The sequence below is a fragment of the Taurulus bubalis genome (genome assembly GCF_910589615.1).
Source record: "Taurulus bubalis genome assembly, chromosome: 10".
Lineage (NCBI taxonomy): Eukaryota > Metazoa > Chordata > Actinopteri > Perciformes > Cottidae > Taurulus > Taurulus bubalis.
Window position 1 is genome coordinate 4,403,085 of NC_136598.1, and position 117,803 is coordinate 4,520,887.

General features: G+C 41.8%; 5 protein-coding genes across 5 annotated transcripts in view; all 5 read left to right on the top strand.

The window, feature by feature from the left end:
• The window catches only part of cux1a (cut-like homeobox 1a), a 49,499-nt gene extending 30,489 nt beyond the window's left edge, over window positions 1–19,010 (top strand). Inside the window, exons 7-23 of the mRNA XM_079225399.1 lie at window positions 1,975–2,051; window positions 2,535–2,601; window positions 6,910–6,958; window positions 8,761–8,865; window positions 9,411–9,599; window positions 9,788–9,846; window positions 10,167–10,209; window positions 10,356–10,452; window positions 11,727–12,533; window positions 13,260–13,343; window positions 13,866–13,967; window positions 14,085–14,626; window positions 14,730–14,871; window positions 15,533–15,823; window positions 15,944–16,132; window positions 17,689–17,953; window positions 18,334–19,010. Of these exons, the coding sequence (XP_079081525.1) occupies window positions 1,975–2,051; window positions 2,535–2,601; window positions 6,910–6,958; window positions 8,761–8,865; window positions 9,411–9,599; window positions 9,788–9,846; window positions 10,167–10,209; window positions 10,356–10,452; window positions 11,727–12,533; window positions 13,260–13,343; window positions 13,866–13,967; window positions 14,085–14,626; window positions 14,730–14,871; window positions 15,533–15,823; window positions 15,944–16,132; window positions 17,689–17,953; window positions 18,334–18,838 (3,613 nt within the window). The 3' untranslated portion in view covers window positions 18,839–19,010. The remainder of the gene's footprint in view (window positions 1–1,974; window positions 2,052–2,534; window positions 2,602–6,909; window positions 6,959–8,760; window positions 8,866–9,410; window positions 9,600–9,787; window positions 9,847–10,166; window positions 10,210–10,355; window positions 10,453–11,726; window positions 12,534–13,259; window positions 13,344–13,865; window positions 13,968–14,084; window positions 14,627–14,729; window positions 14,872–15,532; window positions 15,824–15,943; window positions 16,133–17,688; window positions 17,954–18,333) is intronic.
• Window positions 19,011–24,404: 5,394 nt separating this feature from the next.
• On the top strand, window positions 24,405–27,822 carry cux1b (cut-like homeobox 1b). Its single transcript, XM_079225400.1, has 8 exons — window positions 24,405–24,709; window positions 25,360–25,472; window positions 25,583–25,699; window positions 25,772–25,855; window positions 26,441–26,497; window positions 26,584–26,664; window positions 26,767–26,831; window positions 26,937–27,822. Exons 1-8 carry the CDS (start codon window positions 24,613–24,615, stop codon window positions 26,983–26,985), a joined length of 663 nt encoding a protein of 220 aa, XP_079081526.1. The 5' UTR covers window positions 24,405–24,612; the 3' UTR covers window positions 26,986–27,822.
• A 13,916-nt stretch (window positions 27,823–41,738) lies between these two features.
• Window positions 41,739–52,453, top strand: sh2b2 (SH2B adaptor protein 2; the record flags this gene model as incomplete). Its single annotated transcript, XM_079224772.1, has 9 exons — window positions 41,739–41,758; window positions 44,762–45,740; window positions 48,552–48,653; window positions 48,850–48,941; window positions 49,257–49,357; window positions 49,449–49,610; window positions 49,697–49,899; window positions 50,637–50,811; window positions 52,128–52,453. Exons 1-9 carry the CDS (start codon window positions 41,748–41,750, stop codon window positions 52,451–52,453), a joined length of 2,151 nt encoding a protein of 716 aa, XP_079080898.1. The 5' UTR covers window positions 41,739–41,747.
• A 5,495-nt stretch (window positions 52,454–57,948) lies between these two features.
• Window positions 57,949–63,025, top strand: bud23 (BUD23 rRNA methyltransferase and ribosome maturation factor). Its single transcript, XM_079224433.1, has 12 exons — window positions 57,949–58,091; window positions 58,546–58,583; window positions 59,064–59,159; window positions 59,546–59,628; window positions 60,153–60,249; window positions 60,342–60,438; window positions 60,530–60,580; window positions 60,667–60,752; window positions 60,998–61,043; window positions 61,140–61,201; window positions 61,977–62,066; window positions 62,292–63,025. The coding sequence occupies exons 1-12, from the start codon at window positions 58,044–58,046 to the stop codon at window positions 62,344–62,346; spliced, it is 849 nt and encodes a 282-aa protein (XP_079080559.1). The 5' UTR covers window positions 57,949–58,043; the 3' UTR covers window positions 62,347–63,025.
• A 706-nt stretch (window positions 63,026–63,731) lies between these two features.
• Window positions 63,732–115,346, top strand: stx1a (syntaxin 1A (brain); the record flags this gene model as incomplete). The annotated part of the gene is made up of 10 exons (XM_079225494.1): window positions 63,732–63,761; window positions 79,406–79,483; window positions 85,647–85,746; window positions 100,015–100,089; window positions 102,963–103,045; window positions 103,407–103,515; window positions 110,678–110,751; window positions 110,840–110,974; window positions 113,163–113,273; window positions 115,269–115,346. 10 exons carry the CDS (start codon window positions 63,732–63,734, stop codon window positions 115,344–115,346), a joined length of 873 nt encoding a protein of 290 aa, XP_079081620.1.
• Between the last annotated feature and the right edge of the window lie 2,457 nt (window positions 115,347–117,803).

Consider the following 117,803-nt stretch of genomic DNA (forward strand, 5'->3'; position numbering starts at 1 on the left):
TCATAGTTATCAGTTTAATCAACAAATTGCTGCCTCTTGCTTCCCTGGTATTGCCTTCTATTAACAGGAGAAAGTAGGAATGGAAAATGAATAAAAGACAAAGCCAGCATTTCTGTCATGTGGGTGCTTGCCTTTCTTGTCTTGATGGGAATCGACACCCCAGACTCCTATTTTCTGTCCTTTACCACAATATCTTCAGTGTTTTTTGTTCAGAATAATTGCTACCACAGACATCTGTGTCTGAAAATACTAACTAAACTAAATGAAACCCAGAAAATGACCATACAATGTCAAAAATTATGATTCGGTGTCACTTTATTTTGATACAAAGTAATTTATTTTGATTTAATAGGTTACTTCCTTTCTAAACCCCATTTTCAAGGCATTTTAAAGTGTGTGGTTGTCATATACACATGAAGCCTGTGGCAGTAATAAATAAGCTCAAAATTGTTGCCAGATATTTAAGGAACCTGAAAAAAAACAATGCTGACCGAGAAAAAAACAATGCTGACTACTGAATCGATGTATTCACTTTTACAAAAGCTAGAATGAGTCACTCTGATACTTTTCCAAGGATGGAGCCCATTCACCAAATATTGTTTCATTTAAAAACATTCCTGCTCACCTTTCCTCTAATATGACGCTGGCTTGTTTAAATTGTCATGTGAATCCATTTGGGGTTCAGTTTTTTTTCTAATGCATTTGGAGAATCTGTCCACCTTAAATTGTTATTTTGCTCCTATTTTAAATGATAGGGATCAAACAACTTGTGGAAGAGAAATGATGAGCATTCATAGCATCCGCTAGGGGCTTCAAGAGAAGGCACATTTTCACTGAAGGTGTTTCTTCTGTGGTGGTTGATCGTTTCGCAGCATTTCGGATACTGTCTGTTTGCAATCCATTTCCATCAACTTTACCTGCGTATAGGTTATCAAATGGTCTTATATCATTGTCACAGTTCTTCTCAAAAAAGCTATTCCCAACAGTTTACATACTTAGATTACTTACTTTCAGTTGCATCATATTCCCTTTTTAAAGTACGAAGCACTGCCAACCAATGCTCCTGATTTTTTATTTTTTTTGTTTTTCTTTCACACTCTTATACATTCATTGAAACACTTAAGGAGAAACTTTCTCAATGATCATCTTGATCAAAGTCTCTGGCCCACTTTAAGCTGAGTTATAAGCTCTGTGTTTATTAAATGTACGTTACAGAGCTGATATTTCTCCTTGTGTCAATCATCTTGTTGGCGTTGAAGCTCATTGCCTATTTCAGCTGTTCAGCAGAAGATCAATTGTCCAACTGTATTTCCTTTACGTCAGTGTTTTATAGGCCCCTTCCTGTCTGCAGAGCGCTGACTTCCTGTGTCTGAGAGCGGCAGTAAATGGATGGCACCTCTGATGCATTTTATTCTGCAAGGAGTGAGGGAAGGAGGGAGAGAGAGAGATGAAAGGATGAAGTAGAGGGCAGAAAAATAGAGATGACAGGAGAGACAGATTGGCGGAGAAGGGGGGCATCAAAGAGTGCCATAAAGACCGTCTTTGTGCTAGATTATTGATGTTTTTACACGCCATGGCAATTTCTCAGCAGAGCCCAACTTTTTAAATGCTAAGAATGAATCTATTTTATATCCTAGTGGTCTCTCTCTCTCTCTCTCTCTCTCTCTCTCTCTCTCTCTCTCTCTCTCTCTCTCTCTCTCTCTCTCTCTCTCTCTCTCTCTCTCTCTCTTCCCCCCCTCTCCTCGGGTGCAGTGTGCCCCAGTGGCCAGACATTCCAGACTAATAGGGCTGCTTAATGAGGAGTGGGTTGTGTTGGGAGGATTTTAGTGGGGAAAACACTTCAGAAATGGTGGGAAAATAGAGAATAGTTGAAGTCGCCACAAAGTGTGAGCCCAAGATTTACTGACTCAGTATCTCTATCTGTGACTTTCTGCCCCCGGCTTTCTTTTTCTTTCCTTCTGTCTGCCTCTTTAGGAAACTCCAGGAGAGCCAGGACTCCATGTCCTCAAGGTTGGAAGAGGCCGAACACAAGGCCCAGTCCCTACAGACAGGTACTCGTCCACATAGACTTTACAGACCTGCGTACAGTTTTAACCAGCCCAGACAAAATGGCAACCATATCACTTACTTTGAGGTAATGCTGGCTTTAAATCCTCTGAAAACTTTAAAATCTTAAGTATTTCTCATTGCTGACGTTGGGAAGTTACATCCCCAGTGAAGTTTAACACTTAATCAGCTTCATCTGGAATAGGTGGGTGTGGTTTTATCAGATTGACTGTGGCCTCGCAACATAAGAAAACAACTCCACCACGGTCACTTCGGACCAGTGAGAAAAGCACAGCTAACGTCACAAATCTCTCACGTGAAATAACCCAAACAGTTTTCTTTGTGTGTGTAAAAAATGTAGTAGGAAGCTGTTGAAGAAATACATTTTCAGTGCCTTTTTTTAAATATATATTTTTCTTACTTGGATGTAAGCTGACTTGTAAAAGGGGAATTCACAATTGACTTGACTCTTTTATTGTGTTTTACAGCACTTGAAACAACTCAGGCCGAACTCTTTGATTTGAAGACCAAGTATGACGAGGAATCCACAGCAAAGTATGTGTCTTGGTGATCTATGTGTGTGTTTGTGGGTGACTTCTCCCCTCTGGCTCCTCCATAGTCTGTTCCTGACATAATCATCCTGTTTAGTGAATCTCCTTGCCTGGAAACTCCCCCCATCTCTCCCAAACAGCTGGATTGTCTCCCGCAACGCTCGACGGCCTCCAAATCCCAGCATTACCCACTCACTTTAAATACTGACGGGGATTGTAATGCATTGTGCAGCCACGGCAAGCACCAAAATAGAGATTTTGTGTGTGTGGTGTAGGCTACAGCGCTCTCTGATTGATCAGGGTAGCGGCGGAGAAGAGAGGCGGGTGAGGGTAACTTTGAGATCTCCGTCTAGAAGCCAGACGGGCTTCTAAAAGGACCTGTAAGATAAGGTGGCTTCAATTACTTGAGCTGTGGGCATCTATCATTATCGATCTTATAGTAGTGGCGAGGATGAGAACAGAAGCTTTTCCATGTCAGCGTTCCTCACTGTAAAGTGGCACTTTATGACAGTCACACTCTGTGTTCCCTCGGGGTTAGTACTAGAACCCAAACCAGCATTAAATTCCAAGAAGAAAAACTAAGCTTTTCCTGGTGTTTTATTGGTAATTGGTATACTGCAAAAAAAAAAACGGATTGCAGTTTCCTTGAAACATTAATACTTTCTATAAATCCAGGACTGTTTAGCAAGTAGTCAAGGGCATCCTGCGTGCGGCCTGCACACAAAGTACGGCAGAGTATCAACTTTGCTTTTAAGGTTTTCCCCCACCCCATTTGCCATGCCCTGAACGCACAGTGTCTCTCCATTAACAGAGTTGTTAAATTGATTGGCTGTTAAAAAGAGATCAATCCCTCTTCTTCTCTTCCTCACAATACTTTTCTACCTCCCTCACTCCCACACTTTGTCTTTTGTCTTTAGCATTGTGTGTTTGTGGGTGTGTGTGTAAGAGGAAAAGCGACAGGAAGTTATTACATACAGTATTATGACACTAATCAATAGGTTTCATAGACTGAATCTCCCCCCATGACCGGACTGCATCGCTCCTCTGCATTCTCTCATTTCTTTACAGTTCCATTTTCTGTCCTTGTCTGTTCCTTTTATGTCAGAAGGAAACACATTTTGAACACGTATAGTAGGCCCCATTTGCTTACAGAAGGTATTAAACACATGCCGGCCCACACACACACGCACACACACACATCCACATACAAACACTCACTCACTCACTCACTCGCGAGCCTGAGGCAGTCAGGGTCCTTGACTATGTGGCGTGCTGTGATCTGAAATTTTAATGCAACGCTTTAAAGCACACACAAACCCTCTCTAACCCTGCACCCTCCCAGTCCTTGGAGTCCTTCCCCCGTTTACTGCTTGGCTGAGCAAATCGCCAGTGTTTGGCTGAACACAACTTTTAACCCTTCGACTGCATATATTTTGGCCCTGCAAAACACAAACGCCATACATATCATGCACTTTTTCCACACACACACACACACACACACGCTCTAAACTTTCCACTAAGGAGGACATTGCGTGACAAATCCCCCATCCCCTTGCTGCATTCGGGTAATCTGCCTTTTAAAATACACAACACAACACACACGGACATACACACACTCCCTGAGAATTTGGTCGATGTTGCGGTGCCCGGAGTGTGTGAGCTTCAGCGGGAGGCGGGCCTGCAGATGTAGCGTAGCCCCCTGTCTGTGTTGGCGCTGTGAGGGTCTGGCTGGCTGCGTTTTACCCGTTTAGTCCCTGTTAAAGATTAATGATATATTGATCCCCAACCCCACAGGATGTTGTGTGCTTGTGTGTGTGCTTCTCTGTATGTCTGCGCGTGTGTGGCTTTATCTGTGTATAAAAGCTTGATACCATTTCGGGAAAACCATTTCATTGCTGATAATTAGGAAAGAAAAGCCTATTGACTGTTGCCTGTGTCCATCTCAAGCACACACAAACACAAAATGGCGCACAACATACACGCGTACACACTCTCGCAGCTAGCTTCTTTTTAAGCCGCCTTGAAATCCCCAAGGTAACACGCTGTGAAAACGCAATGTGGAGAAAGCCAAGGAAAGAAAAGGAATGGAGTGATGAAAGCTAGAGGGCAAGAAGCAAGTCAGGGGCTGGAGGCTACAGCGAGGAAGAGGGGATAAGAGTGTGATAGAGGAGGGAAATGAAAATCTAAATCAGGAGAATATCCTGCTGGCACCCGAGGACAGAGGCCGAGGAAGAGAGGGTGAAAGATGAGGGAGGTGGAAGGGGGGGAAAAAAAGATGAAAGGAGGAGAAAGTGGAGGGCAATGGGAAGGGAACGGGTTGAGGGGAAAAGGATAGAGGCAGGCAGAGGGTGGAAGAGAAAAGGAGCAAGAGAGAGAAGATGATGAGAGATGAAAAGGCCTGTCTGAGATGGAGGAAGTACAGTAGGGGCTTAGAGGCTTGTTTCAGAAGTCCTACAGTACTCACTGATGTCACTTGTGCACCCATTGGCTATCATGGTACAAAAGAGTGTGTGTTGTTTGTGTGCGCGATGTTCTATTGCAGCTGTGCATGTACTCTATAGCTCCTCCCTGTGGCTGCTGTATGGAGCTTTGTAGGTATGTTTTGGTGGCCTAAAATTAGGATTTACCATTACGAAGGACCCTCCCATTACTGTTCAGTGTTTGATGAATTAATTCCACTGGGTGCATTGGCTGGCCACGGACAGTTCTGCCCTGCCCAGCGACTGACTGACTGTATCAGGATATGCAGAAAATCCCTTCCCTGTGATCTGCTTTGGCCCTCAGCCTCTAGCTTTGCCTTTATAATTCCCAAATACAGCCAAATCCAAAGGTTATTTAAGAAGACTTTGTGCATCTGTACTTTGATTAAATGATCACATTTGGAGCAGGAGCGGTGGCGTATTTGGGTTGCATTACTACCCATAAATGCTCTCCATTACAAGCTTTTCTGGCTTGTTGGCTCTCTGACCTTACATTTGTGTGTGCCGGAGTGCGAATGAGTGCGCACGTGGGTCCTGCACACTATAGCTTAAGACAGGATAAAAGCTATTGAGGTAGTGTACTATTATGTTGCTTAAATGCATACTAGATCCTTTTAACTGTTGGGGAAAGAATAAAAGCGGAGAGTGAAAAGCTCTCCCACCCACATCTGATTCTTTTTGCTGCATTGCCTGTAGCACAATGTTGACCTAATATCAACTGTGTCTGTTTTGTTAAACACATTCAAATCAGTAGTACTCAAGCCTATGGGAGACAACACTGTTTCTCATACTGTGACACACAAATACAAAAGCTGTGTGGGTTATTGGGTTTCCTCTCAAAAGATCGCAGTGAAATCAAAAGGTCCTAATGGACTCAGCAGTGCACGTGTGTGCTCACATCTTTGCACTCAATGCCGGCCATGTATGCTTATCAGCAAGTAATGTCTTAAATAAACATGCACTGTGTCTTTGAACTGCTTTGAACACCATGCAACGAGTTTTGTAAAAATATGCATGCATTTGTGAAATGTATTTTAGGCGTCCTCACAAATACACACATGAATAAACAGAGAGAATAAACATATTTAAGCAATTATTTAGCCCTGGTTTAGAAGCAATAATTTCCCACAAAGTCTTACAGAAATTAACACATTGTTTTTCTGTTCGGTGGTCCTTGTCCTCAAAGTATCCTCTGCATCTCTGTCTTTGTTTGCAGGACAGTGACAGGTATTCACGTCGCTCATGAAAGAGTATTAAGATATTTCCTCCAAATTTGAAAAGATGTGGTATTATGGGGATGTATTCCTGCTATCTGACCTCTAGCAAGTGAGAGGTGAACCATGGCCTCCATCCAGACCATTAGTCAGACACAATCACACAGCTTCATAGCAGATTAGTCTGCTGTATTAGGACTTAGAGCTCTATTAATGTAATCCCTCTGTTTTAGTGTGGCCTGGGTTTAGGGGCTTACATGTGCACACCCACACACAGACACGCACACATACACACACGCTTAAATACATGTATGCATGCACACATACAAGCTGTTTGGGTTATGGAGTTCACAATCAATGGATTAAGGTGAAATTTAGACAGTAGCTTAATGGACACAGAACCGGCATTTTCTAAATGTGTTCACTCTGAACAATGACACACACACACACACACACACACACACACACACACACACACACAGGATGTGTGCAGAGTGCACTTTTTTTCCCCTGGTATTCTTCTATCCATTCCTTGTTTTTTATCCCTTTGCTGTATTTCTGTGAGTCTCTTATAAGCGCTGTTACATCCTCTGTAGTAACAGTAAATGTCTTTCTCAGGGCCGATGAGGTTGAGATGGTGATGACTGACCTGGAAAGAGCCAATCAGGTAACCCACTCACCATTATAACGTAACGTAATTAACACAGCATTGTCCAAATGATCCATCACACCAGAGTTTTATTATTAAAATACAGAGAAAGTAACAGAGTTCTTAAACTGAAATTGTTAAAATAAAAAAAATGGCCTCCAGTAGGAGGACAAATTAGTGTGGAATTCTTAAGCAAGTACATTTTATTTAATGGATCCAGTCTAGGGTTATTCTGTATTTTTCTTCCTGTCAACAAATGTAAGTAAAATAAATGAATTATTGGTTTCTGTGTAGTGGGTTGACAAAGCCTGATAGTGTATTGTTCTGTGCCATGGAGCTCCATTGTCGTCCGTAAATTGTTCAAAACAAATCCGTGAGCCACAAAGTTGCTCCGGGTCACATGTTGCATCATTACGTTGAATATGGGCTCTGTAGTACATTTTTTGTTGATTCTATGTACACCATCCTGCTGCCGTAGATATTCACCAGAGCACCAAATGTGTATTCATCCGCAGCTGAAAATAGTCCCCAAAAAAGCACTATTTACTCTGGTGTGAGTAACATTTGTTAAACACTACAGTGCCCAGCTGTTTTAGGAGACATTTCTCTTTTTCTTCTAAAAGTTAAACTATATATCCATGACCCTGTTTTTAAAAATAGATTTACATCTTAGGGAACAATCGGCTTCTAGCTTAAGGCGGGGAAAGTTTGAAAGTATTGATGGAAGACCAAAAACAGCACTGTGTTACTGTTAGTTTTGGACGTTTGGGGGATTTGTTAAGAATAGCAAAAACATACACCAGCCTTATCCTTTTAAAATATAAATGTTCTTATGTTCAGTAACCCTAAAATGTGGCTTACATGAACACATAATGACTTATGCTTATCACGGTGAGGGCAGCTGTTTGTTTTACATGTTTATTACACACCTACTAAACCCATCCAGCTGAAATAAGCCCCCTAGCGCGTCCTCTGCCCTTGTGTTGTAAATATTCTTTGGTATCTGTTAATGTCATTGTTGTTAACTTTCATTATTAGCCCAAGAGTATGATTTGTGGCTAAAGGGGTAGCATAGGCATGTAATGTTAATATCAGCCTAAAGGTTAGCGCTCCCACTATAATGCCACACACACTATTCACACTTCTGATTTGAGGTTTACAGAGGATGACAGCATGGCCTCCAGCTCAGTCACAGACTTTTTATACGCTTTTATATGGAGAAAATGGAAAACAGGATTTTTCTCTTGCAACTAGCAGTCCAACTCCCACACAGTCAATAACAGCTCTCAATATGGTTGCAATTAGGAACACTGTGGAATCGGCTCCCTGTAACTCCTAATGGTGGCAAGTTGGCCAGTTTTGCAGATGATTCCCAACTGGAGCGTGGCAGTTTGGCCATAAATACAAGGCAGCCGGTGTCATCGCAATTCTCAGGACTTACATTTTATTTTCAATTTAGGAAGAATCTGCCCTCTGCATTCTCTCTGCCCTGCTCAACTCGAGAATATGTTGGAGCCGCAGACTTTGCATAAAAGGGATCTAGATGCAGAAAAATATTGCCGCTGTCCCATCACCACCAACAACAACACCGACATCCTCATCCTCAAAGACCACTTAGTGGCTGCCACAAGGCAGATTCTACATTGATTCAGGGGCATGATGGCACAACAGGAAGAGCCTTTCTCTTTCCTGGCCTTACTAAAAATGGACACAGATTAAGGGAACATGTACGCCAAGTAAATTAGTAGAGTGATCGTGTTTGACAACGTTAGAATCTTCACTTGTTGATTTTTCTGAAAATGTTCCTCTTCTCCTCCCAGCGAGCAGAAGCCGCTCAGAGAGAGACGGAGTCGCTCAGGGAGCAGCTGTCCTCAAGTAACCAGTCCCAGCAGCCCGGCAGCCCGGCCGAGGCCGACGCCGACACGGTAACACAATTCACTGCGACGCTGATTCACTGCTCGGCTGACAAAGCGGCATTGATAGGCTAAAGATCAGCTCTGCCTATTTATACTCAAAGCGATCAGCTGATTAAAGCTTCAATTTATGGATCACTGTAGTCACTGTTAAAAGTCAGCTATTGCAGTCACTAACAGTGCATCGATTTGTTCAAAGGAAAGGTTGCCCAGGTGGCGATATGTGATTGATGTATTGATTAACTGATTTATTTGACCCGTTCAACAGCCTGCAGAGGTAAGACTTAGTTAGAGACTGATTGCCACACCAACGTATCTGCTGCATTGATCTTTGAGTGCTGGGTAGTTGTGATTGGTTGATTATTTACCTCTGTTTATTGATCTAAAGGAGGAGACCTTTCAAAATGATAATCAGTATATTGATCAGTTTCTGCCTGACTTATTTAGTGATTAATTGAAAGTATCTGAAAGCAGGACTTTGTATGGGTGGCTTTATGAATACTTGTACAGGTTTTATTTTGCTCATTAGCTTAAACTGACGTCTTATTCGGCCTTAGGAACAGCAGACGGAGGTGGCATCGCACTCAAGTCTGGAGGCGGAGCTCAGGGCCAAAGAGAGGGAGACCGCCCAGCTGGTGGAGGACGTCCAGAGACTGCAGGCCAGCCTGACCAAACTCAGAGAGACTACCAGCTCCCAGATCACACAGCTGGAGCAGCAGCTCAGCAGCAAGACTGCCATTCTCAAGGTACCAAGATCACAATCTGCAGATTTTAGTTTTTAATTAGATAACGGTATTTTCAACCATTTTAAAGAGTATTTCTAAGTCAATTCTTTCTGTTCAATGTCTCTAGTTAAGTACACAACATATGAAGTTCCAAGGATTGCTTTTATTATTTAATTCAATTCTATGTAATTTCATCTATTTATCTACAGAATCTGGAGGAGAAACTGCAGAAGCAAGTTGACTATGAGGAGGTGAAGAAGGAGTTGAGGTGAGGAGCACACTGTGTGTGTGTGTGTGTGTGTGTGTGTGTGTGTGTGTACACAGATCTATTTATTGCATGCGTTTGATGTCTTTAACAATGTTAAACAAGATGCGCGTCGTCTTTTAAGATGCGTAACTCAATTGAGTGCCCTTATGAAGATGAAGCTTGTATGTCTGTAGCTTTATATATTGTGTCTCTTGCTCTCTGCCCCTCTATCTTTTCTTGATCTTTTTAAAGAGACAGAAATAGAAAAGCGAGCATACTACATAGCAGATGTGTCTTTGTCGGGGGTTCATATGGATTTTTCTCTCTCTCTCTCTCTTCAGTATCCTCAAGTCTATGGAGTTTGGAACATCTGACTCTGTGCAGGTAAAAGTGGTTACAATTAGTCTTCACATTATGTTGCAGTAACGTAAAAAAGTTTTTGATAAAACGATATCGTACATTTGAAGGGAGAGGCTGGAATGATTTTTGAAAAGTCTCATTTTAATGTGTCTACCTGTCCCCTCCATCAGGACTCATCCAAACCTCTGGAGGTGCTGTTGCTGGAGAGGAACCGCAGTCTTCAATCTGAGAGCTCCGCTCTGCGCATTGCCAACACTGAGCTCAGCGGTAAGTCTGTCCAAACGTAAGTCTGTCCAAACGTAAGGTGATGAGGGCTCGGTTCATCAACACTGGCCAGGCTGCAGACCAGCAAAAATGAAAGAATACCGACAGAAGTGGAGTCCAGTGTTCATTGGAGCTTAGATGAGGGTTCAGCTGCAGGTAAGGCTATGAAGAGATTGCATCAGGTTAGCATAGGTATGCCTCCATATTATTTTTCTCTGAGAATACTTTACCATTTATTTATGTTTTGGGAATTATTTGCAATATTGGGTCCACACAATATGCAAAAGAAATGCAAAACTTTACCATGGCACAGAAATGTTGTTTCTTAATTCCCACATATGACGGAGAAGAAGAAAATGCATATCTTTGAATACCGCAGCAGGAGGTCAACCTGAATAGTATCAAAGATGCATACACTCGCCTCTACATCAAGAATCTTGCCCTCTGCAACAGTGTTTATGGGTTTGAAATGTCATGGCTTTGGGCTTGAATAGTTGAATATCTTTGAATTGATTAACATTCACAGTAAGGGGAGCTTACTGTCTTACTCAATCATGTTACGGGCTCAATGGTTATGCATTAGAATAATATTTCTCCTTGCACTTCCATCATGATGGATTCTAGTAGTTGCAAGACTGAGGGAATATAGTTTATATCTGTTTGTTTTGGTGAATGTATAAATGTAATCAGTCTATATATTTAGGAAATTAGAGTCAGAGATGGGACAGAGCTGTACGGTCTCTCTGTTTTTTGGTCACATGCATTTGTTTTATGCTTAGCCATAACAATTGTTTTTCAATTCAGTTTTATTGCTCCATTTTTCCTGGATGTATTTTTTATGAACTAAAGACTCTGTTACTGCATCTACGATGGAATAATTCAGTGTTTAGGAACACGCTGCAGTAGCATGGAAGAGGACTCACATGGTGTATTGGCTATCTAAGGATCATTTTACCCTGTCCAGTTACTTCCACTTTGTCTGCAAGAGAGGGAGACTGAGCCCTGGGCCAAGCTAATCTGCCTAAGTGGCACAGTGTCAATTGTTTTTTTGTCCTTTTTTTTTTTCTTCCAGGCTGTGGCTTACAAGAAAGGTTGAAATCACAAATGCATGGGCACTTTGTCTGGGGGGGTTGGCAAAAAAGGAAACAAAGTTCACTAATTTGGAAAAGAATTGATAAAGATAACTTTCAACTTTTGTTATTTTTTTCTCTCTCTTTTTGGAACCCCTTTTTTGTTGACTCCCCCATAATGCATGGTGTGTTTGACCTTTCTTGTAGGGTCAGCCAGGCGAAAAAGGACAGAAGAGTCCACACCGAAGGAGGAGACCATGCCCAGCTCTTCCTCGCCCCCTCCTCCCCCTCCCTCTCTTCCTTCCTCCTCCCAGCTCCCCATGTCTCGCATTCATACGGACCCCCTCAACACTGCCACCACCACCACCACCACCACCACCAGCGGCGAAACGCACCCTTTCAGTCCTACGGGCATTGGACAAGACTTCTACTCGCCTGTGTTCCCTCTGGTGGGTGGTAAGATGGCTTTGAACTCCCTGATCCAGCGGCAGCTGCTTCAAACCTTCTACTCCAAAGCCTTGCAGGAGTCATCTGGAATCCCCAGTGGGGCTCTGCTGTTCACCCCCTTCACTCCAACCCTTAGCTCCATCCCTACCTCCACTCCTGGCTCTGGGTCAGCTGCCATCCCTCTGGCAGCCAGCAGCCCCCAGCCTCCTCCAGCCAGCCCAGACATGGCTCCTGTTAATGGGAGCAGCACCGCTGGCAGTGCCCCATCCCCTTCGCCCAGCCACTCTGACGCTACCACGGGAAGTATTTTGGACGGGGAAGACATGGACACGGCAGAGATTGCTCGCCAGGTGAAAGAGCAGCTGATAAAGCACAACATTGGCCAGCGTGTGTTTGGCCACTACGTGCTGGGACTGTCCCAGGGTTCGGTCAGTGAGATCCTTGCCAGACCAAAGCCGTGGAACAAGCTAACGATTCGGGGGAAGGAGCCTTTCCACAAGATGAGACAGTTCCTCGCCGATGAGCAGAACATCCTCGCACTGCGCAGCATCCAGGGACGGCAAAGAGGTGAGGCTGTGTGTGTGTGTGTGTGCGCGTGTGTGTGCGCGTGTGTGTGCGCGTGTGTGTGTGTGTGTGTGTGTGTGTGTCTTGCATGTGTACAGCCCTGCACAGATCCATTAATTAGCTTGTCAATATGGACTAGCTTTTTCTTTCTCTTTCCGAACTCCCATCCTGTGCCACACCTGTGTGTTTTGAGTGAGTTCCTAGTCACGCACTGATCCCAAGAGCCTCTCCTAGCTATTGTGATCAATACAGAAACCTTTCACACATCAATAGTATTGATCGGTGGGAACTAGGAGGAAGGCAGGGGTACTGTTAACTACGGGTAGATTCGATTCGCCCGGGCCTGCTTTTGTTAACGCATCAGGACATTTTTGATTTAAAGGTGGTCTCAGTGGTACACCTAAATATAACCACCCTAGTCCCAGGCAAAGTCTGTGTTAAAAAATAAGGCTGCAGTTAGTATCCCCCTGTTAAATACTTCCTGTTAAATTATTTATCCTTGACTACTAGTAGTGGTTTAATATTCCTGTTAGAGGTAGAGGTTTAATTCCTTTTGGGGCCACAGATGGCGAAGATCAATGCATTTATGGTACTATAATGTGCACTGGATGGAAGTATCCACACATTTCATGTATTTGCAGAGCATTATAGGGCACCACATAGTCTAGCTGTAAAAGACAAAAACACACAAGTGCTGTAACATGGTGTGTGGTATATTGTTTTTAACAGAGGGCTCAGGCCAGCCCCAGCTTAGCAGAGTGTTTCAGGATGTTCCGAAGCGGAGAGCCCTCTCCAATACAGCTTCACACACAGGTCTGTCCCCTTCACAAACAGAGATGTTACGTTCTGTCTGTGTGGCATGTTTGTGTTGGGGTGAACTATATCGCGCGTGTGTGCGTGTGTGTGTGTGTGTGTGTGCGTGTGTGAGTTGCCGTTTATTAACTTGCGGGCAGGCATAGAGATATACATGTGCCTTCAAGGTAACCGCACAATTCCAGTGACTTGCGTCAAAGGAGAAGCCAAGCATGTGTATTTAGGGATTTTATTGGTAGTTGTTATTCTGTGGGGAGCATTTACTGTACGAACCCTGTAGCACGTGTGCATGTGTGAGCTCCAAAGGGACCAGAGAAATGACGACAATCCCTCTAGTGTAGTTGCCTTGCAGCTCAGTGGTGGGAATGTTGTTCTTTGTGCTGTGCTATGGTGTCATTATTTTGTGTCTTTTATAGGCTTATTTTTTGCTCTTTTAGTTTTTCTCTCTGGAGTTGGTTATCTCTGCTTCTTAATCTGACAAGAATGTTCATCTCCTCCCATTCCCCCTTCCTCTCCTTCCAGGTAACATTACCGCCCGCGTCCGCACCCCAGAGGCTGGTTCAGATGAGGCCATCAAGTCCATTCTGGAGCAGGCCAAAAGAGAGCTGCAGGTGCAGAAAGCTGGTGAGTCGTGGTTTTCTTCTCATCTTCAGAGGACTCGAAGGATTTCCGATAATACATTGTGGCTGTGAGTGTTTGTCGGTGTGTCTCACGCCGACCTTTCTTTCCCTCCCTCAACAGACTTGTCCCACGCTCAACCCTCATATGCAGGACTGAAAGGAGGGGGTGGAGGCGGAAGGGGCGGCGGTTCAGATGAGGCTATCCGCTCCATCCTAGAGCAAGCGCGCAGAGAGATGGAGGCCCAACAGACTGCACTGGAGCCCCTCCTCAAGGCCTCATCTTCGTCTTCCTCCTTCGCATCACTATCTCAGAGGGACTTCCTGAACTCCTCGCTCACCGCTCCCCTTCCCCCTTACAACCCCCTGGCACTCTCCCTCAAGAAGCCTCCCAGCTCCCTCTTGTCCTCTCCATCATCCCCGTCTCCGATCCTGGACTTCAGCTCCAGTGTGAAGAGAGAGGGCAGGGCTTCTTTGGGGATTGACATGTCCGTTGACGGAGCTCACAGGCTGGGTCGGAGCTCTGAGGGGTCAGCCCGTTCTGGAAGTTCTGGAGGAGTGGGTTATTGGAGAGAGCAGTGGTGGAGCAACATGCATACAGACCCTCGCAGGGCCATATCCAGCCAGACTGGAGAGGACAACTACAGCCAGGAGGACTCCAAAGAGGTAAGGCGAAGAAAAGGAAAAACCTGTGTCCAACAGTTTTTATTACTCTGCTTTTTATTCTGAGGGTTGCACGTCTGAGCCACTCTCCGTCTTTGTATTTCAGGGAATATTGAGTGACAGTCTGTCTCGACACAAACCGTGGAACAAGTTGAACCAGAGGAACAGAGAGCCATACCTCCGCATGCAGCCGTGGCTCAATGGAGACATGGGGCAAAACACACACATCCAGCAAGCTCAGAACCAAGGTAAACAAAGCACATACACACACACTAGCATAGCACATATAGTATATGGATTCACACAACCAGGCTCTTTGGGCTAGAGCATTACTCTGAAAGCCTGATTAGAGCTAGTGGCTAGTTGTTACTGTCAGTCTGTCACACACACAATCCCCCCCCCCCGCCCCCCCTCCCTCCTCTTCCCACCATCCCCCCATCCTCAGTGCTGTGGCAGTGTCAGCCAGCAAGCTGCTGGTTTGTCATGTCATAGACAAGTTAGTGTTGCAGCGCCAGATGGCAGCTCTGTGTGTGTGTGTGTGTGTGTGTGTGTGTGTGTGTGTGTGTGCGGGCATGTGCGTGTCTCTCTTTCTCTCTGGGGGTGTAAACAGCAGCTAATGTACACTGACAGCTCCTCATGACTGCTCTCTTCCAGCCTGCTGAGCTGCACAGCAGTACTACACAGATAGAGACAGGGAGATGAAGGAATAGGAGGAGGAAGCCAAAAAAGCTTCAAACTGAAAACTTAAGCACCTTTGCTGTTTGTTTAACAGGAATTAAATTAGTTGATGTAGTATGACTGAAGTCCCTCCCAAACGCAGCAGGGAGGAGGGATGGAACTGTGTTTGCTTCCATGGTAGCATGTCTTCTAACCTGTGTGATATTTCTCACCCTGTCTGTTGTCCTCAAGCAGAGGGTACTCCCAAGACATCCGCAAGCTGCAGCCCTGCTCCAGAGTCACCCCTCAGTTCAGCTGAGGAGTCTGTCAATGGTCTCGCAGGGGATCCTCTCGCTCCTCAGTCCTCCAGTCTCAAACTGGCGTCTGAGGATCCGTCAGGTGGGGAGTCGCAGCCCGGCACCCCGCTGCCTGTTCCTGGTCATTCGGGTCTCAGCATCCAGGAAATGGTCGCAATGTCTCCTGAGCTTGATACTTACGCCATCACCAAGAAGGTTAAGGAGGTGCTCACTGATAATAACCTTGGTAAGAAACGAAGGAGGTGCTGCCCGTGGGATTTAGTTGGTCCTCAATGATGACTTATTCAGCCTTTGAATCAGTTCTCTGAAATGACCGTTTCGTTTCGCCTCTCATTTGCCTGTCCAGGCCAGCGTCTGTTTGGGGAGACGATCCTGGGTCTGACTCAGGGTTCCGTCTCAGACCTGCTGGCCAGGCCCAAACCCTGGCACAAGCTCAGCCTGAAGGGACGAGAGCCCTTCGTTCGCATGCAGCTCTGGCTGCAGGACCCACACAGTGTGGAGAAACTCATGGACATGAAACGTCTGGAGAAGAAAGGTGTGTAGCGAAAGAAATAAATGCACACTTCATATAGAGCGGCGGTGGCTTCCCAAATAATAAATAAAAGACCCTCGACATCCTGAAAAACATCCACAAAAAACAGAAGCAGCAGCAGCCTTTAAATTACACATGCACATCTGCACACACAATCTCCTTTGTGCAGGACAGCAGAGCATGTTGTGCAGATCACAGTCATATTGGTGTGATGTCAGTACCAATCAGGACTGCAGACATCACATACTGTATTAGATGTGACAGCTAGGGGACTGCCTTGGGCCTGCTTACTCACAGTCATCAGCACTCCTCTTCATCATCGTCATCATCATAATAATTACCAGTGTCTATAAGCTTGTATTTTTTATCATTTGTTAGCCCATAGCTCACTTTATCTCTCATTCATTCTTCATGGCCTTCTGTTTGCATAATGCGTACAAGAGCAAAGCCAAGAGGCCCCGCCCTCCTCGCTGCCTCCCGGTGACCCCTGAATGCCCACTTGAAGCCCGCTGTAGAGATGGGATTGGCATTTTCGAACCTCTCAGTTGGCACAAGCGCGTAGGATCGGTTTACCCTCATGATTTTTCAGGCTACGCACAAGGGCAAAAAAACAAAACGGACCATACACCAGTGTGTTTGGGGTTTGGACGCATTGGGGTTACTCTCCATTCAACTTTGTTTGATTATTGACCCCAAAGTAATGCATCTAAATAGCAATGGTGAACAGTCCTGGCCAACAGCAGAGCCCAGAGGAAAGACATGGACCTAGTGCAGAGCAGCCATATTTGACCTCTCACCCTTGCGGTTCAAGCCTGCGAGGCAGCACACAACTTTCAGAGTGGTCTAACCTTGCTCTGAGTGGTTTTTGCCTGCAACACTAATATATCTGGCAGTGTGTATTGGGGTTGAGGAAAATGTCAACCTCATGCAAAGCTGCCACGAGCTGTTTTTTTTTTCAGCTGCTGGTGCGGCTTGTTAGCTTTAAAATGGAAGAGATGTTTTCATTGTTAGAGTTCCTTTGAAAGACAATAGCACCACCTAGTGGCCATTGAAGAGGATGGTAGGATTATTTTTTAGAACAGTGTCTGATGCACAATAAGTAACACACAACATTTCCTGGTGGCATGCACTGAATATAATATCCACTGTGAACGACTTCTGATGAACAAGAGCGTCTGACCAAGTTACAGTGTGCTTAGCACTGAAGGTTTAAATGATCTTTACTGAGAAGATTGCTTTAACAATGAATTGATAATAAAATTAGCACTTATTTATTTATAATACGAATAGAGTAGTCGGATAATTAACTAATAACCAACTAATTAATCTCTAGTTAAATCAGCTGATCCATAATATATACTTTACATGTAAATTGGTTGTCAGATGTTATGCTCATTTACAAAGATACCAGCCTTAACTGATTGATACAAATAAATACTTGAATCAATACAGATGTATGTTGATATTAATATTCCCCATATTTATTAATCACTTGTGTATTTTTTCAATGTATTTTCTCATTTAAAAATGTCCCTTCTCGTTTTTGTGTTTCTGTTTAGCTTACATGAAGAGGCGGCTGAGCTCCTTAAGTGACAACCATTCTGTGGACGTGGGTTTAGTGGGGCCCGACTACATCCAGGGCTCCCAGAGCCCGGTACATCAGCACCTGAAGAAGGCCAGAGTGGTGTTGGGCCCCGAGGAGAAGGAGGCCCTGAAACGGGCCTACCAGGAGAAGCCCTATCCATCCCCCAAAACCATTGAGGAGCTGGCCTCCCAGCTCAACCTGAAGACCAGTACTGTCATTAACTGGTTCCATAATTACAGGTCAGCACTTGGAAAAGAGACGCTTGAATACTGACCCATTGCCTTTAAGTGTTCACAAGCTGTTCTTCAAAGGACATTTGACATAATTTGTGTTGCTGGTAATTGTGTTTGTTTTATTGCATTTATTGGTTTGCACTTCATATTGCTATCTGTGTAATAATTAATTAATTTTCTAGAAAGGATTTTGCATTTGATTATGTGTGTATTTGTATCATAGATAGTTTTGTGTTGTTAATGTCTAAGGAAGTGCTTTAGATCCCGCCCTGTTCTCATAAGTCAGTGCACTCATGCAATATTTTGAGATCAATCAAATGCAAGATGTGTCGCATCTGACAAATTTTAATTTCAGGATTTGATTTGAACTCGTGTGTTTCTACCAGGTCACGTATCCGGCGAGAGCTCTTCATAGAGGAGATCCAGGCAGCTGGAGGGTTGGGGCCTGGCAGCGAGGGGGGCTCCCCTTCCCTCCGCGGGTCCAAATCAGGAGAGGGGGACAGCTGTGACGGGACAGAATCTGAAGGCACAGTGGAGACACGCCAGGGACTGGGCCTCGGTCTGGAGGATCACAGAGGAGCATGCAAAGACGACATGGAGGTGGAGTCTGAGGCAGGGGGCTCTAATAACTCCCCTGACCAGTTTGACTGCACCACCTCAGGCTTTGTCGGGCCAGGCTCCAGCTGTGGACAGGGTGGACTGGGGCTCTTCAGCCTCACAGAGGCATCCTCCAGTGGCTCTGCCTCTAGTACTCACATCCCAGCCTCTGGCCCTGCCAGAAACCCCAAGGACAACAATCTGCGCAAGAAGAAAGCAGCCAATCTCAATAACATCATCCACAGGCTGGAGAAGGCTGCCAGCAAAGAGGATCCCTCAGAGTGGGAGTTCTAGTTCCCCCTGACCATCCTTCATCCCTCTTGTCTCATAACCTCACGACCTCTAACCTTGGACCCCTCCTGCTCTGTTCCAGTTGGAGAGTGGACACAGCCAAAGTCAAGCTCAGCAGCCATTTTTATTACATAGAAGCTTTCTGAAAAGAGGAAAGAAACAAAGAGTGGTTGGCAAAACCCTTAAAAAGAAGATTTACTGAAATCCTAGAAGAACAAAATAAGAGAACGTACGTGTCTCTCTGTTTTTTTAAAAACTGAGTTTTGTTTTTGTACTGAGAAAAGCACTTAGCCGTCCTGCTGGCCTCCGGCCCTGCTGTACCTCCCCTATCACCAGCCACTGGTGCACCAGACTGGTTAGTCCTGAGCTGGGGTCTGACCCACAGCTGGGGTTGAAACCTGGACTCAGTAACACAGGCAAGGCCTGACACAGCAGCTGTCACAGTGATTGACACTGATAGGTTATAGATAGAGACAGGAACTCTCTTACAAGAACTCTCACTTTCTTAAAGGAGATTTTTTCCGCTCTTCTTCTCACCTCCCAAGTGTCCACAAACCTCCCCTCACTCAGTGAGACGCCTCATTTTTCACACTGTAGAGTGACTGTTACAAACCCTTTGCCTTTTTCACTCACTGCGTGTGTGTGTGTGTGTGTGTGTGTGTGTGTGTGTGTGTATGTTAGGGGTTGTGTCAGTGTGCACCTGTGTGTGTGTGTGTGTGTGTGTGTGTGTGTGTGTATACACACCTAAAAATGATGTGTATTTGTGTGTGTGTTCTCTTCTCAATGGCAGCATGTTTTTTTTTTAATCTCACTCCTACACTCTTAAGAGGGTAGTGGAAGGCCTGCCGGCTGAGCTGCCATGGTTACTGATGTAAGAGAGATGAACTTTGACCTGTTGTGTCCCATATCCTATCCTGCTGACAGCCATGTGATGGCCAGGAGGATTTCTAAATCCTCACAAACACACGCACTCATCTGAAGAGGAAGGATGGAAGGAACCCCTTTTGCCTCCTTAAAAACCTTCTTTTAAGGATGAAGGATGATCTCTTCATTTTGATATTGCAATTCGGTTGCCAATAAGAGATTGCACAGTCTATTGACTCTAAAGAGTACAACATAGGGAATTTTAAGGAAGCATTTTTGATTAGTACAAAATAAGAACGGAAAATAAGAGAATAAAATGTTGCTGTTTGAAAAAAAAAAGATGAAATGGAATAATGTTGCGTTGTTGAAATACGATACAATGAATTCACGTAGTACTGTAGCTGTCTGACATGATGATACGATACATGTCTTGTTGTTTTAGTTTGTGCACGTCACAGCGTTCACCCGGCACTGGACCTGCTGGGGGTGTGTCTGCACCACTGACAAATTTTCTCTATTCACAAACTCACATTTTTATAGGCCAAATCAGGAAGAGTGTGTGTGTGTGTGTGTGTGTCTGTCTTGTGTGTGTGTGTGTGTGTGTGTGTCTTGTGTGCGTTTGTATTTCCCTGCATGCAAGTCAGGGTCGAGGTCAATTCACTCAGAATAAAATTTACAAAGTAGATTATCAATAATGAAATTCTTGACTGAAAGAAAAAAAAAAAAGGGTTTTAGCGAATGAATTGCATCGTAGAGTACGAGATATCTGTACTTTGTGTTGATTGCTGTCAAAGTGAATTCTCCCCAACCCGCGTGTGAGTAGTCACCACTCTCCTCCAGTCTGTCCTGTATCCAGGGATGTTTTGCATTGAATTCTACTGTATACACTACAAATTATAAGGCATATCACCTCCTCCCTGTCCCACACATGCCCTCAGTGCCTGTCAGCCTACTGCCTCCCCTTTGTGAGTGTGTGTGTGTGTGCGTTTGCATGGGTGCATGTACACACATGCCTGTCAATACATGCGTGTGCACTAGTGCGTGCGATTGAGGAGTTCAGTGTTTCCAATGAGTGGGGTCATATTTCGTATCTACTTGCACACACTACTAGTGCACAACTGACACCCTTCTTTAAGCTGTTTGATGCGTTACCATTACATTAATCTTCTCACAAAGTAGTGTAATACTATGATTTACTGTAGCTTGATTTTATTGCTATTTTGCATTTATAGTTTGGTTTTTATTCTGCTTATTTATAGGTGCTGTATTTTTCATTTAATGTCTTATCATTTGAGTTGTCTATTTTTTAAGGGATTATACTGTTCCTGAGGGCAAGTAACATTTTTATTAGACGTATAGACTGCCGGCAGTATTGGTTAATATTTACAAAGATGTACTAGTTCTCATTTGTTTGTATATTCATGAATCCTAAAGTTTAGTGTCATTTCAATAGCTTTGAAAAAAAGAAATGTGTTTGCTACAGTTCATGCTCCCGTAAGCATTAAGCTTTTACCACAACAGTTATGCTCTTAAATTGCTAGCTAGAGAATCAAAGTACATATCAATTTCAGCGAACATATGATGGCATATCTCTTTTCCTCTTTTCTATCCTCCGATAATGTTTTTTCCGGCTGTTTCTTGGGCAAGCCCAACACTACCGCTCGGCAGGGCACGCAGCTTTCTTCAGATAGAGGTCGCCCACTCGGTAATCACCTTAACATAATTTACTCTTTGTCAAATAGGTAAAATGCAATTACCTAAACTTGAAAACACAAGTTAACTTGAAAGAGGTCATATCTGCCAAATTGAGATTAGAGAAGTGTACCAGCTAGCAGGGGGTGCTACGTCAGATTGAACAGATAATAGCCAGCCTATGATTATGCAGAATATATATTGCAGTCTGTAACAAAGCACTTATTGGGATCTTTTTTGAAGACTTACCTGGGACAGGGTCTGTAAACACTACAACAGAGTACGATCCTGGGATCCTGGGAAATGTATGCCTTTTTTTTTTTTTTAAAGTGGTTGTGAACCAAGCACAGACTCTTCTCTGCATCCTAACACTAAAGTTAAAACACAAGATAGCTGTACCCATATTTTCTACATTATAAACTGTATTCTTATGCAGTAGCCCCACATTTCAACCCACAGATACCTGTGTGACTGAAAGGTGCGTTGTCCTGTAAAGTTGTAGATATTATGAGCAAACACCTGTTTTGGTTCCTATCCAAAGTCTCCTCAGTCCATCCCTAAGCCTCCCCTTTCCCTGAATCTGCTTCCAGATTAGTCACCACCTGTCAGAAGATACAGATAACCTCATTGTATTGCATTTAGATGCATTATTTAAAATTGGATTTTCTGGTGTATCTAATAATTGTAAAATTCCTCAAACATTGGCGCTTCCTGTGGACGACTGATGTGAAACATCCGTCTTCTGCAGATTACTGCAGGCTTATTGCTTTCTGTTGGACTGCTTGGACCGGACAACCGCAGTGTGTTTAATGGTGATAAATAGCTACTGTAAAGAATATAAGCACTTAACCCATTTGCCATGTTATAGCCACATCCATCAACTCACCGTAACCATGTGAGATCATCAGATTTGTGCCTTTAACTGCCAAGCAGGGCACCAAACTAGTGATGTCATTAGACGTAGACTATTTCACCAGATTTGTTCATAATATATCTCACATCTTGACCCAAATTTATTTCTCATACACTTCATATTGGTACTTTAAAGTCAGCTTTTCTCAGCTCTGTGGCGAGGGTTGTATACGATTCCTGGAGTGCAGTGAAAGAGTAGGAGAAGATGAGCTTGTGTATTCTAATGACTGACCTGCAGACACGTTTCGGTCCGGGTCCTATTTCAGACCGTTGTTTTCCCACAATGCATTTCTTACGTTGTACATAACCTTATCTAGCAGCGAAAGGCCAGAGCATTGAATGAAGGAGGAAGCATGCAGAAACAGCGTACACTGTAATAACACTGAATTTATTCATAGGGCATTTTGTATTTTTCTGTTTGTGTCAGGTTTGCTGTGACATTAATAATGGCACTACAGGTATTGATAATGACGTGTGCCAATTCTAATGGTTATTTGGAAAAGAGACATGTAAATACAGTCGATCAAGTAGCTATGGATTCACTATTGTCACAGTATGCTTTTGTTTGAAGGCAGGAGGAGAGAAGGGACGATTCAGGACTTTTCCATGATCCACAGATATTTTTCTACAAATTTAAATCAGATGATTCTATACACTGTTGAATAACATTGTAAAGGTGTAACAGATGCTGTATATCATATCATGTTTTCTGAAGTCGTAAAGCTTTACTGTATGATCTGTTGAAGTAGTGGTTATTCATTTGACATATTAGTTGTAATGGAAGCCTGAACAGCAGCACTGGTCACCATATTCAGGAAAAAAAGAAAGAAAGAAAGAAAGAAAGAAAAACCTCAGATGTTTTTTGTAATACTTTTAGAATATATCTTATGAAGTGGGTTTTGTAAGGAAACACTTTCCGAATCAGTGGTGCTGTATGCATAGCACACTCAGTAATACATACACACATAATACAGCACACCACACTCATCCTTTAAACCCCCTCCACTGTACTCGCGTGCTTTTGTTTTTCGTTTTTACGCTCCCCTCTCACATTGGCTCCAGCTAATTTTTAAGTCTTAAACCGTTTCCTCTTATTTCTTCAGTATTTCATGCTTAACTCTACAATTGTTAACACCCAGAGATCAACTCTGGAACGATAAACATTTCAGTGAATGCTCACAAGATTTAAAAGAGGAAGCAAAAAGCCAAATAGTGAAGTAGTTCTCCACCTCTGTTGAAAGGTTGCTGACAGTTTTCTGAATGTTGCTACCTTGTGTCGTCGCTTCAGTTCACCCATAGCTTAAACCACAGTTTAGTCTGACAACCAAATGACCTGGGGAGACCTTCACCCCCCTCCTTTTGGAAAGCTTTAAGATGCTTGTTGAGGCTTTAGCGAGTTCAGAGTTGTTTTTAGATGATGTTTTTCCAACCTTGTCATCAACAATGTGGAAGTAATAATTTTCATATCTTCTCCCACTGCCTATTTTGTGAGTGTGTGTGTGTGTGTGTGTGTGTGCGTGTGTGTGTGTGTGTGTGCGTACATGTGTGTTGTAGTACAAAAGGCTGCATGACTGTATAGGGATGGTTAAGATGTTTTTTGAAAGTTGTTTCCCTAGCACTTCTGTCACTCCTGAGATGCTTTATTCTCCTTTTGGGGTCTCCCTCCCTTTCGTTTTTCCTCATGTATCATTGTTTCTTTATCTTTCTATTTACTAAACGTATCATGTTGTTTGTTCTCAGCACTGTAAAACAGTCCCTTCTACAACATTGAAAAGCAATATCACTGTATGAAACGTTCACAATGTATTTGTTATGATTGACATTTGATTCATCATCATTATTATTCACATGCACCCTAGGTGTGATAATTGAAGTAAATCTCTTTTATACAAATACTAAGAGTGTGCTGTGGTAGTTTTTTGTTTTGCTTTTTTTTTCGTTGCCAAAGATCTTGATGAAAATGTTCCTTGTGAAACACATGGATGGTGAAATAAGTATTCTCAGAGAAAGATCTGTTAGAAAGCCAGGGAAGGTGTGTAGCAAGTAAACTTAAAGGGTTTCAGTCATGTTTGGGATATTGGACAGGCTTCTGCCATTTACACTCTCCACAGGTGAGTTATTTTGGGAACTATAAATACAACCTAGAGACTAACCCGAATACAAAATAATCTACCAATCATCTTTCCTCTCTGCCCTCAACAGGCCGTTATGCAGAGCTGCAGGTGGAGTCTTCAGCTGTGGTGCAGAGCAGTGCAGAGCAGAAGGAGCTCATCCTGAAGCTGGAGCACGACCTGAGCACCGTGCAGGCCATGTCCTCCCTGCAGCGCCCCGACGCGGACGGGTCGGAGGTCACCAACATGGAGAACATCCCGGATCCGATCAAAGAGGCCTCTGCTATGTTTACTGGTATGTTCCCTTAAAAGGTTCCTTTAAAGGACTGTTCAAAGAATATTGGAGCAGTGTTTTCTTTGGGCCTTCTCTTTGATGACGAAAAAGTGCAACAACACCCCACAAAATATATTGAAGAGATATAGCACTTTTGAATTGGTACAATTAAGAACACACTGAATTTAAGGGGATGTACTCCAGAAGGCGAAGGCCTTTCTCCCAAACAGCCGTTGTACTGCATTAATAGGAAGGTTCTCAAAGCCTTGGGATGAGCAAGTTTACACTCAAGCTAAAAAAAATGTTTGTGTCCAACTTGGGAATGGTGTGCTTCTTAAAGAGATCAATCCCCCTTAAACCTTTTAGCCTTAAGCTTAAAGGCAAAATATCATGAAAAAAGAATCATGAAAAGGATTGTATGAATTTGGGTGCGTTTCTTTTAAAATCTTTAAATATAAATTTTTATTTATTTTATTTATTATTTATTAGAGCGATTTTAAGAGTTTCTGTCCTTTCATTTGACACGCAAAAGTCAAGTTTTGAGGCGTTCACTAGCAAATAAAAGAGATATCAGCATCCAATTAGCATCCAAAAAACTATAGTTAAAATGACCCATTTTAAAAATATTGTTGTGTATGTAAGTGTATTTTTTTAATCTGTGTAACCTCCAGGTTTAGGCATGGGCCTCAATCCTGAGCTTCCTCAGGGCCAGATGGACTCTCTGCTCTCCATCATCTCCAGCCAGAGGGAGAGGTTTCGCTCCCGCAATCAGGAGCTGGAAGCTGTGAGTCACGATCTCACACACACACACACACACACACACACACAGTATTCCTGTGTATTTTTTCTGGGAGAACTAATTCATCAACTGTTTGCTTCCTCTGTCCCATGCAGGAGAATCGCTCCACGCAGCAGACCATGCAGGCGCTGCAGAATGAACTGGACAGCCTGAGAGCCGACAACATCAAACTCTACGAGAAAATCAAATTCCTGCAGAGCTACCCTGGCAGAGTGCGTGTGTGTGAAGGAATGAATGAATGAATGTGATGTTGTTGTTTCTAATGTCTTGTTAATTTGCTGTAGGCTGGCGGTAGTGACGACACTGTGATGCGCTACTCCTCCCAGTACGAGGAGAGACTGGATCCGTTTGCTTCCTTCAGCAAGAAGGTACAAGACACACCTTCAGTTGACGCACACAAAGGAAACTCTTCTCTTAAACGCTCTAAAACCACCGGCCACCCCTTGGTCCGTTTTTGTTATTTACCGTAATAGTTTCTCGCGCTGATATTTGACCACTGACCGAACGTGGATGACAGGACGCCATGTTTGTTCCACAGCTGCAATAGAGCTTCATTTGGTGTCGTTCCCACAGAATCAAAGGTTACCTTCTTATATGTAGATTTTGTACCGACGTTGTGAATTGAGGACGGCGACTACCCAAAAAAGCAACCCGCCTGTCTGAATTATTATTTTTTTTTTTTTAAACGGGGCTTTGTTGAAGTTCATTCTGGGGAATGTAGGAGCAGAATTTGAGCTTGATAAGGCAGTTTGAAACAAATGATATATCCTATGAAGGGAAATTACACCTCCTTACTCAAAATATCTCCCTGAAGCAAATGCCCCAAACACCCCAGACTGTAAACACATCTGGAATTGTAATGTATAACTTTAATATTACTTGTGTGAGACACCAAACCTTGATCTACATGGATTCACACTTTTTTGTTGAAGCACACTACTTTGTGTTTGCAGGAGCGTCAGCGCCGATACCTGAGCTTAAGCCCCTGGGATAAAGCAACTCTGAGCCTCGTAAGCACACACACACACACACACACACCTTGTGTATGTTGTTGTATGTTCTCTGTCTTGACTTGCACTGTTTTTGTGTCTGTCAGGGTCGTGTGATCCTCTCCAACAAGATGGCCAGGACTATTGCGTTCTTCTACACTTTGTTCCTGCATTGTTTGGTCTTCCTGGTGGGCCTCCTTTCAACCCCTGATGCAGTCTTCTGATGCAACATTAATGGCTCATCGGCTTCAGTGGTTTTAATCTGTTGATTGCTTCCTCTTTTTTTTCAGGTGCTGTACAAGACCGCCTGGAGCGAGAGTATCGGCAGAGATTGCTCCGCTTTCTGTGCTAAAAAGTGAGTTTGCTCATCGGCAGCTTGAACATTTATAATGTCACGTATGAATTGCCATTTTGATCACATTAGCAAGTACCTGATTTCATTATTTCTATCTCACTTCAGGTACTCTGACCACCTCCACCGTTTCCATGAGAGCGACCAAAACCTTTAAGATGGCTCAACATTCAGCAGCATGCTTGTCCCACATCAAGGTTTCCCTAATCATGCTCCTCATGCGGCGCTTTACCTTTTGTTTCTGCAGCAATACAAATATCCACTAGGGGGCGGTGTAGGGCTGTAAACGGTCAATCAAAAGGTTGATAGATTCAAAGACGGGTTCTTCTTCCTTTCATTTCTTGATTTTTGATCTTTAACAAGTTGCTATTAATATATAATTCCAGCAAAATGAAAACTTAAGGTTCCTTCTTATACTTAGTAAAGATAATACTGGGAACCAAGTATGCATCATTATATTATTAATCTATTAATCTGCTCCAGTCTAGAGCAAAAGTTGAATGAATTTAAGATTATGTTTAACTTGTACCAAAGGGACCGCAACGCCCGGGTTGTTTTTTTTCTGGGTTAAATTGGAATTTAGAGTAATTTGAGAATTAAATCCATAAAGACAAAGTTGATTTATGATTGTAGGTAATATGGTTAATGTTATAATTCATGTTTTATTGGAGAGTGTGCTGTGTAAGGTGGTTTATAAAGGATAGGAGGTGGTCCTTTTTAAGAGTGTATGGGGGTGCAATGGGGGAACAATATATACAGGAGTTAAGTGGGGCAAATCTCAGAGGAATGACGAGTAAACTTGAGTTTGACTAATATGATTGATAAGCATAGCTTTTAAGGACATCACCTTGTTAATGTTATTTGTCTTTCAGAGATTAAGACATGAGCGTTTGCAGCACTAATGGTTTATTCTTCTCACAGACGGAGTACTGTGCATGTTTACCTGCTTACTTCTTTTCTGACTGGCATTGCAGATATATTCCAAATAAAGGTTACGGAGTATTTTGTCTTGCATCATTTTATTTTACGAAGTTGTCTTTCTAAGATGTGTGCAATAGTGAAGATAGCACGATATGGAATGGCTCATCTGAGTCCTCACACAGAATCTATTTTTTTAAGTAAGGTTGTTTCGGGATCTCCAGATATTCCGTAGTTTTCTTATTGATAACATCTCTCATGAAAAGACAAAAACCAAGAATGAATTCATCCTGAACCGAAGGGTTTGGTGGGAGGCAACTATCCACCTGGTGGCAGGAAGAAGTTCTCACCTGTGATGCAGTGTTTTTCAACCAAAAAAGTAAAAAAATGTGACATTGTAGCATGATACAGCATATATGGTAGGTAAGTATTGCACTACCTACTGGCATGGAAGAGTATTTCATTACTAGGCTCAGACGCTCAACAATGGAAAATGATTTTTCTGAAGTAAATAATATTTTTTGGGACCGATTAAGTGAAATTGGACATTTTCCAAATGTCAAATATGTACATTCATACTCCATGATGAACTGATTATCATTTGGTGGTAAAAGGTCACTGACCTTGAAAAACAACTCAAGAATGAATATGCTAATCATGACCAATGTACCATCAAATAAAAGTGATATTTTGAACAGACATGGACATGAACTGCAGCTTGACCGGTTGGTGGAAACCTCTAGCCGTGAGGTGGTAATGACAGTTTTAGGAAATTACTGAGCCTTTTAAAATAATGAATGCGTATAGTCAAAACCCATTGTTGCAGGTGTCTGTCTTCAGTAGGAATGAATGGGTGGAGAGAGACAGACAGGCCGGGGGAGTCGTGAAGTCTTGAGTCGCAGTTAATGCACTGTTACTTTGAGTCTTTGCATGGGATTATTTGTCAATAAGAAAAATCTTTCACAGGGAAGGTCTGAGGATCAACTGAAACATGTCTGCTCTGAAACACTGAATAGTGCTGATCACAGCCATTAAAGAGTAACGCGACAGGCCGACCACACACACACACACACACACACACACACACACACACACACACACACACACTCTCTCTTCCTTCACTCTTCCTCTTCCTTACTCATCCTTCTGCCCGCAGCAGCATTCACCTTTCACCCCAAACCTTGGATTTACACACCTTTTTTTTTTTTCACCTTTCTTTCCTTCACATCCTTTTGCTCGGCTTCTCCAGCTGTCCATCAACAGATCCATAAATATTAACAACCGCCATCTGTGGAATAACAAAAGTCTTAAGTAAGCCTAATAGCCTGAGGTTTCCCTTCACGTGGACGGATCTGTGGTTTGAAAGCTTTCTTTATCGACAGCATACTTGATTGGTCAGCATTTTAATTTTTGCACTGTCATGTTTATTTTGAGACAGATGTCATCCTGCAAACGACCGATTATGTAGGAGCGTAAAGAGAAGATATTAGATTATTCCAATCTTTGTTTTTATAGTTGAGTTTTTATTTCCATTATGGGCTCAGCAGAGGGCAGTAAAGTAATGCTTTATTACGAATATGAATTATTTAGCTGACTCTTCTGACTGTATTCCGTCTGTCTGCTTGCAGCTTCTTTCTGCTTCGTGCTATCTGTTTTAACTTTTGTGTTTATTTCATGGTGTTTAGCCGCATATCTTTCTTAACGGGACATTTCTGTGAACACATTTGCTGTTGTCTTTCTAGAGCATCAGCCCCAATGGCGGCTTTAGATGGAAGCAAGGAGCTTTTCAAAGGAGAACAATATTCTTTGTAGGCAATAGATTTTGTTTATCAAAAAGGATGTTGTCTAACACAACCGAAAAATACAAAACCACCATGGCAGTTGTCATTATTCTATATAATAAGATATAAAAGCTCCATGTTTTATTATGATTATTTATAGAGACGGGTAAAGCTTTCTGGACTCCTTGTGGTGCTGACACTAGTACATTGCTTTAAAGACTGCTTTAAACATTAATACGATACTTTTTAGACTATAATGTGCGGAGTTGACGGAACAGTTAACAAAATGGTTTTATTATAAATTATTTATATATATAAAATTCTCTTTAAAAGTTCAACAGAGTTTGGTCCATGGCAGGTAAAATAATTAGCAGCTTCATTTGGATCACAAACAAACAGCCCAAACATCTTCCATGTACAATGAGTACCCAGAGAGAAGCAGTGCATTATCACCAAAAGACCAGAACCAAAGAATATTTGGCATCTTTCGCTTCATAAGTGACGATTATTAATATTGTTAGTGAATTTTTCAGTTTGCTCAGTTTTGAGTGGAGCTGCAGATAAATCCTAGTGAGAGGAGTTATGTAAACACTTCATATGAATCCTGCTTTAGTCATATTTTGTTCTCCCAGACATCTCCAACCATTCAGAGGCGTCCTCTTCATTGATTCTCTGTAGCTGTGAACATCTCATGGGCCTGTTTGTGAGGTGTCATTCATTTTATTTTGGATAAATCATTCTGCCACAATCCCCTTTGGAGATGCTTCTGTTTCGTCCGTTCCACTGTCCGCATGCAGTCGCTTCCCACCCTCCCCCCATGGGCGTTGCCATGGAAACAGGCCTCCTCTGTCAGGTGGCTCCATGCTGAACGCTCCCCTGCGCTCTGATTTGCTCTGACATCGTCTGGCTGAATCACTCGGTCACGTGATCCCGGATCAGGTCCTCCGGATGCTGAATCTGGAGCCGGTCTCCCCACATGCCTTCCTCTCACCTCACCTGGGGAAGGTGAGAGGAAGTGACGGGTGGATTTAGATCTCGTTAATTCACAGACAAAAGACTATTTGCAATCAAAACACCCGATTAACATATTCAAATGATATAAATCACAATTGTAAATGAATTAACCTCGTTGTGAATGTCCATTTATCTGCTTGATGCTTAATGACTAACTCATTTTAATAGAATAGTTTATAAACAACACATCATCTGTTTGGAGCCTCAGAGAAAATATTACATTTTCATAAGCTCTACTTAATATCAGTTGACCCAACACAGTACAATGTTCTATTCCTCATGTTGGAGAGTGTTCACGAGAGAACAAACAAACAAAAGGAATATATATATATATATATATATATATATATATATATATATATATATATATATATATATATATATATATATATATATATTGGTTCATGCTTGGCCCACAGGACTTCTAGAAAATGCTATTTTCTTTTTTTGTGTCATAGCAATGCTTTATGGCCATCTTGTCCCTTTCATCAAATAAGCGCAGGGTTAATATTCAGTACATGTTGAGTTTTAATAACGTCAGAGGAACAAAAAGATAGAAATATTCACACCCATAAGTAAAATCACAATGTAGAACAACTTAAAATCCTGCATTATGCATTTACTTCAGTGAAAGTACAGACGTATTAACATCAAATTGTACTTAAGCTATCAAAAGTACTCTTTCTGCAGTCAAATATCGCCTGCTATCTAATAATAAAGTGTCAATGTGTAACATATTAATGTTGTCTCATTTTACTTAATTCACGGTTGGGGGGATAATCTATAACAGTATCATATTTTATGTTTGTAAAATCTGGTAACTGTAGCTGTAAGAGAAGATTATTTTTCCTGTAAAATGTGTAAAGGTCATACAGTCTAAAAACGGTATTTAAGTAGTTACAGGACTAGGTGTTTACTTCCCACCACTTTCTCTTATGTTTCCTGATGCACAACAAAGTGTGTATGTGTTTATTTCCAGACGTGCTTTCCTTCCTGTTCATGGCCCACATCGTGCATCATGTCCTCCCAGCTCAGCGGGAGAAGCCCAACCAGGTACAGCGTGACGCAGATCACACACAGCAACTCCTCTCAGGATCAGAGCAGCTCATTTCATGTCGCCTCGGTTGAAGCGTTTGTGGAAGTTTGTGTGACTCAGCTGGCAGTCTGACACTTTTGACACTTTGAAGAGATCTAACGGACTGAAACCAAACACACACACGCACACACACACTCATACAAGCAGGAAAAACATGACTTGTGTTTGTTAATCAGCGATACTCCAGCCTGAGTATACTCACAGTTTGATGGAATATGGACTAAAGCAAGACTGGGGTACTACACCAAGTGATCAAGTGCCCCTGGGCCCCACACACCCTAAGGGCCCCACAGCCCCTAAGGGCCCCACAGCCCCTAAGGGCCCCACACACCCTAAGGGCCCCACAGCCCCCGGTTCACTGCCTCTTTATAATAATTACATGAATTGATTTCATGTCGAACTCTTTTAGAGGGGTTCTGTGTCCAAATATAGTTTAGTAAGAGCTCAATTATTATAGTTTATATTGTGTTATAGTGTGTCCATAGCTGACGTGTAAATGAAATGATTGGTTGTTTGTGCACTTAATAATCAGCAGCTTGTAGGTGACATAGTACACACACAATGCACAAAGGGTTAATGGGGGCTGTGAACCAACACTGTCTCCTGAAAAGTACATTCCCATAGAATTAAACTGCATTGTTTTGGAAATGTATTTTCGTCACATTTTTAAAAAGCATAGGTACGCTGGCCAATAACAAACATGCAAGCGCACAAACTTGGTCGATTACTTTGTAATGTGAGTAAAGTATTTACTGTGCACCTCACGGTCGTTCCAACGAAAGATAAGAAACAAACAAAAGAAAAACAACTCTTAAAAGAGCTGAAGATTCGTTTTCCTTTTGGCCTGAATAGAGGCTCAGTCCCATTTCCAAAAGATAAATGTTTTATCAAAAAGGTGGCGAGGGAGTAGACGTGTGCATCCCTTATGCATCATGGAAACAGAACACTTTGTTTTGTTCCTCTTTTCACATCACTGCGCCTTTAAATTCTTCCTTTTTTAATGTCTCTGTTCCTTCTCTGGCAGATAATTCAGCATGTTTTCCATGAAGCTTCAGGTTACAACATTTAAAAGCCTCCAACCATGAATTCATGCGTGCAGACTGGACATTCACACATTTCTACTAATGCAGGGTGCAGATAGAAGTGTCTCCTATGTTGAATTGAAGGGCATCTTTGGAGGCAAGCCAAGTTTTCTGTGTCCCTCAATTGTGTGTTTTCCTGTTCAGGAGACGGTGAGGGGCAGTTTCTTATTAAAGCCTGCTGACACATTGATCCTCAAACAGCCTCTGGAGGCCAATCTCCATCTCAACCACTTTAAATGCTTTTACAGGAAATCGGCTCAAAAAACATCTCTTCCTTTCTCCTTTGTCTTTCCTGCTGTCTCACCTCTCTACAGTCTAATTGAGGTATATATTTGAACTCCTGATCAATGACTCTTTCTGTGCAGTGTTACCTTATGGCTTCCTGCTCCGCCATTGAACTGTGTGTCTGAAGAACTGAATACGGTGACCTTTAGGGGTGAGCTGGAAGGAATGAAGAAGGAATAATGTGATAAGTTGATGCTGAACAAGGGGATTTAGATGTGGAAATGAAGGGTGTTAAAAGCAGAGGTGATGTGGGAGAGACAGTGACTTGTCTGTGGATGACCCCCAACACCCCCACCCCCCAAGGCTCTCGTTGATTCATCCTTCCGGCAGGAAGTGTGTGAGGATCAATAAGAATCGAGGGTCTCTGGAGAGAGGCACAGTGAGAGAGCCCTCGCCCGGCCCAGGTCTCTTTTTGTTTCGGTAGCTCCTCACTCTCGTTTGAATCGAGACACACACTGATAATAAAAACAACGATGACTCCTCCTCACTTGACCATTCTTGACTTGTTGAAAAGGTTAGAATGGGTCACCAGAAAAATGTATGTGACAGTTGTTGTAAATTATTCATCAGTATTTCACTAAACTGTGGCATAATTTTCAAAAGTCGTCACAGCACATTCATCAGACATTTATGGGACCTCTGGTTTGAAGGTGATCTGTTCCCACATTTAAGGGTTTGGGAATCCCAGAGCGGCTTTCTGGTCATGAAACCCTTTAATCACATGCTTTTGTTTAATCATTTCTCTGCTGCTGATCATTACACGCATCGGCCGGAGCTGCTTACCAGCTGAGAAAAGAGTCGTCAAAGCAGGATCACAGCCTGCCAGCTGTGACTGCAGAGCTGCTGATTCAAGAAGAAGCTCCCAGATTAGATGCTCGTCCTCTCCCACTACCACCTGTCTGTGGCCGGACCGGGTTATTGTTTTAGTCCTTAACCCCACCAGTCAATCCTCTGAAAGTGGATTAGTAGTGAAGGTGTTCTAAGCCAGAGTCACTCTATGAGTGGTCAACATTACTGAGCCATGGGAGGGAGGTCTCATTCGGTCAAACAACAAATACACTAACGCTTTCAGTAATGCAGGATATTAGTGAGAAATTAGTGTGTGTGTGTGTGCTATGAAAACAGATTAGTTTTTTTTTGTTTTAAGGCACTGTGCATTTGACTGAAGTGTGTATGCTGTGAGGAGGGGCTCACATTATGTATTTCTTATATTCATTTATTAATTTACTAATATGAAGTCTCTCTCTCGCGTGCACGGTCACAGGATCTCGTGTATTGTGTTGGATATGGCAACAATAAAAGGGCGTGGCTCCCTTCAAGGGCAGTCATCAGCGGCTGTTAAATAGCCGAGATCAGTGAAACACACGCACGCTGAAGGAAGCGGCGGTCAACACACACACACACACACAATGTTTGAGTGTGCCTTCAAAATAAAAGCCGCTAGAGTCACGTTAAACATGACTCGTGTTTTTATGCTTGCTTAATCTGGCTGAATGGCTCTCTGCTAGGTTCTCTTTAAAATGTCAACTTTTCAGGAACCAAGAATCAAAGTGCTTTTATTTGTGATCTCTATATCTATGTGAGTCAGTTTCAAAAGCCCAGGAGATATTTCCTTTCATGCATGTCGTCCCTGACATCAAATTAAGACATGCACATCTATATTAGAGTTTCCCATGTAGCACGATACACATAGCATAGATTAATCAGGCAAATCATTGCTATTGTCCACCCACACTTCTTATCTTCCTGTGCATTTTGTATGTACTCGTTTGTCATATTGCATAAGGACAGGGCAGTTTTCTATAAGGCAGCTTCAGACCCTCAGAAATAAACCTGTCCTCTGATGCTGGAATAACAACAACTCAGCCTGTTTTCAGACATCTGAATCATCGCCTACATTTCTAGTTTGTTCAGTAATTCAAGTGAAACGAAACAGAAACTGAATGAAATGACAGTATGAGGTTTATGCTTTATACATGTCAGTTTGTGGTATTTTCATTCAACACAACTTACTTTAAGATTCTATACAACAGCTTTAAAGCTTGATTATGATTCAGTTCCCATCAACAACGGCCCACAAAATTAACTCTTAATGCAGAATATGCTTCAGTTGATGTTGATAATAACCTAATAATAACTTATTTATATCGCACCTTTAAAAGCAGAGTTTAAAAAGTGCTTTGACGGACAAAGCAGCAAAAGCAAGGCAATCCTAACAACAGAAAGCTAAACAGCGAAGCACAACAAAGCAAGTCAAACTAAGGTAAGAGTTAAATCCTGGTACAACAGGATGGTCATGCTTATGTTACAGGTCCCATAGTTCAGTAATTAAAGGAACCGATATTTATCAGTAATCTAATCTCAGGAATGTTTCCCATGATGTAGTTTGGTACTAATCATGAGACATTGCAAGTGGTAGAGAGTCTTTAATGAACAGCCAATCAGCTGAACATGCACACATATCAAAATGTGTCTCCAGGGAAATCTAGATTTCAACAACTTTGAGCAGCATTGCTCAAAGTTTTCAATTATAAATGTTCAATTATAAATGACAAATGACATGATATTTACTTTGATTTAAAGTGATCAGCTCTTTGAATGAAACACATCTAGAAATCAACAAGCTGCATGAACACATTGTGTAGTTATCTCAGTAACCCAACTGCAATCAAATAACCTATCGATTACTTTATTCTGAAAGTGTACACCGGAAGTGTGATGTCTCTCTGATTGTCTCTGGCTTACCTCTGTGGACCGCAGAGCAAAGGTAGGCTCCAGCAGCACAGTGCGTCGAGCGGAGAGATGGAGGCAGAGCTGGCCGGCTATGAGCGCGTATGAACCGGGGAGGAGAAGGAGAAGAGCAAGAGGGAATAAAAGCCATGTTTGATGCTGAATAGAAAACATCCTCACGGCCAAACCAGGATCCTCTCAGAGACAGCAGCGGCATGAAACCCGTCCTACATTGAGGTGAGAGCCGCTGCTGCTGCGTGTTATTACTGCTTATTTAGCGCGTCTGGACCAGCTTGGATTGTGTGATTAGACATCTCGCAGAGCCGTTTCATGTGCGGGTGGTGTCGAGAGGAAGAGGAAGAAAGAGTCGCAACAACAAACCTCCAGCTGAGGAGGAGAGGAGGCTGCTGTGTGTTGGTGTTAACCCCGCTTCATCCTCATGCACATGCAGCCCCCCGCGATGCATCCTGCGTTGAGAATCAGCGAACAAGTGCAATGGGCTCGTCTGTAGTTGAACGCGCATCCTCCATGGATGAGGCGACTTGAAGAGGGTCGCGGTGTAAAAGGGGCTTTTCCGATAATCCTTTTAATAGCCTTGAGGGAGTAAAGTCTGGTAAGTCACAGGACGGCTCAGGGGCCTGATGGGATGTGATCTGATGCGATGCACAGGCCCGCTTGAGATGATCCAAAATCCGCGTTCCGACTCGTGACTCCGCGTGCAGCCTCCCATTCATCCCCTGCTTTGTGGACCTGGAGCTGTCAGCCATTCAGCAGGAGGCTGCGGCCCATTCCCATTCATGAAGTCCGCTACGCAGCCTGCACAGCGACCCACCGTGGGCTGCAAGCAGGCTCTCTGGGCCCGCAGCAGGCCTGGCAAGGCCTGCTATTGACTTTCTCTCGTGTGTCTCTTTATTGGCTACACGAGACAGTCAGTAAATATGAAGCCTAATAAGCCTGATTATTGCAGGACACAGGCCTGCTATTACATCGGCCTTTACATCACTGCCGTATATAATACTCTGCTGCTTCTCTGGTTCTGTGTTGTGATATTATAGTCACCAAATCAAAGAACATTGTTTATTGTTTGTCTTAATCTTTAACCATATGATCTGTCTCTCTTTCTTTTGCTTTCTCTTTCTCTTTCTATATATATCTCAGAGATGTTGTTTTGTTGTGATATTTTAGCATCATCCTTCTAAAATTTAAAACCATTTTTTTTTTTTTTTTTTACAAAGATGCAATAGTATCTTCCTTAAAAGTTAAGCCTGTTCAGGGCTGGCCCCAGTTTATACATTATGCCATACACTCTGTAGGTTGTACAGAAACATTGGCTTAGTTGCATTGCATCATACATCATACCGTATAATGCGTGATATTCTGATAATACTCCTCTGACACTATGTTATGATTTTATAGTGACCTAAACAAAAGTACATATTAATAATTGTATTTATTTATTTGGCCTACATTATATATTGCATGGAGTGGACAGAATAACAAGAACACCCTATAATGCGATCTTATATAACATACACATGTTATGGCCTTGACGTCAATGTGATGTCCTGATATTTGTCTTTTAAGGCCACATTATGCCTCTGACACTAAAACTATTTGGGGATGATGGTTGAACCTAAAAAAGCGGTGTGAAGATATCCCCTTGGGCTCTGAGAGGGGCTGTGAGGGGCATTGTTCAATGATGGCTGACAACTAATCATAAATCATTTACAAACATAAATACACACAAACAATGAATTCACACCTAAAAATGTCTTTATATTTCAAATACTGAAAATATAGGAAAATAATGAACATACACAATTCATAGCTCGTCAACCAAATCCAACACATACGATGCCAAAAAGTGCAAAAAAAGGCATGTTACATAGAGTCATACATCCACCCTCAGTTTGATTATCAGGCTGTTTTTTGCATCAGCGTCACTCAGCGTCACTGAATTCAAAAACATTGAAACCCATCTGTTACAGTAGCTGACACACTTGATGCTCACACAGGTTGTGCAGTATTGCTCTTCCGCGAGAGGCCTGTGGTCATCTGTGAAATTAGTTAGACCCGGTGGGTGAGAGACAGGAAATGGCAGTCGGTGGCGGAATGTGCGTCTCCCACGCGCTCCGTCCTTTATCACTGGCTGCCATATGGATGCCTGAGCTCACTCAATATTTACGTTGTCGCTGCTCGCCAGAGAAACCAGGAGAGAGAGAGAGCGAGGAGAGCCTGCTGCCACAGAGGACACGCTAATTAATGTGTTTATCTGCATGATGAGGCCCTGCTACTTATATTGTGAAGTGGTGAAAAACCCACAAGAAAACTGGTCAGTTTGTTTGTGTCTCCATGTTCTCATTACGTCTGGTTTATTATCACTGGCTGCATCTGTCTGTGTACACACACACACACACACACACACACACACACACACACACACACACACACACACACACACACACACACACACACAGAGCTTTATGCAGCCGGGTGTATCAGTGTCTGAATCAGGAGTGTCTACCTTTCATAATGAAGACACTCCTGTGTTTCTCCAGGACTGATTCAAACTCTCCAGACAACATTCAGGTCAACAAGGTTATCAGGGGTCAGGTCAAAGTTCACTGACCGGCTGCTCTGAAGTGACCAGATCAAAATTAAGGAGAAAAAAAGGGGTTTATCACTGCTGACCCCTACTTCTGCGCTTCTTCCTACTGCCACGTCTGATCCCCTTCACTCATCCTTCACCTCTGTCCGCCATTTCTATCTTGTGTCTCCTCTGTTTTTCCTTTACACTTACTTTTTGTTCAGTGTTAAAGATGGTTTACAGTTTCCTTCTCTCTCTCTTTTTTGCTGGTTACACACACACACACACACACACACACACACACACACACACTTTCTGCTTTTCTTGCTGTCCTCCTTCAGCATGTTTGTGCCGATTTCTGCATCTCTGTCACCTACGTTTGTGCTACAAATTTATGTCCTAGTTTTTCATTACTTTCGATATTTCTTACAGTCCTGGTTGTTTATTTCAACAGAGCACACACCCAGTACTTAAAAAGAGCTTGAGTAACCTTTCATATCCATACCATACTTTAGTTTGGATGAATAACGCAACAGTAATACAATAATAACACTAACATGGGTCAAAACAGACTCTTGTGTTGGGTGGTTTTCTAAATGGTGAATGAGTGCATTTATCAAAGGTTTCATTCACACACACTCATACACCGATGACAGCGAGCTTCCCTGGATGGTGCTAGGTAAAAAAATAACCCATTAATGCGTTGGTGCTATATCGGCCCAGTTATTTTCATAAACAATTCATCTGCTGATTATTTTCTTTTCCAACTAAATATTTTAAGTTTACTGTCATATGAGACACAGACAAAGCAGCACATCCTCACAACTGAGAAGCTGGAAGTTGGAAGTGTTTGGTATCATTTCACTTGTTCACACAGCAAAAATGCCAAACAGTTACTGGTTCTATTCCCTCAAATGTGAGCAATGCTGCTTTTGAATGTCTTTGGATTTTGGACTGTTGATTTGAAGATATCACCGTTGGCTCTCGTAACTTGTGATAGACCTTATTAAATTTCTTTTAACATTTTATAAAGTAAACAAAAAATAATCACCACACCGATCAGCCCTATTTACCAAAGTTGTTGCAAATAGGTCTGCAACTAACGATGATTTTCATTATCGATTAATCCAGATCCGACACGATTTCAAATGACTTGTTTTTTCTAATCAACATTTAAAAATATTCGATTTAGAATAATATAAAATAGAGAAAAATAGGAAATCCTTCCCAGTGAAGTTCTAGAAACAGAATTATTTATTTTAAATTATACTTCAACTATTAATTGATTACCCAAATTCTCTTTCTGACAAACTAACAATTGATTAATGGACAAATAACGTAATTCCTTTACTTGTTATGAATGCATGTGGGTTGTTTTGCTGTTCATGCTATATGACATTTCTTACGTCCCTGAATGTCATCAATCCACATCTAGCTGCTGCAATATTTACATCTTATATAATAACACAAGATGAAGATGTTGTGTACGTACATAGCTGTACGATACTGAGTGTGCTGCTAGCTGTGTGCTGTGCTGTGGAGCGGGCTAATCTTAGACAACATGGCAGGGCCCAAACTCCCCGGGGGTGGGAGCACAACCTCACCAATCATCCACATCAGCCAATCACTGAGGGCGTGCTGCTGGCATGAAACTGCTCTCAGCAACGAGTGTGTTTGGATATAGGAGTCTGTTAAACTACATATACAGTGTTTATCTGTCTGTGAGTGCACGGAGGTATGTGTACACATAGCTTTAAAAACACAAATCCTCGTACATCCGTTATGGTTGGCGTCATTATTTCCTCAGTAGCTATACCCACAACGCCCCAGTATTTATCAGGCATATGTCATTCTCGGCTGCGCACAGTTCTGTCCTGTGGGGGCCCCGCAAAGTACACGAAGTGGACGTATCTTTAAGATGTGTTTTGCAGGCTGCCGTTGATCGCTTCTCCCTGCACAGTAATATTACTTCCCTCTCCTCCACAGTGAGTTTACTGTTACAGACAGAACTCCCAACCATCTGACAGAGATATCAGCCATGCTCCCCTGGGTACAGAAGCAGCCGGAGGAGGAGGAGGAGGAGGAGGAGGAGGGGGCACAGTAGTGGTAGACTTTTTACAACATATAAGGAAGAGATACAGGAGGTAGGGGGGCCTTTTTAGATTCCCCTCAACTCCCCTCAGTCTTGTTTTTTTTTCTACTTCAGCTCCATCAATGGAGCTAAAAAAGGCCGAGGGGAGTCGTGGGGTTTTGAGAGTCCACATGGTGCCTCCACTTCCCCTCGTCCTACAGTGTGTCTCCCCTCGTCTCCTCCACCTCCACACACTCACTGATTGTTTTAGCAGCTGGCCTACGTAAAAAAACATGCCCGCCCCCAGTGGGGAAAAAAGATTCAGATCTTTTACTTAAGTAAAAGTACAAAAGCGACAATGTAAAAGGCCATCAACCAAAATCTTACTTTTGTACAGAAGTATCAAGGATGACATGCATGCACTTAAAGAAGCTATAATCAATATTTGTGTGATAACAATCTAAAAGGGGTTGCTCGTAGTAATGAACGTAAAGAGAATTATCACCTGAGTCAGAGCTCCTCTCGGCTTTACAGAGCTTCATAGTGAGTTTCAGCTCACTGTTTGACCCACAACTTTACTGTTTTGGTACACTCTTGTTTTCAGCAGGCAGTTCCCCAGTGAAAAAGCCCCAAATAGCCACTGTACAGTATCCTACCTGCTCAACACCATACCGCAGTCAGACACAATTATAGAGGAGCATTTTGTGGCAAAAGCAAAATATCCATCGGACCAGAGTGAAAAAGAGAGTAAATATAGGACTTTGATTGATCAGGTGGACAGAAACACAACTTTAAATGAATGTTACTGTTGCTTTGTAACTGTTGTGTGTGTAAATAAGCAGCTAGGTAGTTAATACGTTAAACTTGTAAACTTAAAGAATAACTCAACATCAGTATGAAAAGCAGCCCTCTGCTGCCACCTCTGGTTGAAGGTTTCCCAGCCTCTCTGGTCGACGTCGGTGTGGTCTGAAGTGTGTGACCACACCCACAGTGGGTTGTTCACTCTCCAAGAGCTGTTCAACAATGCAGCGCTTTACTGCAGCAACTGCTTGATGACCAACTGGTTTAAGTCCAGTGGTTCTCAACCAGGCTCCTCCGAAGAGTCACGATGTGAATCTGTTTGGTTTGAAATGTTTTGACTTTTCTTCCATCTTTGTATTTTTATTATATATTGAGAACTTAATTTGGGAATCTAAAAGTCATTTAAAGTACTTCCCACCACTGCCCCCTCTCTGGCCTTAACCAATCATGTGTTACTCCTGTATGCTTTGCAGTGTGTAGTCTGCTTCAGTCTGCTGAGCCTCAGAAAACCTTAATGCTGTCCACTTCCTCCAGCGCCTCATGGCTTAAGTTTCATGCTGACTCTGTGTGTGTGTGTGTGTGTGTGTGTGTGTGTGTGTGTGGCGTACAGTCAGTATCCTTGAGAGAGGCACATCCTCATCTTTGCAGAAGCTACAGGAGTTTTGAGAAACGCATCTCACTGTGTGTTGTTGTTTTTCTGCTGAATGAGTGGAAAGTTGGCTCAGTGCAGGTTTTTAAATAGCTGAATGGGTATTGACTTCCTCGCAGCAGCACACACACACACTTCAACACTGGCGCACAAAAACGCACACACTCCAGATCGGGAGTGGGCTCATTATTATTACGATACTCTATATGGTTCGCAGTCTAGTTTACAAATCTGGTGTAACTTGGAGGAATGAATGGATGTTTGGATGAATGAAGTATTGGATTCATGAATGAAAGTGAAAAGTGATTTTAATTTGATCAACTCTGTTCCACTTTCTAATAACTCCATAGTTATGTTATGAGTTGTAACGACTTTACTAGTATATTATTATTATATTTAAAACATTTACTTGAGTAGTTATAAGCCATTGTAAGAACACATTTTAAGTTGCCAAGTTTTTTATTTTGTAATACATCAGATATAAATGTTATATTTTTAATGAGCCATGAAGCCTGCTCAGCTCTTTTGGGGATTTTCAAGTTAAATATTTAAACGCTATGAAGTCAGTGATATTTACATTTGAATGATCTTGTCTTCATCACTGCAGGTTTTCTGCTGCTTATAAGATTAAAATCTTCGTTTTGCTTCCAGAGTGGTCACACTGTCCAACCAGTCAAAGAAGGGACTTTTCTTCTTCTTCTCTTTACCACTTGGCAACATAAACATTGCTATTATATGGCTTCTAACTGACTGCTTTAGTAAATAAATGCCATTAATACAGTTATTATTACAGCTTAGCTTTGTAATGATCATCTTCTCTCTCTCGGAGTTCGTCACCCTCACAAGTTCAAACATCTTGTCTCGTCCTATTTGCTTCACGAGTCCTAAACCTGTCGAGATGTATTTCTGTCGGCGCTCCTTCTCGGGACCTTTGGCTGGGATTCAGCCCTGGTGGCAGAACATGAGAGAAAACAACAACAACAACAACAACAACAACACAGTACCGTTGTGCCTCCAATCAAAACATTAGTTTTAGACCCCCGACCACCCACTGCTGCACAGTAGAGGAAATAAGTATTGGCACTTTGTATTCCTCTGGGTCATTCACACATTTATTTAGCTGTTCTTTTCATTATTGTTCTGGAAGCCTACCCTTTCCTCTCCTTTCTAGTGTCTGTATCCGTCAGAGCATTTCTCTGAAATTCTGACACCGGGAAACAAGATGGTCTTTTAAAGAGCTGGGACTCTTGTGTGCTTCCCCTTCTCATTATCCTCTCTCTGATCTGGCATGTTGTTTCTTTCAGATCTGCGGGGGATTGAAAGAGCGAGATTGGCTTGTAGTTAAATGTGTGTCAGACTGATTTTGTTTTTCTTCGCTAATCCTTTATGAACAGACCACCCACACGGATGAGTTTCGAAAATGACAATTAAGCTGCATGCAGAAAAAATCCCAGGGAACTTTGCCGTGCACATGTATGTAACATGTATGATTTGCAATAAGCAAACAATCTGATGGCACATTGTGAACGAACTGCCAAGCCGCAGAGTGTTTGCCATTCCTCTGCGTTTGCCCCCTCAGACGATGTCCTTTATCTGCGTAATTTACAGACAATAATAATCAAACCAACATGTGTTTGATTGTGCGATGCTATTCACTGATACTGTATTAGTCACTGATGTGTTGAGGTGGAGAACGAGAGGGAAGAGTGGAGTGGAAACTGGCTTTGGATGTTGCTACTGACGCGATGGTGGTAAAACCAGAGAGAAGAGTGTTATCAGTGATGTGATGGTTTGGCACCATTCGGGCCAGAGAAGGAGGCAGCACTGAGGACTGAGTCATTCGAACGCACACACACACACACACACACACACACATATACATGCGAGGGAGCAGAGGAATGTATGGATGAGTGGACGAGATATCTTAAAAACACACTCATTAGGTAGAAAAACAACAGTAAGTGGGATTGATGGGCCGTAAAGAAGAGCTGCGAGCTGCAGAATTCAGATAATCTGAGTGCTTGTCACAAACCTAAACTGGTAACTGATTGAGACCCGAGCTTTCTGGATGATTTCTCGTTGATCTCTGGTCATATTGAATCTGCTGATGATCTGTTTACACCCTTCAATGACATGTCCATCCTGTGTATAATCTTCACCTGTCACAGATTCTGGACTCTTTGTGCTTGTTGTCACCAGGGCTGTGTGAGGACAATGAGGTCATGCTTTCAGGAATTTTAGGAGAATTTGAAGGTTTTAGAGACCAGGAGGGAGTTTATAGTCTCTATTGGCGGATTTATTTTTGGACTCAATATATTTAGTTTTGACAACTTGTACCAGTATGAGATTCATTATTTTCTCATATGCCGAGCTGACGTTCACATGTATCTTCAAATAAATAAAAAAAAGTAGAAGTTGTATTTCTTCTGTTTCTTTATTATCCAAACCAAATGCATTGCTTTACCTCAAAACTTAATTGTCACAAAGCTGAGCTCTCTCAGCTCAGTAATTGGAGATACATTGTTGTCACAGGGGAGAGACTTGAACAATTAACTAAATTTATAAGATAATCAAGAAAAGTATCTATTTTTGGGGTCACATTTTTCTTGGGGTAGGGGGATTTTTTTAATCTTGGCTGTTTAAAACATGTTATTTTGCACAATATGATTGGATGTGGGAATATGGAAGATGTGAAACTAAATATGTTTTTGCATGTTTTTATTGATAAATAAATGTCACAGCAAATCTGCAAAGAAGAATGTAGCTTTCATATCAAGATGTAGATATCATAAGGACCGACAGACACAAGCTGGTTCAGCAGTCTGCTTCATTCACACATCTTCTAGCCAGGAGTTACACACATACACGCTGCAGTCTTTTCCTCCACAATAACACTGCGTTCCTCTTCCCCCTCTGCAGCCTCTCCTCGGTGGGTTGGCATGGCCCAGTGATGAACGGAGCGGCGGTGCCCGGTAGCCCGGAGCTCTCCTCCTCGTGCCCACTGCCAGACTGGCGAGAGTTTTGTGAGCTCCATGCTCGAGCCTCCGCTGCAGACTTTGCTGACAAGTTCCAGCGCTTCCTATCGGAGAATCCGTGCTACGACTCTCCCGGCGCCGATGCCAGCTTCTCGCAACACTTTGCGAACCACTTCCTGGAGTGCTTCTCGGCGGCGCTGACGCAGGCCCGGGAGAACCAGGCGTCCTCGCCGGGGGAGGACGGCGCCAACGCAGCACCCAAGTACAGCATCGTTCCTTTCCTGGGAATCCAGGGCTGCCCGCTGTCCTACGGTCACGACCTTTACCAGAGACGCAAGGACGCCGGGGCTTCGAGTGAATCCCTGGACAGCATGGACAGTGGAGGGGGAGGGATAGATGGGGGAGGCAATGGCGCTACCTCCCGGGGCCCCCAGTCAACCCACAAGGTGTCTGCTTTGGGACAGTCTCGCAGCTCAGAGGACGTGTCGGTCAGCCACCCAAAGGCTCGCTTCAAGAAGGGCTTCTCCCTGAGGAACATGAGCCTCTGTGTGGTGGACGGGGTGAAGGAAATGTGGCACAGACGGGCCTCCCCTGAACCCGACGGTCCCTCTGGAGCAAGGAGGGCTACCGGCGGAGGAGTGGGAGGAGGAGTAGGAGGAGGAGGGGGAGGGGGAGGAGGGGGAGGAGGGGAGGCTGCAGGGGGAGAGAAATGGTCCCAAAAGCTGCGGCTCCCTCGGGGTTCCCAGGGCCACAAGGCTGAGATGCTGGAGATCCAGAGGGAGGGAGCACTGAGGTACATGGTGGCTGATGACACAAACTGCATGGGCGCTGCACAGTGGCAGAAGTGCCGCCTGCTGCTGAGGAAGACGAAGAGGGAGGAAGGGGGTGAGAGGTTCCTGCTGGAGTTCTACGTACCACCCAAGGTACACAAACACACGCAGACGAGGAGGAGAATTAGGCAGACAAAATTGGATCTAGTGCTGAAATGATTAGTTGGTTATTAATGGATGATTTGAAGAAAAACAGCAACACAAACACATTTTTACATATGAATAAAATAATGTTTTTCTCACAGTCCTTATTGAGGTGTAGTGTCCAAGCATTTATCCAGACAACTTAAAAATGATCTCACAGTCTTGAGCCACTACTATTATAGCAAAATTAAAATTAAATACAGATGCAGTGAGGAACTCATTCGGTCAAGCCAATGTTTAAAAGTAGGTGGACAAGAGCATTTTCAACTCTTCAAGACAAGTCTAATTATGCATTAGACTTCAAGAGTGTTTAACAAAATGATCAATACGTTAATAATTCATGAAAATGATCATTATTGGCTGCCCTGCGTACATCGCGGATATAAATGTAGCCTGATAATCCAACCCCTCTGACCCAAGTGAAGTCGAACCACTCACGTGAATGCACACTTGACATTTTTCTATGTGGGATTTCCAGATCATTGCCCTTGACCTTAAGACGGCCATGAGGCTGTGCAGCTGAGTGTGTGTAAATCTACCACTGTCCTTTCATCATGGCTGGTGGGAATGTGGGGATAAGCCGGGGGAGAGGGGTCAGGACAGGTGGGGGGGGGGGGGGGGGGGGGGGGGGGGGGGGGGGGGGGGGGGGGGGGGGGGGGGGAGAGAGAGGGAGGGAGAGAGAGAGGAAGCTGTTACATTGATTTCTGTAAGAGGCAGCAGATTGCAAAGATTCCCTTTCATGTGCAAAAAATAAATATTGATTCGCTCCTCGTCTTTGGCAAACTGTCTGCAGTGACAAACTAAAAATAGAAACCCAAATAGTTTTTCTGAGTCACTCAAAAACTCTGCCAAACTCAGAGAGAGCCGCAGGGGGAACATATAACTTAATATGCTTCAGCAGTTTGATCTGTTATGTTCTATTAACTTCTACACGTGGGGAAATGATTATCAGCCGAGATTAGGAGAAACTTCAGAGCAGCGGTTGCCGCTGAAGTGACACATTAATTAAACGCACACTTCTCAACAGGCCTGCCCTGCAGACACTCTGGCTTGTTTTATCGCTGCCGTCTTATTCGGGTCTTACAAATCATAACAGTGCAGAGTCAACAGTGTCGGAAAGATAAACTGTCTCATAAAATCTCCCTCCGACTGACTGGCCGTGCTTCAGTCGCTGTCAGAGCCATCACCGTGCATGAACATGATGGAGCATTTAGCAGCTGAAGAGACCAAAAACAGACCTTAAAGGAAAGTGTGCGAATATTGGATTTACGTTCATCAGTTGACCCGAAACATGCCATTCATTCTAATATGACTGTGTCTGCTCAATGTTTGAACAGTAAACTGTTTTCTAACAAGTTGACACAACAACTTCAAACAAATACCTCAAAACAAAAATATATTGTTTCATTTGTTGTATTACATTTTCGTAGATCAACCCTAAAAAAAACACAGCACTGAATAGAAAGACTGACCACACTAACTACACGCATACGGTCATCTGCACTGGTTAAGACTGGTTTGCACCACATTTCAACAGTTCCCACTGAGATTGGGCTTGTGCTGTGCTAGAGAGGTACAGGAAATGGTCAAATGGTTTAATACAGGAAGTGGTTTTTGACATCTGATCCAGAGAAAGGAATTGTGGGTGTGGATGGCAGCCAACTATAGAGATGAGAACAGTGTTGCTCCAGACAGATCAGCTGATAAGCCTCTGCCAGACCATCAGTCAGCCTCCTTCTCGCTCTGCCTCTTCTGACACACACACACACACACACACACACACACGCACACACACACACACACACACACACACACACACACACACACACACACACACACACACAGCTCAATACCTCAAACACCCTCACTGGATACGTCAAGATTATAGTCTGGAGCCAACTCTCTGCAGAGGGCAAATTGAGGCCAGGATGTTTTTATTGTAAATTGTTTTATGTTTGTTACGGTCAGTCAGCATGAATTATCGCTGAGAAGAGAAGCGCAGTGATGAAATATGAGATGCCATGAAAACTCAGGGCGTGGAGTAATTTTTGCACATTGTGCAATCTTTTGGAAACTCTTCCCTACTCTTTTAATGTTGCCATGCATTGTTTCATTTGAATGAGTTATTTAAGACACGGGATGCAGTTAATTGCTGTTATATGTTGTACCATAGAATTTGGTTGTGTTTAAACACTAAAGACAGGGGGAAGTGAAGCTATTCAAACCTGTACCACTAATTAAAAGCTCTGTGTAGTAGTTTAAAAGCTTCTACTTTTACAAGTGTTGCAGTTGCCTCCTACAGGATGTAATAAGGGATTTATTTGAACTTTGGACCAGTCATAATTACATATTATGCTTTTAGGGGATATTACACATGTGCCAAATTGCAGTACCACACATGGAGTGATGCACAGTTTTGTTGAGCCGGCAATTCAAATATTTTTAGTTTTCGTTTGCCGTAATACATGTGTTTATCGGTCCACTGTGATATACATATGCATTATTGTCTGACATCTTTTAAAGCAGTGGCTCCCAACATGTTTAGCTCGTGACCCCTTAAAACCCCTAAAATACATACAATCTTAAGTATTTCCTGATTAAATTCTATGACTTAACAAGTGATCAATGTTGTGGTTTCATCAGAATAAACAATGCAGATTCAATATAAACACACAGTAGCAGCAGAAGTACAGCATTTGTTTTTATAGTTACGCTTAAATGTGACCTTTTATTCTGTATATGTTTGCATGTTCACTTTAGTCCTCAAAGCCCAAAGTGAGCATCCCTCTGTCAGCCATCGTGGAGGTGAGGACCACCATGCCGCTGGAGATGCCCGACAAGGACAACACTTTTGTTCTGAAGGTAGAAACTGCAACCATTTTGCGATTTAACACAAGTGCACCTGCCTCAGTTTCAGCTGTGATTCTATACAAAAACAGGTTGTTGGAGAATGAGCTCTCCCCTCATGCAATTGCTGAGTTAAGATTGAACTTTCCCTGTTCTGTGGTCCACTGAATAGAGCTCAGTGTGTGATCGCAGTGTTTGGCTGCTTCCACAGGTGGAAAATGGGGGAGAGTACATCCTGGAAACCATCGACTCGCTGCAGAAAAACTCCTGGGTTGCTGACATCCAGGACTGCATAGACCCTGGGTAAACCACCAGATAAATATTTGCTGTTGGCTGCAGATTGAAGAGAGGGAAAGGGTGGATGGTAAAGGGGAAACACACACAGTCATTAATCATCAAATTAGCGGAGTTTTTGACAGGTTGCTTTCGCACAGACATGGCGAGCTTGCACCACTGACATTCCTCCTCAGTTTCCTGAGGCAGGACGTAAACAGAAAGATTATTTGTGACCTAGTTTGTAAGATTTGGATGTGTGTTAGGACTCTGTGATGTTTGTTTGCACACGTGTGTACGTGTATACGCTCCTGCAGTTCTCCTGACCTGCCTGCTTGTTTGCAGTGACAGCGGTGATGACATCGAGCTGGCGTTGTGTCCTCATGGTCAGGCCTCCAAAGACAGCTCCATGGTGGCCTCTTGTAGCTGTGAGCTGCTGTCTGAGGGTGAGCAAAGACTCTTTTCAGTTTTTCTGCAGCACCTGCTTTATACCATTTAAGTCCACATGAATTTGTTAAAATACAAAAATGTGTTTAGGTGTGTATCGTGCTCCGGAGAGGTCGTGTCCGACAGCAGCAGAGCATTGCAGCGCCCCCTCGGTCCGCTGCAGGGAGCCCCCCTTCACCCAGCACCCGTCCCACATGCCTTTAGAGCGCTTCCTGCAGTCCCACGAGGCCCAGGGCTCCAACTACTCTGCAGGTAACAGCACAAACATTTACTTTTCTCTGCCGGCAAGTAATTACAGAAAAAAAGATTACAGAAAACATTGATTTGTTTTGACTCAGTTGGCAGTGAAGGAGCGAAAGAGTCAGATGGCGATGCCAGCCTGGCAGGTTACCCTTGGTTCCACGGGACGCTGTCCCGCGTGCGTGCAGCTCAGTTGGTGCTTGCAGGCGGGGCCAGAAGCCACGGGCTCTTTGTGATTCGTCAGAGCGAGACGCGGCCGGGCGAGTACGTCCTCACCTTCAACTTTCAGGGCAAAGCTAAGGTGAGACAATTAAAGAGAGGAAAATCATATTATTACGTGGTTGAACTCTTAGTTTTGTTATTTGTAGATGTTTTGACAGTTGTATTCAGGTTATGTATTCAATTTAGTTTCTAAAATATAAAAAGACAAGAGTCATTTTCATTTTACCTATTTTGTCTGAATCACAGTAAAAAAGTAGTAAGTATTGAGTTTAAAGTGATATGTAATCAAATATTGTCTGATATTTGAGAAAGCTGAAACCAGCATTTTTTATTTTGTTTTACTTGATTACAGACTTAAAACAGTTGTTATTGATACATTTAGTGTTCTTTAAATCATGAATTAACTTAACTTAGAATACATGTATCTCTCCTCCCAACTGCAGTTTAATTCACTCACATATCTAGTTATCAGGCCCAGGAAAAGATGCAGTAACGTCAACACTTTGTGGTCTCTTATGTAACACGATCCCTGCACATCACATCCTGCTCGCCGGCAGTGTTGAGGAAGTGTCAGCTGCCGCCTCTTCCTCTGGTGTCAGCCTTGGCATTCTGCTGCTCGTTTCCCACAGCGAGAGATAATGCCCTGACCTCTGTCCTGGTCTGTCTGTTTCAGGCGTTCGCTTTGTCTTTGTTTTAATTATCTTTCCCTTCCTTCTCTCTTCCCACCTTTCTCTCCCTCTTAATTCCTTTGAATCACAAACGTTCCTCCCCCAATGTTAATATCCAATCTCTCCCTCTTTCCCTTTCTTCTCCCAGCATTTGCGCTTGTCGGTGAATGAGAACGGGCAGTGCCACGTCCACCACTTGTGGTTCCACACCGTGTCGGACATGTTGAGACACTTCCACGCCCACCCCATCCCCCTCGAATCTGGAGGCTCCGCTGACATCACGTTACGCTCCTATGTACAAGTGCAGCGAAGCTCCACGACAGGTACGCGACAAAATATCGGAAAACTGCTCATACACCATCTTACACAAACCCGTCACAACTACTGGAGAGATGATCATCGGTTGATGTCAAGACACTGTGAGGGGGGTCTTTTTAACAAAGGCCTAATGTTTGTAAATAAAGGTGCATTACTCCACAGTTTCTTATATCCAGATTAGATGCTTAATGGGTGCTTCATTAATATCAGGTGTGCTGGAAAGGTCAAACCATTCAGACTTAAGTTACGGTCCCTGAAAACACACAATATAGGTGTTTTATGTTATTTTAATGCATTTTGTCTGATTAGCCCTCTGTTCAGGTTGCCGGGTGGAGCTGTGTGTGAAATGACCTGAGGAGTCTGCTGCAGCTGCAGAATTAGAGAGATTAGGTTCCAGGGTAATTCATCTTTTTCATGGAAGACTTTTTGACACATCACAGTGGGAGAAAAACAGGTGTAAATAATACAATTATGGATGGCTGAATTAAATGTAGCTGCTTGGTTTCAGGGATCTGGTATTCTGTCAATGCCTTCCAACTATTACAAGTAAAAAAAAGGGCATTGAAAAAGTCCCATTTGACCACAAGGTCATTTCTAAAAATGTTATTCAAGTTCAAACTCAAACAGTATTTCTCAGTTTGCTCAGACGGAGTCCTGGTTTGTTTTACTTTATTTTCCAATGAGTTTCTGATGACTAGATAATTAGATAATACATATGAGAGAGCATTGAGAGTTTTAAGATTTTAAAAGATATGATCATGATCTGATTTCATGTTTTACATGAACACAAACAAAATAATGATATATGTTTCAAAGAAAACCCCAAAGGGCAACGGAGGGCGATAGGAAACTTCCAGAAAAAGAGATGTCCTAATACTGCTCCTGCCCTCTGCTCTCCTGGCACGGCATGAATGCCCTCCTGTACAGGAGAGTGAGGGGGCGATTATACCGCGGGAGTTTTGCATGCAGGCCGAGCCTCTGGCCCCAACCCACCCCGGTGGTCACAAAGAGGTCCTCTGTCTCCTCCAATGCTGGACCTACACACACTCATGCACTCCCTCCCATACACATAGTGACATAGAGTGAGGGTTTGGTTCAGGGGGTGAAAAGCTCCACTGACACACTGGGCGGGCTAGTCTTTGGCACCAGTGTTGTCGGTGTTATTGCCCACCAAGAAAAAGCATATTAAAGGAGGCCCACGCTGTCTCTATTTGCTCTGTGAAGGAGCCTTTGGCTTTCAGGTGGAAACCAACAATTATTAGCTGCTCAGATTCATCTATTCTGTCTTCTATTTCTCTCTTCTTCCCACAATCTGCTACAGATGTGACTGTGCCTCCAGTCCTCACCCCACCCAGGGATGCAGGCTGCTGGACAGATTCAGCCCAGCCGGCTCTCCACCCGCCTGGGATCCCAGTGCCTGCAGGGCCCCCTCCCGATGCCCCGCTCTCCTCCAGCACCTCCTCCTCACCCACCGCTCTTCCCTCCCTCTCCCGCAGCGACCCAGGTACTGGAGGAGGAGGGCTACAGAGCCGGAGCAACAGCTCCGAGCGTCTGCTGGAGGCCTCTAGTGGCGGATCCGATGACTACCACGACCCCGACGGGACTCGCAGGGCTCGGGCAGTGGAGAACCAGTACTCTTTCTACTGAGCGGCCCGGGGCGGGGTTCAGTGTTAGAGGTGACGTGTGACGCTCTGCTGCCGATAAAAAATGGTCCAAATCACTGGATCGCCCATTGTTTTGTTTGTTTGTTTTTCTTTCAAGGCAGTTTCCTGTTTCTCTGATTTGAGAAGGGAGGCAAAATCATGGCGAGCAGTGTGTCCACGCTGATAAATCTATCATGGTCTGCAGCTTTGTTTCAAACTCAGTTGTTAAGAATGTGAGTGAGCAGAGAAACAGAAGGCCACAGTAAGAAACGGACATGAAGAAAATGCAGAGGGGGAAGATGAGTAGGCGGAGAAAGCAAGAGGAAGTCGTCCAGTGGAGTCACATGGCTTTGATTCATCTCTTCTGACCACTTCCCGTTCGCCCTCACCCACAATTCCCTGGGAGCAGAGCCTGTGTCACCACCCCGCTGAACGATTGAGAGTTTGAAATGACCCTGAAGAAACAGTCCCTCCCCTCAGAGATCCTCTGAGCTCCAGAGAGCATCCCATTAATGTTTGTAAAGCTGCTTTGAGTCTGCCCCGGATATCCTAACGGTCCCTGCAGGGTTTCCCTACAAAGCCCTGCTCTGGGTCTCTGCTCCAACATCGGCACAGCAATCACGGGTGTGTTAGTGTTAGCTCAGAGATGTTTTTCTTCAACGGTGTACAGCCGAAAAAAAGATCTTCATGCCTGACAAAGCACCTTGGACTCGAATGGACTGTTGCCCATAGCGACAAGGAGGATGGTGTTAACATCTTGCATAATCACAAAGGCCACAAAAGTGAATGCAGGTGATTACTTTACCGTAATGTTCCTGCTTAAAACACACTAAACATGCATATCTTTGCGTACTGAAATGGTTTTGTTCTCACAGTTTTATTGGTGGCTGCAACATACACAGGTGGTCATGTGTTGTGTTAGAAATCAGTTTAAAAGTGTTGAAGTGGAAGGTGAACAACACAAGTTCAGCCTGTATGAATATGGCAGGGTGGCTCCCCTTTTGCTGTCATACCGGGCTATTTCTATGAGTGTGTGGTGATGTAATAGAGTCCAAATATTTTTCAATGATCGGTGTGCTACAGTAGTGTTTCTAAAACGTGGTTTTCCAGGTCCCTCCTTCTGGTGCTGGTTCTGTACTCAAGCTTATCATATCAATAACCTGTAGATTACATATGCTGTAGTTCACTTTGAAGTAATGCCTTGAAGATATTAGTATACCAAATCCAGCATTAAGGCTTTCGGAGGGACGGGGGACTTGTATTTTAGGAAGGAGGCAGTATTGTGTACTGTTTGTGCGGCCTGGAGCGGTACAGGCAGTGAGCTCAAGGGAACTAGGTGGCCATGCTTGAATGAGAAGATGTGTATTTGCTGCTTTACTTTTTGCCGACAGAGTGCCGAGTTTAAGCTTTGTAAGTTAATAATTCATAACAAGAATAAATGTAACACCACGAAATACTGTAAGAATGTACATCCTGGTCCTGCACATTCGTTATAACACAAAACAGCAGTCAAAATATCCTCTTAAAGTAATAGAGTTGTCTTTGTGCTGAACTAAATTAGCAGGCTGCTAGCTGTAGCTTCACATTTACAGTCCAGGTATCATTCTCCTCATCAGTGTTCTTCCCAAAATGTCAAACTTTTAATTAAATTAATTTTGTACAACCCCAAATCACCAAAAAAACTCTGAGAAAAAGGGCAGAAACCGTAGAGATGCCTGAATACACGAATAGACAAGCAGACAGCTTTCAGCAACTGTATTTTAAACATTTTGTTAAGTTGGAATAAACAAGTCAACGTCTGTCTTTTCAAGCGTGGCCATTTAGCTACAAAGGTGAAACTTCAGTCAGTCGAGGAGCGGACGCAGCAGTTCATGTGCCAATTTGAATCCTATTTTTGAAACATATTTATTCCTAAACCATAAATAAACTGTAAATTACATTTTTCCTATCGAGTCTTATTTATGTACAATTGATTGATTCTTCTTGATGAAACAGCCGTCTGATGCAGGAGCCCATATCACAGATTGCTCATGCCTCCCTTTTATTTTCTTAAAGCTACATTTCTGTTGTCTGACTGAGTTTTGAAGAGTCTGTGCAATTTTGTACAAAGTGATGTACTTGACATACTACTTTATATTTCTGTGAATAAAATGTGAACAAACTATTACACATTTTTTTGCAATTATTCACTCATAAACGTCACAATCAGCCCGAAATGTTGGCGATTAAAAGCTCAGAAAGGTCTAAGAGTTCAACATCGTTCTTATTTAATTTAAGAAACCGCTCAGTCGAGATGACTTGTCTCAACTTTATTTATTCATCTGCACCATAAGAACAGAAGCGTGAAATCAGACGTGTGGTTTTCTTTAGTTTCTGTTTATATTCGATCACACGGTCAGCCCATGTTCCATAATTAGGTCCTTATGTGAACACACTTCAAGTTGTAATATGTTCAGTGTCAGTCCATAAATGTGCGACAGCTAGTGAACCAGATCCAAAGATCACAGTTTTACTTGTTTTGACCACAGAACTTGTTGATGTTTCTAATAAGCAGCAGCTTCGGGGAAATGAACAGACATCCCGTCAGCAGCAGCAGCTCTTTGCAGGCGGAGACTCCATAACTTGCATTAATATCGTTCCACACAGTTTACTCACTGAGCCCTTCAGGCCTCCAGCTGAAACCCAGACAGTTTGATCTGGAGGTACACAGATGCCCTCTAGGGGTCACATCTTATAACGTTGCAAAAAAAAAAAATAAAATACATGCTGGGTAATTGCAACAGCATATCTACTATGATTATTGACAAATAAATCACATTTGTATGATATTTGCTTCCTGTTTCCCTCACAAAGTCACCATAATGTGGCATTGTGTATGTACATATAAACACCTGAAAGAAGGCATAGAAAAGTGTGTTACTTTCCTAATAATTAGTATTTTACTTGTAATTTTACACTTTAAAGTAATTTTCTACATAACAGATCCAGTGTATCGGGAAAGGCAGAGGAATTGTGCGTTGTTGTTTTTTAACATGACACATAATTTAGCAATCCTTGTGCAGTATTTGGATGAACAGAATTGGGTTCGTTGTTTGGCTTCAGACTTGTCACTATAGAGTGACTAAATAAACACATAACGTCACAACTGGTTGAACAATTGATGATAGAAAAATAAAACTGAACCTGCAAATGTGTTCATGTTCATCTGGGCGGGTGTGCACTTTTATAAGATTGTGATTGTGTCACTCTGAAACTAATAATACATTAATTGTCATGAATGGTGTCACCCATACACGGGGGGCTTTGGGATTCTTGAAGCAGCTACATGCTCAAACATCCTGCTATGAGGTTTTCATATGATCACCTCTTATAGGTAAATGTATGTGTGTGTGTGTGTGTGTGTGTGTGTGTGTGTGTGTGTGTGTGTGTGTGTGTGTGATGCTTTAGATCCTATATTCATGAGGAAAACAAATATATTCCACTGCTGTCTTGACAAACTTTATGAATAACAGGCCCATCTGTGGCCTTTAAGAGATAACACAGTTATCTGGTGTTTGTTTACTCCTGCAGCTCACTAAAAATAGTCAGAAACTGTGCAACACCTGCAAAAAAAGTCTGAGGTAGCTTGCTGCTTCAAGGCTTGCTGAGATTGAGCAGAAGTAAGCCTGCCATGGCCAGCAGCATCGCCACAGTCATCTCCATCATTTTCCCCTGCCTCCACTTGCTGAGCGTCTCCTTCTGTTGCTCCTCCATGCGCTGTTTCCTGGCCTTCATGTCCCTCTCCCTCTGCAGCTGCTCCCCGTAGTGACCCTGGTAAAAGGCGTCAAAATCAAACATGGTCTTGTCCTTGGAGACGCGCCTGGCTCTGTGCTGCTGCTGCGGGCAGCCCGTGGGTCTGCTCATGGTCTCTCTGGAGGACGGACTTTGCACGTCTGACCTGCTCAGAATACCTCGGTCGTACTTCTTCCTCAGGCTGGTGTTGCCCAGCACCGCGTAGGCCTCGCTGATCTCAGAGAAGTGCTGGGCGGCCTCCTGGTCCCCCGGGTTCTTGTCCGGGTGGTAGATGAAGGACTGCTTGTAGTAGGCCGCCTTGATCTGGGACTGCGTGGCAGCGGGGGATACTTTGAGGGTGTCGTAATAGGACGTCCTGCTTCTGTGCAGCAGAGGAGCATGTTTGGAGCTGCGGCTGTAGCCTCTGCTGGAGGCTGGCAGGGCATCAGGATGCACTTTCAGACGCCTCAGGCTGTGTGACCCATGCTCTGCCAGAAGGAAGACGACCGTGCAGAAGGCTCGCAGCTGCTGAGGGCACCTGAGGGCGTCGGGGCGGATGGAGACAGCGCCTCTGGTCCAGGGTGTTATCCGGTCCTGCAGGGGAGGCTGCAGCCTCGCGGAGACACACAGGGCCGCTGCGTGAGCTTGCAAGCTGTTTCTGATCAAACGGGACGAGTCCAGCTCCAAAGAAGTGGCGCAAAGTAAAGTCTTCGGTTTACTTCCACTTCTTGGAAGGTTCTCGGAGTTGCGTAGAGTTGCTCCGCTTCTCGGCTGAGCTTCACGTTGATCGCGGGTCGATTCGTCTTTTAACCGACTGTTACTGAGCGCGCAGGTAACCAGCAGAGCACCGGGACTTGCTCCGGTGCTCACCGGTCGACTGCGGCCGTTTCTGAGCGTGGACAGCCGGTAAGCCCCGGCGCCCAGCCTCTGACCTACCGCGGCCATTTTGCCGACAACGGGTCGGCGAGGAGGCGGGACTAATGGTGCGGCATCCGGCCAGCCTACGTCACTCAACGGTGAACCAATAGGAGTCACTGTTTACAGGAAGTAAATATAGCACCCGAGCAATTGGACCAATCATTTGACAGAAAACTGTAAATCGTTGTGTGGTTCTTGGATAACATGCTGTTATGTAATGACACACTTTTAAGATTTGCTTTTAGGGATTAAAAAAAGGGATATAATTATAGGTTTAGGTTTGATTTGGATTGAAAGTCTAGTAATTATTATCGACTAGATTAGTTATCTAGTAATAATGGCCATGACACTGAAGGACACTCTTTTAAACACCTTTTAATTTGATTATTCTGGGAAAAATATTATATGGATGGTTGGGCATCAAACATGTAGCAGTTATTTAATGATTTTCAATAAAGGAGGCATAGCTTCTACATCTTTGTTAAGGCCCTGCAAGTGAAACACCTTGGCCTAAATATATTGCAATTTAATGTAGCATGTTTTAAAATAATTTATAGTGTTTTAGGCATGTAATTCATTTTTTTGTTCTTGAATTTTATGAGAAAAAAAATGTTGCAACACGTTCATTATATAAGAACGACATGCGTTTGTGCATTAAAATAATGTGTTAATCATATTATATTTATATAATACATATCTATTCGGGTGGCCACATGGTGGCGACATACGCGTCTGTTTTAGCTGTGTTGCTTTTATTAAACTCGACGAAGAAGTACTTCTTACGTCGCGTGTGTTTGACGTCATCGGTCTTCACGTGTGGACCGTTGGCTATCACAACATCTAGCTTGTTTATGAACTGATGTTACACATTTCCCTTCATCTTCAGATTGCACAACAGGACAGCCATGGCCTCCAACTGTCGACGGCCCGAGCACTCAGCTCCTCCAGATGTGGTCAGTGACGTAGTTTATTGTCGTGTTTGTGCTAAGCTAACGGAGCTAACAACAGCAGCTGGGATCTGGGTCTTTAAAGATATACCAATGCAAATAATAGCAATATTGTAATTAGCTCTAGTTTGTTTGTTTCTCATATATTGAAGTAACTCGTGATAGTAATATATATACTTACATGTTTACTCTAAAGTACTGTTATCTGTTTGTCTGTGCACTTTATTTTAATATTATATTGTACATTTAAATTGTAAATGTCATGCTCCTATTTCTTGCACTGTGTTTATTGTTTAATGTTATGCACTACCTGCCAAGACGAATTCCTTGTACGTGAAAACATCCGAGGCAATACATGGTTCTGATTCTGATAAGAGGCACACAAACTGGGGCCACAACCTGAGTCAACTGTTTCATTGAAGTATTGATGATTTAATCTGATGTGATCTCCTCCCCGCAGTACTACAATGAAGTCGAGGCAAAGAAATACTCTCAGAAGTGAGTGTGTGTGTGTGTGTGTGTGTGTGTGTGTGTGTTTTATTGTGAATAACTTCCTGTCATTGTGGTCGCTATGTTTGTCGGATTCAAACTTCCCCCCTGTGTGTCAGTACGGTTTTAGCCCCAATAATGTCGAGCTGCTCGGGTGTGTTTTGAGAATTTTACTTATTTAAGAACGACAGACACACTGTAGTGTGAAAAGTGTTTGATTCTGCAGACTTGCTTTAGAGCGTTGCTGCATGGGCATCTTCTAAGTCCAGCATCAAGTCCGGTGGCACTTTACCACATAAAGCAGCACTTGTTTCATGAAGAATGTTTTTCTATTGCCAGAATACAGATTTATATTGCTTATCTTGATTTTTTTACTATGTCTCTTGCATGCACTTTACTCTGTTTGTTGCTGTAATCCTGAAATGTCCCCACTGCAGGACTAATAAAGTAATATCTAATCTAATCTCTGGGTGTTTTGCTCCTTCACAGCTCTCGAATGATTGAGATCCAGACCCAGATGTCAGAGAGAGCTGTAGAGCTTTTAAGCCTGCCGGAGGGACAGCCATGTTTCCTGCTAGATGTTGGGTGAGGGAGTGACACTGACTGTCTTTACATGTAGCAACACTTTTAACTTGATTGAAGCAATGCTTTGAGGAATAAATGATAAAATATGTAATAATAGGGTCATCGTAAGACTAAGCATGGTCTAGAAATGATGTACATTGTGTATCATTGAAGACATGTTTATGTATCACTCTAACACAAATGGTAATCCGTGTTCTCGATGATGTCTACGAGTAGAGCGATTTTGCATAATCTGCAATTTAATAGAAACATGGTGGCTTAGATGCAGTGAGTTAGAGTGGGAGTTATAATAGTCTTGTGTTATTTTACCGTAACACATTGTAAGATCCAGAATAAAACAGTAATCTTGTGTTTTTGACGTGAAGTGTCTGTCCGCTGTGTCTCAGGTGCGGCTCTGGTCTCAGCGGAGACTACCTGTCAGAGGAGGGACACTATTGGGTCGGGGTCGACATCAGCACCGCAATGCTGGGTTAGTTTCACACTGATGCATTTAAACAGGAAGCCAGAGCTGGATGACGTACCTGTAAAATATTGATATAGGGATAATATACTAAATATCATCTGAGATTTTGGTATGTTCATAATTTGATATCATTTAATTAGTTGAGATAACTTTCTGAAATGGTTAGACTTAGGGAAATGAGCAGTTAGTACTTCTACCTGCTCCCAACATCCTGGGATCCTTATTTTATCTGTGAGGAAACATCTGGCTCGACTTAAACATTACTTTTTTTAAATTTGTAAAACAAAATATAACATATATGCATCTACTGAATTGTTAATGTTTATTAAAAATAATAAAATGTACACCACCAACTTCACAATCAACAGGAATTACAATTCTGATCCCTAACGATCCCTAGATCCCTGTCTAGTTTCAAGTTTGATGTTTTTTTTATTAAACACAAATTAAATCAAGAGTTTTTCGTTGTATCCCTCTGAATGACATGTGGATAAATTTCTGAAATCAGAATCACGTGTTCTCTGTGACAGATGTTGCACTGGACAGAGAAGTAGAAGGAGATCTTTTAGTGGGGGACATGGGCCAGGGGATGCCTTTCCGAGCCGGCACCTTCGACGGTTGCATCAGGTGAACAACAGAACATGCTTATGTTATAAAAACATTACAATTTTTAATAAATTCTGACTTTTTCCTTTACCTTTTGCACTATTCCCTGTCAGTATCTCTGCTCTGCAGTGGCTCTGTAATGCAGACAAGAGGTCACATAGTCCTCCGAAAAGACTCTACACCTTCTTTAGTACTCTCTACTCTTCTCTGGTAAGGTTTCATCACTCCTAAAATCCAAACATCCAGATTCCATATTTTACAAGGAAGACCGTTCCTTACTTCTCCTCACTCTGTCTTTCAGTCGAGAGGCGCACGTGCAGTTTTCCAGCTTTATCCAGAGAACTCCGAACAGGTGAACTAACGTTGTGCATTGTGGATTTAAAACCTGATGTTTTCTGCAGATTACTTAAATTCTGTCTTCTTCTTCTCTCTCTACAGCTTGAGCTGATCACGACGCAGGCCATGCGGGCAGGCTTCGGTGGAGGCATGGTGGTGGATTACCCCAACAGCACCAAGGCTAAAAAGTCCGTCGCTATGATAAAAGCTGGGCTTTTTTTATCTTTGTTTTATTTTTAGTTCTGCGCAGCCTTTTGCAATTGATTCCTTCTTAATGGCCTGTGAAATCAGCAGCCGTGTACTAGCAACAGAAGGCTAATGAGAACACGAGGACATTCATATTCACTCGACTGTTTGTCACATTAGCGTCGTGATTAATTATCACAGATTAAAATGGTCACCCTGATTTCACACACATCTTGTTTGTTTGCAGGTTCTTCCTGTGTCTGTTTGCTGGAGTAACAGGAGCCCTTCCCAAAGTAAGCGTGAAAGGAGTTAGCTCTAGTGGATATGGTGCTGTGTGCATTTTATTTAGCTACATAATGATCAATGTGATCTCTGTTTGTTCTTTCCAGGGGTTGGGATTAGAAACCTCAGACAGAGCTGTTGCAAACCAGGTCCAGTATTCAGGACAAAGGTAAAGTTATTCACAGCAGGGAGACACTGCTCATTGTGATGTTTTGATGAAGTAGCAGAGTTTGTTTGTCCTCTGTATTTATTTGTTGATGTATTTTCATGTATCAGAATAATGCAATATGGTGAAATGAGGCCGTCTGAGTGTCGGATGAAGATTGAGAAATTTCTTTGTTTCTACTTTTGTTTTTCTAGCTTACTGATAGAAATTTCCATGTTAGGCATTTTGTAAATAACCCATACATGTCCATGTATTTGTTAATAATGATTTGACTCTCTCTTTTTTAATGACTAACATTTGTTGCTCTCAGATTCTCAAATCTGAGGACTGTCGGCTTTTCTTTATCTAATATGATGGCATACTGCATATCTTCTGGACAGCACAAGTCATTTGAATATTGAGACTGAAAGATATGATAGACAGTACGATTAATCAAGAAAAACGTTAGTTGCAGCTCTACTTCACTCTGTTTTTTTGGTCTGTAATAAAACAGCATTTAAAAACAGGTCTCGGCCTGAAGTGCAGGTTCAGTCATACCTGCTTTGATGAAGCCGAAAGACCGAGAGAAATCTGAAAAGGGTCGTCGTCCTGTCTCGCTTGAAACCCCGTCAGGCAGCTTTTCCTCCCTTTTTACATAGTGTTGCTCCTCCTGGTTTCACGAAGAGACTGGATGTGTAAAATATTCAGCATCAGAGGCGACGAGTTGTGAATGCGATTTGTCACAAAGAACAAGGTGCATTATAAATAAGCTAATCAGCCACACTTTGTCTTTGTGAAGATCCCGGTTCAAAAACATGAAGGGGAAATCGGCGAAGAAGGGAAAAGATTGGATCCTTGAGAAGAAGGAGAGGAGGAGAAGACAGGGACGGTATGTACTAATAACCACACTGTGTTGTAGACTCTGTCAGGACAAATAATTGAATGTATTATCTTGTGCTGAAATATTCCTTCTCTTAGTTATGTAATATACGTAAGTTTAGATCTCACTGAGTCTCCTCTGATCAGCTGTATACTGGAACACTTGCTGACGCCCTCTCTCTCTCTCTCTCTCTCTCTCTCTCTCTCTCTCTGCTGTGTGTTTGTTGGTCTGCAGGGAGGTTCGAGCTGACACAAAATACACTGCACGTCAGAGAAGACCTAATTTCTAAGTGACTCATGCAGCTGTGCCTTCATTAGCTCTCGTCCGTACCGCCGCACACCATCACCCCTCGAACTGCAGAGTGTTTGGACTTGAACTCCTTTAATCCAAGGGAAGGAGATGCAACAGTGAAATGCGATCATGGCCAATCCTTTTCCACATTTGGTTGTGTGTTTGAATGCCCTCTCCATGTTCACGTTGGAAGATACCAAGTACATGGACAGACATCCGTACTGCTTACAGTGGAGACAGAGTTGACATTGACAGCACCAACAACGTCAAAGAATTAAATTACAATTCTTTATTAATTATCAAATGCCACGTCTTCATCTATCTCTGATCAGCCGTTTATTAAAAATCTACAAACAGAGATTTGTGTTATATAGATTTGTTTATTTTTCCAGAATTTAGAAGAAATTGAACTAACGGCCTTTGTGAAAGCTGCACAGTTTACAAAAGCATACATATACAAAATGTTCATTTCGGTTCATTTCGTTAATGAAGGTTTCTAAAACGGGAGAGTCCATATGTTGAGAGAAGATCTGGCTCGTAAGAGGAAAAGGGAAGTACATTAACTTTCAAATCAAATTACTCATTGCTGCTGGAACTATCACTAAATAATTTCGGGAAAACACATTTTTGTACGCTTGATGGCTTATGTAGATTGTTATCAGTAGAGCGCATAAAATACTTACTGTATAATATAATAAAGAAATGTTGACTGTTGAAAAGGTAATTAAAATGTGTGTTTCGTAAGAAAACCGTACTACATGAATGAATAGAATTGAAAGTCCCACATGGCCTTATGAAGGCGTCTCAAACAGGGGAACTAAAGGAACTCAACTATATTTGTATGCAGTTGTAGAAGCAAACGTATGACATTTCTGAGTGTATTACTGTATAGTAACAGTGTGCATCACGTGTAGCCGCCAGAGGGCGCTGTGCACTTCGGCACGCCTGCAGCCGCCTGGGCGTTATCTCTGAACTTGCTCAATCGATAATCAAACCCACCAGTGTCCCCACTCAGCCGGACTGCTTCAGCTGGTCGCTTCTGGTCAGTCCAGCCTTAGAGATTACAGACCGACTTTAACGGAACAAAAAGAAACTTCCAGAGAAAAGAGGTGCGTTTCAGAAGAAGGATCAATTAGTGCGGATTGAGAAGGGAATTGAAGGTGCGTAATGGGTTAACGGCGGAAGGCCTCGCCTCACCTTTAGTGCGCGTCACCCGGCTCCGTGGAGTGGTCCCACCACCCAAACCAAAGTGGGGAAATCGACTCCCCTCGCCGCCGCCAGACGCGCACCCTCGCCTCGGTCGGTCTCCGCCCCGCCGCTCCATCACCACACGCACCCAGAAGACACCGGGAACTGGAGGGATAAGAGTCATTTACCGGAACCATGAAGGACCGCATGCAAGAACTTAAACATGTGAGTTCCACTTGTATTCCCGCTGATGGGCAGCGGCCACCTGCTCTGTGGATAGACGCTCTCAAGACGCCTCGAGGTGACATGAAATATGTCTTCTTGGGTGCGCTGATTGCGCAACAGTTGTGACTCCCGGGGGCGTGATTGAGGCTAAAATGTTGTTATTACAAGCAACCATCGCATATTGCCGCCAAGCACCACTGTGTGACGAAAGCAGACTGAAGCCCAGCTGCGATGAATGATGCAGATGTTAAATCAAAGTAAAAGTAATTATCTCTCCATTCTCCGAGCGAAAAATCACTTTGACCAGCATGTGTATTATCTCTGGTACTCCAGAGGGAGATAATAGGATCCGACATTCTTTACTTGATATTTAATCTCGATAGGGTCAACCATGTAATATGCAATGTTTATAGTTAGCATTTTTTCTATTGTCTATTCAGGATTTAACGTGTGTTTCAATTGTATGTGTGTGTGAGTGAGAGAGAGAGTCAAACTGTACTAATTATTAGGCCATACAATCACTGGTGTGAAGGAAGTATGGATGGATGTCGGCGTCTTCTCTGAACTTGATCAGCCGATTGGGTTCTATTTATAAACTTTTAGTGAGACGTGATGTCACACAGTGAGGTCATCAGCTCTAAACCAATAAGCGTATGTGTGTCAGTCAAACTGTACTAATTATTGGGCCATATGAATCACCTGTGGGAAGGAAGGAAGGATGGACAGTCTTTAGATTCTATTTTTGACTGCATGAAACATAGTTGATTACATTATACTACTTATGAGAACCAAGATGATGATGACTGATGAGGTTTTTGGCTTGACCGATGAGAGAGAGAGCGATATATATATATATATATATATATATATATATATATATATATATATATATATATATATATATATATATATATATATGCTGGATGCATGTGTGGTTGCATAAAAGCTCGACACTAGTGAACAATGTATAGAAATTAATCTGAAAATAGGAAAACTTGTACCAATTGTAAAAATTCAATGATTTTTAATTCACAGTTACATAAAACAAGAAAAGTAGCAAATGCTCATATTTCAGAAGCTGGAACCAGCAATTTTCTTTTCAATTAATTTACTTTTTCAGCTCTACAGCAGCCCATTATGAATGTTATGACATTAACAAATAAACTATTTATTGTGAATGTTGACATCTGTCTAACACCGGTCCTGTACATTGGATTGTTGCATCCATGTATTTTTTCCATGTTTGCGTTTGTTCAATTTCGGTTTATTGGTTTTCTCTCAGTTCGGTAAAAGTTTCTTTGTGTGAAAATAGTGCGACAATACTTGTTTTGTGCTTCTTTTTGCCAATTGCTTATATGGGTGAAATGATGTCACAACAACATATTACACAGTTTCACATATGTTCCTTTTCGCTTCTTTCATCTGTTATCTGAGCTTTACGGCTTCTTTTGCTTCTGTGTCTTTGTGTGTTTTTGTAGCGTCACACTGTTGGTTTACTCACCCGTGTGCTTATATGTCATTTTGGTAGGAACCTGAGTTTTGCTCATATTGGTGTGAGGCGACAGGTTGCTCTCCAACATCGCCCACATGCACATGAAGCTACTTTATGGGCTCATTAGCTTGCTGCCTGATAACTGTCAGTCTCACTAGTCTCACTAAAATGCTCATGCAGCCTCCCCTCACCTCGTCCCATCACTCCCAGTTGGCTAAGCAGTGATTTGGTGACAGATGGCGCTGATAAGATGTGTTTGTCAGCCGTCTTCAAGCTCTCAAACCTAAGGGAGAAACATAATAATTAGGTTATTACAGGAACTGTTATCAATCAAATGTAATATTTTATTTTTTTTGCTTTATATCTCTTTGTTTTTCCCCTGACATTTTATCAGCTCCGTCTTTTTTCTCTTCCGTCTCATCGTTTAATCGGCCGTTTGCCTCTTTACCCATCTCCATCTCTTTTTTAATAATAAACGCTCTCTTTTCTTTTATCCTCTCGGTGAGTCGAGTTCCTCCGTTATTGCTCTTTTCCTATCAGTGGTTGATTCATCAGATGGCTTCCTGTCTTCCCCTTTCTCTCCTCGGTGCAGCCTGTTGATCGGTGTTAGAATTGGTTCAGGCTGAATGTTTTGATCTTTGACATCGTTCTTTAAACTATACTATTCATGAGACCAAGATTATAAATAACTGATGAAGGTTTTTGGCTTCACAGATACGATAAACGTTGTCCTCCATAGCAATGCTGCTTGATATAGACTGTGTGTGTGTGTGTGTGTGTGTGTGTGTGTGTGTGTGTGTGTGTGGTAGATACTCAGTGTCACTGCCTGTTTGTTATTGGAGTGACACATTAACTAATAGGATGGATGTGGAGCACCGACTCAAAAGCTCTGTGTGTCTTTGACTGGTTTCTTTTGATTATGCTTTCTCTTTTTACTCTGCTCGCCATCCATCTCCCCGTTATTCCACTTTATTCCATGTCCTCACCGTTTTTTCTTCTGTCCTTGAACTAATCTTGGCTGTTGACACTTTGTCAGTGACACGAACAGCAGTGCTGAAAAAAATAACCTGTTGTTTGCTGTGGAATCGAACACTGATCCTAGCGGGTCAGAGGTTTTATTTGTCCTCGTTCGAAGCTTCAAGCCTCTTCAAATAGCTCTGAAACCAGCAGCTTTCTGCTTGTGCTCCACAGAAGAGAATTTATCTCTGAGATCAGAGCCGGAGAGAAGGAAGCAGCATCAAAGTGCGCTGTCATCATCCTATGTTGCCGCTAAATTGTAAGAAAGGCACAGCCATACACACATTATTCATCAACACAGAGAGGATGCATAACTGCATTAATGAGCCATGAAATGAGTGTGACCAATCTGGCATTTCACCAGGGATTTATCTGTCTTTGCAAATTAGGTGACAATTTAATGATATCCAATATCTGTTGGCTGCGAGCTAATAGTTATTTTTTAAATGTGTGAATGGATCGCTGTGCACTACGCTGTTGATATACAGTAACGCTTGAAATAAGGGCTTTTATTTTCATGAGCTTTCTTCTACCTGTGAGATTTCCTTCAGTGTCTGCTGATGGATTTAGTCCTGTTGCTTATTATTGTGTTTCTCATAAAGAACAGCAGCTCCTAAGGCATCAGCGAACACAAATCCTGATAATAAATAAACCTTCCCCAATCTATTGTGGGAGAATTAGCTTTGGGTCATCTCTGTTACCATTGCTTAAAAATTATTTGTAATGTCCAGAGCTCCCCTTTCACATCGTTCCTGAGCAGTGAGATAACGGCTTTTTATCACATATACTTGTTGGAGATTAAGGCTATGAACTGTAACTGACATCTGGCTCCATCTTTGTTGGGTGATAATCTTTAATAATGATAATATGCTTAATCTTGCCAATGTGATGCTGAACAGACCCTTTCAACTAACACGTCCTCCACCAAGTAATCAACAAAATACCAAAAGCCATGAACATTATACTGACATATTATCACCTTTTAAGTTGATATTAGAAACTTCTTAGCAAACAGTTTTTAATTTACACAAATGTCGGCCATATTGTCTGCCCAGAGAATTGCTTTGCTGGTCAAACAATATTAATGAAGAAAACAACTCTGCAATGGAAATAATGTTTTATTTTATTGTGCACGTCTGTCTCATTCCCCCCCTCATTCTGATATTTTCCCTAGATTTTCTCTGTACTTTTTGTCCGACATCTTTCATCTCTCCCTCTTGCTGTCATAATTCTTTATTTTCTTTGTACACATCCTGCCATTCCTTCACATCAATCTCACTCTCTCTCACTCTCCATTACATTTCCCCATATCTACAATATGATTGTCTCAGTGCCACACTGGTGCTGTCATAATCTTTCATGGTCAGCGAGGCACTCTAAATATACCCCACGGGGTATATTATATAATATGAGAAGGGATCGGGGGTGGGGAAAGCCTAAGTGGTGACAGCACATCGCTTTTCCCTGCCTGTGATCTGTCATTAACGTTCAACTGAAGCTTTGACATTTTCTCACCCACTCCTGCAAGGCTGAACACTGACTGACCACAACCTAAACAACGCCTACACAACACAGAATAGTTTGTGTATGAACATCCTTAACAGCATGTAATTTATGTATTAATATCCATACTCATCAGCCAATTACCAGCTAACAAGCCAAAACGGAAGTAAGCATCTATCATTTAGTCAAAGGTCAGTCATTTGCAGCAGAACGAGTTATCTCTTTGAAAACTGGCAGCTGCAGGCATTTCTGACCTGAAATTGATTATTATTGATTTGTTGCAAGACGCACTAATAATTGCATTCTAAATATCATTATTTAATCGTTTATAGTGTTGTAGTTTGTAAATTGTTTTTTAGGCATGTTTGAATGTTATCCCTTTGATGATTTGACGGTTAAAGGTTAAAAAGATGTGAGGGACGCAGAGGGCAGATGGGGATGAAAGACAGAGGAACGTTTGAGCAAGAGCGAAAGAGGGATAACGTGATGAACTGATGAAGAAGAGATTGCATAATGAAGTTTATTTGTCATTCCAACCATATCTGCCCAAAATACGCAGCAGAATAAGATGTTTCTCTCAGGACCAGGTAATAAGACACAACACAGATGCATCAGTTTGGTTGGATGAATGACTGTTGACGTGCTCTTGAAGAGGGATAATGAGATGTTTCAGAAGAAAAGTGAAGTGAAGGCGTGAGAAGGGAGAGTGAGACAAAGGTAACGGAGTCCATGTTGTGTGGGCTAGCTGCTGGAATGATTGGTGAAGCTGAAGTCTGGAGGAAGGAGGGTGAGAGAAGGAGGCGAGAGAATGACGGACAGGGAGAATGGGAAAGAAAAAGGAAGATGATTAAAAGGGGAGGACGTTGAGGAGGATTGTTACGAAAAAAGGAATTTGTTGCACATGCACACGCTCTGACTCTGTGCTGCTGCGATGCAGCACTTCATCTCTTCTCCCACCCACATTCCTCTCCTTCGTGTAACTGCTGAACTCCACTCGCTGCACCCTGTTGACCTCGCCCAGAGCTGCTGTTCACTGCAAAACGGAGACGAGATGTATGTTTATTGATGAAAAGAAAATCCCATATAAAAAGTTACAGGACAATGATGTGCCAACAGCCAGGATCATGTGGCCTCCTAAAGGGTGATGATTAAAGGTCTGTAATCGTTGTCTATGGAGATTCACAATAAAAACACAATTAGAGGGATTGAATCTGAAACTCTGATAACCAGACTATATATTGACGTTTCTGTCTTACTTCATTTTGCAGTCTGACATTGTGTTCATGCTAGCTGTTTTCTGTGTAGGACTATATCCATAACTAGTCAGTAAATTAATTTTGATTCAAGTAGCCGCACTGATGTAATTGTATTGTCATGGAAACTAATATACCACTATGAAACTTCCCCTGTTGATTACTTATACTAAGACAAAGTCAGGGCAATGTCTGATCTCATTTTGTGGACCTTCCTAAAGTCAATGATTTTTACAGAGGGAATTTGGGATATCTCTGTTTATCATGCTAAATCATAAAATACTGTCAACAGCCATTAAAAAAAAGTCATGTTTTTAAGAATAAAATGTTCTATAAAGTAGGCTATGAAGGATATATGAGCAAATATAGATTGGAATGAAACTGGAAAGTTTGGTGTATGTAAGTGATACTGTAGTCAAGAGTTCTGCCTCAAAGTGAGAAAAAAACTCATTTTGAGGCCTAAGGATATGTATTGTAAAATTCCATAAATCTTTAAGACACACGTGAATAGTGTCAAACTAATTAACTAATAACCATGAAACTTCCGAAGTTGATTAGTGATTTCAATACAAGAATCTTTTGTATTTCTCTGACATTTCTAAAATGTTTAAACATGCAAATCAGGCATTATCTAATGTAACCTTTAGTGACTTTAAGATAAATCTACAGATGCAAATAGACAAAGTAGTAAAAATACACATCTAAATACACATCTATCTGTGTATTTCTAATGTATTTTATATGTTTACAAAATAGCTCAAAGTCTCAAAATGGTTCAGTGCATGAAATATATTTTTGCCTGGGGTGTCCAGCCCTGAAAAATCTGATCGTGGTATCTGAGAAATAGCCTCCCATGAGCATGACACCACATCTATTTTAATAGCTAGAAAATTCAACCAAAAATCAATTAAGGTATGCGGAAATTGATGTCAGTTCTCCGGGGGCATAAACATGTACAGACAACAATGGAGCTGGTTAGAAAAGTACTGCAACGCATACATTTGTATTTTAGATTTAAATAAAAAGTATTTAACTGTATTTTCATTAGCAAGTTATCCATAGGAGTGCATTGATCAGCTACCGTGCACATTATGTTGCAAACATTCACACTGGCCATCTGTGTAAGCCCTGAAACAAAGACGGAGACTTGTGGATTTCCTTCAAAGATTGACCCCGGTGTTGTTATCAGTGAGAGGTCATGTGAAAGGAACATTTGGCTGGTTTAGTCCATCACTTCCTGTCGTCATCCACGCTGCTCCCTGATTGTGTAATTATCCTGTCTCAATAGCTCTCGCTGTGTCCCCCTCTTCCATCAGCTGGCCATTCACTCAGTCAGCCGACCAGCCAGGTAATCAGTCAGTTATACATCGGTATGTTGTGTAGTGATTAAAATGACCTTCTTGTCATTAGTAAATATTTCTTAACATGTTCATTCATTTAACCACTCTTAGACGGAAAGAACGAGTCTACGCGTGTAGTGTGTTTCAACAACAGTGAGTTCGCTCCGTTCTTTTTTACTGAATTCTGGTGCCACAGTGAAACACGTCCACCCGTTGATACATCAATGCTCAATATGTCACAGCTCACGTCTCATTATTCTAAACAATGCAAACTATAACATACAATTATGCAATCACTATAATGAACAATCACTAAATATGAATCTAAATAATATAGTATCTAAATCTGAGTCTAAATTACAATGACAATATGGAAAATGGCACTAACATGTTGATTGATGGGTTTGCGGTGTGAGCATCAGCTTTGTGCCACCAATGCTCCTTTTGACTTTCATGAACTTAATCCTATAGCTTGATTTTATTTCACTTTTTTTCTTTGTAATGAATATACATGTTTTCTCAAATCACATGATCATTGTTTGGTTTTTCTGATGACCTAGAAATTAAATGTAACCCTTTCACTCATATTAAAGCTGCTTTGGAACTTCATGTCTTCATGTCTAAAGGGCAAATGTGTAAGATCTGGACAGAATTGGCCTCCACAGTAGCGCAGTGCTAGCCTGCTGTAGCTGACTGCTAAGACGCCAAGAGTCACATTTGCTGTACTGGTGAAGAGAGTGTTCTCGCTCCCCCTAACTAAGTCAGGCTGTGCCTGTCCTGTCGGCACGAGGACCGGCCTCCACAGTGGCGCAGTGCTCCCGCTGTAGCTGACTGCTAGGACGCCAAGAGCCACAGCTACTGTACTAGTGAAGAGAGTGTCCTCGCTTCCCCCCACTAGACAGCCTCCACAGTAGCACAGTGCTCAGGCGCTGTAGCTGACTGTTAGGACGCCAGGAATCACAGTGCTAGCGCTGAAGCTTACTGGTAGGACACCAGGAATCACAGCTACCGCACTCGCGAAGAGAGCCGTACCAGCGAAGAGAGTGCTCAAGAAAGAGATAGAAGCGCTCCCTTTACACTAAACAGACTGTGTCTGACCTGCTTCCACAGGACTTGTTTCCACAGTAGCAGAGTGTTCTCGCTTGGCTTACTGCTAGGACATCAATAATGACTGCTAACATACTAGGGAGGAGAGTGTCCTCACTCCTTCTCTCTTACTGTTCCCTGCCCCTTCTCTAGCAGTCAGCAGAGCGCCTCGCTCAAACTGACTTCGTAATCCTCATCGATTAGGGGGCAGGGTCCCCTCAGACTCGTGCTTAGGTTTAACCTTGCCGGCTGTGGGACCTGTGCGGCTCCTCTCCAGCCTGAAGACGGCCATGACCCTTGTCCTCAAGCCTGAGGGAGGGTCTCTCGCCTTCCACCCTAGTGGGCATCAGACCCATCCGTGGCTGAGCCGTCCCAGAGGAGGACATTAGGTTACTGGCAGTGTCCGCCAATTTCTTTACTGACTACAGTGGCGAGCAGCCCTCCCATGATCCCAGTCCTGGTTCCCGTTCCTCGGGCTATACCCCTTCGGCGGGGGGCAGTCGACGACTCCAGGGGGTCTGCCATCCGCAGGGCGCTGGCAATGCCTTCTTCAGGCACAATTCCGCCCCTGCCACCTTTTCTGCCGCGGAGGTGCTCTCTCCCAACTTTCGGCAGATGGCCGAACCCAGGCGTCCCCTAAAAAATGGGTGATGACCTGCTTTCCCAGGCTTACAATACGGCAGCAGGGGCTCCATGTCGGCTCCCCAAAGCCACCAGCGGCCTCAGCATCTCGCTGAGAGGCAGAGCCGCTCCCAAACGCAACTCTTCCAGCGCGTGCCCCACAGACAACCTCCAAACCGGGGGACTAACGGTCACCCCCCGTTAGGCCCCCCCCCCCCCAGAGCCCTTAGGGGCAGGGGGGGCAGAGACTGAGGTATCTCAGCTACTGGGCACCTCACGCTCCAGACCCCTTGGTTTCCAAGGAAACCCTAACCCAGGGGTACAAGTTTCAATTTCGACGCCAGCCCCCAACCTTCAGCCGGGTCAGGGGACTACCATCACCGACCCGGTCACAGCCCGGGGGGTTCTACTCAACCTACTTCCTCGCAAGGAAGAGGGGCGGCAGACTGCGCCCAGTCCTAGGTCCTAGGGTCTTGCCATTCATAGGCTGAGCACAGCAGGCACCCTTCGTGCTGTCTCCAGAGGAGACTGGTTCACATCCGTCGACTTGAAGGATGCCTATTTTTAGGTGTCCATTGTGCCTAGCCACAGATGGTTCCTTCATTGGCCTGTCAAAGATCTTTTCCCCCCAGGGGAGTGGGAGCGCTTGTATCTCAACCAGCCCATCCAGCTGGCACAGTCAGAGCTTCTGTGTCCGGTGTAGGTCCTCGAAACCTAGGTCAAGTCCACCGCATGCATACGGCGGTCTGGCCAGTTTTGTTGTCTTAGGATGGACCTAAGAAGGGCTGTGGCCTTTCTAAACAGCGCCTGTCCCACTGGATAGTGGAGACCGGGGCCTGTGCATACAGAGCGAATGGCCGTGCTCTGACACCCGGGGTAGGGTGCTATTCTACCAGGATTGTCTCCACATCAAGGGCAACCTTGAGAGGTGTGCCCGTGCAGGATACATGTGCTGCAGCCTCAGGGTCATTACCCAGCACTTTCAACAGAGACTACAGAGTGAACGTTGCCACCCCTCACCCACTGGGTGTGATTCTTGGCCCAAATTCCTCTGCTTGAGCCATATGAGGTAGTTCCTGTGGGATTCCTCGTGACTTTGTTGGTATAAATCATCCAGTGTGAAACACTGCCTCTGGCGGTTAGTAAGGATGAAATAGAACGAAAGTTCCGAAGGTAATTACGGTTCTATGAATCCTGGATGACCGCCAGAGTTCTTGGTCACTCGGAATCTCGTGATTTCTCAAGAAGATTCCGCAGAACCAATCTCGGGATGATGCCGGAAATTATGCCCGGCTGGGAGTCACCCGAAGTCACACGTGACTTTGTTGTTATAAATACTCGAACTGTGCAAGCGTGATATTGAACATATCCAGTGTGAAACACTGTCTCTGGCGGTCATCCAGGATTCATAGAACCGTAGTTACCTTCGTAACTTTCGTTTGTACGTGTTACAGGTACTGGAACTCAAAATCACAACTCTGAGGCAGATGGACAAGCAAAGTTCTTTACTGACGTTTCAGGCAGGGTCAAAACCCGAGTTTGGCACTAACACACAAGACAAGCGGACAGAGGGCAAGTGAGGGAACCTAAATAGTGAGGGACTAATGAGGGAATGGGCGTGAGGAAGGGAATGAGGGATGATCAGGTGTGAATGGCAAGATCTGAAATGACATGAGAGGGAATTTATGACACTGTTAGTTAAAAAGAATTAAGAGTTGTTGGTTCTTTTTTAAAATAACTGATGACTGTAAAATGTGTTTGTTTGGACACAGTAATAGAGGTGAAATGCGGCCCTCAATTTGTTTGGAGCATGTGGCCAGATCTTAAAAATGAAAGTAAAAAGGATTTTTTTCTGTGTGATGCTACTGCCGGCCAGTCCTGCATATAGACTGTATATAGATCGTTCAGTCTGTTGGTGAATGTCCTGAAGGGACTTGGGAGCAGGTGAAGTGTGTGTGTGCGTGTGTGTGTGCGTGTGTGTGTGTGTGTGTGTGTGTGTGTGTGTGTGTGTGTGTGTGTGTGTGTGTGTGTGTCAGAAGAGGCAGAGCGTGTACTTCTATCCTGGTGGGGACTTTTACCTGAGTACACAAAGACCGATGGGGACCAAAAATGAGGTCCCCACCGGCAGACTATAAATACACAAATCAATACGTAATATGAATATTTATATATATATATATTATATATATATATACATATATATATATATAGTTGCTATGCATATTTAACTTTTTTATAGTAGTTTATTATAATTAATCATCTCATCATTGATATTAATAATAATATCAATAATACAAATGTATCTAAAAGTCTATATTTGATTTCTTATGCTATCCTGTTAGCAGCTAGAACAGTCAAAAGAAGAAGCAGAAATGCTAACAGCATCAGAATGAGTATGGCCTGGGCTTCTTGAAGGTAATTGAGCTAAACTAGAAAGTATAGCCATTAAGGACCAGTCCAGAGCATCTGCCTGAGACCTGATGGACTTTAGCTCTGAAGTTAGCAGGACGTTGACCAGAGTGATGCTAGGCGTTAGTGACAACAAGCTCCTTACAATCATTACAGTTATGAAATATGTATACATATACAGACAGTATAATGTGAGAGAAAGACTCACTGTTGTCTTTTCTTTGAGAAAGAATCAGGTAAGAGTTGGGAGGCCCGATTAAGTCAAGCATAATGAGGAGATGCCTCATTTTCAAATGTTCAAACCTTTTTGATTTTCAAAAGTGCATTTTTCAAAAATGTGAAGATGAGGATTATGCGTACGGACATTTTTAAGTGAGGACACTGACCAGTCTTTACTTCTTAAAAGAGCTGTTTGAGATTAAGACTTGGTTCTAGAAAAATGGGCCAATTTACTAAAATTACAATATATATATATGTATATAAATATATATATATATATATATATATATATATATTTTAAAACTTTCTGGCTTATGGTAGTTTTAGATATCTGACTTCTGACCTTACAACGATTCTGACTGATATAATGCATTCTGTAACTGCTAAAGCTAACCTGATCCTTGGTTCATCCAAATGAACGTTCTCGCATATTTTTTAATAGTTTTTGTCTAACTTGCCCATTTTTGTGTGAAAAAATTACTCTGGATAATGAACTGTGCAAACCAAAGTATGAAACCAAAGTTACCTTCATGGCTATATATTGCCAGAGGTAAGTGAGAAATGAGAATGTGTTTTGTAATATTGCTGAAATGTCCCTTTTAAGATTAGAATAATCACTATTAGCATACATAAGAGCTTTCTGCGTTGAATTTCTGACTTTGACGTTGACGTGAGCGCTCTTTACAAGTCAGAAACTGGTCATTTCTGTACTTGAAACATGAACAAGACACATATATTCGTATAAAAATAAATATGTGTGTGTGTGCCAAGCAAATGAAGCACCAGAAAGTCTGTAATTCAGTTTGCATGGTTTAATTTCTTTTTATTTGTCTACTGTAGGAAACATAAATAAAAGATCAAATGTTCAAGTATGTGTGTGTATATGAGTGAACACTTATCCATAATGAATGTGTTATGATAATACATCTGGTTATGCTCTCAGTATTCCTCTGTGCAAGCTGGCACAGATTCATATGAGTAATATCAAATGGGACTGCAGGAAGCTGCTTTGAATTGTCTGTAATACAAAGATGCAGGAAAACTGTCTGCAATAAAGGATAATAAAGTACTGCCCACATGGCGCTCCATCTCCACTTGAACTGTCTCTCACTGCTCTTCTCTCTCTTACTCTAAGATGAAACCGCGAAAAGGGTCGGAATGCTTACTTACACATCGACACACACTTTGTCTCTATGTCACCTTATATACAATTACACTTTCACAGCTTTCAATAATTGCCGTGGTGCCCTGTTTCTCCCCCTCTTTTCTCTGTGCTGACAGCTGTGATTTTGCAGCCTGCACACTAGATTTCTTTTTTTTTATCTCTCGCCCCCTCACCTGTGAACTATATTTCCTGCTCCTCCTGTTTACACTGTCCAGGCACTGCCTTTTGTCTTTATGGAGCGACTGCCTGCTGGCACGGTGCCTAGAACCACTCTCTAATCTAATAAACAGCATAATCAGGCCACTACTCCTGCCGGGGTGTTTCACCCGAGTGTGAGCCCCAGAGGCGGGATGAATTGAAGGATTATGGGCTAATGGGGCCCGTCTTGTGTACACCCTGATCTCTCAGTGTGATAACCGTCTGTTGTACTGTATATTATCAGTGTGTCAGCTGTTGTGTGCATGCATGTTTGCAAGTCTGGCTCGGAGCATCTGCTGTGGGTGGATGGCCAAGTCAAAGTCTGTAGGCTGAGTCAAGAGTGGCAGCATTGAAGTCCTCTCCCAGGGTCTAGGTGTCTCAGCAGGAGCTTCGGATCTGGGTGGGAGGTGGAGGTTTGGAGTAAGCCGCTCACTCTTCTCCCCTCTCGACCGCTCAAAGAAAAAGAAAAAAACGACCAAAGCGCTCCCCTCTCTGCAGGAGGTACAGCATCTCTCTGTGGAGGGGAAATACATTACTCATGCTTTTGAAGCTTATTCTGATTCCCTGCTTGTCGTCGTCTTCTGCCTCCTCTGCCTCCTGCTACTGTCGCCTCTTTTCTCTTTATTTCTTCTTCTGCAGCTCTTCAAATGCATCTCATTGCCATACCAACACCACCTTTTTTTATACATGCCACGTGAAGAGTTTTGCGCCACACCAAAAATATGACACCCACCATATTGACTGTTGTCATGGCAGTTGAGCACAATAATGATACACTTGCAGATTGGGAGTCTTGAGGCAGTACATTGTTTTAGACAGAATAATCATATCTTCAAAATGTTAAGTTAGGAGTGAAACCATGAGAGCATCAGTTTTTGTTGGATTAAATATAGTGTGAGTGGGTTTAGATAATATTAGCGTGATCACAGTGGCGCTGCATTTTTCTCACTCGTAGTTTTGTGCCAATTGCCTCGCTGTCCCTCGCTGAAGTCTGTCCTCTCAGACAAATTTTCTCAAGGACTGGTTCCTCTCCCACTGTTCTTCTCCCCATTTCCCTATCCCTACCCTGTTGGCACATCACACGTCAACTATCCACAGAATGGATTTGTGTTTGAGGAGACAAGAAAAGGTGCTGAAGCACCCATCTATTATTGCTAAGTAAACAGAAATAAACAAATATATTTATTTTGGGATTGTCGTATGTTACATTTGTTTTGGTAAGATATTTAGATTTGCTTCCAACTATAGTTCCTCACAGAGAATTAGTTATGTCTGGATGTTCAAAATAAAATAGATATTTTCCCTCTCATAGACAAATAGTTTTGATGGTAGGAATGCTTAAAAACAGATTATCAATGACTGCAAAGCAAAAAAAACATTTTGTTTCCAGAAATGGTTGTATGATTGAAAATAATTAGGGCTGTCCTTGACCAAAGAAATTCTAAGCCGATGAACTTGTAAAAAATGTTTCGACTATACATTAGTTAAATGAATCAACAGAGTGGTGAAAGAAACTCTTTAAATCTTGTATTACAAGAGATAGGGCTGTGCGGTATAACGGTTTACCGGTTAAAAATGTCCATACAGTATGAATTTTTCATATAACGAATGTTGTCACTCTTCAGCAGGCAGCTAAATGTAGCGTTCACAGCTGAGGGCGCAGCGGTCTGAGCTACTTATGTGTCAGGGTTAGAACTTTAGTTATGGTTTTAACTTTAACTAACAACGAAGTTTCACAGGAGAAAACAGGATGAAACTCCATCGCATCTCCTGTGCGATGGAGTTTCACGATAAGTAGGCGAGCTGTACCCAGCATGCAGTTCGGCGGTGTAATTTTATAAATGTACAATTATTAGTTACAAATTGTTTATGTGTCACAAACTGTTGTGTCGTGGTGTTTTGCGCTGTTAAAGAGCGTTAGTTGTGGGTTATTAATTGTTGTTGGCTAAAGTTCTAACCCTGACACATAAGTAGCTCAGACCCTCAGCCGTGAGCTGTGAACATTACATTTTGCTGCCTGCTGATGAGCTGTTACGGCTATGCACCAACGGTATGGCGGTATATGAAAAATTCATACCTACATTCCCCTGGGTCCTAAGTCCCTCCAAGTTTAGCTTCCTAATGCTACGTTCATACCAAAAGCGTTGCGAATATTCACGGCGCTTTTTCTGCATCAGTTTACTCGCTCGACAATAATGTTGTGTTCACACCAAATCCGTTGCGAATGTTACTTGCGCCTGAAAGGGGGCGTGGCTTATCTCTGTGGCTTATCTCCGTAAAATCAGTTACCGTTTCCGCCATCCACCGTGGAAATAACCACTAGTTCTGCTCTATACTTGTTGTGTAAATTCCACATAGGTTGGAACATCAAACTCCATCGTGTCTTGGTTCATAATATTTTCCGTAGTCCCACACGCCCGGCGGAAAATTCGCTTATTCGCAACCTATCGCGTCTGTGCATTGACTTTGCATGTAATCTACTCGCGCGTCAAATTCGCAGCGCGTTTGGTGTGAACGCAGCATGACACTCTATGTACCAATGTACAAACAGCTGCTGGCCAGTTGCGAGCTAGTTGGCCAGCGTGCGGTGAACAACTACGGCGGTGGTCCTTTTCGGCGTCAATGAATGAATGTGTTAACTCGAAAAAAAATACTGTGATATACCGTGAAACCGCCAGAATCTTACAAAATACCGTGATATGAATTTTTGGCCATACCGCCCAGCCCTAACCAGAGATGTGCTCATACGTTTCTTGGAAATAAGTAATTCTTATTATAGCCTGTTGTATGTATTGTATTGATTCTAGTTACATGTACGTTCTTAAATCAAGGGATGCAACGATTATTTTTCATTATCCATTCATTTGCAGATTACTTTCCGCATTGGGATTTTTGGGGGGATGAGAATAAGAAACCATTTCAATCAGAAAAAGATGAACTATATTCCTTCTCCATGGATCTCATAGCCTGCTAATGGGGAAGTGAATTAGTTTGACAGAGGCTGGATGAATGAGATGACGCCACATGAGATCCCTGCTAGTTTGCAGGCTGGAGTGTGTAAATGTAAAGGTTTTCTCTTCCCCTAGGTCCTAATTCAATAATAACTTGCAAATCACTCCACATGTGGTTCTGATTACAAGTGTCATTAAGGGCTCATTGTGGGTATTAATGCTGTTCTATTTAACCTTGATTTATATATTACATGGTCCAGCCCAGTGCAGTCGTCACCAGTGTAACAGTCAAACAAATATGTCTTACATCTTGCATTGAACATTGTCATGTTCATTAATTTATCTTCCAGCTGTTTGAAATAATTCTTATTGTTCTGTGTGTTTGTCCAGGGGAAGGAGACAACAGAGGAGGAGGATGAAGTTGCTGTGGGAATTGACAAAGGCTTCATGGATGAATTCTTTGAACAGGTTTGTTTCTCTCACAGTCCCGATCTTTCTCTCTCTCTCTATCTCTCTCTCTCTCTCTCTCTCTCTCTCTCTCTCTCTCTCTCTCTCTCTCTCTCTCTCTCTCTTTATTTCAAATCCCTCTTGTGCATTACAGATACTGTATGCTCCTTGCCTCCATCTATACATGCATTTGAGAGTGTATTTCCCTGTATACGCTGTGGACATATGCTGGGAGCAAACTGAACATCATCATGGCTCTCAGAGGGGGGGATCCATTTTTTAATGGGCTGCTACATACTGAACATCTCTCACAGTGAGTGGTTTAGAAAGCAGGATAATTCAGCTGAGGGAGACTTCTTCGAGATGTACGTATGTGTGTATATATACTTTTTCATTTATTATGATCATATATTATGTTGTCTTTCTTCCTCTCTCACTCACACCTTATCAGGCATCTAGTTTTTATGTTTGTGTCTTTGAGGTATTTATATCACCATGCTACAAATGCTACAACGGTAGGTCCAGGGAGGTTGAATGCCATTTTGCAGCATTTGTGAATAATGAAAGAGGTCTTATAAGTTGCTTTGAAAACTCACATATCAAAGTGTTGATTGTCAGAATCAACACTTTGATATGTGAGTTTTCAAAGCAACTTATAAACCGGGTCGATTTAATTCATTAAAATTGCTAAATTACTGCTACTCTTGTGAGTAGAGGCATGTGGATTTACATTTAAAGAAAAAGATCGTTAAGTTTTATATTTTAATAAGCTCCTTAACATGACTAAGCGATTATAACGTTTTACAAAAACCTTGATAAGTAACCCTTACAACGGCGGATTTCAGTCAAAGACACAACCCTGTTACTGTACGGGCCTGTGGGATCATCAATCTCTTTTCTGACCAGTATTAGTACCTCCACATTGTGAAACAAGACCAGAGTTTTGTTTTTTTATATCTTGGGCGTTCCGAGATCCTACGATCTCATTGGTCCTTAGACTCTTCTGAAAGTGCGTCAGACGGCACAAGTAGGGGGTCCTTTTGATATGCAGTTTGTCATGGTGCGACCAAGAATCAGCTCAAAGTAGGTCATTTTTATATTCTTGAACTGAAAAACATGGTTTTTGGACTGAATATGCTTCCTAACATGTCAATGCTTTACTGTATTGTGATTTTTATCTTAATCTTTCTAAAGATCTTTCAAAAGATGTGCAGTATTAGTCTGTGGGTTGCTGGGAAGGCACCAAACAATACTTGTTAAAAATACTTGGGAGCGCTCAAGGAGTAATTTTTGGGGAATCTTGCTCAGACTCTTGACTTTTGATCATATTTATGCTGAAAATAAGTTAAAACATATTATTATTTTTTCAAAGGCTGGTTAGGGGACCAAAGGGTGGAACTGTTAAGACAGCAAACACATCACCAAGATAATCATATGTGTCTGAGCTGCAGGTGCATCAATCAAAAACACTATGTAGATATTTAGAATATCAAGGACAACAGTCACACTGAACATGTGGGAAATACAGACAAACAGCATCAACAAGGAGAAGCAACCATCACATGTTGTCACCAAACTATAGCCATATATATGATCGACACACTCATGCAGCTACAACTGCCGCTTGCTTCTCCGCAGTCAAACTTCCTCCACCTCCCCTGCACCGCCTCCTCCTGCATTAGCATTTAGATTTATTCATTCAGCTACGATGCTCATGTCAATTTAAGTGTTTTTACCTCACACTCTGCTCGGTGTTTGTGAGCGTATAGAGGCATGTCTGTATCACACCTGTGCAGATTCATTTTGCACCAGCAAGGCAGCAGAAACAGAACGCTAAACCAAAATGTTCCCTGTTATTGTGACAAATAGTTAACACCTAGAATGAGTAGAATGAGTATCCCAATATGACCTAATAGAAAAATGTTTCATGCCGTCCAGTACGTATCCTGCTCATAGTTGTGGGGAAATCAAGACGAACAGAGCAGCCTGAATGTCCTTATCCAAATAAGTTCTTCCAGGCATTCCGGTGCGGCTGGTAGATTGATGCCTTCAATGTGTGCTAAATCTTGGTCATGCCTTAAAAGTCTCCTAAGGGAGAAGACCAGAAAGCTTACTATAGGTGCTCAAACTACCTGAACAGGCTCCTTTCAATGTTAACAGAATCAATTAGACAGAGTGTCCCATACAATGTCGGATTGCTAAGCCCCTGGTATGCATTTCAAGGTCCAGTGTTTAGTATTTAGCGAGATGAGATCTATTCGCAAAAATGAAATATAATATTATTAAGTATGTTTTCTTTTGTGTATGATGACCTGAAAATAAGAATTGTTGTTTTTGTTGCCTTTGAATGAGCCGTTTAAATAAGGGCCATGTTTCTACAGTTGCCCAGAACAGATAAACCAAACATTAGAAAGGCCAATTGACATGTTTGCCTTGGTCACACCGTAGTCCTCCTACATGCTTGGCACACATGTTTTTAGTTGGTTGCAATCGGCAACCTCACCCTAGATACCACCAAATCCTACACACTGTACCTATATGGAGAGAGAACCATGTGGTCAGACTTAAGTCACAACTGGGCACCACGGAAGCGTTGTTGTTTTTTTCATTCGGCCCCTTTGGAGGACCTAATCCACAAATGCGCGATAGATCGCACATTTGTGGTAGTAGATAACGCAAACCTGTTGAAAGACGCGTACACCCTCTGATGGCACAATGTATGTTAGATGGACCCTCGCATACTAGGAGATGTGGAAAGTATAACTTGACAGCATCCCGCTAAGCTGCAAACTGCTTCATCATCAGATGTCAAAGTCTAATACAACCAAATGGACAACATCATCTACAAATAGAGGACATTCTCCATGTTTTATCTATTAATATCAGAAAAGTAGAGATGACAAAGTATTTCCATGAAAGGTTGTACATGCCTGACTTCATGTCAAAATGCAAACAATAAATTAACTTTGAGTATATTAGGATCAAATGTCTACCAGCTTCTCCTGCAACATATTTTAGAAACAGACTAGTCCAGATCTAGAAAAAACACAACTCTTTATTTCTAATCTTTTTTTGATGTATAACAAGAAGTACATTTTTACCTCTGCACGCTGGACTAATTCTCCTGAGTTTCAGATCTGACATGGTTTAACTAGAAAATGTCTCAGAAAACACTGTAATTATGTGATGTTTTAGCTCTGAGGGAACACTGCAGTCTGCAGCCATTTGTCTCCTTTCATATCTGTTATGCTGCTGCTTGTTTCCTCTGGCAAACTGTCCTTCGTATACATCCTGGATTCTGAGAGAGAGAGAGAGAGAGAGAGAGAGAGAGAGAGAGAGAGAGAGATGCAAATAGGGAAGGGAGCAGATTAAGGGAGCAGAGGGTAAGAAGGAGCAGAGGGAGAGAAGGAGTAGTCAGGCTCTCACATGACTGGGTGCATTAATTAAAGCTTCCAGTAGTGGAGAGACCGCTGCTTCCTTCTGTCCTTTGCTCACACCATAAACATGACCTGAGTGTGGGTATTGATTTTATAATTGGTTTGTGCAAGCATGCATGTGGCTGTGTATTTAAATATCATGTACGCTGTGCAGCGTGTGTCATCCTAAACCTCCCAGATCCCAAGTGGAAAGTGAGTCTAGGATTAAAAGTATCATTGTTATCATTGATATTTTTTCAATTACATCCAGAAATATTCCGGTATACACAGTACATGATGAAAAAAAGGGAGTGGTTGTTTCATTTTAATTTCTTTAAGTAAGTTAACTTTGCCTTCCAATTCTAGGAAATAAGTTTGAATGGAGGATTCATTTGCTTTGATCTCACTTATAGTTGAGTGTCACAAATGCATATGCTTCATTCGTCATTTCAAAATATTGTTGTACACAAAATATGATGATGTGATGTGTGAATTGGTTTTAGTTCATTTTTGACTTTTCATAGTGTCAATTGAAACTGTAAAATGTGCTTCATCCAGGATCTGGTTTATGTTATATGTCTTGTCCATTGTGGGCAGATTTGTATGCTTTATATTTGTATGGATAAAAGAAAAAAACTATTAAAACGTGTGGAAGAGCTTTACTGCTGCACATAGTTGATGCATTTCTTCATAATGAATGTGGCCAATTAAGTGTATTCCCCTCAGCAGTCAAGCAGTGTACAAACACCACCTTCTTCATGATTAAGTGGTTGGATCACCACAGATGGTAGAGCCATAAGGAAGTCTTTACTTTTCTGCCATGTCGTTCAACAGCAGGTAGGACATCTGACATGGGCTGTTTACTGCCACACTTTGTGGCCTTCAGTCTGTAAGATCGAATCTATACCATATGTTATATGTTGACTTCACAGCTTTTACAGAAGTGCCTGCAGAAGCATGTGTCTGCAGTGGTGATGCTTAGTTCGCTATGAGGTCATAAATTAAGCTGCAACGATGAGGATGTAAAAGTATTTATTGCGTGATAGCAACTATGTTAGATAATACAATAAATATTATGTTGTTGAAAGCTACAATAGAAGATTGAAACCTGGTATTACTCTGAAATTGATTGGGATATTTAGCTAAACTGTTTATACTTTAACGTTTATGGTTAAGAATATTACAAATGTATCCTTTACCCATTGATGATTATAATAAATAAGGGTGTTTTGTATAGATAAGGTCATATAGTCTCAATACTATAGACCCTTTTACAGACGGCGTCCCTAATAATATGCATGCACATGCATGTGGCAACGGAAGTGGCGTTTGGCCCCAGCCACCCAGACGCGTTAAAAAGCTTTAATCATTGAATTAAAACTGTTAACAGCATAACAATGTATGGTTGTTGCATGTTCGGTTGTCACAATTGATATTCCAACAGTGGACACGACTTCTACAGGATTCAAACAAGATAACGACAGTTTCAGAGCAACATGGCCGTTGGTGTTTTCAACAGTTGCGCTCCCTACGAGCAACCACAGACACATTGGACTGAGAGTCACCAGTTAACAAGCTCCCTTCTGTGGCTGCTGGTATGAAATGATTTTACTGCTACTGGACCGATCAAAACTGCTTGCGATGGAGCGCCTATTTTAAAACTATGTATATTTGACATGAACATTTTCAGCCTTATCATTATGTATTTGTCATTAGTTTGATATGCATATGTACACCATCACATTTGGCATTACTCTTTTTACATTGTGTAGCAGGGCTCATTTCATGCCTCCACAATCCTTCATCAGATGATGTAAGAATGAAGTGAGCAACAGCAAGACCGACTCGCCTGGCCTCCAGCCCTCTAATCATTCTCCTCACCAGATTTAGATTTTTACTTTGGTAAAAAAAAGAGAAGAAAATCAGATGACAAAGTAGGAAAACAGACGTTATTCTTTCTGGGCCTTTGTACACGTTTCCATCAAATTACTTGGTGGATACGAGAGTATTGAGTTCATAAAGAAAGGTTATAAAATAGGCGTGTGTTTGTGTGTCTCTTTATTTGTTTCTGTATGTCTGAAATAGTTTTTTCTCCCACACCAATAAAATGTGCCTGATGTGTTATGAGACCTGAGAGATTCACTGTGACTCACTAACTCATGGTCTCTAAACCGAGACAGCTGAAAGTGGCTTCATCTTTCTGCTCACTTAAAAGAAAAATCTCCACAGCCGGGCTCCAAAATCTTAGGGAAAGCCTTACAGTAAGTGTGGAAGCTGTAATTGCAGCAAATTAACGCCCATGGTTTTCAAATGAGATGTTCAACTATCAAATATGGGTGTGATGTTTGGTAATCCACGTACTTTTTGCCATGTCGTGTAGCTGCATCATCTTTTGGTGCTTTGTGCAGCTGCATAGTTCTTTTTCTCATGTGCAGCCTCATCGAAGCCCCGGTTCACATATTTACGCCTTCACATCCTGAGCTACAGTAATAAACTTGAGTTTGAATACAGCCCTGTTAAATTAGTCCACACACATACATAAAAGATTGCTCCAGTGTTTTAAACAGTCACAAAGAAATGAGGACTGAGCCCAGATAAACATGAAAAACATTTTATATCTGTGTTTTCTTTCACTTGACTCTGCTTCACTCTGCTTTCGTTCTGCCTGTAATATGATAATAACGTCTTCAGTTCGGTATCAACATCACTCAGGCTAATCACAGGTACTTCCTGCCTCACTTCCTTTTGGTCTCTCTCTCTCTCAACAGGTGGAGGAGATCCGGGGTTTCATCGAGTCTCTGGCAGAGAAAGTTGAGGAGGTGAAGAGGAAGCACAGCGCCATCCTCGCTTCACCTAACCCAGATGAGAGTAAGTGTTTGTCTTTTATCGGTCCTCTTGTTTAATTCTCTTAAACATAATTCTCTCAACACATCGGAGCTAAAAAAAACAGTCCAGTTTCTCAAATACTGTATTTTGATCATGGCAGTACTTCAGTACCCCACGGGTCGTTGGTATGGGTTTTATCTCATAGTTTAGTTGCATTTGTATCTGAAATATCACACAGGTGGGTGACATTAACGGTGATATCTGAATAAATCAGGGAATTTCCATTGCCACCACTTTCTCAGGTGACTAAGAGCCTTTTAAGGAACTCAGGCACTTAACCTACGCTTGACTGAAACTATTGGAGCAGTGTTTGCAGGGCTGAATGTAACTTCATTCTCAAAGAGAGGTGCTGGGTGACCTTAGTACCAATATTAGGATGAATGGATGAAAAGGGCTAAATGAATGGAGAAACATAATGAATGCAGATCCAAGGAAAAAGAGGTTGCTGAATGTTTAGATGAGTATAAAAATGACTTGACCCCTTGTGGCCTTCACCTAAACAGCTTTGTGCAGCCGATTAATTTAGACGTCTATCTGAAGTCTGATCTCATCCCAGTTGAAAACCTGTGAGAGATTTTAGAGCAACATGTTGCACGGCGCTCTCCACCACCACCACCACCAATACACCAAATGAGTTAATTTCATACCGAATGTATTCATTTTCAACTGCTGCTGTGGTAGATTCCACTGAACAAAAGAAAGAAAAATGTCTCCATTGTCAATTTTTCTCCATTTTTCTGCTCCCTGTCCATTGTGTTCTAGTCCTGTTTTCACCTCTTCGCCTGCTGTTAACACCATGTCAGCTTCTGTCTCTTCCCTTGGCCCATTTCAACCACTCTCCTCTTTACACATGTTCAGTCTGTGCTACAATTCATCTTTGCTCCTCTTTCTCCTGCATCTCTGTCTTCTCACACCTCCTCCTCTCTCATTTATGTCAGGGCATTGATCTGGAGCTACGCTCTCACGAGAGGGATGTTACTCACTAGTAACACCCCCTAATCCCATTTCCTCTCCTTTTCTCCCACCTTCCCATCTACCTGAAATAGCATCGATCTGCTTGCAGCAGCAAGCATCAGATGAGCCCTTTAACTAGCCACGTTGTGCCGATGACACACAGAGCGAAGCAGCAACGAAGCAAGGTGCTGCATTTACGATAGGGATTCTTCCACAAGTTGTCTCCTTTGTGACTGAAATCAATGCTCTGTGTGTGTGTGTGTGTGTGTGTGTGTGTGTGTGTGTGCCTGATAAATGCACATCAGTTGGCAGCTGATGTAAATGTCAGGGTCGTTCATTACAGAGTTGGGTCTGTGCGTTATTCACTTGGGCTTTTTAAATTGTGCGAAAGAAACATTTAAAAAACACTTGTTCAAATGTTCATGTTGAATACAAGATTGCAATAAGTTCACTGTGAATGTTTCTCAGTGCTTTTTCATGACAATATCTGCTACTGAGCATCATAAGGTTTTTAGGCAATTCAAACTAGAGGGAAGGTCAGGAATCAGGATTCATCATCTGGGCACCCTGAATATCTGCAACAAACTCCATGGCAGTCCATCCGTTAGTTGTCAGGAACTTTCAGCCAAAAATGTCAACCTGCAGTAGTTGCTTTGATATTTTAGTCTGGGCCAGAGTGGTGGACCGACTGACTTAGACTGCCCCAAAAACTGACTTGAGACACAAACCATCGTCTCTAGTGCCAAAGTCATGTGCTTTGTGTGTCCAATCAAACACCCGAAACTCCTCCATTTATCTTTGATTTGGTGTAGTGTAAGTATGGCGACCAGTGAATAAGTTATATAAATGAATATTGTTTATATTAAATAATGTTAGGAAGATGTCTACGTGTTGTTTGCCCATCTGTGTCTGTGACTACTGTGATAACAATCACATTTCCGCGCTTGAGCCTCGACTGAAATGTGTCATCAAAACTAATTTCACAATAACATTTTTAGGTGAAATCTAATGTGCTTTAAGATCTGCACTGACTCATTGTTGCATTGAAAATGTAGCTCATCCAAAAGTATTGTGTGGTCTTTCATCATTTTAATGAATATTATGTTAGTTTTTTAGCTTTTTCAGTCTTTTCTGGTATTCTTTTGTATTCTCCCCTGTGGTGAGCAGAGCCTGTTCTGTTTCTAGTACTCCTATCAAATCAAACTGTATCCTGTTGAGTCTCATCGTCTGTTCACAAGTATCTTTCTCACCGTAGTTTCTCCTCCAAGAGCTCCTCCGCTCACTCTCTCTGGCACTGAGACTTTGGGTGTGTGATACTGAGAGTGAGTCTTTTACAACTCAGCGTAACATTGTGCGGTGACAGACCTTCTGTTTCTGTCACGGCTCATCAGTTTCATAATCACATCACATCTCCCCCTCCATCACCCACCTGGCCATCTACACGACCCACACCCCCTCTGCTGGGGAGCTCTGAGCTTTTGTGTTTGCTGACTAAGACGTTTCCTGTATTGACCTCCTAGGGGTTAACTCCAGCCCACTGGCAGAACCCATATAACACACACACACACACACACACACACACACACACACACACACACACACACACACACACACACACACACACACACACACACACACACACAAATACTGACACAAATGCAGCCGCCTCTGTGTAATATCACTCCCCCCTAAATGAAGCATCGCAAATTTCCACCAGGGAATTGCAATATACAGTGTGTGTGTGTGTGTGTGTGTGTGTGTGTGTGTGTGTGTGTTTACTTGTTTTTACTTGCCATTTGTGGGATTGTGTGGGCTGTGCTCAGCATCTGTGTACAGTAGTATACAGGTTCAATAATGATGATAGAGTAGGTAATAGCCATCAGGTCATAATGGGTATTGAACCTGTGTTCCCTCATGAGCAAATTCCTCTAATGCAGGAAGGAAAGACACAAATGTATTTTAAATGTAGATGCATGATTGAATTCCGTTGCCCATTAAATAATTGCATGATTTGTTTTGTTTCCTAGTATTGTTTATTGCCGTTGTGCAGTGCTGCTTCTCGTTCTTTTGATTGATGAGACTGTACTTGATAGATTTACAAATTAAAGGCCAAAAGTCCTGCAGGAGCATCAGTGGCCTTTAACACTCAACTGTTCCTCAAAGAGTGTGAGGTTGACCTGCAATTAAGTGTAGTTCCGTAGTTTCTACAGTCTTTGATGAAAATGTCTGCCATCCCAATGTATTAGACATGACATACGAAAGTCAACTACACTATTTACATACAAGGTGTTTGGCTGAGTATGACGTGTTTGCTTGCTTTCCATCCGTATTCTCCTCAAGACAGTTCTCCAGAGTTGTCCAATGTATATTGTTGGGGAGTCAAAGCCAGAAAATCCATTATTTGATATGCTTGTGTATTTAGGAATAGGCTGGTAAGTGATTTTATAGAGGTTTTAGCTTCTTAGCTTATGGTGTAATTTTACAAACTACAGGTTGTTATTCATTCAAAGAAGCTGAAGACTTACGGACAGTTTGGGATTCTATAATTAGCCTGACGTGTTTGTCTTGGGACTGTGGGAGGAAACCAAACCTGAGCAGTGATCATGAAAGATGTATCCCAGTGCAATAAATGTGCCTCCCTGGTCTGTACATTAAAACCATTTGAGACAAGCAGCCTGGATTGCTACCTTGCAGTGCTGTCTACACTACTTAGAGGAAGCAAAAATCAATGCAAAACCAACTGAAAACCAGCAGAGGGACTTAAGATTGTTTTTTTCTGTCACCACTTCTGACTGCAGAGTGTTGCTAGAAAATGAGTCCACAAATGAGTGTAAACCAAGCAACTTTATTTAGGCTTGCCACGCACAAAGAAAATAAATGAAATGTTAATTCGCTTTTGTATGTCTATCACTCCATTTTCACTTTGCAGTTTTATTCTGGACCGGAGGAATACACATCTTTTGTGAATTGGTTATTACTCAAAGTCAAAAATGATAACAGGGGGACAAGTTATGTATTATGGGTGGTGCAGTTTGAATTATACTCCTACAAAAAAACTATCAAATATAGTACAAAATCTACAGTTTGAATTTTGTGGCATTCCAATGAAAAATGTACTTAAACTTGTTATCTTTGACACTGATAGGAGTTTATTTAACTTTGTCCTATCCTTTATCTGTCTGTCTGCATTACATTTGCTCTTACATCTCCCTCATAATGTCCGAGCTGATTTTGCAGTCTTTGAAGACACAACTTTATCTTTTTATCCCCCTTCAAGTGAGGTTAACGCAATGTGAACGGTCAAAGTCAAGGCTAAGGACACATATGCACATTTATGCACATAAAAGAGGTCTAAACTAGTAAGATAAATCAGTTTAACGGCCCTCTGTACTCTTGACCCCTGAGTCAGCGAGAGGCGTGTGGTGTTAATCCTCTGATCTAAAGTGAAGCGTCTGTGGTCAGGGGAAGGATTCAGAGTTACAGTAACACTCACAGTAACCATGTTATACTGTCATAAAAGATGTGGCAGGAGACAGAGATGTTATTAGACAGAAGGATAAAGGGTTGTTAGCAGAGACTTAATCAGGTGCAGCATCCACATCTGTGCTTGAGTGGTGCCCTTCCTGTAAAAAAGGAAACTATAGATATTAGTCTGAATGTACTAGTCAGACAGCACAGGTTGGGGTGAGCAAGTGAGTTGTATTCATTAATGGTTGAACTTAATCTGTGCTGTCAGTTTGTCATTGAACCGCTCTGAGTTAATTCTGTATTCCTGAAGCAAAGCAAAGATAAGTCATGTTTGAGGGATGAGCTCACGTTCGTTCTCTCTGGAACATCAGACAACTGGACTCTAGACGATCAATAAGCAGCGCAAACACACAAAGGACAGGTAATATATTTACAGAGCGAGCAGAAGGAAGCAGAGAGATGGGGAAAGAAGATAAATGGCTGCAAGTTAGCGGTTAGAGTGGCAGCAATTGACCCTGAGGAAGAGCGGAGGAAACAGAAGTGGCTTTGTGTCTTGTCAGTGTCATGGTACCCTGACATCAGACTGACACACACACACACACACACACACACACACACACACATACATTGTGTCGCTATAATAATAAGAAGACCAACTGCTGATTGTGGCAGTCAAGGAGAAACCTGCATGGTGTTTTTCTGAGTGGATAAATGCTGCTGCTGTGGAGACAAAGGTGGAGCAGGTTGATTGAAGCTTATACAATTAGATACAAGACTTCCAGGATTCATCTTTTACTAAATCTCGGTATTATGCTACTGAGTGATGTAGGTACAATTCTGATCAGTAGACATGACCGCCGTCAGTATAGTGCAAGTGAAATCTGATCTGGTGCGTTCCCAAAAGCTGTCAAACACACACCAGTATACTCACTACAAGGCAGCCTCTGTTTAGGTTAATGGAGTCCAGCACGCTAGATGTGATATTGAGCCTCAGGTGCCATGTTTGGTGTAGGTTAAAGGAAAAGTTTGACATTTTGGAAAATATGCTTATTCGTTTTCTTATCAAAAGATAGATGAAAGAAACAATACAACTCTAATGTCTGTATGCTAAATATGAAGCCAGCAGCCTGGCTCTGTTCAAAAGTCTGTAATTATATCTGTATAAATAGTCGGATCTTAATTAATGTGCTTTGTTTCATGTCATTCTGGTTTGATTTGTTTCCATACAACTGAGGGTTTGGTGGTATTAAAGTTGTTCCAGTGCTCTGGTGGTTGGAGATACATGTCACGGGTTGGCTGCGGAGGGAGGACCCAAACAACGGTGTAAAGTACATTTATTTATCAAAAACAAGACGAGGCTTCCAAAAAACAACGACTCAAACGCAGAGGTTCACAGGGATCTAAACTGGCAAACACACAGGACGAACTGACACTGGGGCAGGAGGAGACACACAGGGTTTAAATACACAGGGAAGATGCAGGTGATTAGACACAGGAGGAAACAGGGGCAGGAAGTGCAGGGAAACAGTGGACACAAGAGACAAGGACTTCAAAATAAAACAGCCAATACTGTGACAGACGCTGCATGGGATTACAATTCATCCCAGTTTTGAGTCCATTTGAGGGCTTTAGTGCATTCAAAGGATAAGTCCGGTGTTCTATAGTTTTTGTTGAACAAACAACAGCTGTCTGTGGTTCTTAACCCCGAGCTATTTGGTTTAGAAAAGGGTCACAAAGATTGTTCACCTGAACAACACTTTATCTTGTTATAAAACAACGATGGGAATTTTCTTTAAAAATCGATTCATTGTATTTTGATAAAGATCCATTTATTTTCTGCCCTGCTTCCACATTTCTCGCCTTTCCTCCGGCCTCACGGCGTCTCTTCTCCTCCGCCACTTTGAAACAATCTGACGCTGGCGAGAGGACCAACTGCACACATCGCCATAGCAACACAGTCTTTTATGATGGCAACAAGCGTGACCTGAGGATTTCATTTGAGAGCGTCTGGGAGAGGGATGGAGTGTGAAGCCACAGCTCAATTGACTCCTCAGTTTTGCCCTCCAATTGGCTTCTCTCTCATTTCTCCCTCTCCTCATCCATCGTGCTCACGCCCTCGTTCCCGACAGCCAATAATGAGGCTGAACAGACATACCGAACACACGCACAGCCTAAAACTGAGCTTTGTTTGAATGCCATTATCTCTGTTACGCTGGTGCGGCTGACCTCATAGTGCAGGTCAACAGAGGTTGTTATGGTTACATGGTTATGGAATGAGAGACACTGCTCCATAGCCCTTAAACCTCGACGTCTTTCTGAAGTTGCGCAAACATGCACAAGTGGACACAAAGATGAATGTTTCCCCGAACAGTGTTTGGGAAAAAATCCAGAAATGAAAAGTGCTTTCCTGTTTATTTACCGAGAAGAAACCGTGTTTATAGTGAGAGAGGATTAAAGTGAAGCTGCTTTCTTAAACAGGTCGTTTGTAATTTATAGGTGATTACACTTATGAGGTAACTCTTTCTCTGCATACACACACACCAGAGGTGTCAAGTAACGAAGTACAAATCCTTTGTTGCTTTACTTAAGTAGACATTTTGGGTATCTGTACTTTACTGGAGTATTTATTTTTCAGACGACTTTTTACTTCTACTCCTTACATTTTCACGCAAATATCTGTACTTTCTACTCCCTACATTTTAAAAATAGCCTCCTCACTATTTCATTTTGGTTTGTTTTCATTCCGGCTTGTCATCGTTCAAAAACACACACAGATACGTGCGCGCGCACACAGGTGAGCGCTGAGCACACAGCAGCGGACAGAGAGCGTCGAAAAATATGTCGCGTGAAAATCAGACCGCTATATCTGCGTTTTAAACGCTCCCAGGGTGAAGATGCAACAGCAGCTCTCCTGTGAGGAGCACCGGAGTTCTCCTCGCACCGGAGCAGCTCTCTGAACCCGGAGCAGCTCTCTGAACCCGGAGCAGCTCTCTGAACCCGGAGCGGCTCTCTGAACCCGGAGCAGCTCTCCTGCTCCAGGTGAAACGAGCCAAAGTGCTCGTGTCCTCTACCAACAATGAGCTGCTGGCTTCACATATTACAAAAGTACAAAGTACACGGGCATAAAACTAAGTCATTAATAAATACATGTACAAATGCCTGTACTTTCAGGTAAATGGTTACGGTACGCCGTTAACAGGTTGCGCATGCGCGACTGTACGTGATTTTTTTGGCGTTTTGCCAGAAGTCTCCGTGAGCTCGTCTTTTCCTGCTGTTGCGTTTCTCAAAATAAAAAAACAGATCTAAGCTCAATATTGAGCATGAATTGAGAGAGGCCGTATCAAATCTACAACCCCGTTTATAACATGTGTGTCGAGGAAAGCAGGTCACTGCAGCCACTAATACTGATGCAACCTGATGGCTCACATATCTGCACTCATTCTGTTTTGTTTGGCAAAAAAAATTAAAAGCTTATTGTTTTCCACAATGAGCTATTTAGTAGTAACTAAATATGAGTTATTTTTTGCACAGATAGAACTTACACAAAACATTGTCTGATGGGGCAATCTGATTTACTTGAAAGTGATTGCAATTTTCTTTATTCTGTTACTTATAAAAGCACAGATGAGTCACACAATTATGTTATTTACAGAAAAAGTTTGAGAACCACAGCTTTAAGTGTTTGTGTTGGAGTCGCCGCCGCCTATTTTGCACTATTACAATACTTATAGGCAACTAGTTATCATGTCTTCCGCTCCATGAAACGCATGTTAATGCTCAGTAGTACACATATGGTACTTTAATGTATTTGCATTGTAATAAAATGTGATAATTTTCAATGGGCATATATGCAGCTGAAACGGGTAGCCTAGTGCATCCCACATTTTTCAACATAACATTTTAAAACATTATAGTCATTATGGCCTTTATAAAAATTATTGTTTTGGGAAGGTGGGGTAGTGCACTATAGGCCCCTGAGACGCGGCTTAAGAGTTTGTCCTTAATGGGGAAAAAAATCCCCTTACATTACTTCTACTTTTATACTTTTAAGTAGTTTTTAACCAGTACCAGTACTTTTACACTTTTACTTATTTACGTATTTTTAAACCCTAGTATCTATACTTCTACTTGAGTAATGAATGTGAATACTTTTGACACCTCTGACACACACACACACACATATACATGCACACACACACAAATACACACACGCACACACATATATACACGCACATATACACACACATATACACGCACATATACACACACATATACACGCACATATACACATGCACACACACGCATATGCACACACACGTATATACACACACATCCCAACCACCGCTTATCCAACCTCCTGCCTTCTGGGAGGAGAATGAGGAGCCTCCGGGCGAGAACCAGCAGACTAAGGGACAGTTTCATCCACCAAGCCATCACCCCCCACCCCATATACAGTACACACATGCACACACATGCAGGCACACACATATACAAACACACAGACATATACATATATACATACACACACACACACACACATATACACACACGCGCACAAACACACACATATATAAACACACACACACACTCTCCTTATTCATTTCGCCATGAGGGCCTCAGACTGGCTCCTCTTGGTCTCTAATTTAAAATCACTGTTTACTGCATACATTTTGCCATTGGCAGATACATTATTGAAAAAGCTGCACACAATGAAGATGGAGACCCATCTACGTGAAAAGCTAAACAATGTGTGGTGATAACATGCAAAAGGCCTCGGTGTGTTACTCATACCAGGCTACCTGCTTACGCTTCAGCCATCTCACATTTAAATGAACCCGTCTTTTGCAGCCACTTTTAACATGATGTAATTCCCTCTGTTAACTGCATGTCCACCACGTTGTGCCACTAAGCTGCGTGCACCAGGCTGATGTTCGCTGATATGGAAACATATTTGTTCACCGGATTAAGAGCTTGTGTTGTTTTCTGATCAATGTGTAAAATGTTCGCAATCTCCACTGTGCTGTTATATTTGTATGTTATCATACAAGCTTTTCAGAGAGCTTGTCCATTCTAGTGTTTGTTATGAGCTGCTGGTTATGATTCATGTGATATATATTATTTTGTGTGAATAAAATGAGGCCTCATTGTAATCGCGGATCCTCCACTTTATACCGTCGGTTTGTGTTTCGGAGTTTTCAGCCATTTAGGCTGTTTTTGATCATCATAGAGTAATATCTCAAACTGCCATGAAGAGCATTCATGTAATGGAGATTTTCAATGCAGCCGTGGAGAAGTAGACACTATGACGTTTTTATAATTTTTAAGCTTCTTTATTTTCACAACATATATGCAAACATGTTTAAATTGAACATCTACCAATGATTTAAATCTTCCTCAAACTGTGTAATCAGATTATCCTTTGAGGCTCTGACTGTAATTGGATGCAGATGTTTGCTATGAGTTTCAGTTCAGTAGCTCTACCCCCGTCTCTTATTCATATTTGGGATTTATGCAGCTTTGAAGAAGCAGGTATCGTGCAGAAACAAACTCATTATAGAGAAGTTCTGCAGGCAGTTCGGTTTGATTGAGTGGTCAGACTCGAGTCATTTTAAGGACCATCTTTTATGTCTGCTGGCTTTCAGGGCTTGTTAACATATGGAGATTTGGTTCTCTTGTGGCATTAAGATGATGAATGACTATCTCACTGCTTTCAATGTGCTAAAAATGGCAATTAATGCTCCAGGGTAAAGCCATTCTATTTTCAGTTTTTTCTTCCTTCATGTTCTTTTCTTTATCCAGATTGTTTATAACTCATTCTAACATAATTGTACGCAAATATAAGTTTTTATTAATGGAACAACTATATCTGCTCCTGTATGCACCCATAGCTAGTGTAGGGAATCAATTACTACATATGAATACACAGTTGTTGTAATAATATAAAATTGGTCTTCGTAGGAAAAAGTTATAGGGTAATTGTGGATACTTAAAATGTCCTTTAATCCATCCATCCATCCATCTATTATCAGCCGCTTATCCGGGGTCGGGTCGCGGTGGCAGCAGGTTCAGCAGGCCGACCCAGGCTTCCCTCTCACCCGCAACACTTTCCAGCTCATTCTGGGGGATCCTGAGGCGTTCCAAGGCCAGCCGGGAGATATAATCCCTCCAGCGTGTCCTCGGTCTTCCCCGGGGTCTCCTACCAGTTGGACGTGCCTGGAAAACCTCTAATGGGAGGCGTCCAGGAGGCATCCTGACTAGATGCCCGAACCACCTCAGCTGACTCCTTTCGACACGAAGGAGCAGCGGCTCGACTCCGAGCTCCCTCCTGATGTCCGAGCTCCTTACCCTATCTCTAAGGGTGAGCCCGGCCACCCTGCGGAGGAAGCTCATTTCGGCCGCTTGTGTCCTTTAATGTGTTTTTTAATTATATTAGTGTGTTCTAAAACATGTATTTCATGTTATTAATGCTTAATATGGCTGAAGTAATGTGTAACCAGATGTGCACCAAAACTACCTATGTTATGCACGTGTACATTTTACATTTTTTTCTTTAGTATTTCCTCATTGTCTGCTTAGTGCAATCACAGATTATATAATATAGAATTAGGGAAGTTTCTTCTGTGGAAATATCTTCTCTGCATATCTAATGTGGATGTGGTTAGAGGCCTCTGTAATTAAGTATATTAATAAATGTACTGTGTTATTATATCGAGGTGACGGCAGAATAGAATAGCTCACTATATCCACACATGGTAGACCTGTATGTCATTCTTAAATAGATTGAATGCCAGTTTGTTCAAAATTGACAGCAGGGAAAAAGTAATTATAATCTATTTCCCTTCTGTTCCATTCCATGCAATTACAACAGAAGATCTTGTATTGATGTTTGCAATAAGACTTAATTAATCAAGGGGTCCATTGCTAATTAGCCTGACCTACAACTTTAGATGAAATGTGTTTTCAGTGCCATCTCCCATGTGTAATAATCTAAAATGTGACACATGGTTATGAAACGGTTGGTTTGGCTGGAGCTGAAATGAGCGACAGAAGGGAGAAAAGATTCAAAGGAAACTTCAGTTTGCCATAAGCAACATGGCAACGTGACAGTCACTCCAGCCATCCTTTACTGCTGCTGCCGTCTGAAGCTCGCACTGATGAGAAGAGCCTTGGTTGTATATGCACTAATGTGGAAGATACACAAGTTTGTGGTAAACAACCACTGACCAAAAAAAAAGAAATCCCAAAATAGACTAAGCAACACTGCTGCGACATGCTTCAGCATTTCCATTTACTAGTAAAAAACTAAACAGTTGTTTCACATCCTTTGAGTAAACTGTGCTCAGCAAAGAAACTCTCAATAAATCGTGAGGCTCAGGCTGTATAAAGGCGTCAGTATGCTTCCATCCTTCCATCTTTTCAATATTGGAATTGGAGAGGCAGTCAACAAGTCTACTCTAGTTAAAATTTCTCTCAGCCAAAGATGATCTGTTTTTATATTGTTTTAGTCGATCAACCGTCCATAAACCATATATATTAAATTTAGAAGTAACCAGCAAATGTTTTGCATTTCTGCTTGAAAAATAAAAAAATTGGGGGGATTGATTAATAGATTAATCATTTCAGTTCTAGTTGCAGTTATCAAGTCTCTCAAAAGTACTAAGTACTAAGTACACGGGCATACAACCTCATTAATAAATACATGGCGAAATGCCTGTACTTTCATGGAAATTTTTATGTTACGCCGTTAGCAGGTTACGCTTGAGCATGCGTCTCAAAACAGAATATAGATCTAAACTCAACATTAATTGAGAGCGGCCGTATAACATCTACAATATAAATATGTGTAGAGCACACAGCGGACACACAGAGAGAGAGAGAGAAAAATAACAAATATGTTGCGTGCTTTTAGCTATCAGTATTTTAAGCTATCAGCGATCACTTGTAAAGCCTAACAGTTCATGTATTTGCAGGTCAAGACAAACAGCCTGCAGAGCTCCATAAATGACGTTTCTGACTTCGCATATCGAGGCTCTGGAAATATTCTTCCAAAAGCCTGAAAAACACTGCAGTGACAAAGCCTGCACACTTTGTGGTTGTCATTAAAACTAAATATTAGTCATTTTTGGAACGGATATAACTTTATTTAAATTTTTCTAACAAAGTGATAACACTTTTTGTTTTCCTACCATCATTGTCGTGGAAATTATTGTTAATAATTATTGTGAGGAATAATTAACATTGATATGTGATCAGACAGTCACTTCACATATATTATTATTATTAAAAGGTGATCTGTGCAACTTTGTATCAAACAAGTAGCCCAGAAGGTATAAGACTGTTGGTAGTTGTAAAAATAATAATGAAGAATAATCAAGGAAACCTTGCAAATGAATGCAAAAACCACATGATGGAAATGCTACTTGTAGGGAGACAACATTGACGGTACGGTAGTCTTTTTGTGTTCAGTTAGAGTTCTATCTAAAATTGAATGCAATTTGTGCATTCAGTTAATACAAAAATATGTACCGTAACATTTTGGTCTACGTGTCTTATTTTATCGTATTGTTGTATAATAATAATTCATTCAACGGGGCCGACCCGGCAACCGGACCCAAGCAGAGTCGGCAGCCGGACCCGGGCCGACGCGTTTCTTCTGGTGTGCCAGCTTCGGGCCGATGCTGGCCCCGGTTAGTTTCGATTACGGCCCAGTGCCGGAATCGGGCCAGTGTATTCGGCCCGATTCTGGGGCGTCATCGATGCCGAGTCGCAGCCGAATCGGCAACCGGACGCGGGCCGACAGTGTTTCTTCCAGCGTGCCGAGCCCATGCCGGATCTGGGCCAGGTCGTTTTGGCTACCTGGGTGACATCCTTAAACTATGCATCTGGGCATCTCACCAGATGCCACAAATATATTTTTTTCTTTGTATTTGATTATTGTTTATTCAAGTGTAAAAATATTGTACATGGATTTATATAAATGTAAAAATAGATGTAAGCAAATTGTTCTGTTACTATGGCATAAATCCATTTAATTTAGGGTTAAGAAACCCACATTACTCTATAAAAGATCAAACTTAAAACAGAAGAAAATAACAAAGACAAAGATTACACACGTTATTATGGGGCAGTGGTTCTGAACTGCTTAAGCTAATATTAAATAAATAAAAAAGTCGGGAATGAAGCGAACTATCACAAATAGTAAACTCATGCAAGTAAAGCGTGTTGTGAACGCAGTATTGAGGAGTGTGAGTACTGCACTATGCTGCATTCAAAATTCCCTTCAAAATAAAAGACCCGTGACTCACTGAAAACGGGCCTGACACAATTGCTCTATGAGGTGCGCCACGATTTAAAAACTTGATCGGCAAAGTTGTGGCAAGCTGCCACAAAAACTAGGCAGTTTTTGAGAGGTGCCACTGAGAGGTGCCACAGGAAATGCCGAGACGAGGTGCTGGTGCCACAATTAAGTTGTGGCAATGCCGCAAAGTTGTGGCAAGCTGCCACACAAATTGCCCTCTCTCCACAGTCGCCCACAAACAAATATGTGTATGTTTGAGGGTGTGGGACTCTGGATGGAAAAGAGGAGAGTGGACTGTTGAGGGAAGTGAAGGACGCTGTGTAAAAGAGAGAGCACAAGGGAGGATAAAATGTGCTGCTGCGGATTAAATCTGATGAATTGTTTGTCCCTGTTGGGAATGACATTTAGAGTAATTTCTTGGGTGTCATTGGTTCTGTATCTGGGAAAGTGGATGGTTTGTGTGATCGGTGAGTCAGTTAAGTCCACTAATCTCTTTTCTCCTCTTCTCTCCTGCCCTCTTCTTTCCTCAGAAACTAAGGTGGAGCTGGAGGACCTTATGACAGACATCAAGAAGTTGGCCAACAAAATACGCTCCAAATTATTGAGTGAGTATAACTCTTCTATTTTTTGCCAGCTATAGCTAGCTGCAACTAAAGACTATTTTCTGCGTCAGTGAGACCCGTTTGCGTTTTTGTTTTCAACTATTAGGACACAAATGTTGTCAAATTGCCACGAGTTTCAAGATTGGATCAGCAGCCAAAAAAAACACAGAAAAAAAACAAATCTTTCGGTTTGAAGTTGCAATGAGCAAAGATTTACTAATTTTACATAATAATTGATTGTTGTACAATTAGTAATTTTGAGCTCTTTCGGTTCCAGCATTAGCCTATAACAATTCTTGATTATATTTTGTGTTATCAATATGAATTTGCAAAGTAACTATGAACTAAAGGTATTAAATACATTTGGTGGAGTAAGTACCTTGTTACTTTTTACCTCAATAAGTAAAGCAACAAAGACTTCATAAGAAATTATTAGCATAATCAATAAATTGTTTGAGCAATTTAAGATGAGAGACAAGCTTTCCAAATGTGAGTATTTGTTTCTTTGATATTGTCTTACATATTAGTGAACTAAATATTTTTGAGTTTTGGACTGTTGGTGGAACAAATGAGAACAATTTGAAGATGCCAAATGACGAAAACAGATGGCAGATGCATTGATAATGAAAATAATAACAAGTTGCAGCCCTGTAATTTGTATCACAGTAATACATCCATATCCATAACCAGTGTGTGTTTGCAGTTTTTATGTGATGTGATAGCCAGAGTTCCTCAGGAGAGGAGAGAGGAGAGACCAAGTGAGACATGAAGAGACAAACCTGCAGTGGGCAGAGTCAGTATCGCTGACAGTAGTGTGAACTGACTAATACAGAAACATATTGTATGCAGGCATAACTCATAGCTGCACTTCCTGACATGTGCAATGAGCATTCTTGTTTGTTTATATGTGTCTCTCCCCCTTTTCTGTTTTGCTTGTAAAAAACTGTTATCATCATTTTTACACTTTCTTGTATTCACCAATTTCATATAGCTCATGTTCATGTTGTCTCTTTCTCCTTTTTCTTTGGGTATATTTGAAGATTTTCTCATCTTCGTAGTCCAAACTTCTGTGTCCACACATAACACATGTTCTATTAAATAAAACATGCGGTAATAAGGGACAGAGATAAAAGATCTGTATCTTCACGAAGATCTTTTACGAATGTACAAAGATAATAGCCCATATCTCTCATCTCCTGTGTGCATACAGCCTATACACACACACACACACACACACACACACACACACACACACACACACACACACACAGTGTTGTGTGCACATATATGGACACTGATACACACAAGTGCTATCAGGCACAACCGGCTCCTCACAGGCCTCAAACGGTGTCTCTCCAGTTCGAATCAGTTGTTGACACAGGATACCTTTGTGTAAGTGTGTGTGCCTGCTTGTGTGTTTGCTTGTGTGTGTGCGTTTGTGTGTTGGGTTGGTCAGTAAGTGATCTCATCTTATTAAAACTGCATCCTGGGAAAGGTCCTCAAGAAGGACAGACATCATTTACTCTATCATTTGGTTTGTACTCATTCTAAATGTTGTTCAGATCCATTTGTGGGAAAGTGTTCACCTGTTAAAAGTAAAACAAAAAAGAAGAATTCAAGAAATTTGGTGAACTAAAAGTTCTCTAAAATACCATAATAACAGATCTGTTCTGATGTATATATATATATATATATATATATATATATATATATATATATATATGACATATGTTTATTTTTACAGTATTTTACAGGACAGAGTACTGTGTATTTAGAGCCTGCTTTGCCTTATGTTATGTTTAAGTGTCAGATTTTTCAGAGATTATTACAAATGACCACATTCTTGAAATTGAAATTGCTCATTTCTAACTGTATAAGGGAACGTGTTTACTTTGTTGGCTGTAGCTGTGAAAACAACAGTGGCGGGCCGTCAGGGCCTGCTAAGCCTTCTCTGCTGGCCTAAACAGAATCATAAAGTTATAGCTATTTTATAATTTACTTCTTTTTTTTTATAATTAAAAGTTATGGCTATTTTATAATTTAATTGTTTTTCACAAATACACGACATGTATTATAATGATTTTCCACCATTATCTTATTTTCTCATTGCACAGCTTCCTCTGTTGCTCTGCCTTCAGCCTGCAGCTTCCAGCCTGCTGCGTGGCTGCTGGTTAAGGATCTGGTTAAGAGCGCTCATCCAATCACATTTCACCTCTGTTTCTCTGGTAGATTAGCGGCTTAAACTACATGGAGAGGCCTTCTAGCATTATGGACATGTGCGCCGCGCCCAGCTGTTGAACAGCTGATAGAGAATTTGACTCAGACTGAAGCGCAGGTAGAAAATCCACGGCCCGCCACTGGAAAACAGGGAGGAAAATAGTTTCTCTGGGGTTGTCACGGTGGACGATCTGTCTCTCAGTGCGTCCAACACTCTGGTTCAGAGCGATATATCTCCACAACTGCTGCTGCTGACCAGAGTAGCATGCAAACAAATGTGGTTAAGGATCTCTTGATCTTTCTTCTTCTTCCACCACCCTCATGTCAAAATGTCTGTCTATCTATTTGGCAGAGGGCCATGATGTTTTCTGAGCACATTTTGGCTCTCATGAATACAATCCTTTTTTTTATTTTATGACCTTGTAACCTTTCCTTTGGTGCCAGTGTGCTATCCTCAGATTCACACTTTATGCCACACTCCCACTAAGTAGTGTCAGCACGTTGTTTGTTTCATCCAACACTTTTCTTTTGTGTGGCGTTAGGAGCTTCCAGAGGCAGTCAGCAATACTCTAGTCTTTATATTTTGCTTTTCTTGATGATTTTCAAGAGGAGCTCTCACCCTGTAATTTGATGTACATTTTGTGTATCTTTCTTTCCAGGTATCCAGCAAATCATTGAGCAAGAAGAAAAAGAAGAAAGTCAGAACAAGTCATCAGCTGACCTGAGGATACGCAAGACACAGGTACAGTTCAACTAAACTTCACTCAGTTAAAATGTTTTATAAAAATGTAATTCTTACATTTATCTTGCCACTACAACCTGCAGCTCCTCCATTTCCTATGTGCAGAGTGTTTTGTGGGCCAATGGTATCCATCAACACATTCAGAAATCCAGTGTATTTTAGTATGATTACTTTTTTTGTTTTTTACTTTTTCAGTGTGAGCATACTCAAAACATACTCGGTTAGTTTGTAGTATGGAAAGTGGACACAGCCGCACCGACAGTGACGTCAATGAATGCTTGCACCTGCTTACCTCCTGCTTACAATTGTAATTACTTAATAAGTCTGTGTCTACTGCTGTTGTTCCTCGCTATGTCTCTAGCACTCCACGCTGTCTCGTAAGTTTGTCGAGGTGATGTCAGAATACAACACCACCCAGTCGGACTACAGGGAGCGCTGCAAGGGACGCATTCAGAGACAGCTGGAGATCAGTGAGTAGACCTGAGACGAAACCTCCCACCACACTTCAGACTGAATGCACACATGTTAACACTGAATTGCAGTAACACATCTGCATCTCTTTCCAGCCTTAGTGTTTTTTTAATGTGTGCCGTTTTCTCATATTTATTTTGCATTAGAGATTTATGAGCAAGTTGTTATGTGAATTGTTCAGACCAACTACATACCTTCCATAAAAGGGTAACTGGCAGATAGGTTTGGTCAGCTTTGGTAATTTCTGTCCAAAACAGCTCTTTACTCAATTATTTTAAGGTGCTTGTCAAAATAGCTAATAATATAGTTTTCGCCTCTATTCTCCATCACTTTTTGAAGTGTGAAAATCCCTCTACACCTGCACAGTATTGTTATCGTCCATTTTAACAAGAGCATTACTATGTCTACTACTCGTATGAAAGTGTGACCATGTGAAGTAAAGATGTGCCAGTACTGCTATGTGTCTGATATCTCTGATTTACTGTCTACTCTTCTTAGACGAGTCCATTTTTGAATTATAGACATGCCAACTACTGCAGTGTTGCATTGATTTAATTTTGACAAAATCTATGAAATTCATGAGAAGTCCCATGATGGCTGAAGCGGGCTCATTTCTATTTGTGCAGCCTTTGCTTTGTAATTTCTGGCAGGAGAAAACTTGCTCAGCACCACATCCTGTTGGTAACAGCATGAATCGTCTTGATTTACATGAATGGGTCTTTTTGACAAGCAGTTAAAGTAACTAGAAATTAAATGACACCCACCAACATTTACTCTTCTGGGTTGACAGGCAGTTTGTAATAATGTAATGTAATAATTATGCAAATATATTTAGTACATTATTTTTCTTCTGCATTTATGTTATTCACTGTTTGTTCCATTTGATATTTAAATATCTGTTTATGCACTTCTTTAACTTTGATGTTGCAAATATGTGAAAACAAATGCTAAAAACCTCCCACAAAAACTTCCATAAAACAATGTACATCAGTGACAGCATAACATAAAACCTGGAGTACATCCAACCAATCATCTTCAGCAAAGACAAACATTTAATCATTTTGTTTAGAGAGAAATGTCAGTTTATCCAATCCATACAGTATTGTATTTGTTTTCTCACACAACAAACACTTTACCAAAACACATACATCACCAACACCCATATACATGCACATGGCGGGTTGCTTCAGCCCCGATGGGATCTCCTCACGCTGTGTGCCTTGTATGATTTGACAGGCATTAGCTGCAGACACTGCCACGGCACCCTGGCAGGCTGCACCTTGCCAGCTGCCCCTAAAAGTCATGGTTGCACACAAAGGCCCACAAAGGAATGCAGAGAAGAACACTATGACTCACTAAGTGGTAATAGCAGAGGAGAGCAGGCACAGTCATGCTGCAGGACACTTTGCACAGACGTAATTTCTTCTTGCCATCTGTCAGACACATGCAGCAGGTCTGTGTGTGTGAGCACTGCCCAAAATACACTGCATCTGGTCCAGTCAAATGAACAGCAGTGACCACACACACTACTTTCTGGAGTTAATCAAAGGACAGACACATCCATCCTCGAGGAATAAACACACACACACACACACACACACACACACACACACACACACACACACACACACACATACACACACACATACACACGTGACTCACTTTTTCATAGAGCTCCTCTAAACTCATTTTGATTTGATTTGCCAGCTGGTGGAGGCCGTAGCTGATATAGATGAAGTAAGAGCACAGAGGAGGGGGTCAATTTTCCCATAAGAACCTGGACCAATATCTCCTTCAAGGAAAATTATGGGGGACATAATACAGACTGAATAGACCACATAGAACACATTTCTGACATTGTTTTCAAAATAGTGTCACATTTTTTGGGAATGTTACATATATGTCACATTGGGCATTAATGGTAAGAAAATTGTATTAATAATTACATAATTATAACATGATTTTTTGGTTTCCAGTTGTTTTATATATGCTTATAATAATATAATGCTAATATGAACAATATACAATATGTTAGCTAAATATCATTGAATCAGCCAAATTAACTGAGCAGATCATAATTACTTTTCGTATTGTGCATATATGTCACACTGGGTTCTTCGTGAAGTTTTTAGCTTAAATTCCCGATGTGACGTATGTGTCACAACGATTTTTATCTGATTGGTTTTATATCAAATGGTAAATCTGACCTTTAACAACGAAACACAAGCTTTTTTAATTGAGCATTTCCTTCAGATCTTTACAATCTGGATCAGCCATCTTGAAAAGGTTGTTGGGAACATAAAATCACATGACCCTGTCACATGACCCACCAAGACTTAGGGACTTCATGAGATAAAATCAAGGATGAAGCTGTATATGGAACTTTCCAGAACACAACCTTTTTGAGCACCATGATATTTTTAGGCTTCTGCTCGAAATTGCATACCCAAACTAAAAGGGTGTATCTCTGCAACCACTAGGGCTATTTTAATACTTTTGGTGTTATAATAAACAAGTATAATGTGAAATGTTGTTCAGATGTGTAAATATCAGTCTATATATTACTGGTTAAGAGTAAATGAAGATGACACACAGCATAAATTAAAAGTAAGAAAAAAAGCACTTCCAGGATGATTATTTCTTTTAAATGATGCATTCGTAAGGTCTAAAGCTCTCCCAAATCATAACATAATATGTGAACATTATCGCTGCAAAGTTTGACTTTGAAAAAGTGAAGCAGAACAAAGTTAGAGAGGGTTTAGTACAGAGAAAATCCAGGCGAGAACACAGTAAAAAACAAAGTTTAACAACAATACTTTTTATACTTTTGTGATTATCTTTCTTTCTGTTTGAGTTTTTTGTTAAATGGCTTAAAGAATCATCTTGTAGCAAAGGCTTTGATGTTTAATTTGATGTGCAACATCAATATATTTTCTTGTGATTTATATGTTTTTTTGGCAGTACAAAGAAAAATAACCATATATGGTTCTGTGGTGTTTTAAAGGTAGGATGTCCCCGTGGGTCCTAATGGGATAAGTATGAGACGGCAAAATAAATGCAGTTCAGGCTTTTGTAGGAAACAAAATTGCAAGTCTCCAGTAAAGCTTTTCCCTTATCAGTACCTGATAGCTGACTATCTGATTACCTGACAGCTCAGGTTCTGTCAGGCTGAATATCGACGTTTCCTCTGCTGCTTCACTCCGTTTGCTTCTGGATACAGAGATAAGAGAAACACAAAAGCAACACTATGACATACTGTGAACGTGTAATCGTCAAGCCGATCGCATTTTATTTCCCTATTTATATATTTGCATTGACCACCACCAAACTGCCTTTCGATATACTGTATGTTGTGTTTCTTCTGTTTGGATAAAATGCTTCCACCTCTTCCCAGCACACTATTTTAAGGATGCTGATATTCGGTCACACCTTTATCAAGGCAAGCGTTCTACTTCTGCAGAATACATACTGTATTATTTAATTGTTTGGATAACTTTGTCCCCTTCCTTATCTAATTAATAAACAAAGAAAAAAAGAACAAGCTGCTGAGCTTACACATATTTGCTTTTTTGTCATGACTTTGATGGGAAGCTTGATACCAAGCTTGTCTTTGTTCAGTAATTCTGAATCCAGCTTCAGCCTCATATTTAACAGGCAAATATAATATATTCATATTATGTCTCAGCAAAAAAGCAGATAAGTGTCCAGTATTTACCAGTCAATTCCTTTAAAGGCACATATCTTTCTCATTGGAACTTAACAACATTGCCAATTACAATGTAAACACTTCTGTAGTCTTTTGGTTTATTATTGAATGTGAATATACCACATTTAGTTGCGTCTATAAGCAGACCGGCACCGGGCGGATGGAGGGGATGTTGGTCACAGTCATCGCAGGGCATCTTTGACATTTGATTATTATATTTGATTTCCCTGCAGACACTCCTTTAGCTGGGAGAGACACACTCACAGAGTCGGGGAAGAAGACAGATGTACATACACTAGCACATTCCTACTGTAGCAAACTGATTGACCTGTACAAGTACAGATAAGCACATGCTTTTCTCGTGCTTTTGCAGGTGAAATTGCAGCGAACAAAAGCATAAAAATGACTTTCCTCTTTCGCTCTGCGTGTGTGAACATTTGTGTGGTTCGTCTTTTCACTCTCTTTTCTTCATGTGTGTAACATAACAATGTAAATGAAATAATACTGTTACTCGCAGCAACATAGTATGAATGATTTAATAGCCTAAATATGCTACCGGTGCAACGAGACTTCTTGGCTTCTTATTCTCCGGGTTTGGGTCTCCATGGTAACAAACAAGAGCCTCCCTCGAAGCCTGTCAGGGCTTTAAAAAAAGGCGATGAGGAGTGTGTGTGTGTGTGTGTGTGTGTGTGTGTGTGTGTGTGTGTGTGTGTGTGTGTGTGTGTGTGTGTGTGTATGTGTCTGTGTGTGTGTGTAGGAAGTGAGATAAATAAGATAGGGTAGCACCAGAGTGCCTTCGGTTTTTTCCCTTCTCCACAATTATCCATGACTCATTGTCACTCGTCTCCGTCCTTTAACTCTAACTGTGACCCTCTTTAATGTTGTGGTTTTGGCCTTAATGATGGAGATATTATTTATAATCAGAGAGGCCTGGAGAATAGGGAATACATCACAGCGATGTGGTTTCTCACTCCTCTTTGGGTCCTTTCATTTGTCAAACTGCGAAATGTCATTGCAGAACATGAGTAGATTCTCAAGCACGGGAATGAAAGAGCAGGACCACTTTACCAATATTAAATTAAAGTCATTGCTTTGATATGGATATGAAGTTTGGATTAGACACGCTAGGCCCAGTTTATGAAAAAGTGCGTTCTGAAACGCACATGGACACACGTTCATGCATCAGTAAAGCTTCATCAGTATTCTGTTCATGAACGCAATAATCGGCTCTGCCTCCCAACGTCATCGCTCACCATCAACCTTCCCGCTCTGCACTGAAGCCTTCATCTCATATAAATACAATGCACACACATACTCAAACACACTCTGATTAGGTCATGAATAGAGGTTTTGTTGTTGCCTCCAAAAGCCCCTTGGAGCCACAGCTGCTGGTGTTCCAGAAAGGAAAGAGCAGAGCGGTATCTGGCTGTGCAGGTTAATTAATTTACATTGTGGGTAAAAATCCTTGACTGTATATAAGAAGTGGACGTCTTCATCATGACCTCACCCATTGCTTTAGGGACTTCCATTTTAAAGTTGTAGTTTGGCCTTTTGGCCATTGCCAACTTTGAACGGAGGTTACCATATTTGGATTACGAAGGAGTGACGAACACTCCGGTAGTGGTAGCAACCTATCAATTACAATGAACTCGCCCAAAGGCATTACCTATTTTATCGTCTATTTTACTCTAAACTAGGCCATCATTTACTAAATGAAGATCATGCTGTATTGAAGAAGAATTGAAACTAGTGATTGAGACCAAAAACTCTAATTTTCACTTAGACTTCCATAACCTCAGATTTCTTTCTGCAATCAGAGGAGTCGCCCCTGACAGCCATTAGAAAGAGTTAGTAAGTAAAGCGGCACTGCAGGCAAAGTTAGTGCTCATACACAAGAATATTTGTAGATGTAGCAAAGAGGTGAACTAGGTCAAGTCTCTCGATGGATAAGGAGTCAACACATCAGCAGGAAGAAGCAATAAGATGTGCTGCTGTGGCACAAGCAGGGAGAGTTGATATAGAGAGATAGAAATGTTGTTGGGGGTCAGGGAGTATTGAGGAAAACCTAAAAAGGTATTAAATAGGTTTCTGATCTGATCTGTTCTGATACTATCAAACATGACTGATTCTCAGTATGTACATGTGACCTGTCTTCTTTTTAACATCCCACAAAGCAGTGCCTACCTTCTTATGTTATGGTCATGTCTTTTAACGACAAGAAAATCTAACTTTCACAGTAGGTTTTAGAAACTAGAGAAACAGAGATTCAAACTGCTCAAAATAGAATACAAAACCTGCAAATTATTCATTAATCCTTGTTCTAACATAATTAAAGGCTAATGACACTTGTGTCATGCACAGGATGACAGAGGTGATGGAGGGCAAATGCTAGAATGCAAAAAGTATTAATGAGCAGTTTTGTCTATATTCCTTAACGGCTTCAAAATCTACCATGGATCCACCATGGATTCTTTTATTACTGTTGTACTGTATATTTATATTACTTGTTTTTATTTTAGTTTACTATGTGTCTCTTGCTGCTATAATCCTGCAATTTCCCTGCTGCGGGACTAATAAAGAATTATCTTATCTCTTTTGACAATTAGATCAGCAGAGGAAACAAAAGATAATAAATAAGAGACTCAGGAGAGGCTAGTCTTTTTAAAGCCTTGATTATACTCTTCTTATTAGCCTGACCAGCATCTGGATGTGGAAAACCTTATTTGGACAAGAAAACATGCCCGACTGGTTCAGTCATTGTTAGATGTCTGAACTGATGAGCAGACCATTTCTGGCTGGAGTTCAACTGAACTGTAAACCTTTAAGTGTTTGGGACGGAGCCCTGCTTATATGACGGAAGTGGCGTCTGGTGTTAAAAGTGTGCATGTGGAGGCTAGTGGTCATGAGACTCTAACTGAGCCTTGTGTTTGAGGTTGGATTCAACTAAACATTTGAGATGCCTGGTTGAATCCTAACAAATACACAAACACAAACTTAATCCTGCAACATTTAGATCAGCTGAAAGTAAAAGTTAAGGGTTCTGCTTCTTATCCAGATCCATGATGTTATAGAATAAATTACAGCATTTAGGATTGTTAATTTACACCCACAACTGTTCAGAGAGATGTAGGAATAAAGAGTTTAAAATGCAGCATATACAGGAGTGACAGATGGATAGAGAGAGCATTTACATACAGCTCTTGTTTTAATCCTCAAACAGACATGAAGAAGATGGGGGTATTATGCTGGGGGTGTTATTATCAACTAGGGAGTTGTATTAGTCTTTTCTAATGATGTCTTCAACCACTATAGTTTGGATAACGTTTTATGACGATAGCATTGCACCTACACTTCCTAAATCCTGGGCTGACATGTGCTGTAATATCCACAAACAGTAAAGCTCTTTAATGTGATTGCTGTTATATATGTTTATGGTTGTGTGTTTACCCTTTTAGCTGGGAGAAACACAACAAATGAGGAGCTGGAGAGCATGTTGGAGAGTGACAACCCGGCCATCTTTACATCGGGGGTAAGCAATTGGACAAATACAAGATGAACACACACAAAGCAATTTTTTTAATCTAATTTCACCCCTCTCTTAACTTCTTCCATCTTAGATCATTATGGACAACATCACCGAGCAAGCTATGAATGAGATTGAGACGCGGCACGCCGAGATCATCAAGCTGGAAAATAGTATCAGAGAGCTTCACGACATGTTCAGGGACATGGCCATGCTGGTGGAGAGCCAGGTGAAAACATCGATCCTCTCTCAGTACCTACAGCTCTGTGGTTTGGGGCTCAGCCAAATGCATGTGAAAACAGACTTGCATGCATTCATGAATTGGCAATCCATCTGTCAACATGGACAATACAAAGAAGAGTTGCGATTCCAGTTTGTAGATTTGGAATTTCTTCCTGTTCATGGTTTGTAATTGTGCCCTAGGTTGCATAGGTTGCCTAGCATGCTGTGTTCGCAGTGATACAATCATCAAGCAGCTATCCTGCTGCAGCAGCAGCTGCTTCTCCCTGTCATGGAAATAACTCCACTTCAGACAAATGGCAACTGGCAGTATTTTCATTTACAAACAAGTTGTATAGTGTTTTAGTACAGCGTTGGAAGGAGATTATGTTTTCAGCTCCATCTGGTTTTCTGTTTGCAAATATCTCAATACATTTAAACAGAATTTGGGGCACAGATAATAATTGGCTCAAGGATCAGTTTGTTGGAATCATAATCTGTATTTGGGATTGCTGCCATTAGACAATTTTTTAATACGTAATTATCATGCTGCGTTCATGAGCTTGAAGGAAAATCGGACGACTGGGACTTTCAAGTTGGCAACTAAACAGCGTTGCATTCACTTGCTGTTTTTAAGAGCCTTAAATTAAATAAACCTTATTTTTTTTACAGGTTCTTTGGATTTGTGAGTTGAGAATTGTTGAGAATTTGTCATTTCCCTCTGGTATAAATTAGATTTGGTTAGAGAGCGAAGATGCTGTATAGCGTACGTTGTGCCAAGGTCATGCAGTGAGCAGTGAGCGACTGCACTGACAATCTGTAGTTTCCGTACTATATAGCTTCATCAAAGCCAAATGCGTACATTATCCTTATAACGTGTCAGAGTCAAGAGTTGAGTTCTCATTTAAGTGTTGAGCTGCAGGAAAACTGTAGGTCTGGCCTGTACATGTTACTGCATGAGTGTGTCGGCTGAACCCCCACGGACATTAAATGTTTCCCTCATCAGAAATATTTAGTCTGAATTGTGCAAAAGTGAATACGAGCAGATGCAATAAAATATGCTGAAAGAAAAATATGAAAGTTTGCATTTCATCATGCAAGTAATTTAAATTATAGCTAAATGCAAAAGCAGGCTAATTTTAGTGTGGCAGTGATAATTGCTTAAATGTCTAATAATTCAGTAGTATTGTGTGCTTTTGTGTGTATACTTTCATTCTCTTGTCAGCCATATGAATGCTCTAATTCTAAATAACTCAATTAACAAAACCCTTCTTTTATTAACATAATGCCACATCTTTTTAAATTATACTTGAGTCTGTTCATTTTGCTTTTCTCAGCTTTGCATTCTCTTTCCCCTCTTTTTCACACAACCCTGTGACACCACAATGACTCTGAGCTCAGAACAGAGAGCAGCGCTCCCCTTCTCATAAAGAAAGGTAATTTACCGATGATTCTTTCTTTTCTTTTTTGTTTCTTGATACCTAAAATCTGCTTTACCTTAATTGTCACTCTAATGCAAACGGGTGATTCAGTATTTTTTTTTACAATCCTGGGTCAAGAGTAAGTGAGCAATATTAGGCTTTCTTTGTTATTGAATGTTGCTATAAACATAGTAAATGGCCTCTGCTGCTTTCATAAATGAAAGGGTCTGTATGGAACATGTGGCTATAAATAGAGAAAGAGAAAACAGCAATTAGTATCTTTTTCAAAACCAGTCTGTCCCATTCTCTAAGATATTTATATAAAAAGTATGAACGAGGCATCATGTCATTATTACTTGAAATCTATCAAATCTAATCTTGATGTGGTTGAAGATACTGAGTTCTCACGCTCCAACAATGACTGTCTCTTGTTCTCTGTTCAGGGGGAACTGGTGAACAACATTGAGCGCAGTGTGCTGAACGCCCGTGATTATGTGGAGCAGGCAAAGGAGACCATTCCAAAATGCAAAAAGTTCAAAAAGACCGGCAGGCGGGTGAGATGCAAGATGCACACATTCTACCAACTGACTAATTATTTCCTCTTTCCTTTGTCCCTTTTTGCTTTCTCTTCTCTCTCCTTCACCTTCTCACCCATCATGTCTCCCCTTTACCTCGCCTCCTCTCCATCTGTATCCATTCCTTTTTCCTGCCTCCACATCTGGCTCCCTATTTCCTCTTCATGTCTTCCACACCTCCTCTGTAACTAACCTCTCCTAGGGGGAAATGATAGACCGCATAGAGTACAATGTGGAGCACTCAGTAGACTATGTGGAGAGGGCAGTATCAGACACTAAGAAGGCGGTTAAATACCAGAGTAAAGCCCTGAAGGTGAGTCGCATACACAACAAAATAATGCATGGGCACAATCAGGCAATGAAAACGTGAAAGATAACTTCAGAAGCATTGCATGTAGATATTGTAGTGTCTAACGGCCGTCAGTGTGTGTGCATGCGGAGCATGTGTGTCTTTACTGTATTTGACATATTCTACAGCAGTGATTTCAAATCAGCGGTTTGGGTATCTCAAGGGGTAGATTACTACTACAGGGGTGTAGATCTAAAAGGAGCCTACTATAACCCACATGATCACCTGCTGCTGAGAGTTTATGAAATCTGTAAAGTATTGTCAGCAGGCAGAGAAAGACAAAATAGGTGCAACTAATGTGGATAAATTATTAAAACGTGGGCCACGGCGAGTTGTAGTGGTACAAATATATATTCCAGCTCTTTCAATACATCCATAAACCCACTTAAAAACACAAAATGTTGTTTTTACTCTTTCTTTCTTTTTTACCGTTACAGATAAATGTTTATTAGTGAGCTTTAGAGGGGCTGGGAAGTGGATTTTGTTATCTTTGAACAAAACCAGCGTAGCTGTTTCCCCCAGTGTCCAGGCTTTACGCTAAGCTAACCTGCTGCGGGCTCCAGCATCTTAATGACCTTATCTGAGAGTGATGTTGATCGTCTCATATAACTCTCACCTTAAAGTGAAGAGGTGTATCTCGCCAAATCTTTAACTGTTTTAAACATCAACAATTCCACCATCCCTGTATCCTCTTTTCACTTCCCCTTTTAAGAAATGGATAGCGCTAAATAACATCCACACATTTGGTACATCAGTCGGGGTACTTGAGCTCATGTGACTGGGCTGTAGGGCCACAGCAGACAATATCCACTGGGAGCAACAGTTCCACAGTCCATAAAGAAGTTATTCACTGGGTTCCCTTCATTCCTTCATTTAACAAGTTATGCCACAATGGAGCAACTCTGCCACCTCTTGGTAGATATCTATAATAGCACTCAAAGGTTGAAGAATGTCATACATCACATGACCCCAATCTACTACAAGGGCCATCTACATGATTGTGTCCTCACTTATAATTAAAGCACCAGCTTTCTTTCTCTTTTTTCTTTTCTTCTGTCTCTGTTTCTCATTCGGTCTCTCATTACATCCACTGAATCATTATCTGACACTTTGTCCGCCTTGTTTCTCCTCTCATTTACTCCATCCAGAAGGTGATGCTGATAGGAGGTTGTATTGCAGTATGTCTCACAGTCCTCATTATTGCCCTCGCAGTTGGACTCAGTTAGAACCCTCAGAAATCCCCACAGAGCAGACAGGGCAGGAGGTGATGCCTCTCTCTCAGGGTGTAAACATGTACTGTACAGTGGGGCTCTCTCTGTGTGCAGTGTCAGTAACTGCTTGTCAAGACATTACTGTCCTGGAGGCAGTGCAATATGTATCTGTGCACTCAAATATGTTTACATTAACTTTGACGTACATGTTTTAATATTTACTTTTATCTAAACTAAACAGTTGAACTTTTCAAAGAGCTAACTTTCTTTTGTGCTTTGTGTTTTTGTTCCATGATTCACATACTGTACCTTCATCATATGCATGTTCTGCAGTCTGCAGTCAGCTTTGCATGTTTTTCACAAAGCTGCAGATTTTGTTATGTTAATTGATCATCCAAATAAAAAGCATTTGAATATATGTTAAATATGAGAAAGATTCACATTTGTGGTATGTGGGAAAATACTGCATGTTAATATATTAATAATTGAAGAAAGTGCAGGTACAACATATTGAAAGTAGAGGGTGTGGAAATGCTTCTAAATCATCAGATACAATAAAAACAAATAGTCTTTCTCTAAGCTGCGTTGCCTTTTTCTGCTTTTCTTGGAAGATTTTTTTCTTTCTGATTATTATAAATATTGTTACATGAGTTAAAGTAAATTACAAGTCATATCTCTCACAAGTTTTTCTCTGCTCCCAATTTGCTGCCATGGATGCCTGTCAAATGTTATTGTTAACACTTGACAGAAGAAAATTATGATTATTATATGCTGTGTGGTACTGGGAATTGTCATTGCTTCCATAGTTGGGGGAATGTTGGCCTAAACCACGATACATCACGTCACACAGCCGCACACAGAGCAAAAACACGACAGATTCCCATTTTCTCTTTCATGAATGCAATCCATTACGAGGTGCGTTACACACTGTACGACACATTGTACGACACATTGTACGACACATTGTACGACACATCGTACGACACATTGTACGACACATTGTACGACACATCGTACGACACATTGTACGCGCGGTGGAGATGCCAGAGGTGTTTCCGCATGAGTTGCTATTCTGTAAATGTGTGGTGCTGCGAACTGTTTACCTGAGTGTTGAGTGTTGTCAACGATATGATGTTTCCAAAAGTGAATTCCTGAATGAATAAAAGTTACTATATGAAATGTAACCCTATACTAATACATTCCAGATTCCAAATATGACACATATTCAATTGTAATGTCTATTTTGTGTTGTACAGGCAAATGACAGGCCACTAATCTGCAGTGGTTTTTAAAAGCCAAGTTATCTATTTACATATTATTTACTTTATCCTTTCTTTCTACGTTCTCTCTCTAATGTCCTCTACCTCCCTTCAAAGGCTGGCATGGTTTAGTTCACTGTAAATTTATGTTTTTTTTTCAATCGCAAAGGCTAAAGAAGAAAAGTTGGATATTTTGTTCATCACACTGGCAAACTTTTCAAATGTCATCTCGTGTACTTGACGTCATCTGGCTTTACCAGTTGTGCAGCCTTTCTAACCGTTGCTCCATGTTGAGTGTCAGCGCGTGAATGTGAAATATAGGATATGCGTGTGTTCATTTGTAGCTTCATATTTCAACGTGCCGTGTGTGAGTCGTGGGACGAGAACACGAGTGCATGTTATTAGCCACGTGTGTCTTTGTTTTGTATAAAGTGTAAACAAATTTAAAGCTCTCTAACACTGCCGGTATGTTCAAATAAGCTGTTAAAATAGAGTCTAGTCTGGTTTGGATTGATTATTCTGGTCTATAAGTGACAAATACTTGTTGTTTTTGTCTTTTTATAAACAGAACATATCCCTCTGCCAAGCTACACTGTTTATTTGTATGAGTAAACATCATGAGTCAGTGAAAGCATCAGCATGACCTGTAAAAGACTCTCATTTCAGATGTGCACAGACTGAAACCATGTTACCTTGTTGCCTACTCAACTTGTTGCCTTTGTGTTGTATTGTGATGGCTGTTTGATTAGAGTTTGTTTTTGTTTAGTTTTCTTAGTAAAGTTTGTCTGAAAAATCACATTTGTTTTTGCGTTGTTTTTGCACAAGTGCATTCAGAGACAGGATGTAACCTGTTTTTTCTCATATCTGCGGCCGTTCCGACTATGAGTCATAATAACTTGCACACCTCACCGCCGCTGGAGAGATTCAACATTGTTTATCGTTAGTGTGAAACAAGTTCTAAAATCACAGAACCTCAAACATAAAAAGAAACAAAGCAATCTTTACCCTCCAGTAACTGTCTATTTACTTTGTTTATCTCCAGGGTTCAGTGAAGGCATTGAACCTGGACATTATGCTGTGTTGGAGTTCAGCCAAAATGTTTGTCTTTTATTTTGAAGGCTGATTCTTTCCCTCAGAAAGAGATCAATTACACCAATTTCTTTGCTTTCATGGGTGGGATTTCTGCTTTCACCATTGGTTGGAAATATATTCAATAAATGTAAGGTGAAAGCTTTTTTCCATATATCTGTTTGGACATCCCACATTAGAGCTACATGAGTAAACGTTTTATGTCAGAAACAGATTTATTTCTCACAATTTCTAATGTCCCTTTTTGTGCAGCTCATGAACTCAGTCAGTGTTTATCAGTCATCTTTGTACATGGATCTATGTCTACTGTAATTTAAGGATTTACTTCCCATTTTCAGTTGGGCAACTATATGCCCTTTTAGCACTTTTCTTTTCATTACTCTTGTCTGGACTCTGAAGTTCCCCTTTCCTCACTCACTGTCAAAGTACTCAGAACATTGACTTCCTCTTCTATTCACATACCTTCTGAGATTAAACATTACACTTTATTATCCCATAAAACTGGATACTACTTGAACAATTGTACTTTCCACAGCCCTCAGCTGGGCTTTCGGCCTAACATATAAAACAGAGTTCAGTTCAGTTTTGAGCTTTCCACTGATAAGTCCATCATAAAGCAAAGTGGGGATGATGTAATAATGTGCTTTGTAGTCTTTTTGCACCACTGTATTTAATAATCAGATCATAATAAGTGATGTACATATCGTATAGCATCACTCAATGTTTTCTTCACCAGCACAGATGGAGCATGCTGTTTCACATCATCACAGCCCACTAACAAGTACTGACCCACGCTCAGCTGAAATATGTGGCATGCTTAAAATACTATGCACGAGAGCCTCACTCACTTCAAGCCAACAAACATGACAATGCAAACCTATTCAGAATTATGCAAAATAGTTGCATGGTTGTTTATATCCAGGTATGTGTTGACA

Excerpts from the sequence above, each read along its gene's own strand:
- cux1b (XM_079225400.1), top strand. The coding sequence starts at position 24,613 with ATGTCCTCCCTGCAGCGCCCCGACGCGGACGGGTCGGAGGTCACCAAC. Across the intron at positions 25,856-26,440 it reads TTGCTTCCTTCAGCAAGAAG|GAGCGTCAGCGCCGATACCT; the intron begins GTACAAGACACA and ends TTGTGTTTGCAG. Across the intron at positions 26,832-26,936 it reads TCCGCTTTCTGTGCTAAAAA|GTACTCTGACCACCTCCACC; the intron begins GTGAGTTTGCTC and ends ATCTCACTTCAG.
- bud23 (XM_079224433.1), top strand. The coding sequence starts at position 58,044 with ATGGCCTCCAACTGTCGACGGCCCGAGCACTCAGCTCCTCCAGATGTG. Across the intron at positions 61,202-61,976 it reads GTCCAGTATTCAGGACAAAG|ATCCCGGTTCAAAAACATGA; the intron begins GTAAAGTTATTC and ends GTCTTTGTGAAG. Across the intron at positions 62,067-62,291 it reads AGGAGGAGAAGACAGGGACG|GGAGGTTCGAGCTGACACAA; the intron begins GTATGTACTAAT and ends GTTGGTCTGCAG.